Below are 144,179 nucleotides of genomic sequence, written 5' to 3'. Positions count from 1 at the left end.
AAATGGTTAATGAATCCTGTTTATACGTTTTCAAATGGTCTACTTGTGATTAGACCCACTCAGTAACGGAATTGGACAAACCCAAATAGCACTAAGTCTCTGTAAATCACTGTTCATTCCACTTTGTCACACAGCCTGATTAATGGTTGCCGGTACTTAATGTGAGTGTCACTGTATTAGCCAGATGTTCTTCCCTTGAGAACACTTTTCCATTAGTTTATTGACCGTCTATCACTACTCAATTTTCTTAAAGTTTGCCACTAATTATCCCTTGAATGTAGTCGGCGTCTCACTAACTCTGAGCGGCATAAAGCGTTTGCTCGTTCATTAATTTTACTTCTATGAGCCGCCACTGAAGTTACGAACAGGCATTCCCTTAATAGAGATCTCTGGGAATTTAAAGTACTTTTACTCAAACACTGTCGTAATTGTTTCACACCATACGGCCTCATTTCGCGGTACCAGTACCGATCTGGTACATTTTATTCGGCATCGAATTTCACACGCTATTTTCATTAGATCACAGTAACTAAACACTCTGGTTCACAGCGGCACGTAAATACTGCGGTAGCACAGATCATAATGGATACTGCATTTCTTTTTATAGCGATTTGGCTTGGCTGCTAGGAAGGTAGCAAGCCACGCACACAGGTGAAATTTTGCTCCGCTAAAAATGAAATTTCAGCGTCGTGAGGGTAATAAAATTGTAGCTCTTGACTCCCACTAATTTACACTCATCTAATTCCAAGTGGATCCGATCGCCGAATCTCTTGTAATCTCGAAAGCTTTCTTTTCGTAAATCCAAGCGTCCTTTATTATGTGTTGGTGAATCCCGCTTTTCTCTCTCGCGGCCAAACCCTAACATCTGGTAGCAATTTACGCACTCCTGTCTGAAGCGCGGCATTACCAATACCATCGTTTTGTATTACGTCTTATGACATCATTAACTGTTATAAAATTCTCCGATTCAGAGGAGTTCGTACTCATAAATATCCATCGCTTAAATTCCAAGTTTATTATTATCGTTATTATTCTTCGCCATAAGACCTATCTGACTCCACGTCCTCCTTTGCGTGGCGTGGTCTCTACTTCCTCTGTCAGGGGAGTGATGAGCCTTCTCCCTCTCCCAATTACACCTGCGCTCTTCGAGCTGGCGTATCGCAACTCGCATCCCGGCCTGGGCAAAAATTGCTAATTACGACGTTATATGTCGCAGAATGTAGCGGGAAACGGCATATATTGTTAACTGGACCTCATGACATGCCTATGGCGTGGTGATGAACATTTACAGTACCTCTATATCTCTAATTAATTTTTTGTGGCAGAAACTCTTTGGTCTCAGTTTGTCAAAACGGTTTTCTAAAATGTATACCGTCCAAATACAAGCCTATTCAGATGTTTCAGCACTTAACCTTTTTAAAACATAGCTATCGGCAGAAACATCAGCTTCTGTAACGGACTCTTCACCTCACCGGCAACTACTGTTATCAACCTCGCCACGCACATAACCCTTTTCTACAATTAATATGGACTTACCTTCATCTGGATACACACCGCATTTTCTCTTCAACTGGAATTTACATACTTATGTGGATTTGCACACATCATACCTTGCACGAACTCTGCCTTATCCACCTTTCCGACCGACGATAAACTAACCTCCCTTTCGCTCCCTGACGTCATGTGACATCGTCCGCTTTGTCACGCATGCTCCACTAACTTCTGGAATATTCCAGACATATGTCCCATTATTCCACACTATAAATACCCGGCCTTCTTCTGAATGTGTTGAGATGGACTTTGGCCTGTGTGGAGGGAGGAACCTTTAACATCATCTCCGTCTTTAGCGACATGTGCCCTGGACTCTCCATTTTTGGGCAGAACTACTTGGTTCAAGATGAGGTATGACAAACTAAAAATGTCCTTATTGTAAATAATGCTGTGTTGCATTTGGAGCTATTTTATTTGCAAATTTTGACTGGGAGCAGTGCATTTCCAGGCCGAGATTTTACTTGCATTTTCAATTTCAAAGCCTCTATTGGCTATCCAGTGACTGTTTGCTTTCAAAATGTGCGTGTGGTATATCCGCAACTCTGCGACTCCTATACACACTTGTGGTTAATGCTTCACCATGTATGTTTTGGTACACTTGGAGACTGTTTCATTATTGTATACAGTGACTTAAGCCAGTAGGACAATCTTTATTTGTGCCTATTTCGGGTGTTGATTGAAGAGGTGGGAACTTTCACATGACATGAGACTTTGCTTTGTAGACTTCATGTTGGTATACTTCAATCTGGCAACTGCGAACATTCTTTCTTATTCTCGTTGTTCAACATTTTTCTTTAAACTGTATTCATCCCCTTTTTGTCCATCCCTTTCCTCTCCTGGCCCCTTTTCTTATTTGCTTTCATTTTCTTGAATATTTTACTCTTGATGTAACTATTTGTATTAATTCTGGTTGGGAAAATTCCGTATTTGTACTGACTTCTATTCTTCTAATATTGTAAGAGTTTGATTTGATTTTTCTAATATATATATATTTCCAAATTTTTATCTTGGTTTCTCATCTAATTTTCACCTGTCATGTCCCTTATTTCTCCTGCCGTTTTTTTTTAATTTTTTTTGAAAATTATCTAGCATCGTTTCCACTGCGCTATCTGTGTTTATTCTGGAATGTTTATTTGAAGAACCCTTTTTACCACGGCCTCAATTCTCAATTTGGCATTTTTTTTATCGCGTAAATTTATTCCCTACTGTTTGTAAGCACTCGGTGTCATCGATACTTTGGATTTCCCTTGGCTGGATTTATGAATAAATATATTCATATATGCATAAACCCCCATTGAGGGGTAATACACATGGTAGCAGAGTATAAAGTCGCAGTTTACTACCACTCTAAATCTTCACCCTGTTACTGCCTTAGTTCTTTTGTTTCTTTCTTCTGAGGTTTAGTGGTTTTCCTCGCTAGACTTTGCTTTTCTTTTTGTCATCTCTTTCAACATGGCTTATTTTTCTGATAATTTTTCTCCTTATACTTCAGACACTTCAGACATTTCGTTTGATCCCCATTTCAATTTTTCGGATCCAAATCCTTTTACTAATATGTCTTATAATCCTTTTCTCCCTTGTAATTCTGATCTTACTTCCACGTCTAGTACTCTTACTACTACTGTTTCTTCTAGTTCATCCTCTGAACCTTTACCAACCCCGCCTCAACCTAACACCCCTCTCTATCCTGATCTTTCTCTTTTTACTGCCGAATCCAAACTTCCACTTAATCAAGCACCTCCGCCTTCTCCCCATAAAACTCAACCAGCACAGCATTATTCTCCCGATTTGCGCACTCCACCACCATCCCCTTCTCAGCAATATTTTTATGAATCTCCATATCATCACACCCCTTCTTCACATCAACCACTTAATTTCCATATTTTGACTAAATGTCTCGATCAGGTACCCCTCATTCAGTCTACTGATCCTGATACTTTGACACAGTGGCTTTTTTTAGTTCGCAAATTTCTACAGACGGACTTGGCTCCATTTTCCCAATTGCTTTCGTTGCTTTATCCAAAAACCTCTGGTCATCTTAGTAATTTTTGGCTCCAGTATATGAAGTCTTCTCATGATTGGGCTCATTTTCGCTCGGTTTTACATACTTATTTTCTGCCTTATGAAATTAGACAACAGCTGAGTAACAAATATATCAGACGTCATCAACGTCCAGAGGAATCAGCTTACGATTATCTTGACTCCATTATCGGCTATTCTGATGTGTTAGCTATTGCTCAACATCCCCAGGAAATTATTTCTCTTATTCGATTTTATGCCTCTCCAGCTTTCCGCCAAATCATCAATCCCTTTACGCCACCCACTACTATTCCTCAGCTTTACCACATTGCTCAACTAGATATTCTAAATACCCGTAGCAATTTTTCTTATTATTCGTCTACCCCACCTCCCCAGTTTAACACATCAACAACTCGCATGCCTTCTACCACTCGTTCACCTTCTCAGAGTGATATTTCTCGCCTTCGCTGTTATCGGTGTCAGGCTATGGGGCACCTCGCACGAAATTGTACCAATTCTACCTTGGGAAACTTCAATTCCCGTCGTCAGTAGGCAGCTCACGACCTCTTGGGCAAAATCTGCCTTATGTTTCCTCAACTTTCTCGCCTGCTACTAAATCACAGTCGTATACTCTTGTACAGGTACATAACATTCCCTCCTTAGCCTTCTTAGACTCAGGTTCTGCAATTTCCCTCATCAGTTTCTCCTTTTTTCAGCAACTTTTACAAACGCATCCGCATCTTCAATTGCGCCCTTCTACTCTCAGATGTCTTTCCATATCCCAGCACACTCTTGAAATCATGGGTCACCTAAAACTTAATGTTAAAATGTCCCAATTTTCTTGGCCGTTTGAATTTCAAGTGGTTAATAATTGTTCACTTCCTGTTATTCTGGGATATGATTTTTTTGCTCATACTGGCCTTATTTATAATACTGCTATGGCCTCTATCTCTTTCTTTTTCAATCCACACGTTCAAATTCCTTTGGTAGACCCCCTCGATTTCCCTATGAACCATGTATTCAGTCATCAGCATATTTATGCCACTGCTCCCCAACTAGATGCAATTGAGGCCTTGAAATCTGAATTTGCCGATGTTATCACAGATACTTTAGGCTCCGTTGTTAATTATCAGGCTCACATTGATTTACTTGATGAAACACCTGTTCGTTCGTCTCCTTACCATCTTAGCCCTCCTCGGATGGCCAAAATGGATGACATTATTGACAAAATGCTTCTGGATGGTACCATTGTCCCATCTTCTTCCAATTATGCCTCTCCGGCCTTTCTTGTCGACAAGCCTGATGGTTCTTCGCGCCTGGTAGTTGATTACCGTAAATTAAACTCCAAAATCCTCTATGACTCCTATCCTATTCCTAAAATGCAAAACGCTTTCCACTTTTTTTCTAAAGCTAAATATTTTTCTCTTTTAGATCTCAATTCTGCTTACTACCAAATCCCCTTGGACTCTCGGAGCAGTCGCCTTACTGCTTTCATCACCCCAAATGGCCTCTTTCAGTTCACAAAAGTTCCTTTTGGATTGAACTTGGGGTCACAAATCATGCAGAGATTAGTGGATTCCTTATTCTCAGATTTCAAGTACAAATTTCTCTATCCTTATATTGATGACCTTTTAATCTTTAGCCCAGATTTTGAGTCCCACATGTCGCATCTACACCAAGTTCTTTCCAGATTACGTTCTATTGGTCTGACAGTTAACCCCTCTAAAATTTCTCTAGCTCAAACTTCTATAAAGTTCTTAGGTCACATTGTGTCATCTCAGGGAGTAGCTGTCGATCCCGAACGTACTTCGGCTATCTCTAATATTCCACCTCCCAAAAATCTCAAACAAACACGCACCTTTTTAGGCATGGTTTCTTTCTACCACCGGTTCATTCCTAACTTTTCTCACATTGCTGAGCCTCTCAATTATCTGAAACGTAAAAACGTCCCTTTCATTTGGACTCAATCTCAACAGGACGCCTTTCTTCAGCTTAAGTCTCTTTTGATGCATGCTCCCATTCTTCAATTTCCTGATTTCTCCCTACCTTTTGAAATACATACTGATGCTTCCAATCTTGCTGTTGCTGGTGTTCTAACTCAGGTTGTTAATGATGTTCCTCTACCTATCGCCTATTTCAGTCGACTTCTTTCTCCTACTGAGAGAAAATATTCTATCTTCGAGCGTGAAGCCTTGGCTTTATTAAATTCCATTGAACACTTTGCAGAGTATTTGGAACATAAAGAATTTCTTGTCAAGACAGATAATCAGGCTCTCTCATGGTTGTTACATAACGCACCTAAAATTGGTAGAACTGGCCGTTGGCTCATGCGATTGTCCAGATTTAAGTTTTCCCTTAAATTTATTTCTAGCACTGAGAATTCTGTAGCTGACGCTCTTAGTCGCTTATTTGACACTTCCACTCCTCAGTCTAGTACTACTGACGATTTACCCCCGAATCTTTCTATGATGCCTTCATCTTCCTCCATTCATGCGGTTCTTTCGTTAACAGACTTTCCTCTTTCCTTTCAATCCTGTCAGTCGCATCAGCTCACCGATCAGTTCTGCATCCAACTCAAACAATCCATCTCCGATCCCTCTTATCAGGGTCCCTTTACTATTTTTAAAGATCTCTTGGTTTACAAACCCACTAAGAAAGCTTCTCCTAAAGTGGTGCTTCCTCAGGCTCTTCAACCCATGATTTTACAATATTATCATTCCTCCCCTGTGGGCGGGCATCTAGGCATCACTAAAACGTACAACCATATTGCCTCTCTTTTCTTTTGGCCTCAAATGCGCAAATCTATTCGCACTTTTGTTCAAACTTGTGAATTGTGTCAAACATCTAAACCTTTAAACATAAAGTCTGCTGGTCTTCATTCTGCCCTGCCACCCACTCATCCTGCCCAAACCTTTTTCTTTGATCTAGTTGGACCCATAGTTCGTTCTTCTCGTGGCAACTTGTACATTTTTACCTTGTTGGATGCCTTCTCAAAATTTCTAGTCCTTCGACCCTTACGGAAATTCTCTACTAAGATCATCATTAATTTACTCACTGAACAAATCTTTCCTATTACCGGTTTGCCTGCTAATATCGTTTCTGATAATGCTTCTATTTTTACTTCAAGTGTTTTTTTTAATATGTGCTTTCAGCTGGGTATCAAGCGTATCTTGACTTCTCCCTACCACCCTCAGTCCAACACCGTGGAAAGGTATCACCGTAATCTCAAAGTTGCTTTATCTATATTTCATAGTTCTTTCCAGAAAGACTGGGATTCTCATCTTTCTTCTTTGGCGTTAGCCTTTAATTCTAGTATCAATAGTTCTACTGCTCAGACTCCGGCTAAGCTCTTTCTTGGTCGTGATCTTCAAACTCCTCTTTCTCTAACCTGGGATCTGCACAACCTCCTTGAATCTTCTGATCAGCCATCCTCTTCATCACTCTGGAAAGACGCCTTTGATCAATTGTTAAAAGCTCAACAGGTCCACAAAAAAGCTTATAATGCTCGTCATAAGCCATCCACTTTTAAAATTGGTGATTTAGTCCTCGTTGCTAATCATCCACACAGTTCGGCAATTAATGCCACTTCTGCCAAACTTGCTCCTCGATGGCTTGGACCATACCGTATTTTGTCTTTCCCTACTCCTGTCACTGTATATTTGCAATCCACTTCTGATTTGTTTGATACTAAAAAACTTCATTTAAATCAGCTCAAGCGCTTTCATTCTTGAAAACTTTCATATCTTGATTTTCTTTTCTTTTGCCCTGTGTTTTTCTTTTCTTGTTATTACCTCCTCTTCTTTCTGCTTTTTTTTTCTCTCTATTCTCCATCTGGTCTGGTAATGTCTATTGCTCCCAGTGTTATTTATTTTTTTTGTTCCTTTCTTTTTCTTTGTTTGTCTGCCTCATCCCCCCCTTCTTTTTTTCCCTTTATGGAATTTCCTTTTTTTTCTCCCTCCACACAGGTTTCTCCAGTCTCCCTCCCAGCCAATTGGCACACGTTGTAATGGGAGTGTACATAAAACTTCCCAACCATTTTATTTTTCTCTTTTGTAATTGTTCTTAAATTTTTTAAATTTTCTTGTCATTTGTAATATTTATATTTATATTTCTATGTTAATTTATCACTACCCTTTTCTCCTTACCCTTTTCCCTTTGCTAACGCGTTAGCCCTTTTCTTGTTTCCTTTCCTCCTCTACCTTTTTCTATTTTCTATTTCTCTATTTAGGCATGTTTATTGTGTTTAGACATTTTTCTGCCGCCTCTTGTTTTGTTTTGCAGTATTTTTTCTCTTTGATATACCGTTGCGGCTGCTATCGACCCCCGCTCCAGCTCATGGAAGGGCCCTCCATTGCTGTTCCTGGGGCCGCCTCGCCGTCGCCATTCAACTGTATCTTCCGCTTCTCGTCTTCCACCAGCCGTCTTCACTTAACTCCAGCTGCTTCAACAACTACAAAAAAAAAAAAAAATCCTTTGGATTTTTTTCTGGTGCCCGGCGGATGATGTAACGGACTCTTCACCTCACCGGCAACTACTGTTATCAACCTCGCCACGCACATAACCCTTTTCTACAATTAATATGGACTTACCTTCATCTGGATACACACCGCATTTTCTCTTCAACTGGAATTTACATACTTATGTGGATTTGCACACATCATACCTTGCACGAACTCTGCCTTATCCACCTTTCCGACCGACGATAAACTAACCTCCCTTTCGCTCCCTGACGTCATGTGACATCGTCCGCTTTGTCACGCATGCTCCACTAACTTCTGGAATATTCCAGACATATGTCCCATTATTCCACACTATAAATACCCGGCCTTCTTCTGAATGTGTTGAGATGGACTTTGGCCTGTGTGGAGGGAGGAACCTTTAACATCATCTCCGTCTTTAGCGACATGTGCCCTGGACTCTCCATTTTTGGGCAGAACTACTTGGTTCAAGATGAGGTATGACAAACTAAAAATGTCCTTATTGTAAATAATGCTGTGTTGCATTTGGAGCTATTTTATTTGCAAATTTTGACTGGGAGCAGTGCATTTCCAGGCCGAGATTTTACTTGCATTTTCAATTTCAAAGCCTCTATTGGCTATCCAGTGACTGTTTGCTTTCAAAATGTGCGTGTGGTATATCCGCAACTCTGCGACTCCTATACACACTTGTGGTTAATGCTTCACCATGTATGTTTTGGTACACTTGGAGACTGTTTCATTATTGTATACAGTGACTTAAGCCAGTAGGACAATCTTTATTTGTGCCTATTTCGGGTGTTGATTGAAGAGGTGGGAACTTTCACATGACATTAGACTTTGCTTTGTAGACTTCATGTTGGTATACTTCAATCTGGCAACTGCGAACATTCTTTCTTATTCTCGTTGTTCAACATTTTTCTTTAAACTGTATTCATCCCCTTTTTGTCCATCCCTTTCCTCTCCTGGCCCCTTTTCTTATTTGCTTTCATTTTCTTGAATATTTTACTCTTGATGTAACTATTTGTATTAATTCTGGTTGGGAAAATTCCGTATTTGTACTGACTTCTATTCTTCTAATATTGTAAGAGTTTGATTTGATTTTTCTAATATATATATATTTCCAAATTTTTATCTTGGTTTCTCATCTAATTTTCACCTGTCATGTCCCTTATTTCTCCTGCCTTTTTTTTTTAATTTTTTTTGAAAATTATCTAGCATCGTTTCCACTGCGCTATCTGTGTTTATTCTGGAATGTTTATTTGAAGAACCCTTTTTACCACGGCCTCAATTCTCAATTTGGCATTTTTTTTATCGCGTAAATTTATTCCCTACTGTTTGTAAGCACTCGGTGTCATCGATACTTTGGATTTCCCTTGGCTGGATTTATGAATAAATATATTCATATATGCATAAACCCCCATGAGGGGTTTTACACTTCCTTATAGATCCAACCGTGAAATTTGAAAGAGGAAACACACAAGCTTCAAAAACCGTGCTTATCTCGAGGAGAAATACACTGAGTGGCCATACGTTATGGGAAGACTCCTCCGCGAGCAATACGGCGAGACATCGACTCCACAAGGTGTTGGAGTTATCTGGTTCCACGCAACTTGTATTGCTAGACGCAACGCTCAGGGCACATTTTCTAATGTGACACCCTTTCTGGACACTTTCGAGGAATGATATGTAAATATTCTGCGTGAACTTCTTTCGGAGTTTTCGAATGAGTTATGTTGGACTTGTCAGAAAATGAGGGAGTGATGGTAAATTTCAAAACATCATTTGTTAATAAGAATATTAATAATGTAATTTGCTTTACGTACCACTAACTACTTTTACGGTTTTCGTAGACGCCGGTGTACCGGAATTTTGTCCTACAGGAATTCTTTTACGTGCCAGTAAGTCCACCGACACGAGGCTGACGTAATTGGGCATCTTCAAATACCACCGGACTGAACCAGGATCGAACCTGCCAGGTTGGGGACAGAAGGCCAGCGCCTCAACCGTCCGAGCCACTCAGCCCGGCAAATCACCATTTGTATATTACGATAATATTTTAATTAGTTCGCATGTTTCTTGGTAGTTTATGCTACTGTTCACTTGAGGTGTTCGACGTGGTACGGAGTTGACCACTGTGGTGACCTCCGCTTTCGGAGTTCACGTTCGTTTTCGGCGTATCCGATGGACCTCTATAGCATGTACGAGATGTTTGATTCCTTTACAATATGGCCATCCCTTTTCTGTTCAGTTTCTACTTGCTTATAAGTGTTACATTTTAGTTTGCTACCCTAAAACTGTTTTCCGACATTTTATTCTTTACTTGTCTTTCTACTGCATGTTTGTAGACCTCCCCGCAATAAGGATGTAACCAAAAACAATGAAAATGGTATGTTAGTGGAAATAGGGTGCGATCACTTCTCTCTGCTGTGTGACATCTCATGTCTTACATTTGAACCTCAAGCTGGTTTACAGGCAGCAGAACTTTGACCTCCGTGGTGTAAGGATGGAACATCCGTCAGTGTTTGTGTTGGTGTAATATATCATTTAAATAAAGGCCATAGACGAAATGACATCTATTTTTACGTCCTTACTACAACCCCTAAATACGCTCATAACCGTGTGGAGGGATCTGAAAACCTTTCTTAACAATCTCGTTAATATTATTTCTCCAACGAAGATCATTCGTTATATTAACGCCTAGGTACTTACATTTTTCCACCTCAGGTACTGTCACCCCATCAACACAATAATTAAAACTGAGAGGACTTTTCCTCTTGATGAAAATACATCTTAACTTTTCATTCCATTTACATTCATACCATTGTCTGCTGCTCATCTCATAACCTTGTTTAATTCCTCCTGCATACGCTCACAATAGTGCAACTCATTTATTACACTATAAATTATAAAGTCATCCGCAAATATCCTTATCTGTGATTTCAGGTATATACTCATATCGTATACTAGCTGATGTACCCGTGCTTCGCTACGGGATTCTCAGAAAGACTGACTTTGTGCTTTTCTTAACTGAAATCAACATAGGTCGTTCCAAAAACGTAAGTATGAATGTAGCGATTAAAAGTAATGCTATCGTATAAAATACTCGATCAAATGTAAAGCCGCACGTTTTATCACTTTTAACGAACAGTGCTGCGGTTAGATTGCGGTGCCAATCTAATAGCCCAAAGTTCCAGAGCTGGGATGACCAGGCCGCAGATTGCCATGAACACTCATCTGCCATTATTCCGCTAAATATGCACACTGTTCATTCCAATCAGTGCCTCAGAGTAGGGATTGAATAGCCCGAATGCCATGATGATCCAGTGTGTTACGTACCAGTAGTATCAGAAAATTTATAAACCAGGGGAATGCCATGCTAAAGAAGAAAGTTATCTAACTCCCCAGCTACTTCCCATCAATATTCAGACAGGCTGTTACACTCTGTACGACTGGGCAAGTTGACCGTGTGGTTAGCGGTGCGCAGCTGTGAGCTTGCATCCGAGAGATAGTGGATTTGAACCCCATTGTCGGCAGCACTGAAGATGGTATTCCATGGTTTCCTACTTTCACACCAATCAAATGCTGGGCCTGTACCTTAATTAAAGCCTAAGGCACTCCTAGCCCTTTCCTATCCCATTGTCGCCATAAAAGCTATCTATGTCGGTGCGACGTAAATCAAATAAAAAATACTCTGTACGCAGCAGTAGTCCTATCTACCGGAGATGAGGGGCAAGAGAAGACAAAGCACATCACGACAAACAATGGTCAATGTAATGTTATTGTTGATCAATGTTAGGAGCTTTCTATATTGTATGCCTTCACATTTAGTTTTCTTTCGACTCTGTGATTTGTAAAATATTTTATGCCGTAAAATGTAGTTTCTTATTCTCCGACTTACATAGCGATTTCCATTAAATACTGTTTACCCATTTTCTCGTTACTCGGGGCTGATATGGACTTAGTAACAAAAATCCAAATTCATGAACATGTTTGTGATCAAAGCCAGTACGGTAACAATGTATAAGACATGAATAATAGGAAATTTAATACTATATAACCTTAGTTATGTACCATTCATCGATTACATCTCTAATAAGAAATATTTGAGAATTACATTTTAGGCCTTCCCCTAAACTACCATTTTTCTCAGCGTGAATACAATTATTGATAGCCTAGATTGTAGTAACTTATTCCCCAACTTTGCACACCCATTTTCTTTAAAATACGACCACTAATAACAAATAGTTGAGAATTCAATTTTAGGCCTTCCCCTAAACTACCATTTCACTGAGCGTGAGTAAAATGATTTATAGCCTAGATTATAGAGGTTCATCCCCCGACTTCACATACCGATTTTCATTAAATTCTCTTCAACCGTTTTCTCGTGATGCGTGTACATACATACATACAGACAGACAGACAGACAGACAGACAGACAGACAGACAGACAGACAGACAGACAGACAGACAGACAGACAGACAGACAGACAGACAGACAGACAGAAATTACGGAAAAGTAAAAAGTGCATTTTCTTGTTACTGTGGACATGGCCGATACAGAAATACCATTATTTTCAAATTCTGAGCAATGTACAGACAAAACTCTTATTTTATACATATAGATAAGAAACTATAAAGGTCCAATAATATTCCTTGAGGGAACCCCCTCGTAATCATTACTGGATCAGATAACGCTTCACCTACTCTAATTCTCTGAGTTTTATTTTCTAGAAATGTAGCCACCCATTCAACCACTTGTTTGTCTAGACCAATGGCCCTCATATTCGCCAGTAATTTCCCATGATCTACCCTGTCCAAAGCCTTGCATAGCTCAAATACGTCAGCCTCGTGTCGCCTGATTTACCAGCACGCAAAAGAACTCCCGCGGGCTTAAATTGTGGCTCCTCGGCGTCTCCGAAAACCGTAGAAGTAGTTAGTGGTACGTAAAGACAATAGCATTATTCTTAGTGTCCGGCTCCTTGACTAAATTGTCAGTGTTGAGGCCTTCGGTTTAGAGTGTCGCGGGTTCGATTCTCAGCTGGGTCGTGGATTTTAATCACGTTTGATTAATTCTTCTGGCTCAGAGACTATGTGTTTGTGTTTGTCCGAACACTCTCCTCGTCCTATTCAGATAACAAACTACACTATCAACCACCAAGGAAGCACATACCTCCACGTAGGGTTGCGTCAGAAAGGGCATCCGGCTTTAAAACAGAGACAAATTGCCATTTATGATGCAGTTCAAAATGCGGTAGAAGAATCACTAAGGGTGTTAAACGGGGTTTAAGACCCGGAAACAAAAATACTCATTCCTCCGAAAACACTTGTCGTACTATGACAACATTTCCCAACACTCAAACAAAATCAACAGCACATTTACGTAATACAAGACCGGTCTTGTGCAAGAAAGGAAAGGATAATTTGGAAGACAGTTGTCACTAGCTAATATACGGAAGAAGAACAAGTGTTAAATTCGCACTCGTTAATGATTACAGCAGACTCGCTTCAGCTATTTTCATTTGCCTCTCCGGTGATCTTCAAGGTAAACCAGAAAAAATATCGTTTAGGCTTAATATGTATTACTCTCCTTCACAGTCCATTATCTATCAATCTGTCGTGAACTGCTTTCCTTACACATTCACGGTGCTAAATCTCAAGCCCGTCCAAAGTGATGTGGGACAGCCTTTCAATTCTACTGCTAATTGCGCTGCGTGTTGCAGGTAATACGTATAGTCCTTGTTATTTTAAATTGGTGTCTTGGTACGCATGCCAGTATTTCATTTTCTGCCTTATATCTAAATAAAAAATCTAACAAATAAAGAGTAGGTTATTTTCATTGAAATTATTTCATCAAGAAAAACCCATATTCGCCCATTCATTATTGCATTGATGGTTTCATTTTAAAATGGTAAAATCAAGTAAACTACTGCCTCGTGTATTTTTATGAAAGTAACACATATGTTTAGAGTCATTATTGTTTCAGGTGACGAGCATAACTTCATGATACATTGGTAGATCAATAACTATTATTCACGTAAAATTTCACGACCTGTTGGCTTTCACGCCCCATTTTATTTCATTACTTTGTCTTGAATTGTACGAGGGCGAATCAAAAAGTTTCAAGTTATGGCCATTTATGAAACCACCTACGCACAGTTCTATTCCAACATGGTCCGCAAGAGACTGTAAACATTTCAACCAACTTTTCCATTCCGGATGCGTAGAAATCATCTCCAGCGTTATATAACCACCTGGAGACAGCCGCTTTCGTCGCCCACCGAGATCCTTTTTCAGCTTACCAAACACATGATAATCGCATGGCGCTAATTCTGGATTGTATGGAGAAGGTTGCCATACCTCCCACTTGAATCGCTGCAGCAGTTGAGGCGTTTGGCAGGCCACGTTGGGCGATGCGTTATCGTGCAACAAAATCACACTGACGCTCAATTTTCCCCACCGCATTTTCTTAATTGCCTTAGGCAACCGGTTCAACGCTTGACAATACGAAGCCGAGCTGATTGTCGTGTCTTTCGGCATAAATTCCGCATGCACCACTCATTCTATGTCAGAAAACATTGTTACCATTACCTTTCCTGCTGAGGGTTGGAAGGCCTTGCACCCTTTCCATCGATGTTCTCTTTGATTCGGTGGATTCATCCCCTGTGATGATTCGCCACAGGAACTCGTTGCACTCCACAGAATACCGTTGCTAAAATCCCAGTGACGATTGGAAACGTTGTCCCTTTTGAACATCGGTGAGCATCTTTGACACAGTTTACGAAATCCAAGGTGCTGCACCGCCATACGGAATGTTCTGCAAGTTGGGTATTTTCTGCAGTGTTATGCGCCGATCCCATCCACACGGTAAACATTTCCAACGGTACTGGACGTTGCGGGCCTGCCTTCGCGATAATCGTCCGTGAGATTCGTGCGTCCGGCGTCAAATTGCTTACACCATTTTAGAATACCTGGGCAAAAAATTACACGCTCACCATATACAGCAGTGATTTCACGATGAATCTCCGTGCAACTAAGCCATTTAGCCCGTAGAAATATGATCGTTGCACGCACCTTCAATTTGGAATGAACATACAGTTGATGCACCATTGAGCCTAGAGCTTCTCGTCCACTGGAAGCGGTAACCTGCGAACTGCGAGTTCGGACGAATCTTTGCGAAGTCTGTTCGTCTGAAATCGTGTGTACGCTATCGTCCTTTGGCTGCGTGTTCGGCCGAATTATTTAGTAGATGTATGTGTTAGATGATGGCATCCCCTGAACAAATGATGTTATCGAAAAGGCAATTGTTTGGTGAATTTTCACATATATGGGCTATCTGGAAAAGGACGAAAGACAGTACTTTGGTTATGTTCGCATGACATTTGAAATATTTCGATACATATTACAAAAAGTACAATATTAGTTAAAGAAGTACAGGAACTTTCGAGAAACTGTTTCACCTGAAAACGTCTAAGTGTAGCTTTGAGGTACGCAATGTTATTTTTGAAATGGGAAGCTAGAGAATTGCTCCCTCTTATATTTACCTTCTCAAATTTTAACATTTATATCCTAATTCCCAACCAGGCAAAGGAAATTCTCTCTTATCCGAGAATATGTTTGTAACAGTTCGCCTCTGTTGTGTAGTGGTTAGCGTGATTAGCAGCAATCCCCGGAGACCCGTGTTCGATTCCCGGCTCTGCCACGAATGAAAACGTGGTATGAGTGCTGAAACGGGGAGCTCAATTGAGTACAAGTGCGTTCGATTCCCACCTCAGCCATCCTCGAAGTGGTTTTCCTACTTCTCCTCCAGGCAAATGCCGGGATGGTACCTAACTAAAGGCCGCGGCCGCCTCCTTCCCTCTTCCTTTCTGTCCCATCCAATCTTCCCATCCCTCCACAGGGCACCTATTCAGCATACCAGGTGAGGCAGCCTGGCCGAGGTGCTGGTTTTCGTCCCCAGTTGTATCCCTATACCCAACATCTCACGATCCAGGACACTGCCCCTGAGGCGGTATAGATGGGATCCCTCGCTGAGTCCTTGGGAAAAGCCGACCCTGGAGATTAAACAGATTAAGAAAGGAAGAAAGATGTTTTGTAACAGCGAGAGTGAATAGAAATAGCGGAAATGATTCTCTCCCATTAGTGCGATAAAGCTGGGTTTAGCGGCCATAGCGGAGTTTCGCTGTCAAGTCACGGAACGATAACATTTATCGGAAATGAGAAACTGCATCGTTATTTTCTATAATTCAAACACTGGAGGCAATGATTTATTATATACGGCACCTTTAGAACATATTTTACACGTAGGTATGAAGTGATCAGACGGCAAAGTATAAATATTGCTAGAGTTTTAAAGTAAATTCGTGTCCTAATTTGAAGGTGGAGCAGCTCTTTCCGGCACACCGCCCAATGGGGGTGAGTCAGACCTCCCACCATTCGAACCCAGGCCACCGAGGACGGCAGCTATAGTGCTAACCACTACGCGGGCAAGTTTGAACTTGTGTTGTAAAGAATCTTCAGATACAAGAATCAAGTAAAGTGGTATAACATTTACCCATTTCTCTCGCCACCTCGTGCACATCCCACATGTGGTAATGAGATTATCGCTGGTCCCACAAATATTTCCCATCTTGTACCGGAAGTATCAGCCTTTCAGCGTTGACGATGAAACGCAGCTCTTCGGCCGTAAAATCCAAACCAATCTGCATAGTTCGCAGGTATTCGTGCATTCACTGACGAACAGCGCCGGGTCCAATTGACGCAGTCCTGCTTGAATTCAGCGCTTCGGATCGTTCGTCCGTTTCCGTGCGTGTTCGTACGAATTCGTCATCGCAGATTTCCGCTTCCAATGGACAAGAGCCCTAGCCCGCTCTGCACACACAGTACGACGGGATACCACACCAACCTTCCTATCGGACGTGTCACCAGTTACTGTAGTTTGCTCCGCATTGGCCACGGTTACAACACACAGCGTGCGAGCTAGTGGAACTTTTTGATTCGCCCTCGTATTTATCTCTACTGCTTCAGACTTGGTGGATTGCCAAGCAGTTCCAGCATTCAGCTAATATTACCGAACGTACCGTAACATTGATTTATGGAAAGGTACTGCACACTTTGATCCTTTTTTTGTCTGCATGAGCTGCCGGTAACCGAGGTTCTGGTTTCTGCCTCGTAGCGATGAATACTTACCGCTCTCTTCTCTTATCTCAGGACTGCATTCGTCTTCTCAGGATATATAAGGGAACCTAATCCGCGGGCCATGCTACTCGAAACAATACCAACGAGACTGGTTAAATAACTATTTTATTAACAAGGACGGAATATAATGTAACTGAATCAAATCAAAAATCAAAAACTGAAACAATCGAACTTAATTCAAGGAATTGAAAGAATTTAAATTACAACGAGAATTACTTAGACACAAAATGTTACAAATTAGTGTAATAAATAAATCAAAGTATTAACTCATTGAGCGCCAAGTGATGATTTTTTTATTCCTGCGTGAACTCGCCTAAAGTGCCAGGAATGATATAACATCCCTCGTGTAGACTTGTTTAGACACCGTCGTAGTTCTTTCTTTTCCGGTAGATAGTAGCATATATCAGTATATTCTTATCAGGTAAGGTGTGGAGTTCCCGAATTTATCATTAGGAAACGACTAAAATTATTTGTTTTCGTGTGGAGAATATTTAAAAATGTGAAAGTATTGTTATTTCTTCTTTACAAGTTTGCAAATGTGTGCATTCATTTCTACCTTTCAGATAAACCCGCGAGGTAGCTCAAATACAATAAAAGTGAACAATCTTTTATTTCAAGAATGGAAACAGTGATGGCGGGGTTAGCGACGACGTGTTTGATGATATAGTTGATTACGAACAAGAACTTCATAGTAGTGTTGAAGATTTTTCTGGTGAGGTTTTAGTCTGTGAGAGTGATTCAGAACATGATTTTAAAAGTGGAATACCGCAAATTGCTGTAATTAGTGATAGTTCGGCAAGTGACGAATATTTCAACGATAATATCGGCTTTAACACTAATACCACCGGATTGCCAGGATTCAGTGAAGTTACCCCTGATATCACACTTTCGTTGAGTTACCTGGACTGAAATATGATGCTGAACCTACAGCTTATTTTTCCCTATTTTCACCATCACACTGTGGAATCTCATGGTAACAGAAACGAACAGATATGCATACCAGTTCCTTTCAAAATTACAACCATCACCACATTCAACATTGGCGACCTGTGACAGTAAGTGAAATGAAGGCTCTCACATGAAATGGGCATTACCTGCACACCTATAATTTTGTTATTGCACTAAAACCTCAAGGTTCTCTACAATGTTCTCCACAGGCATATTTCAACTCATTCTAAAGTTTTTCTATCTGGTTGATAATAGTACTCTCTTTCCTCCTGGCCACACACAATGTGATCCATGTGCAAGATTTGATCCAATCGCCCACATGCTAATTTATTATTCTATTATTCTGTTTCAGGCAACTTCTTTTTGTGACTGCTGTCTACACTTACATTTGGATGCACTGTACTCAAAATGATAACATTCTTTCGTTTCCTCCCTTGATACACAGTGAGTGTAGTGTCACCACGCTTCAACACTAAGGTGCTATGCAAATCTGCATTCGAATTTCGCACTGCCTCAGGAACTTCTCGCCGCGATTTATTCACTGTGCCCACAATACTTGTTCTCCTCTCTTTCAGTTTTCCGCAAGACTCACCGATGTAAAAAAACTGTCAGTTGTTACATTTTTCCCTTGTCCATGAATGGAGCAACAAGACGTAGAACTACATTCTCAGATAATGTCTGGCCAACTGGTCGTAATTCGTCCTTTCCGAGGTAAGGAAACGCATTCAAGATATATTTCGAATTTACATCCACGTTGACCCAGAATTTGATGCTAAAGTGGTCAGGTTTGTTTGCCATGAATTGGATGAATCTACATCTGATTTTAGTAGGATATAGTTGTTTATCAATGCAGATGTTTGCATCTGGCTTGTAGAATAGTTAACAATTATCTATGAACTTATTCCAGACCTCTGACATAAGCGCAAAGTTATCATTCTGCAGACACTCCACCTTGTAGATTTCATGTCGAAACGCAGGTAACGCATAATACTTTTGAACTTCTGCCGTGACATTGTCTCACTAAAGAAAGCTGGGCCCCAGTCTTTCGACCAAAGAAAGTCGGCAGATTTTCCCTTCACACCATATACACCACGAGCGTAAAGTAATGCAATACATTATTCCAACTCTTCCAGTGAAATGGTCCAGATATTCTCTTGAGGTCTCCTCCTAGCCTCTACCTCAGTACATTTTTATATGACGAAGAATTGATTCGTCAATTAACAGCCGACAATCACTCGCTACACTGCGTTTAGCAAATGCAGTAGGACCACTAGCTTCACGTAAGATGTTCTGCTCAGTACGTTTTGATGTTGAAGAAGCACCAACTTCACTAACATCCCATGGTAAACCATCGCGAGCAATCAACTGATTTTTAACAATGTTCACAGGGAGTGTACTATTAGCTTCAGGAAGAGCTGACAACTGAAGTGCACTTTCAACTGGAAAAAGGTTCAGAACTATTTTAGCAATTTGATAATTCCCTCATATTACTGAAAGTAAGGTTCTATAACTAACAGAACAACGAAAGCCGTATGTGAAACGCTACAACTAGAACAAAATAATCTAATAAGTGCACTAACAATAAATCACGTCATTATACATGATTTTTAATAACATGATTTTTCCTGTATTTTGGGGTGCATAAATTTCATTATCACACTCCATGACATCATCACTATCCGCAGTTTCACTCTCAGAATCACTGTGAACTGTACGTGCAATGTATTCCAGATCATCACTGTCTGCTGAATCATCGGATTCTTCAGGACCAAACTCATTTTCTGCAATATTTTGCAGTCTACTTCCTGCTCACTGAGCCCACGTGAACGGCGAGACATACCACTCTCAGTACACAACCACCAGTGCATGAAAAGAATGGGCTGGATGTGTTTATCTTGAGCAGGATCAAGACCATTGTCGTAACGGACTTATTTATTTGTACAGTTATAACAAAGTGCAGTGCTCCATTATTGTGTATAAATCTGTATTATTCTATAAAAATATCGTAGCTCAAACACGAATCCATCGATCTATAAAATATTCCCGGTCAGTTTGACCGCTCCGGCTGTTCTAGGTAGGTCGATGATTTTTACGCCACTGCTTGAAGTTTTCAGTCTAAATAAAACGTTAACGAGAAGTACAGCTCACCACATGAGCATTTCGTAAACCTCCGGTCATAGGAAGAAAATTCATGGACATGGTAAAGTATTAAAGTTCACCATCGGCCGTTCTAGTGTTAAAGCAATAACATTATATCCGCTTCTTAACACATTCCAGAGTGAAATGACAGAGAAAAGGGGTAATATAAAATGAAAGTAGACCGAGGGCGGGAGGAAGATGGCACTAAACTATTTCTAACAAAATGACTGCAAGGCTGGTCCAGGGGCAAATGCGCAAGATGGCGGCTATACATAGGCTCTTGTTGAGAAAGCTGGCCTAGGGGAGACACGGGACCCAAGGAGACGGCCTAGGGGCGATTGCACAAGATGGCGGCCGCGTTCAACTTCTTAGTGCTACGACCCCCGAGGCAAGATGGTTGCTATACTTACATTGGTTATACGGCACTAAATTTAAGGAGATAGAGCAGGAGCTAATTCCGATACATTGTTCTTATAGACCTAACTCTAGAGAGCTGCCTCAGGGGCTCACAAATTGTAGCTTATGACCTATTAGTTTCATCAGCCTGACATTCGAGAACTGAGGCAAAGGCTATCATGCAAGATGACTGCTATACTCTATTCGTTTAGACTTAAGTACAAAGCTAACTCAGGGGCTCACAACTGGTAGCTTATGACCTATAGAGCCGCGCGCTACGACCTCTGACTTCTCGAGATAATAGGATGTCGTCATCTTATGGAATACTTTCGAAAGATGATAATAACCGGGACACCTGACTAGAGAGAGCATGGGTTAGCGAACTTGAGGTATTTAGCTGAGTCTAGGCATGATGCGTGGTAAGCTGTCATCTATCTAACCTCCTTGGCCAACTCTTGGGGGAGGCTCTTCTACCCGAGGTCTGGTTGAGCAGAGTAAATTTCACTCCCAAGGATTCTACGGTGGAGCTGACAAAAACTCTAAATTAAAGAGCTGAAGTGTAATTCAAATATCCTCACCCTATTGAAATGTGTGTTCGATGAAGGTGTACTGACTACAGTAAATGTGGAGACATGTACATCACAGCAGAAAAGGAATGACTTTGTGAGCTAAGCTGTATTTTCCGATCTGGTGTAGTAAAGGAATGCCGACAATGTGTTATGATGCAAGACGCCTTACTTGAGAGAGCTCAGGGTCTACAGGTCAAAGCATGTTGGCAGTAACGTTATTACAGCTCTCGCTACTACGATGACGTCACTCCTCTTAGATACTAACTTTATGAGGTGCGCAGAGTGGTAGAACTGCATCAACGGTATACTGCTAGTCGCAAGGGTGACAAAAAGGAAGGGTTGACTCGGGAAGGGAGCTGTGCTAGTGCACAGGGGTAAATAGGCATACACAGAACCTTATCTAACTCAGGTAGAGCTGTACTAGGGCTGTTTACGTATTAGGCAAATGCGGGCTTTTATCCTCCTAACCGGATGCCCTTCCTAACATCAGTCTAGCGCAGGGGCACTTGCGTATACATATACTCTTATGGGACTAACCGTGGGGAGAGCTACGCTAGGGGAGTTTTCGTTACAATGGCAGGCCCCCTTTCCTACTTCCAGACAGATTACAGTTGAGGAGTTTTATTATAATGGCAGGCAATTTCCCTACTACCAATCTGAATTGAGTTGTGCAGTTATCACCATAATAAAAGCCCCATTTACCTGCTGCCAGCCAGCTTACTGCCAGTCACTCAAAGTTGGTGAGTTTCCATGAAAATAGCAGGCCTCTATGCCTAATGCTAGTCTCATTTTAGATGGGTACATTTGTTTATATTGGCGGGCACCCTGGCCTACAGCGAAACACAATCGGGTAGAGGAATTTTGAACAAAACTGCATGCTCCCTTGCCTTCTGCAAGTCAAATCGAGAAGTGAATTATTCATTACAATGGTAGGCCCTCTTTACTAATGCCAGTTACACAGGAGTTAGAGAAGGACTCCATTCCTACTGCCAGTCAAAGTCGGTGTGGGGAATACTGATTACAATAGCAGACTCACCCTTCCTCGATCGCTACAAATCGACATCAATGAATATATATATATCGACATACGAAAGTATACGCATGTTTAAAACTTTGCAGACCTTCATTTACAGATTAACTGCTCCTAAACGGTACGTCAAATCGACAAAGGATTGTACTATAAGACGCGGTATTTAGCGGCCTAAATGGCTGGTAGTAGGGGAGCTGTGGGAGTTCTAAATCCGCTGAGTAAGAATTTTTCTGCTGGGTCAGCACCCGAGGTTATTGACCCCGGTCACGTGACCTTGACGTCATACCCACGTGCTTTTGTTTGTAAACAAGGCCAGATGCTCTTGTTTATAAACAAAGCCACGTGCTTTTATGACAGCCACGTGCTTTTATGACAGCCACGTGCTTTTTGACAGCTGTCATCCGCCATCTTGCATTCCTAATTTCAGTGCTGCCCTCTTTACGGCACTAAACCTCATACTTAGGCGCGAGAGAAATAAAGTTATACAGGCTACTTTGACCGCTGTCATCCGCCATATTGCATCGCTAACCTCAGTGCTGCCCCCTTTGCGGTACTAAACCTCATCGTGGTGGCGCAAAATTTGAAAAATTCCACGTGCTTTTTGACAGATGTCGTCCGCCATCTTGCATCGCTAACCTCAGTGCTGCCTCTTTACGGCACTAAACCTCACCAGCGGGTTCAAAAATTCCACGTGCTTTTTGACAGCTGTCATCCGCCATCTTGCATGGCTAAACACAGTGCTGCCCTCTTTACAGCACTAAATTTTAAGAGCGGGGAATTTGAAAAATTTCACGTGCATTTTGACAGCTACGTGCTTTTTGACAGCTGTCATCCGCCATCTTGAATCGCTAACCTCAGTGCTGCTATCTTAACGGCACAAAACCCCATCCTTAGACACGAAGACCCGAGAAATTTGAAATTCCACGTGCTTTCTTCACAGCTGTCATCCGCCATCTTGCATCGCAAACTTTAATGCTGCCCTCTTTACGGCACAAGCCTCGTCGTAGTAGCGAGGCTTCTTTGACAGCGGTTAGCGGACATCCTTAATCAACAGAGCACCGTGCTGCTATCTTTAGGGCAGTAATCGTCATACCTTTGGCACGTGGTGGCGGAAAATTAAAAAAATATACACGTGCTCTTCAAAGCTGCGGCCATCTTTAATCAACAAAGCATCGTGCTGCCATCTTTACGGCATTAATCCTCATCGTGGTGGCGGGGTAATTTGAAATTCTATGTGCTTTCTAAAGCTGTGGCCATTTTTAATCAACAAACCATCGTGCTGCCATCTTTACGGCAGTAATCCTCATCGTGGTGGCGGGGCAATTTGAAAAAATCCACTTGCTCTTCAATGCTGCGACCATCTTTAATCAACAGAGCACCGTGCTGCTATCTTTACGGCACAAATCCAGATATCTTTGATATGTGGTGGCGGCAATTTGATATTCTATCAAGCTGCCATCTTTACGGCACAAATCTACATACCTTTGACATGTGGTGGCGGCAATTTGAAATTATATGTGCTTTTTTGACAAGCTCCTATCTTTAATCAACGGAGCAGTCGTAGTAGCGGGCAATTCTACAGCGACCATCAACAAAACTTTTTTATGCTAAATCGACATGCCTGCAACTTTACGCATGTGGTAGCAGGCAATTTGAAAAACTTTCTGTCAGGCGCTATCTTCCTTGTTCACTGTCCCTATCCAACGGACCTGGTCAGGATTCGAGTTAAGGCATGCACGACGAGAGAAGCAAGCAGAAAAACTACAGCCTTCAGCGACTGCTGCTCAGCACGGCCTGCATCTAGCATGCTCTTGTGTAACAACTGTAAGAACGCCTTTTTTTAGACTTACAAACTCAGAGTCAAAGCAAGCAACTTCTCTGCTACTGCTTGCAAAACGGAAGTGACTTAGCAAAACATACATTAATTAAAATTTCCGATCCTGTTACTTGTTGACCTCAAGAAGGGCATCCGGCCTTAAACAGATTCTTGCTATTTAAAATCCTGGTCCGTAGACCTTTCGCGTCAGGAGGGGCATCCGGCCGTAAAACTGAGGAGAAAAACAACAACAACAACAACAACAACAACAACATGTTTTAACTGTCTGCTCTTCAAGGTTTTTGCTACTGCTTGTAAAAAATGCACCTGACGTTCGTGAAGTAAGACACTGGATACTGCGATTTAAAATCCCAGTCCTTATACCTTAGGCGTCAGGAAGAGCATCCGGCCGTAAAACAGATTCTCGCGTTGTCGTCAACAAAGCTATCCTTGATTCATGCTAAAAGCTCTACCACACATGATGGATACTGCGATGTAAAATCCCTGTCCCTAGACTTTTGGTGTTAAGAAGGGTATCCGACCGTAAAACAGATTCTTGCGTTGTTTAGTTGCCTACATATGATGGATACTGCGATTTAATATCCTGGTCCTTAGACTTTTCGCGTTAAGAAGCGCATCTGACAGATGAGGAGCAAACAACAACAACAAGATGCTTTAACTGTCTGCTGTGCGAGTTTGTTGCTACTGTTTGTAAAACAATGCACATGATGTTGTTCGTAAAGTGAGCCACTGGATACTGCGATTTAAAATCCTAGTCCTTATACCTTTGGCGTCAGGAAGGGCATCTGGCCGTAAAACAGATTCTTGCAATTCAATATCCAGGTCCTGTTCTTTTCGCGTCAGGAAGGGCATCCGGACGTAAAACAGACTCTTGCGTTGTTAAGAAGAATGGGCTAGGAGCGGAAAGCCTAGCATTCGCCAACTTCGTAGCTGACGACAGTGTATTTCGAACCCCTTGGGAGTAGGCTATGCGCCAGCACCGGGTTTCGAATGAGGACGTTAAGCCTAGAGCAGACCCTGGAGTAGGCTATTTTCCATCACCGGGTAAGAAATACCGTAGGTGTTATTCTTTACTTCTTACAGGGTTTATGTTTTACAAAAACGATGTTGTATTTGCAGGGACAGGAGAGTGAGCTTCAAGCTGCTTGAAGTCGGCCAGGGCTCAGTCGCTTATCTAAAAGTATGTCAGACACAGCACTTTTCGCCATGTTCAAAGTCCACTGCTCGCTCGCAACTTCACCATAAGCAATTACACACAGCAGCAGCAGACTTAGTTCAGAGCCGTAGAGATTTTAGGCTCGAAAGTCGCTAGTGTTGTTCTCTCTTGCCGGGCCGGGATGAGTGGCTCAGGTGGTTGAGGCGCTGGCCTTTTGACCCTAACATAGCATGTTCGATCCTGGCTCAGTCCGGTAGTCCTCAAATACGTCAGCCTTGTGTCGGAAGATACTCCTGAGGGACTAAATTCCAGCACCTCAGCGTCCCGTGTTTTTCTCACCCCAGCTCAAATGCCGGAAGAGGTCGCTCTAAGATAACAAACAGGGGATACCGTAGATAATGGCTCCTTCTCTTTTTGCTCAGCTCAGTGCCCGAGGATCACTTCTATTAACACACAAAACTCAGCTCAGCGCCCCGTCTACGCTCTACAAGTTCAGAGGTCGAGGATCGCGCGCTGGCCTTCTGACCCCAATATAGCAGGTCCGATCCTGGCTCAGTCCGATGGTGCTCAAATACGTCAGCCTCGTGTCGGTAGATTTGCTGGCAGAACTCTTGAGGGACTAAATTCCGGCACTCAGTCTGATGGTGCTCAAATACGTCAGCTTTGTGTCGGTAGATTTACTGCCAGAACCCCTGAGGGACTGAATTCTGGCACCTCGCCGTCTTGTGTTGTTCTCGCCCCAGTTCAAAGGTCCTACGAGGTCGCTCTAAGATAACAGGCATGGGGTACCGTAGATGGTAGCCCCTTTCTTTACGGCCCGTTGTTGTTAACTTAGAGTCCCCGAGTCACTCCTTGTTAACCCCTTGAGCGGGAAGCTCGGTACGCACTAGCTCGCTCCCATGTGGAGAGCGATTTCCCTGATTAAAGAAAATATTTAATTACTTGATTAAAAACAATCTTAGACTAAAATGAGCTATTGAAGGGCCAAAAGAGAAATATTTAAATGAAATTGTTGAAAAATTCGATTATTTTAATTTTTCAATACTTTGTGCAAAAACATACTAAGTGCTTTTACACTGTGAAATCGATATTGCTTCTTCCTAACAGCAAAGCTCTGGTTTTCGTTCATCTAGTAACTTTCACCTGAATATTTTAGGCAGTTTTCTATCAATCTGTGCCTGGAAATAAATGTTCCTGCATATGTAAATTGTAGATTTACAAAGTTTACATGTACTTAAAAGATGTACAATGGAATAAATTATAATACTCACGAAATTTTCTGTTATGCTGATTAGCGCTTTCGAGGGATCAAGTTTATATCGCCTCCCTATAATTCATAAGTGACATAAACGGACTATATTACACTACAATACAGGTATTTACAGTCTTCACAGTGTTGTCTTTTACAGCTGTTCATTATGATACACAGAGAAGCAGGTCATGTTATATAACCTGTCTCACCTTCGCATAATTTATATAATTCCTTTCCGAAACGCGATCGTTTTCTTGTTATTAAAACTTTCCACCCTAGCCACCCTTTCCATAGCAAGAGGTTGTCTTCAATTGACATTTTGCCACCAGTGGTATAAGATTCCGAAAATGTTGCTAACAGGTGGTCAAATACTGGATTTATCTCGTATATCTTGGGAGGAAGTTGTGCATTATTCACCTCAGTGTCAGATATATGTAAAAAGCTGTGGATTAAAATAATAATAATAATAATAATAATGTTATTGGTTTCACGTCCCACTAACCACATTTACGGTTTTCGGAGACACTGACGTGCCGGAATTTAGTTCCGCAGGAGTTCTTTTGCATGCCAGTAAATCTACTGACAAGAGGCCGACGTATTTGAGCACCTTCAAATACCACCGCACTGAGCCAGAATCAATCCTGCCAAGTTGGGGTCAGGAGGCTGGCCAGGCCACTCAATCTGGCGAGAAAAAATCTCTTCTGTATCATCAGCTCATAGAAAATAGGCGTAGTGAACAAGCGATTGAGAGAAATAGTGCCCTAAGTTAGGTTTCTCTACAATCTCCTGCGGCAATAGTATGGCCATAAGAAGCTTTATTTCGTCCTTATTTGTCCGGACACGGTCTTGATCTCAATTCCTTCCTTTCGTCTTACTAAACTGGGTTTTATGTGCGATTTCCTGCTCAGCATCTTTTGTCTGTTCACTTATGTTCTGGCATATCTCGTCATAAAAAGTAATTAAAATATTCCGCTCAGTTTTGTTTTCCCTAAAATCACTCTCTTTACATCACGATGGAAATTTGGAACAAAGCGGGAATTTCTTTGACCATTTTCAGTATAAGTTGACGAAGAACTTGCAATGGTTGGGTTGTAATCAGTATTATCGTCACAACTGTCACTGTCATGATCGCTACTTGAACTGGAATCGACCACGTGTTGTCTCTTTTGCGGCTGCTGAACATTCGCATCAGCTACGCCCAAACTTTGTATATTTGAGCTTACAGTACTTATTCCCAGTAATTTCCTGTCACTTACGAATTCCCCTTCGGCAGAACTTACTTCACTAATATCACAATTCTCCCCACTAAATTCCAACATTTCGTTTATCATGACCCGTAAATCATCTTCCTCTAACAGTGGGGGCCGGTAATTCGTTATAGATATTTTAGCGGAAAGAAATGTAAGAAAAAGGATCGAATAGAACCCTGCTCTCAGCAGTTTGGAAGGAAATCATGAAATATGACTGTAATACGGAAGCGTACGATAAACTAACGATAAACACACACTCCAGTTGTGGAGGAAGAACTCAAGACTGGGGAGAATAAATCAGATCACAGTTCTAAAATGTCATCAGAGAGGTCTGTTTAGTGTCATAATCTCTAGAAATCCCTTCTACAGGAATATCATTACATCCAAGGAACGATTAGGCGATGAGACAAAGCTTCAACACGGAACTCTTAGGCCTTAGTTCATTTTTACCCGGACTCAGCTGCTTTCTTTATGTTGTAACGCATGGATGACACATTGCTAGGGGCTTTACGTCGCACCGACACAGATAGGTCTTATGGCGACGATGGGATAGGAAAGGCCTAGGAGTTGGAAGGAAACGGCCGTGGCCTTAATTAAGGTACAGCCCCAGCATTTGCCTGGTGTGAAAATGGGAAACCACGAAAAACCATTTTCAGGGCTGCCGATAGTGGGATTCGAACCTACTATCTCCCGGATGCAAGCTCACAGCCGCGCGCCTCTACACGCACGGCCAACTCGCCCGGTAATGACACATTGGATATTGGGAGAACATAGTTGAAAAAATTCACATCGGAGGGCAGAATCATCCAGAACACGCTGCTGAAAAGAAAACAAACCTCTGCAGGCAGGCAACTGAGAAAAAATATAATTCGAATCGGCGGATAATATATCCACGTTCCCCACCGAGCAAGCGACTTGCAGCCGCCGATCTCGCCGCATCGCCCACCGAACGGGTTAAGCGAGTACTTTGCACGAAGCCTTTTATCACATTAGTTACGCGAATCTGGGCGAAAATCTGTATGGATGAACAGGTGATTTCCGAAAAATATATTTGCACAAAATGCACCACGGCAGTCAAGAAAGGAGTGATATCAGGCGAAACTTCCATCATAATATCTTCCAGGAGGTGCCCATTAGGTGGGCTCTTTTTACGAAACATTTTACATTACTTACGACAGTTTGGGCGACAGATGTTTCTGAAAAGGATAATAGCGGAAAACGGGCTACAACATTCAATACGGGAGTGTGGCCAAAATCCAGTTTGTTTGTGCTGTGTTGATGCATATATCACACCCTCGCACTGTATTCAGAAGTAAGAGATATTATTATTATTACCAGTATTCGATTTATTATTATAACATTATTTCATTTGTATATTTAGCCCTAATATTTAAACTGGCCGGCATCTATAGGTGATAACAGTAATTAGTTTTGTACAAACGGAAGGGAAAGAGCGCTAATTACAACGCGGAAATTCCGGAGAAGGTTCAGGGCGTGGTCTTGTCAAGATCATTTACTCGTGATTGGATGGCAAGGATCAATCTAAGAAAAGAGGTTTATATGGGAATGTGATCAAACGGCGAGCACACTGGACTTGGCTTCATAGAGGGCTGGGCTTCAAACATTAATGGACGAAATTTGACTTCAAACAGCGGAGCAGAGGTGATGTAACATTCGTGGATCCTGGTCTTATTGTGTTTGTGAAGCGTGGTAATAGCCTACAACTGTGGAATGCTTTGGAATTTGGTTTTGTACCACATGTGGCAGGCTGGTATTATACGTTGGTGAGATCCAGAGTGCTGCATTTCAGAATTTCCATAATTTATGTTGCGGAAACACAAGCACGTGTTGCTCGAGTAATGTACCTTTACAACCAAGTTTTAGAGTCTGTGAACACACTAATATAAAGGTAAAATAGATGTGAAATATAACAAGTGCCAATAATGAGAATATGCAAGTTTTGTTGATAGACATATGTGCTTTGTTCAACGGCTTTACTGCAAATGTTGGCTTGGTCCTCGTTTCTGGTTTCCCACTGTTTCTCCTGTCGATTATTGTGTAAATATGGTCTTCCAGCGATAATATGTGTGTGCATTTTATATATTTTTTGGTGGGTTGATGAGGTGCCCATGCGCGGATATTGGTCAGAATACATTTCATTATGTTGGAATCAGTGGAATGGATGAACCTAGGTGCTGTCCCTACCCATTTAGTCTTTTTCAGAATGTTAAGTAACGCCTGAAGAAGATGTACCAGTACGCAGCTTTATGTATACGGACTGGGAGAGAAAAAATTATCATGCTCTATCAAAATTCGAGGGAGCCATTCTGGTGCCCATACTACGTACATTTCGAAATACCATTTTTTCCATTTTAATGGTGTGTTAGTAATCCTTTCAGATAAATTTTATGTGACGCCCTTGCTTGAGGCGATTAATATTTAATTCATATTTTATTTATTTTAATCATATTGCAGTGCTTAATTATTAATAGTATACTACAAATAGCCACCGTACGGCAAAAATGCTTTTTTTCACCAATATGTGATTATTTAAAATACATGATCATAATAATGATTTTAATTGTTATTCACATACATCACTGCGTATGTTTAAGATATTATATATACATATAGTTTGCACACTTCAAGAAACTACATAACACATCAATTACAACTATGTGGGCGCTATTCAATAATTGCAAAAATGTACTGACATAAATTAGATTTGGTTGAAATATTACCACATTCAACACAATGATATGGACGTGTCTAGCAAGCCTTGTTTTTTTTTTTCACGCAACTACGACATATTTAGGCAAGTGTATATTCAACACAGTACTTTGTCCAAAACTATTACACACACCGTTCTCAACAATGTGGGCGAGGTGGAACATATCTTTAGTTTCCGAAGACTAGACTTGATAAAAATTTAAATGACCGCATTGATCATTTTAACGGCAATCACGCCCTAGTATGAGTAAGAAGATGGTGTCGAAGAAATTCCTTCTCAGACATGTGGACGCTCTCCAGTATGTGAAAGCAAGTGCTTTCGAAGTACCGATTTGCGAGAGAACATCTTCCCACATTCACTACAAGAATATGGTCTTTCACGAGTATGTGTAAGCAGGTGTTGTCGGAGATTTCCCTTGAGAGAGAATGTTTTTCCACATTGTTTACAAGAGTGTGGACGCATACCGGTATGTAAAACCAGGTGATTCAAAAGAGAAGCCTTCTGAGAAAAGCGCCTATCACATTGATTACAGGCATGTGGACGCTCTTCTGTGTGCGTGACAATGTGTAGCCGTAGACTCCCCATCCGGGAATATTTCGCACCACATTGACAACAGACATGCGGACGCTCTGCTGTATGTGTTGTGAGATGTCGCTGAAGAACGGACATTTGGGCAAATTTCTTATTGCACTTATCACAGCAGTACGGACGATCTCCAGTATGTACAAGCATATGCCGGCGAAGGTTGGATTTCGCAGTGAACATCTTACCACATTGCTTACAGGAGTGGCGACGAACACTAGTGTGTATATTCAAGTGATGCCTAATATTCGAACTATTAAAAATATTAGCAGTACATTCATTACCAGTGTGTGTCGATTGTCCGATGGAACGGACAAGGCCTTGATCAGAGTCGTATAGGTTGCATTCATTGCGAGAGTGCAAATTGCACAATATCTCACTTTCTTCTTTCAATATCTTGCAGGTATTGTTACATGTACCCTGCGGACTTCCGCTCAATAATACGTTCCCAAATCTGGAAACAAAGGAAATTTAAAGTTTTTAAATTTCACAAGACAACAAAATAAAATACAAGATGCAAACGCAACGCAATATGATGTGCCAGGGACACTGGTGCCGAATTAAGTCGGCACATTTGGAACTTAAAATTCCCGCTGCAGCCAGATACAGAAACCAGCTTGTGTGTGTGATGTGGAGCTGGTGGCAGCAATGCTCGGATTAAATTGACAACGTCACTGTGTAACCACGTGTTTTACCATTTCTACAATGTTTGGTAAAATTCCTACGAGAGGCAAGAGAGTTATTAAACAAGAAGTAATGATAAATTCTCTGACGACTTGAGTATAAACGGACGGCCAATTCCCAAGGCAAATTAGTTGATGTGTGTACGTCAGCGGGCGAGGGTGCGTGTCTTCAGTACCACAGTCGAAGTCCTTCGGTCAGCTCGCGGGGACCCAGACGTTACGCAGAATGGTACTCTTTTCGGTGAGATCCGGACTTTAGCTCTGCAGCATCGAGTTCGTACTTGCGAAAATTCCTTCAATTCGCAACTGAAAGTTTAATTTCTTCAAGTTCCATTCTTTAACTCCGCAATATTGAGGGAGGACTTACACATTTTTCTGCGATTCGTGAGTGATAGAATTTTGCTACAATTCGCCATATACTTCCAGGTGACTTGTTATTTGAACGAGTGTTTCAAACTTGCATTTATTGCCAAGTCCTCATAACTCAAGGTTAAAGAAACGACTCGAACAGAGATAGATTTTGGACAGTGTTTTAACTGGCTTAGTGATTGAAATAATTTCGAGAATTTTTATGATTTCAAACATATAATTTTTCAGATTTTGACCAGCGATTGATTACTGAATTAACGTCAATTCGTGATTTTGTAACCGGAGCTATAAAATTTGTGTGATTTCCAAAATATCTTGTAAATATTCTCGTAAACATTGAACTGTTTGTTTATCTGAAGTGTGCATGCGTGGTAGACATTGGACTGTGTATATAAACTGTTCATTTTTGGTAGGTAACGAACTGTGTATTTAGACTCTGCATTCATGATAAGCTGTGGACTGTGCATTTAAACAGTGTTTATGATATACAGTGTACATTTCATATAATCGAACTACGGACTGTTGATGAACAGCATCCATATCATTTAATTTCAATTTGACGCATGTGGACCAGATTGGTTTTACGAATGAAAGATTTTTAATTTCTTACAAGTGACTAAGTATAAATTCCACAGTAACTTAAAAATATTTCGTGTTTAATAATTTCAGACTGTTCCAAGTGTCACATTTTCCAAACTTATTTAGTCAACTTTATTGACATTGGACGACACTAAATTTCAAGTGATTCCTTATTTTATGAGTTTGTTTCCATTAACATTCAACTCTGTTGAGTTATCTCCACGGTGTTAAAATCGTATGGCATGTCTCACAGAACTCAGCTCAAGTGATTAACGTAAAGCACGGGATAGATTTTAGTGAACATTCTACAGTGTTATGATTTTTCAGTTATGCCATTCTTATTCGTTTTAAATCTTAATTCAACTCATTACTAAGTCTCATTTTCGCCTGTTCAGAAACTACTTTCTGTGTTAGAACATCCCAGGTTTAATTGTGTACAGTCATGAGTCATTTTTCATGCCACCAGGTCTTGACGCCCATGCTCCTACGCCGTATAGACCTTCCAGACGTCGCATCGATATTCGAGAACCTCTAGAATTTCCATCGGGGGAGGAATTATGGTTCCATGGTGCAGAAAGGAGACTGATGGTAGTACGACGAGAGCAGCTGGGTTTCGAGTACATCCCCAACCCATGACGAGGAAAGAACTTTTACCAGTGTATCTGATTGTGATATTCTGAGGTGCCAAGGTTTGGGTACATCACATACAGAAGGCGAAGGCAAGATGAGCGATGCTTCGCCTGCCTATACAGTAGATTACGAAGAGGGTATACCCGATCACGATGTTTCAGTCGATGGCCAGGAAGCGCCGATAATCAAGGATGTGTTCGACGAAGGTCGTGATCACTTCATGCTTTCCTCCAGTGCGGCTGAAAGCCCAGAGTTCGACTCCCGCGTGGCAGAGGCAACTCGACAATTATTCGAGAAATTTCCTGATGTTCTTGATGACAAACCCTGCGATATTAAGAACTCTGAATATCAGTTAAATGTTAAGGACACTTCTTCTTACAAAAAGCGGCCATGTCCAGTTCCTGAGAAATATCGACATCTGTGATAAAAAAGATGGAAAGTGACGGTATCATATCCAAGTGTGTTACCCCATGTTTAAATCCCTTAACTATTGTCAGAAAACCTAACGGCAGTTTACGTCTGTGCGTTGACGCCCGAACGCTTATTGATAAACTGGTAATGGAGCATGATCATCCACCTCAACTTCGAGATGTACTTCGGGGCATTAGTCAGACATTTTGAAAAGTAAAACTTTTCTTCTATACGACTATATCCTGAACATCAATAAACAGAAAACACTATCGAATTTTCTTTCTTCCAAGGAAGGGGGAGATGTACCGGGAACACTGGTACAGAATTAAGTCCCCGCATTCCGAACTTAAACTTCGCGCTGCGCGCCGACTCAACGGCAGGCGACAGCCAGACACAGCAAGCAGCTCGTGTGTGTGACGACTAGCGGGTGACGTCACAGCCTGCCTCCGCGTATCAGAAAGACGTCAGCGTGCAACATTCGAAATGTTCTTCATTTAATAATAACTTTTCTCACAGTAACGGTTGGATTAAACTAACAACGTCATCCAGTAGCCACATATTTTACCTTCATTTGTACAAGGTTTGGTAGAAATCCAACGTGGTTATCAAACAGAATGTAATGACAGATTTTTGCTCGACTTGAGTATAAATGGAGGGCCAATTCCCTGGGCAAATCAGTGAGTGTTTGTCCGTCAGCCGGCGAGAGTGGGTGTCTTCAGTACCACAGTCGATCCTCGTCGGTCGACTCGTGGGGTCTGCGACGTTACGCCGAATGATATTATTTTCGCCGAGTTCCAGACTTTAACTCTGCAGCATCGAGTTCGAACTTGTAATAATTTCTTCAACTCGTAAGTGATAGTCTCATTTCATCAAGTTCCAGACTTTAACTCTGTAGCATTGAGTGTGGACTTATACATTTTTCTACGATTCGTGAGTGATAGAATTTTGCTCCAATCAAGATCGATTTAAACTGTAACTCGCCAAAATTTCTAAATGCCATTATTTCAACGATTGTCTCAAGCTTGCAATTATTTCCAAGTGCTGATAATTCAAGGTTAATGAAACGACTCGAAGATAGATAGATTTTGAACAGTGTTTTACGTTGAAAAATGATTGAAATAATTTCGAGGATGTTATGTTTTCAAACTTAGAATTTCTCAGACTTTGACAAGTGATTGATTACTGAATTAACTCCAGTTCGTGACTACGTCACCGGATTTATAAAATTCGTGTAATTTTCAAATATCTTTAGATATTCTCGTAAACAATGAACTGTGCGTTTATGACAGACAGTGAACTACGTATTTGAACTATGTATTTGTGGTAGATATTGGACTGTGGATTTAAACTGTGCATTTATGGTATACAGCGAACTGTGTATTTAAGCTGTGCACATTTGATAAGCAGTGGACTGTGCCTCTGAACTGTGTGTTTACGATAGGCAGTGTACCTTTCATATGATCGAACTACGGACTACTGATGAACAGAATCCATTTCAATTAATTTCTAATTAATATTTTAGAACCAGATTGGTTTTACGAGTGAAAGATTTTTTTTCCAAGTAATTCAGTTCAAATATCAAAGAACCTTAAAATATTCGTGTGTAATAATTCCAGACTGTTCCAAGCGTCACATTTTACAAACTTATTTAGTCAACTCTATTGACATTCGACGGCTCTAAATTTCAAGTGATTCCGTAGTTTATGAGTTCGATTCAACTAGCATTAAACTCTGTTGATTTACCTCCAAGGTGTTGAAATCGTACGGCATATCTCATAGAACTCAGTTCAAGTGATTAACGATAAAACACGGATAAATTTTAGTAAACATTCTACCGTGTGATGATTCTTCAGTTGTGCCATTCTTATACGTTTTAAATCTTATTTCAACCCATTACTACTGTCGGATTTTTTATTATGGACACTCCAGTTTAGGCTTCAATTACAAACGAACCAATAGGCCTATTGCAATGCGAGTTATACCAATATCTTCCTTGTTTAATTCTACATTAACGTATATAACACACATTGTTTTCGAAGTTCATTAAATATTTTTTTTATTTTTGGTTGTAATAAATATTGCCCGGGTTTTTGGCTTCTTCTCTAGGAAGCGCTCACTTAGGAATATATACAAGGAAAACTACTTGTCTGATGGTAATGCAATTTTTATATGTTATAACCACATGTATTTGTAGTGTAATACTCAAGTTACAATTTTTTTCAACCATCCCGGAAAAAGTTCTTATGATTTTTCTAAAGCAACTCTTTCTCAGCCCAGGATAAACGTACAACAGCAAAGTTGGGCTTTTTTTGAAGCACTCAGTCATGGTTATCAGAAACTACAACACCTATAACCGTACAGTTTCGTACCAAATTTATGAAGAGTAATATTGAAAGGAGGTTTTGTGTACGCCGGACCGTGCGATTAACAGCAGGCTGGGTGGTGAAATCGGGCGCAGTGTTGCCGCGTTCAGTAGTAATCACGCGCGCAACGAACACAGTACACTCGCCCCGGGAAGTTGTGGAACGGAATGCCCATGACCTTGGTTTATCCGCAAGCTATTTTCAGTTGTCCTATGTTCTGCATGTTGGCCACGTCACTTCAAGATGCCTCCGAGACCGCCGCTATCAGAGGGTGAACTTGCAATGATTTTGAGTGGTACTTGTTTCTTTCAATGTGAGGGGGGAAAAGTAAGGGACAAGAGGTTTCCTGTGTACAAGAAGGTGGCAGATTGTCTTGGATTATCGCTGTCGTCAGTGAAGAGAGTAGGAGCCGCTTCAAAGGAGAATGATGGAAATATGACATCAAGGTCAAGAAAGAAGCAGTGTGTGAGACCGGGGCGTCCGAAAATCCATCTAGATGATTTTACTTTGGGCACAATACGAAGAAATATGCACGATTTTTATATGAATAATATATTTCCCAAAATAAAAAGCCTCCGCATGAAACTGTTAGAAAATATGCCGGATTTTCCTGATATGTCAATTTCTACGCTTTTGAAAGTAGTTCGAAGCTTGGGATTCCGATTCAAAAAACTAAACAGGAAACCAGTGCTAATGGAATCTGTGACATTTGCTGCATCCCGACATACCTACCTTAGACGAATAAGAGACTTATGAGCACAGGGCTACAAGATCTTCTTTACAGACGAGACGTGGTGCGGCAGAACCATACTATGAAATATGGTGGCAAGAAAATGTGATTGAAGCTTTAGAAAACATCTTTGACAACTATAATCTGTACAGAGGGTACATTCAGCAAATTTATGGATGGCGTGGAGGGTTCAAAGCACCGTGTGGAGCTGGGAAACGCATCGTAATTTTACACATCGGAAGTGAAGAAGGATTTCTTGACGGTGCAGAACTTTGTTCTATTGGCAAGAAAGGCAGTGGTGATTACCACAATGAGATGAACTCAACTCATTATGAAGAATGGTTCACGAAAGTCCTGAGTTTATTGCCTCAAAAGTCGGCTGTCGTTATAGATCAAGCTCCATATCATACGATGGTCGATCCTTCATCTAAAAACCCGAACATGTCATGGCTGAAACCTGAAATTATATCCTGGATAACATCAAAGAATATTTCACTACCACCTGGAGTTGACGATTATAACAAAATAACGAAATCAGAGCTGACTGTCCTTGCCAGGCCTTATTTTCAAACACCGGTAAAGAAGCTGGAACAACTGACTAAACGACTTCGACCAGATGTACAGCTTGTTTGGTTACCAGTGGCCCATTGCGAGCTTAATCCAATCGAGCTCATTTGGGCTTAAGTAAAAGGGAAAATAGCAAAAACAAATATGGCTAACACATTAGAAAATGGTAGAGGTGTGGAAGCAATTAACGCTTTATGCCGAGAAGCCTTTCGTACCGTGACCCCTGAACTCTGGAAACAATGTATTAAACACGCTAAGAAAATTGAAGACCACTACTGGGAGAAAGATGGACTGTCTGAAAACGTCCCTTATTTCGAGCCAGTCATAATCAACATGAATGACAGCAGCACCGATTCATCGGAACACAGTGATTTTTCAGACGAAGAAAATTGATAGAATTAAATATTGTAAATATATGTAAATAATAATGCAAATAACTCTTGTAAAAATTGTACAGTGTGATATTTCTAAATAAGGAAGTCAACCATTTTTAAACCTGCCTTTGAAGGTCCAAAGCCTCATGAGAAAATGTGATGGGAAGTGGAATTTAAAAGAGGCAATAAAATTAAAGGTTGAAAGTAAACGAAAAGCTGTGTTCGTTGCGCGCGTGATTACTACTGAACGCGGCAACACTGCGCCTGATTTCACCACCCGGCCTGCTGTTAATCGCACGGTCCGGCGTACACAAAACCTCCTTTCCATATTACTCTTCATAAATTTGTTACCAAACTGTACGGTTACAGCTGTTGTAGTTTCTGATAACCATGACTGAGTGCTTCAAAACAAGCCCAACTTTGCTGTTGTACGTTTATCCTGGGCTGAGAAAGAGTTGCTTTAGAAAAATCATAAGAACTTTTTTCGGGGTGGTTGAAAAAAATTGCAACTGGGGTATTACACTACAAATACATGTGGTTATAACATATAAAAATTTCATTACCATCAGACAAGTAGTTTTCCTTGTATATATTCCTAAGTGAGCGCTTCCTAGAGAAGAAGCCAAAAACCCGGGCAATATTTATTATAACCACAAATAAAAAACATTTAATGAACGTCGAAAACAATGTGTCATATATACGCTAATGTAGAATTAAACAAGGAAGATATTGGTATAACTCGCATTGCAATAGGCCTATTGGTTCGTTTCTAATTAAAGCCTAAACTCGAGTGTCCATCCGACAGAAGTCTCATTTTCTCCTGTTCAGAAACTACTTTCCGTGTTAGCACGTCCCAGGTTTAATTGTGTACAGTCATGAGTCATTCCTCCTACGCCGTATAGACCTACCAGACGTCGTATAGATATTCGAGAACTTATAGAATTTCCATCGTGGTTGAATTGTGCTGAAAAGAGACTGATGGTAGTACGACGAGAGCAGCCGGAACACCAGCTCAAGAAGAGGAAATAACGTTTACAAGTGTATCTGCTGTACAGAGGTGATATAAAGTTTGAACTTTGTTAATAAACTCAAAATTTTAAAGAACTTAAGAATCATTTCAAGTAAACCTCTCTCCCTCTGTAAGCACTCCATTCAGAAACTGTACACGCCCTGCGTCTGGTCTTATGCTCACCATAGACAAAGTAAGACATTTACGGTTACAATATATTTTAAAAAAATTCGAGTATGATTTGATAGAAGATCTTTCAAGAATGAACATGTCAATCTATTTTAGTTGAGTTGTTTATTTTCTGGTGTAGTGCTTTTACCATGTGTCTTATTTCTCATGAAGTTTATTAAAAATTACTCAAAATTAATTTTGGTGGACTGTGGAGCAATCTGTAGAAACTGAAAATATGGGTTCAGCTATCACTAAAAGAATTCAATTAGGAAAATCAACGCAGGTATATAGTTTTCATTCACGGTGATATTAAGGCTTAAGACCCACTCTTACAGTTAAACACAATATTTACATTAAAACAAAACACTAATACATTTTAAAACATTATAGTATCAATAGCAATCACGGAGATAGTTATAACAGAATGTACAACATGATTATATAACTTAACTAGCTGATGTGTTCTTGCTTCGCTACGGAATTCTATATTGTATACAGAATTGTAGGTTAGGTAGAGTACACGTTGTGACCAAGATTGTATTAAATTGCATAGCCCTCAACATCACCCTAGAAACGCGACGGAGAAACCACCAAACGTCCTTTCTCATATGAAGGCTGTGTTAAGGAATTTTCATTGTAATGGTAGGCCAGCTCGCCTATCATCAGTCACAATCAGGTAGGGAATTGCATTATAATGGCAGACACTCACTTCCACCTGCCTTTTTACATCCTCAGAGAGACTGTCTTACTGGTTTTTTCCAACTGAAGTGAACACAGGTCATTACAACAACCTCAGTAGAAAAAGCAACGATTTCACATGAAATACTCGATCAAATGAAAAAACACACATTTTCTCACTTTTAACGAACAGTACTACGCTGCCGATCTAACAGTCCAAAGTTTCAGAGCTGGAATGACCAGGCCGCAGACAGCCGTGTTCCGGGAACACTCTTAGTCATTTTCCGGGGAGGTTCGAATAGTGGAAGAGTCCCAGGGCAAAAACTATACCCTACCGGGCGAGTTGGCCGTGCGATCAGGGGCGCGCGTCTGTGAGCTTGCAACCGGGAGATAGTGAGTTCGAATCCCACTGTCGGTAGCCCTGAAGATGGTTTTCCGTGGTTTCCCATTTTCACACCGGGCAAATGCCAGGGCTGTACCTTAATTAAGGCCACGGCCACTTCCTTCCAACTCCTACGCCTTTCCTATCACAACGTCGCCATAAGACCTATCTGTGTCGGTGCGACGAAAAGCAACAAGAAAATCTTTGCCCTTTTACTGATCTGTTTCCTAAGAGTACCCGATGAGTCGGAAAATCTCACTTGACTACACTGGCGGAGGAAAAGTCTATCTCATTTGGAGGCTGACTTTGAATAAAATTAATGTAGAATTTAATAAAAGTGAAGAGAAAGAAGCTCTTCTTAAGAAACGGCTCTTTTCAGGGTTCAATTTAGTGTCATTTAGGGAATTGTGGTGCTATAATTTGGAATATGCCTAAATTGTAATTCTAGACTAGGTCATACTACTACTACTACTAGTAAGTGAGCCTCTGCCATAAGAGTGCACACTGCTCATTCAAAATAGCGCGTCAGAGTAGGGATATAATAGCTGGAATACTGTGATGAACCAGTGACTTACGTACCAGCAGAATGGTATCAGAAAATGTATGAACCAGAGGAATGACATACTAAAGAATAAAGTTTTCTAACTTCCCAGCTATTTCCCGCCTATATTCACTCAGGCTATTATACCCGGTACGCAGCAGTAATCCCATCTATCGGAGTTGAGCGGCAGCATAAGAGACAAAGAACATCAGCACAAACAATGGTCATTGTAATATTATTTATGTTCACAATAATGTAGGCCTTCACATTTAGTTTTCTTCCGACTCTGAAATACCACTCTTATCAGAGTCGGTACGGTAAAATTGAATACAACATAAATGATCTGAAATTGTATTCTCTATAACATTTGTTATGTTGTACTTTTCGAAAGGACCAATAACACAGGTATTTTAAAATTTAATTTTAGACGCCTTCCCCTAAACTACAATTTCATACAGGGCGAATACAACTGTTTATAGCTTAGACTGTAGTTTCTATTCCCCGACTCTATATACCGAATATCATTAAATTCTGTTAACCCATTTTCTCGTGGCTCCGCGTTGATATGGAATTGGCAACAAAAAAACAAATTCATGAATATCTGTGTCATCAAAGTCGGTACGGTATCTATGTATGACATAAATGATCGGAAATTTAATTCTATATAATTTTGTCGGTAGGACCACTGATAATACAAAATATATTTGAGAATTAAATTTTCGGCCTTCCCCTAAACTACCACTTCACTCAGCGTAAGTAAAATGATTTATGGCCTAGATTGTAGTGGCTTATTCCCCAACTTCACATACCGATTTTCATTCAATTCCCTTAAGCCGTTTTCTCGTGATGCGTGTACAAACATGCATACAGACAGACAGACAGACAGACAGACAGACAGACAGACAGACAGACAGACAGACAGACAGACAGACAGACAGACAGACAGACAGACAGAGAGATGGACAGATATTACGGAAAAGTAAAAAGTGCATTTTCTTGTTACTATGGACATGACAGCTACAGAAATACCATTCTTTTCAAATTCTGAGCAATGTAGAGACAACACTCTTATTATATATATATATATATATATAGAGTAGATATAATTATAGAAGTAGCATTAATAGTAAAAAAGGAATTTCAGCATAAAATTATAACAAGAACATACATTTTGAATAATTAAGACAATATGCACTCTCACACTCCGCTACTTATACAAGTCAGCAAGAAACACTCAAATGTGATTTAGGCAAACCATTTCAAATTTCCAACAAGAACACAATACTCTAATGCTATCAGGGAGGATATTCCACCTCCTAGTGACACTGACTATGAAAGAGCGGATGTAGAAAGCAGTAAATATTTATGTAACTAACTTTCTGATATACATATAAAATGCACATTATTAATTTCTAAACTAGCCTGTAATTCTTCAAGGTGAGGTGGGATGGATAGTAAATGATGACAGTACAAATCAATTGGCGGTCCATCAGCTCATCAGCTGTCACCTCAGTACGGATCCCACTGATGCAAGGTATTTGGGTTAAGATGGGAGGGGAATTATGTGCTTTTTTTGACAAAAGGTATAGACTTGTCTAACAACATCACGGGAAAATTAACAATATCTACAGTACATGAATTAATATGTGCTTGAACACACACAAAGCTGTCATGTTCATTTTACAAAGCTAAGCAATTTAACTGTGCGATCCTCTCTTGTCATAGTGGTAGCCATTTATCTTCAGCTTCAAGTTAGTTAATCCATAACTGACTTTCTTCAGTGTGTCAAATGTAACAAAATTAGAAAATAGTTGAAAACAAAAATAGTTACTAACAGATTGTACCTGAAGAAGATATAACTTAATTTTAAACAGAATGATAGGATTCCTTCTTGAAATAAACATCATCACTTTATTTCATATCACACTTTAAATGTTATTATTTGTTAATGTAAATAATTTATCTTCTTTTACAGACTGAATATTATGAACAAGCGTAACGACATGTCTGGGAAAATGATGCGCTGAAACAGCTTATAATGGCTGCAATGGAAGACATGGTTGCTTCACGTCCGTAGGTGTAACCTCAAAATGCCTTACATGAATCTCCTGGTTGGTGCTAAGTAAGCAACAGCATTGGGCAGCTCTGCTGCAGGGATTTCCCAGCTCATACAGGATTCACTACAATTATACTCACTTAGATAATGGAACATTTTCCAAATCCAAACGGTTCTTTTCAGAACCAATTGACAGCAAGCAATACAGGACCCTCTCTGAATATCCTTGAGGGTATAAGTCGATCAAAAAGTGACAACCTTTTAAAGGTACTAATTGACAACCATGTAGATGTAGTATTACTACAAGAAACACATTGCAAGGACGAATACCAACTTCATTCCAGATGTAAATTACCAGGATTCCATCTTGATGTGGCTACCTTTCACAAAAACTATGGTACTAAATGCACATCCGACATAATATCAACCATGAAGAAATAATATCGACCATGAAGAAACTTACGCTCTAATGAAATCTTCATTAACATGTTTAAAATAGCAAACATTTATAAACCACCTTCTCAGCTTTGGAACAAAGACCCCATCGAGAACATAAATCACCCTACGATTATTATGGGAGACTTCAACAGCAGGAGTACGTCCTGGGGTTATGAAGACACTAATGCAGATGGTCTTAACGTGTTAGGGTTGTCTGAAACATAAGATGTTTTTCTAATGTACGAACATGGAAGAACTTTACAGTGTAGCAGAAAAGCACTAAATAATTATCCCCGGAGTCAACATAGACCAATTATTCTTGTAAAGATCGGCATCGAGGTCCCAATAATAAGATCAACGCCTGTACCCCGCTGGAACTTTGGAAGAGCACAATGGAAAGCTTTTACTAATGGACTGGACTATAACATTCAGTGGTTTCCACCAAAACTTGACTATTATAAGTGATGTGTTGGTTTAATATGCTCTATAGCAAAGAAGCACATTCCTAGAGAAATTAGGAAAGAATATATCTCTGGTTGGAATAGAAGATATGATGAGTTGAAGAATACCAAGTTAGCAATAGAACTGAAACTGCTGACGAACTACGAGTATTGCACTGCTTGGATTCCTCCAGAAAAGATAAATGAAATGCAATGACGGCAAGTATGAATTTTCCACATTTAATTAGAGAAGCATGGACTCTTCTGAGAATGCATGGATGTAGCACACCTACATATATAAATAACAGTTCATTAGTAACTCCGGGCAATGTAGCCAATATAATTGTCAGTCATTCCAAGAGACCAGATAATGTTGATAAAAATTAAACTCAAAAAACTCAAAAAGGAGCTAAGAACCAGACTATCTCTGGCTAACACAACCTCCCACTTCTCAGGAGAATTCACTGTTGCAGAAATTTCAACAGCTCTGGAAGAAATTAAACTAGGCAAAGCAGCTGGACTGGACGGAATATATCCAGAGTTCCTAAAACATTGTGGTCCTAGAACTCTAGACTGGCTGGTGAAATTCTGTAATGTCACCTTAAGAAATGGTAGATTTCCATCCCTGCTCAAGAGAACCAAAACAGTTGCCATTCTAAAGCCTGGGAAAATGGAAAATGTCCAGAAGATTATCGTCCAATTGCATTCTTTAGCATATGCTATAAGATAATTGAAAGAATTATCTATAACAGAACCTCAACTACAGCCTTTCAACACATACCAACTGAACAAGCCGAATTCCGACCAGAACGAAGCTGCTGTGAACAAATATTGGCCCTCACCAGACATATTGAGAACGGGTTTCAAGACAGGAAGACCATTGCAGTATTTGTGGACTTGACATCGGCCTATGATACAGTTTGGCGACAAGGAATGATTTTGATTCCCGGCAAGACCCTCGCGATACTTCTCAACAACATGCTATGCACTAGAGAATTTGAGCTACATTTAAATGGCAGCGTGAGCAAGCCTTATGTACTAAATGATGGCTTACCACAAGGCTCAGTTCTTGCTCCATTACTGTTCAACATCTACACTGCACACACTATTTCTAGGAAATTCATATATGAGTCTAACCTAAGCTAGCATCGGGTGCAGAGGTGCTGAGGAAAGTGTGCCGGTAGAGCGCGAGTGGATTGTGAGCGGTGAGTGTAAGAAGGAAGACGTGAGTCAAGAGGGAGATGATTGGTGTGTAACAATATTGCGTAGTTATCAGATGACGGCAAGAGAGAAGGAGAAAGGAAACAGCCAAGATTGAAGGAGGTAAAGTGGAAATAAGATTGAAGGGTGAGATGATATTGGTGACAGCGGTGTTTATGGCATTGCTAGTTATAGGGGGCGTGGAAGGAAACCCCCGCCCAACTTCCAGTGGCAACATGAGCTGGAAAAATGTAGAGGTCATAAGGAGGGTGGTATAGGATGTTGTGGAAGAAGTATGCCCATTTGAGCAGATTAAAAATATGATGCAGGAATAAGTGAAAGAATTTGACACTATGAGGCAATGGATCCAGGGAATAACAGACAAAACAATGACCAAAGTGGGAAACAACGAGAGAGAAATTATGTCACTGAAAGAGAGAATAAGGAATTTGGAAGAAAAGGTGGTGAAGCTGAAGGCATTAATGGAAGACAGTAGTCAAGAACGCAGGAAGAAATGCTTATTTATATATGGAGTGCTAGAAGAAAAAGGAGAGGACAAAGTGGTGGAAGTCATACAAAACAGAATCAAAATTAACTTCAGTGAGGTTGATATAGACGATGTGGAAAGTAAAGGCAAAGCACAGGGGAACAGGCCGATAAAAGTGAAGTTGGTTTCCACAATATGGTGGAAGTAGGAAGTAGGAACAAATGCGCGGGTAATATATAGAGTACAAAAATTTGGATTAAGAGCGACATGGAAAGAGAAGGGATTAAGAATATAAATACCCTAAATAAAAATTTAGTGAAGACCAGACTTTAAGGATTAAGAGCTCAAATTAAGGGTCAACAATCAGTGGTAACCAATGGAAAATAGATCAGATTTTGTTCAGTGACGAAATTACGGGAATTAGAAGAAAATTTGAAGCAAGAAGAAGTGATGGGGAAGAGAGTGGAAGAAAGGCAAGTTATAGAAAACAAAGTTGGAGAGATCGGACATGGTGGTAAGGAAAGAACCAGGAAGTTGAGTGAGGAAAGGCAGGGACATGAGCATAGTGAAAGAGTCATCGTGCATAATGAAAAGGAAAGAGCACTAGACAACAGGCTGAAAATAGGAAGTTTTAGGGATGCAGCTATGGGACATAGCCAGAGAAGAGGAGAGGCAGAGAAATGAATGCAGTGAAGGAATGAACGTGCAGAGTGAAAAGGAAAGGTCAGTGGAAACCGGGCAGAGAGTAAAACTGTTTATGAATAAAGGAAGGAGCAAGAGCTTAAGGGACATATGGGGAATAAAAAAAATGATGAGGGTATAGAAATTAGAAGTAAAATCTCAAGTAAAGTTAGTAAGTAAGTAAGTAGGTAATGGAACAGTGGATAAGGACATAGTGGTATTATAAGGAAACATAGTTAAGTAGTTTTAGATCAGACATGTCAGTATTTTAAGTGTGATTTTGATGGGTGTAAATAGAGTTAAGTAAATTTGGATTATATACTGTATGTGGGTACTTGAGTAATATTTCAACTGTACATGGTAAATAAGATGGAATTGGAGTGGTGTTTGTTAAATGTATAATGTGATAACATTATTTAGGAAATCTGAGGTTTAGAAAGATTTGGAATAAGAGGTTGAGTTGATGGTATTGATGGTATAGATGGTATTAGTGACCATGAAGCTGTTTTTGTGGTAGTTAAAAATAAATGTGTTAGAAAGGAAGGTCTTAAAAGTAGGACTGTTAGGCAGTACCATATGGCTGATAAAGCAGGTATGAGGCAGTTTCTAAAAAGTAACTATGCTTGTTGTTTGCTTGTTGTTTAAAGGGGCCTAACATCGAAGGTCATCGGCCCAAAGTAACTATGATCGGTGGAAAACGGTAAATAAAAATGTAAACAGACTCTGGGATGAGTTTAAAGAAATTGTTGAGGAATGCGAAAACAGGTTTGTACCTTTAAGGGTGGTAAGGAATGGTAAAGACCCACCTTATTATAATAGAGAAATAAAGAGATTAAGAAGGAGGTGCAGACTGGAAAGAAATAGAGTTAGAAATGGCTGTGGAAGTAAGGAGAAATTGAAGGAACTTACTAGAAAATTGAATCTAGCAAAGAAGGCAGCTAAGGATAACATGATGGCAAGCATAATTGGCAGTCATACAAATTTTAGTGAAAAATGGAAGGGTATGTATAGGTATTTTAAGGCAAAAACAGGTTCCAAGAAGGACATTCCAGGAATAATTAATGAACAAGGGGAGTGTGTATGTGAGGATCTTCAAAAGGCAGAAGTATTCAGTCAGCAGTATGTAAAGATTGTTGGTTACAAGGATAATGTCGAGATAGAGGAAGAGACTAAGGCCAAAGAAGTAATAAAATTTACATATGATAACAATGACATTTACAAGAAGATACAAAAGTTGAAAACTAGAAAAGCGGCTGGAATTGACCAGATTTCTGGGGATATACTAAAGACAATGGGTTGGGATATAGTACCATATCTGAAGTACTTATTTGATTATTGTTTGGCCGAAGGAGCTATACCAGATGAATGGAGAGTTGCTATAGTAGCCCCTGTGTATAAAGGAAAGGGTGATAGACATAAAGCTGAAAATTACAGGCCAGTAAGTTTGACATGCGTTGTATGTAAGCTTTGGGAAGGCATTCTTTCTGATTATATTAGACATGTTTGTGAAATTAATAACTGGTTCGATAGAAGGCAATTCGGTTTTAGGAAAGGTTATTCTACTGAAGCTCAACTTGTAGGATTCCAGCAAGATATAGCAGATATCTTGGATTCTGGAGGTCAAATGGACTGTATCGCGATTGACATGTCTAAAGCATTTGATAGGGTGGATCATGGGATACTACTGGCAAAAATGAGTGCAACTGGACTAGACAAAAGAGTGACTGAATGGGTTGCTATATTTCTAGAAAATAGATCTCAGAGAGTTAGAGTAAGTGAAGCTTTGTCTGACCCTGTAATAGTTGAGAGGGGAGTTCCTCAGGGCAGTGTTATCGGACCTTTATGTTTCCTTATATATATAAATGATATGAGTAAAGGAGTGGAATCGGAGGTAAGGCTTTTTGTGGATGATGTTATTCTCTATAGAGTGATAAATAAGTTACAAGATTGTGAGCAACTGCAACGTGACCTCGAAAATATTGTGAGATGGACAGCAGGCAATGGTATGTTGATACACGGGGCTAAAAGTCAGGTTGTGAGTTTCACAAATATGAAAAGTCCTCTCAGTTTTAATTACTGCATTGATGGGGTGAAAGTTCCTTTTGGGGTAATCACATAAATGGGATTGTAAATAAAGGGTACCGATCTCTGCACATGGTTATGAGGGTGTTTAGGGGTTGTAGTAAGGATGTAAAGGAGAGTGCATATAAGTCTCTGGTAAGACCTCAACTAGAGTATGGTTCCAGTGTATGGGACCCTCACCAGGATTACCTGATTCAAGAACTGGAAAAAATCCAAAGAAAAGCAGCTCGATTTGTTCTGGGTGATTTCCGACAAAAGAGTAGCGTTACAAAAATATTGCAATGTTTGGCTTGGGAAGAATTGAGAGAAAGAAGAAGAGCTGCTCGACTAAGTGGTATGTATGTCTCAAGTATTATTACAATATTATAAGTCCACCTGTTCAATACAATACAATATGATCCACTATTTCATATGGTCAAATATTTTTTATACATAATACATAAAAGTCAACGGTACATGTTTCACCCTCCTTAGGGGCATCATCAGCCTATATCAATCTTAAAAATAATACTTGTAAGTGGTATGTTCCGAGCTGTCAGCGGAGAGATGGCGTGGAATGACATTAGTAGACGAATAGGTTTGAATGGCGTCTATAAAGGTAGGAAAGATCACAATATGAAGATAAAGTTGTAATTCAAGAGGACAAACTGGGGCAAATATTCATTTATAGGAAGGGGAGTTAGGGACTGGAATAACTTACCACGGGAGATGTTCAATAAATTTCCAATTTCTTTGAAATCATTTCGGAAAAGGCTAGGAAAGCAACAGATAGGGAATCTGCCACCTGGGCGACTGCCCTAAATGCAGATCAGTATTGATTGATTGATTGATATTGACTGTATATAGTACAGTTAAGTAGATTTGAATTATATGTGTTGGTTTTCTGAGTGATTGATGCTAACGAGTGAGTATGGTCATAGATGGATGGATAATTAAACAAGGGAAGATGGTCAGATCTGATACTTGAATTGTACGTGGTAGGTAAGCTGGAAGATGAGTGGAGTGAATGGTGGTGTTTGTTAAATATATAAAGGGATAGCATAATTTATGCTAGGTATAGGTAAGAATGGTAAGATGTATAAGAGACTGAGCTGATTAGTAAATAAGCTAAGTTATGGTGTCAGGTAAGAGTAAGCAAGTTAATGGTGAAACTATTTCAAAGGGGTAGGGGATTTAATGTGGAGTTTGAATAGTGAAAAATGGATGCTTTATTGTATGTATATTATGGAGAGTGACTGGTGGATATAATTGGAGAGGTGGGAGGAATTAATACATGTTCATGATGAAAATTGAGGGTTAAAATGATGTGCAATAAGAGGTTGAGTTGATTGTTGCTTTTTGTATGTAAATTACATAATTGCACTAGAGAGAAGAAAATAATGTGTGATTGTGGTGGTATAAGACAAGAGGAGGGTTTGTGCACAGTGGTTTACGGATGGGAATTATGGTAATGGCTTGGTAGAGTTTGGCTTGTTATGAGATGGAAATGAAAGTAATGGAGTATATTTTAATGTCAGTTTGGCTTGATTTGTTTTTTTACAATTAGAATAGAAGATACAGTAGGATTAAGAGTGATGGTGATGATAATGGTTGGTAAACTTGATTTGTTTTTTTACAATTAGAATAGAAGATACAGTAGGATTAAGAGTGATGGTGATGATAATGGTTGGTAAAGAGTGTAATACTGGATTGTACTGGTGCAACTAGCTTGTAATTATTTAAATGGCAAGTAGTTAGATAATGATGTCATAGTGAGTAAAGGAAGTAGAACAATGTAATGGGAGATGCACAAGAAAAACAGAGGACACTGACTCAGCAGATGTTTCAACGTTGGCCTGATTCAGCAAGTTGTTATGGGTCGCGTGTTGACATGTTGGAGTGGAATGTTATTGACTTGCGGTGTCAGTCAGGAGAGTAATGGGAGGACATTACCCCTCCATATGGATGGCCAAGTGCCATGTGCCGATATGCGTTTATTTTATTTTACCTTATTTTATGCCGTGTATGCCGTTCTGTTTTGTGTTCATACAGTTGTCATATTCCCATGGATAACGGACCTCTGAAAGGCAGGTAACTGAGGGCCTTTTGAGAGTATATGTTGATGATTTCACGGAAATTTATTTTGGTTTGTCTGTTTGGTTTTTTCAGCAAATGTAAATTGATTGAACATAAGTTGATAAGGTTAGACGTTATTTTCTCCGTTATAGATCATTTAGGTCATGTACTGTAGATCTTAAGAAAAATAAATATATCTATCTAAATAATTCACATATGCAGATGACATAGCTCTGACTGCCCAATCCAATGACTTCAAAACAACAGAAATTGTACATTAAGAGGATCTCCATACTTTGAACAAATATTTCATTACATGGCGACTTAAACCTAACCTGATTAATACTGAAGTTAGCTGTTTCAATCTAGACAATAAAAGAGCCGACTGCACACCTCGAGTGGTATTCAAAGGACAACGATTAAAATATAATCCTTGCCCAAAGTATCACAACGGACCGGACACTGACATATAAATAACATCTTCATAATACCGCAGAAAAAAAAAAAAACAAGAAACAACATCTTGCATAATCTCAGTGGAACAGGTTGTGAGGCAAATGCATAACTTTAGCCTTTGCTTTAGTTTATCCAGTGGCTGAATACTGCTCTCCTGTGTGGGTTAACAACGCACATACTGAAAAAGTTGATATTCAACTAAATGACACAATTAGGACAATAGCTGGCACTATCAAATCAACACCCCTACAATGGCTACCTGTGTTATCCAACATCTACCTCCCTTATTAACAAAGAGAAGCAGCTATGGTAAGAGAATGGAAGAAATGCCGCAGCAACCCTCAACTACCCTTACATCAGAACTGCAAATTTCAAAAACCAGTGAAATCAAGAGACCCATAATGGAAATTAGGAAAAAGGCTTGCTACATCACATTGTAATGCTGATCACACCTGGAAAGAAGAATGGTCTTCTTCAAACTGTGATCAGCTGGGTTTAATTAACGATCCATGTAAAGCTCCGCCTGGTTTCAGTTATTTAGCATTAAGAATTTCATTCTTCTGGTTCCGTATTGAATTAAGATTTACAATAAACCAAGCAAATGATAAGATCCACCTTTTCAGTGAACATTTCTACATTTCTGTTAAGTCATCACGTTTGTGAACTTTTCGGTTTCGACAAAACTGTATGTCATCATCAGCCTAGGATAAATTATGCAAAGACAATAAAATACATTAATCATGACCCTTATAGTAATATTATACTAGAAAAATTAAAAAATGTACATATTAAAACTAAAGTAATATTTACATGTATAAACTGATAGTCATTAATATAATAGTTGTCGATTTTTATAAGGTGTACACCTTAGTAATTGTAATTAAAAAGAATGACATGTTAAAAGAAAATTTGGTTTTTTACTACATGTGTTTGCAGTAAAATGTAATGATCAGCTTTTTATCTGTCGTATTTTAATCTGTTTAACAGTCTGATTAATTTTTTAAAGAGACAATGTAGTTATGTTTGACATGTTAATAGAAGTAAGCAAACACTTAGTCATAAGTTGTTCCTCATGAGTATATACGGTACATAATAAAATGTAGAATATTCTAATAGGGCTTCAACTTGGACTTAACAGATGAAGAATTTCAGTACAATGTCCGATTTAACCAAGTTAAATTAAGTTGATATGCTAATGCAGGTTGATAGTGACAAGCAAAATGTTTTAGTGCAAAATTCTCTTTATATTGGTTTGTCCTATATCATTTTAAGTGATATGGGTTAAACACTTTAAAATTTTTTTTTTTGCTAGGGGCTTTACGTCGCACCAACACAGATAGGTCTTATGGCGACGATGGGATAGGAAAGGCCTAGGAGTTGGAAGGAAGCGGCCGTGGCCTTAATTAAGGTACAGCCCCAGCATTTGCCTGGTGTGAAAATGGGAAACCACGGAAAACCATTTTCAGGGCTGCCGATAGTGGGATTCGAACCTACTATCTCCCGGATGCAAGCTCACAGCCGCGCGCCTCTACGCGCACGGCCAACTCGCCCGGTACACTGTAAAATAGCCGAGGTTCTTGTTGAAATGGTGCGTTGAAAGTATCTTATGAAGCAAGTTGTAAATACAGTGGTTGATCTAGAAAGGTCTTGAACCAGGATGGAAACTGTAAGAAAGATAAGACACGAGTTAAAATTATGTAAATACCGGAAAAGATATTGTTAAAGGATAGATACCATCGATGCAGCTATTACTTTAACTCAACAAAGACATTAAATTTACACTTGAATCCAAAGTCAATAATGCCATCAATTTTCTAGATCTCACTACAAACAGGCTTTCTTCCCCTATTAAATACAAAATTTATAGAAAACCCACACATACTGCAACAACAATAAACAGGACTCCACAAATCCCCTCAATCATAAACGGGCAACCTACAATAGCCTAGTACACTCAGCATTCAATGTTCCTATGTCGAAATCAGACCTCAATAATGAATTAAACACTATACGGAATATAGCATTTCATAATGGCTACAATAAGAATTTCATAGAAAGTATAATTAGCAAGTTCAAACATCGCCCAAAATACAACCTACTTAAAGAAACTAATAAATCTATAAATAAATTTCAACTTTTACCTTCAATTGCAATATTCATAAAACTACGAACATATTTAGGAAGCAGAATATCAATATTTCCTTCAGAACCAATAATAGAAACCTAGACATTTTACACAACGCTAACTCAATTAACACTTCCAATCCTTTTGAAAAGCCAGGTGTCTACAGATTCCATTGTAACGACTGTCACAGTACATATCTCGGACAAACCGGTAGATCATTCAAAATCAGATACACAGGACATGCAAACGCAATTAAATACAGAAAATTTTCCGCTGTAGGCCAACATAACGATTATAAAAACAAATTTTATGGCTTAGACCATGATATAGACATTATTGAAGTAATAAATAAAGGCCCCTTACTCGATTTAACTGAACAATTCTATATTTCACTTGATCAGTATCATAACCCAAATTTTAATCTCCATAACCTTTCTGAAAAACCTACAATGCTATTTGATACATTCATTACAATATTGAATAATCTTATAATACCCAAAAATCAATCTATCTTCAAAGCAATATGTAACACACTTACATATTACCCCTACTGCCACCTGCGCCCACCTTATTATAGTCCCGCCTTTACCATGGTTCCCCTTCCTCCTACTTAGCAACTCCGCCCCTCCTCACTCTCAGAGTAGGCCCGTCCCTCTACATCAGTCTGTCAGTTCCCTCCCGATACATTTACCACCAAGTGGGCACCTGAGGTGAGTCTTCTATTCATTAACAATATCTTTTCTGGTATTTACATAATTTTAACTCGCGTCTTATCTTTCTTACAGGTTCCGTCCTGGTTCAAGACCTTTCTAGATCAACCACTGTATTTACAACTTGCTTCATAAGATACTTTCAACGCACCATTTCAACAAGAACCTCGGCTATTTTACAGTGTTTAACCCATATCACTTATTATGAAATAGGAAAAACAAATATAAAAAGAACTTTCCATTAAAACACTTTGCTTGTCAATATCAACCCGCATTGACAGATCAACTTAATTTATTTATCTTGGTTAAATCGGACATTGTACTGAAATTCTTCATCTGTTAAGTCCAAGTTGAAACCCTATTAGAATATTCTACATTTTATTATGTATATACTCATGAGGAACAACTTATGACTAAGTGTTTGCTTTCTTCTATTAACATGTCAAACATAACTACATTGTCTCTTTAAAAAAATTAATCAGACTGTTAAACAGATTAAAATACGACAGATAAAAAGCTGATCATTATATTTTACTGCAAACACATGTAGTAAAAAACCAAATTTCCTTTTAACATGTCATTCTTTTTAATTACAATTACTAAGGTGTACACCTTATACAAATCGACAACTATTATATTAATGACTATCAGTTTATACATGTAAATATTACTTTAGTTTTAATATGCACATATTCTAATTTTTCTAGTATAATATTACTATAAGGGTCATGATTAATGTATTTTATTGTCTTTATATAATTTATCCTAGGCTGATGATGACATCCAGTTTTGTCGAAACCCGTATCAAAAGTTCATAAACGTGATGACTTAACAGAAATGTAGAAATGTTCACTGAAAAGGTGGATCTTATCATTTGCTTGGTTTATTGCGGTTTCAGTTTACCAAGAAGAGCATGGATATCTCTAAACAGAATTAGGACAAACAACGGAAGATGCTAATTCTGACTTCACAAGTGGGGAAAAGCTGAAAACTCTTACTGCGACTATGATAATGTCCCCCAGACCATTCGGCACATTGTTACGGAGTGCCCAAGAAGAAGATTTGAAGGAACTATTCAAGATATACACAGTGCCACCGGTGAAGTTGTGAACTGCCTGAATACACTGGACATTACATTTTAATTTACCTGATCTGTAAATACTGTATAGAGCTTATTGTAATATTTACATTTCCGATGTATCCATATTTTGCCATATGAAATAATAAATAATAGTAACAATAATGGCTGCAATATATCGAGTTGTCTTAATGATGTCTTCTCTCTCGAGTAGGACAGCAATACGTCTCCCTGGCATCATGGTGTCTACTTTATTACCAGCAAGTTGTCATGCTCCCGTGATGTGGAACTGTACTTCTAGACTACTATTATTATTGTCTTCTAAAATACACATTCTCCCACCCTGAATGCAACAGTTTCATGGTCCCCTGATCTCCCTGCCATGATTTGATATAGTTTTCAGCACCCTATACACATACAAACATGGCTCGGGGAACTTGGGTCTTTTTAAAAGTTAACAAACCAAGATTCCTTGTGTGTGTTGTCTCACGAACCATGGATTCCTGTCGAGTTGGAAAACTTGCTTTGTGGAATGGCCAGCGATGAACCATGTTTGAACATGTGTAGTGGGCAGTGTGAACATGGTCTTCCTATCCACAGTGCAAAACATTCCGTCAGGCTGATTTGATATGAGACCAGGCATTGGCAAGCAAACACATGAAAAGACAGCAGATTGGGTGGAAGATACTGCAAGCTCCAGGCATCCTAGCTTCTTGGTGAATATTAAAGAGGATTCCAGAGGCTTCCCTTGTCTTTGAAAAGTGAAGGATTGTGAATTCAGAGACAAATTTAAGTGGAAATAAACCCTGCAGAAGAACGATGCAAGAGTAGATGCCCCAGGCAAATTTAGTCTATTTAAATGCGAGTAACTTCCTTGAAACAAAGTTTCCATAGTTTAGCAAGGAACGTTAATAAGTTGAAAAATAAAAGAAGTTTGTCACAAGAAAGCGTCCATGTATCAAAAATTGTTGTACTAAAGGCTTAGTTTTTTCTACTTGTTTCAACATCGCCTCATCGCCTATGCTGACAATTCGGTCTTAATGGCAGATTGTGCCGAAAGCCTGCAGTCTTGGAACTTGAAAATAGGTGTGGTATGAAAATTAGTTTTTTGAAGACTAAATTGATGTCAGTAGGTAAGAAATTCAACAGAAATGAATGTCATTGGGGTACAAAGCTGGAAAAGGTAGATAATTTCAAGTGTTTAGGTTGTGTGTTCTCCCAGGATGGTAACATAGTGAGATTGAATCAAGGTGTAGTAAAGCTGATGCAGTGAGCCCGCAGTTGCAATCAACAGTGTTCTGTAAGAAGGAAGTCAGCTCCCAAACGAAACTATCTTTGCATCGGTCTGTTTTCAGACCAACTTTGCTTTACGGAAGCGAAAGCTGGATGGACTCAAGCTATCTTATTCGTAAGTTAGAAGTAACAGACATTAAAGTAGCAAGAATGACTGCTGGTATAAACTGGTGGGAACAATGGCAGGAGGGTACTTGGAATGAGATAAAGGCTAAGTTAGGAATGAACTCGATGGATGAAGCTGTACGCATTAACCGGCTTCGTGGTGGGGTCATGCAAGACGAGTGGAGGAGGATAGGTTACCTAGGAGAATAATGGACTCTGTTACGGAAGGTAAGAGAAGTTGAGGTAGACAAAGCTGACGATGGTTAGACACAGTTTCTAACGATTTAATAATAAGAGGTAAAGAACTAAATGAGGCCACAGCGCTAATTCCAAATAGAGGATTGTGGTGACGTTTAGTATATTCACAGAGGCTTGCAGACTGAATGCTGGAAGGCATAATTGTGTATAATGATTATGTATGTATGTATAACATTGTACTAACACATAAAACGTCCTCAGTGATGGACGAATAGGAAAGGGCTAGGATTACGAAGGAAGTGGCTAATTTAAGTTACAGCCTGATGTGAAAATGGGAAACCACGGAAAACCATCTTCAGGGCTGGCGAAGATGGAAATCGAACCAACTATCTCCTGAAAGTAAGCTCACAGCTTTGCAACCCTAACCACATGGCCAACTTGTTCAGTCTTCTTTCATTTCCCATGTCCAAGAGGAAATATGACAGTCAAAATCCAACATTGACGTCCAAGTCACAAGGTACACATACTAATATGTATGTGAAAATGGGAAGAAAATAAATATAATATAGGTTGGTAAATGGATATGATATTTATTTACTCTGGAAAAGTTAGGGATGTACTCTTTCCGTTGTACTTACGCAGGTTAATCTAACACGTTAGCAGGAATAATAATAATAACAATAGTCCCATAGTACATCAACAAGAAGAATACAATACGCCCAATATTCACTTTCAGATACTCATCCTTGAGGTCCTTGTACATAGCTTTGCAAGTTTACGGAATTATCTTTCCCACAGCTTCACAGGAAACTGCCGCCGTAAATTATAAATCCTCCTTCACGTAGCCAAATTCCAAAGTGGCTACAAGCTGTGCTTCTGCAGTTATTTCTTTTCTCATTTGCTTTGCATCAATGGCACAATGATTTTAAAGAAATGTCTATATTCAATACCTGGCATTTGCAGTCTTCATCACTTATGTCTTTGAGCATGATTAAAAGATTCATATGTGACCACTTGTCTCTCTCCAGTTCTAACACCATGTACTCCTTTTCTTCCTCTTGTTCCTAAAACAAACAAACCCATCAACCACAATAACAGCAGCCAAAACTCTCGAAACGCTCATTTCCACGACTAGCGAGAGATAGAGTTCGTCATATTGGACGAAGGTGTGTGTAGTGAAACAGAAGCAAACTTGGTTTGCGAATCAACTTCCGGGACCAAGTTTGGTGAACCAAACATGTGTATAATGCACTTTACTCACACTTGTTAGGGACTCATTGTATAATTGTCCGCTAACCCTCATGCATGCATGGTATTTGATTATACCCAGGTGATATCACTGCAAACCATTTCTGCAGATGTCCAATTTCACCTCAGCCGGCGACAGCTGTCGACATCACTAACTGAAGGTTGGTTCAACTTAATGACCTGATTATGTCAGGAGCCTTTTAATAAATGTCTTCAGAATGTTTTCTCTGACACCATGTAGAAATAAACAATAGCAGCCCCTACACTGCTCAGCCTCATTCAATTTCTATCATTTATTCTCAACCGTGCTCAGCTACTTCTCCAGGTCACTAATATCATAGTTACTTGCAACTGGAATATCACGAAATTTCGATGTAGAGTCTGAAGCACAGTCGAGCGGTTCACAGCACTTACATCACCTCATCACCTATTTAAACTCATATGTTTATCTAGCTGGGGTTTTTTTTAGAGCACCGGGTTGAGTGGCTCAGACGGTTGAGGCGCTGGCCTTCTGACCCCAACTTGGCAGGTTCGATCCTGGCTCAGTCTGGTGGTATTTGAAGGTACTCAAATACGTCAGCCTCGTGTCGGTAGATTTACTGGCACGTAAAAGAACTCGCGCGGGACTAAATTCCGGCACCTCGGTGTCTCCGAAGACCTTAACATAATAGTTAGTGGGACGTAAAACAAATAACTTTTTTTTTTTTTAGAGCCACGATGGGAGTGTATAACTCTAGCAAATCAATTTCTGTGCTACAATAACGCACATTCTGCAGCTTATTGTGTAAAATTTAGTTGGATACTACCGAGGGATCTTACTCATGCAGCACACAAATCGCCACCTTGTGAGCAATAAACTTCATTCTAAGTACATCTTCATGACACTGTTATGTCTCTCAGCACTCAGTCTGAAAGCCTCTGTGAATGTACTAAATACCTTAAAAATCCTCTACCTGTATCTACTTCTGTGGACTTATATATTTCCAAACCTCTTATATTTAAAATCTTAGAAACTGAGTCTGTTACCCACCATGACAAATTCCCTTATTTTCTTAGGTAATTCACCGTCTTCCATTCACCTCACATGCCCCACCACCAAAGCCGGTTTATTCGTACCACTCCATCAATTGAGTTCAGTCCGAACTAAGCCTCAAACTCCTGCCGTTCTTCCCAACTGTTTGTACCAGCAATCATTCTGGCAACCTTCATGCCTGCTTCTGAATACGATATGTTGACTCCACTCACCTTTCACCTTCATACAGCAAAGTTATTTTGACAACAGACCAGAGTAAAGAGAGCTTTGTTTGGGACCTAACTTCTTTATTTCTGTATACTGGTGATCACAAGTGCAAACTCACTGCATTACCTTTGTAGCACATCGATTCAATTTTGCTTACCGTACTCCCATCCTAGGAGAATATACATCCTAAATACCTAAAATGGTCTAAATGTTTCAGTTTCATACTCTGAAACTGACATTTAATTCACTTAGGTTACTTCCCAACTGACATCAATTCTATCTTGGATATGCTAATTTTCATATCATATTCACTGCATCTATTTTCTAGATCTAACTTATCAGATTGCATACTTTTGGCTCAGTCTGCCATTAAGATCATGACATTGGCAGAGGCCAAACTGCTTATACACTTCCACTTAATGAATACCTCCTTGCCATTCATAGCTTCCTATAAATGAACAAGCTGGCCATGTGGTAAGGGGTGAGCAGGTGTGAGCTTGCTTCTGGGAGATGGTGGGTTTGAACCCTACTCTCAGCAGCCCTGAAGATGGTCTTCTGCAGTTTCCCATATTCACACCAGACAAATGCTGGTGCTGTAACTTAATTAAAGCTATGGCTGCTTCCTTCCCACTCCCAAGCGTTTCCTATCCCATCGACAATATAAGACCTATCTGTGTCAGTGAGACGTAAAGCAAATTGTGAAAAAAAAGATCCATGTAATTAAGAAAAAATAAAGGTGAATGATTATTGCTGTGTCTAAACTACATAAGTAATTTGATAAAGAACTCCTTCTATGATCAGTTCTCATTAATTGTTAACATAAATGCCTTTGATTGCTTTTATTAATCTAGCCTTAATCTCTTTGTGTGGCTAACATCACTGCCGTCAGAACTCTCTCATCTACTTCTCTAGATCTATGAAATGTAACATAAATATCTACTCTTCTCATAGTATTTTTCAGTTACCTGGAGCCCACTGAAGACCTAATCCTGAGAGATTCTCTGTGGTCTCAAATCGCACTGGATTTCATCCAACTTAATATCAACCATTCATCAGAGCCTCCCTTCTATAATCATCACGCCCGGTATAGTGACCAATGAAATACCTCAATAGTTCTAGCAATCCTTCCTGTTCCCTTGACTATATTCAGTATAGATATAACTACAGTTTTCATCCAATCAGAAAACACCTTACTGACATTCAATGCTAATTTTATTATCCTGTGAAGCTATTTCATCCTGTTCATTACCTTTTCCTACCCTGTTCCAAGATTTTTTATTGGTATCCACTGACATTTCCTTATGTGTACTACATTTTAACAGGTCTTTCCAGGTTATTACTGACATCTCAACATGATGTGGTAGTGGATGAAAGTGTGACAGCTCTGAAATATTAATGTGGCTATGAAGTTTGTGTGTAGGTCGTAGTGTTAAAACCTTGTTTAAAATAAACTGTTACTTATGTGGAGAAGTCACATGTTTCCTTCTTCCATACAAAGTACTGCATTCTTCACTAACTACAGCCTTACTACAATCTAAAGGGGGAAAGGTGCTTATGCTCGACCATCCGTATCCATATTTCAGTGGTTTCAAATTTGTATACGAGTGTCTGTATTCCTTGTTCAAAGAATTTCCCCAGGCAAAGTACGAAGTATAAAGTTACAAAGCTGTGACTGTAGAGACTGGCCTCATTTGCAATGTAAAAACTTATAAGAAAGATCAACACAAGGGAATTGTGGATGGTGCAGTGAAGACAATCCTATGATGAAGTGCTTCTGAGGATATGTACAACCTGCTTGTTCGCCTTAGGAGTGGAATGACTAAAATTAAATGGGCACATGTTGCTACTAAACATGAATAAGGTAAAAGTTTAGATGCCACATGTGACAAGAATACTGAACTGTTTATGCAACAATTTGTTACTTGCCATAGCTTGGGATCTACTGAGCAACCAAATAATAATAATCTTCATTTAGAATCTTGACTTGGCAGACTAGTCACCCCTGGAAAAATGCAGTTACTTCTAAATAGGTGAGAGGGAAAGGCATTCAATGTTAGAATATCAAGTAAGAAGATGGACGTGCTCCAGCCTCATCATACATCAGGAGGAATAACTGTAAAATCAGGACAGTGCGCTTATAAAGAGGAATTTGTTCAAAGCATTATTTGAACATACCTCATCTTCTTTTACCCCAGCAATGAATTGTACTTGAGACTGAGAGTCTTATTTCACATCAGCAGAAGATCTTCTGGGAATCGAGGAAATTAAAAAAGAGAGCAACTCTGCTTACTTGCAGACTGACAATACAGGTAACATGATGCTCCACAAAGAACGGCATGTATACAGCCTTAGAACTCATGAGGATTTGAAAGACTTGAACTGTTGATGCAGGGTTATTTTAATTTCAAAACTTAAGATGATTAAAGAGAATTCCTTTAAACTGTATTTAATCCCAGCATGATATTCTTGTTTTAAATGAAACATAGTTGCATATTGGTATCTGTAACAATGAGTTTATTCCTGTCAAATATACAACTTGTCAAGTGGAAAAGAAGAATGGAAAAAGGACACGGAGGAGTTCAGAATGAAATCTTTTGCAAAGGAAAGTTCACTACAAATTACAGATCCTGAGCTTGTGCATGTAGAGGTAATGTTACATGATAATTTGTACTGTAATATCACAGTATACTTCCCACCTTTAAATACTTTGGACACTTATTTAAACTATTACCAATTATTTGAGATGATTGAAGCCCTATAAAATGAAAATATTATCATTATTAGTGATTTTAACTCCCTGCTAGTAGCTATAGCTCATTCAACATTAAGAGAACAGTATTGCTCTTATGGAGCTACAAGGAGTGAATTCACCCTCTCTGAGACAGCCATAATTTCTCATCATTAAGGGATATTATACTGTATTATGAAAGACAGATAAGAAAAATGAGGCCTTTTTTTTTCCATAAATAAATTTGTAGGGATGAAGAACAATGGTGAGAACAGCCATCGCTTTGTTCCCTTACTTCTTTTACTTCTTCTGTGTTGCTCCGGTACAAGCATCGTGTAGTCTCTCAATCTGCAAACCGCTGGCAACTCGCTTCTGTAGTGAAGTCATCTACAGTCATCTATATCTGTGTGTGTTTTGAGGCTAAATCACTGCATACTTGCCATGTGCAGAGTGAGAGTTATGCGATTAGCCTAGATGTATGATTTCATTCTTTTAACATTAATGCAGGGATTTATTAGCATTATGACTGAGAACATTCATAAAAATAAGCACAGAGATGCACGTCAATGTCCAATTCAGAATGAGAGGGGAGGAGGCAACATTCGTCTGGTAACAGAAAGTGGTTATCTGATTGCAGTTATTTAGCTTTGGCTGTGTATTGCATAGTATTTGTATGTGTGTACTATTATTTTCATACTGTAAAGAAGTTTTTACTGAATATTTTGGTGTTGTGGTGTGCATAGACATGTTATGGCATGACTTTTAGTGATAGAAAATTTTGCCATGTGTTTTATTTGTGCTTGGTTTTTTAATTAGCTGTTCTTTATTAAGCACATTTTAATATTACACTGTTTCTTCACTACCGCATTTAATTATTACTATTGTTTGTTTGAGCGATACGACAGCACAGCGTTGCCTGGGGATATTTATCAAATGCAATTCAATGCATTCCTCACCTTTTGATCCCATAAACATTATTATTTGTCTATTTTCTTCCCAAATTTACCTTACACTTCAATGCTGATATTTTGTATGTGCCCTGTGATTCTGTACAGACCAAAAATATCCACTGTAAACACTCCATCACCTTTATTTCATGAAAATAATTTCCATCTTAGTTCCTTCCCCCTTTATTTTGAACTTAAATACTGAGTTTCACAAATTTATGTGCCGCCATTTTCCCTTTATGTGTTGAGGAGATATGGCAACCCTGTTGTCATAAGAGCAATACTGTTCTCTTAACGAGGAATGATCTATAGTATGCACACTGATCTCCTAGTGCTGGACCATGTTTCAGGTCCTTCCCTGTAACACCCATGTTTGTGGTAATAATCTATGAAAAACACTTTCTGCCTTGTCAACACTTCACATTTTATTATATTGCCTCTTGTACGTGTTTAAAGAGCTCAACTGCTCCCTTCCTTGGACTTGCTATTATAATCTGTATCTTCATTCTACCCCCTCCTCTTCAATGTTAAATGTAAACATCCTATGACTAAAGTCTTATCTTTCTGTGCAATTGCCTACATCCGAGTTAAGAAACAACTTTATTAAATTAAATCTAAACCTGTAAGCATGGATAACATGCATAGGATTATCATACCAAGTCGGCAAAATAAAAACGGCCTGGAAAATATTTTCAATACGATTGAGCCCTGTTAATGAACATCACAGAAGATGCTGGAAATGGCTTCATCTGAAGAAATGAGGATCCAAAAGTGCTGACTCCACTTCACTCAGAGACCAGGACCACAGGCAGAATTCAACACTCTGTTCTAGTGCCTGACACTCACGAGCTGTAACCAGGATTTTCCTGGCAGGATATTTACCCACACCCTCCCTCTGCTTGAGATTCTCAAAACTAAGGATTTTCACTTTCCTCAAGCTCACAGTGTATTATGAACAAAAATGCAGGTTCAGTGATATAACTGAATGCTCGTAATGCTACTGCGTGCCCAGTTTATACTCAGTTCTAATGTTACTTGGTACTCATACATTATTACTAACATCTTAAAGAGGAAATAAGTGGCTAATATTATTATGAAAGACATACATCTACTTACAAATATCCATATTATCATATCGTTATGATGGAGGCCCATATAATATTGTAGATGCAGAAATCACCTGCAAATACCACAGCTTCATCTGAATGTATCATCTTAAAATAACAATTCATCTTTTGCTATTACTAAAGGATGTACAATATACTGAGCACACCAAGTCATTCATGTCTACTTTAGAATGACATAAATTACATAATTTCACACCAAAATTCTCAAAGAAAATCTGAAGTCCATGTTTAAAGAACCTTAATATTGTACCCGTCCAGGCTTCTCCAGCCCTACTAATTTAATATAATATCATTTTACGCGATATCATTTGATATCAAGTTTATCCGCCATCGGCAATTATTTGTAATAACATATTTATGCAACGTCAATCTTTTGTAATCAAGGCTTTTTGGAATCATATTGTATATATAATAACATCATTTTAGTATTTAAATTATTATATTATGTAGGATAAGAATTCTTTATGTTGTAAATACGGTCAATATGTTGAGACATAGTTGTTTTCATTTCATCTCATGTTTGTGTATACGGAGGGTTATTCTTGAAGCTTGGGATTTTTGCGTGCGTCATGGGTTTATCTTATGACCAAGGCTAGTAAACAGCGACCCGTGCGCAAGGCTTGCAAGCTGGTCAGCTATATCATTGCCACGCCTTCTGGGCTTGTCGAGGAACAAGAGAAGGGGAGTTGATGCTTCAATCTATCGAATCAGATACTTCATTGTATATGAGTTTTGAGAGTGAACTGTTACCAAGAGTGGGGGTGAGCCCGGATATATACTGATTCTCAACACGAGAATGGGGCTTTTTACAACCTTACGACCTTACAACCTTACAACCTAACTACGGATACTCCATCACTAGTACTTCTACTGTGAACATCTACTTTGAACGACGTTATTTGATTTTTGAAACAGTGTGTGGTCGCTCCGCGACATAGTTACTTTTGTACAATGTGTTGTCGCTTTGGTTATGTTATCGGATCTACGAGAAACGAAACAAGCTTATGGCTTGTGTGATATTCAGTAAATGTTGTGGACGAAGAACTATGTTTAGTTCAAGTCTACGGAATTTTGGTACAAGTCTGTACCGTATAAATTGTATAGCTCAGTTGGATTGAGATTTCTACTAATATGGAAAAATTCATATCTCTGAATTTTCTCCTCTTAAGCAAAGCTGATCAGTTTTTACAAGTATAGGGCCAATGTCTAATTTAAAGAATAGGCAAGCAGGGAGTGCTAGTCCAGATAGACCATACCACATCAGAGAAGGAAGGATGTTCATGGAACAAATTCTACATCGAGAAGGAGAGAACGAGTAACCACAGAAACCAGATGACTTCAACGGAAGCGGCAATTGGTGAGCTTCAATTAGATAAAGCAAGCAATAGTAAATTGAGTAAATTATAAATTCCTCCACGCTTTAAGGAAACTTTTCTGATTGATCTCATTTTTTTTGTATAATAAATTCATTTGTATTTTATATTGCGTTAATTTTCTTTCTTAAGCGATACTTAATGGTTAATTATTTAAAATCCTACCCCTGTGATTTAAGTATAAGTCTCTATGCTAGTAAATATAAATTTTGGTTCACAGTTTTATTTAAAACTGTAACCATGGCGCCCAAACATTACATAGAGAAATGGGGAACCATAGAATGTTAATTGTTTCTATTTGCGTGGCAATTTGCGGGCATGCCAGAAATAGTTTATTTAATATTCACGTGTCCCAAGATAATAACTTTCATCTCCCCAAGTGTTTTGACGAGGTGGAACAGTTACAATCTGACCACCAAAGCTACAGATTACAGATTGAGAGAAAGCAACTTTTTGTACTGGATCTTCGGAAATGTACACACTACAAGAAAAGATAGAAGGTCTTGTCTATATTTAAAGGATGTACTGGTCTTGTCTATAATTAATGGATGTACCAGTCTTGTCTGTAATTAAAGTATGTACCGGTAGAACATACTGCGCACACAAAGTTATTCATGTCAATTTTAGAATTAAATTATATGCTAGCTTAATGAATTATTTCATTCAAAGATTAACAAAGAATCAAAGGTGAACAGGACTTATGGCAGCCAGCAAATATAGCTGATGACAGCTTGTGAACGTCAGTTGCTAGACAGAAGTGAATTCCATTCGTGAAGGTTCATCAGGACGGTTTAATGCATGCGCAACAGAAAAATTTGTAAGGATACAGATGAGGACCTGTTTTGACACAATGATCCCTTAATTCCCAATTGCACAGAAAAATAAGCATTGAGATTTTGTCTGACTTTGTTCCAGGCTTTCCTTCATTCGAACAATGTTTTCTGGAGTTTGAACTATTTTCGGATAGTAATGGTTTTTATTCACTACCGAGCCCGTCTCACACCATTCTGCCACTAAGTTTCTCATTGTAGACTTTGTGGGATGTTTTGGCAAAGCACGTCCACTCTCAAACAGTTGCGCAAAGGTTTTCAATGAGTCGTGCTTCGCATTTTCAGTTGCATTCAACTCGTCTCTACTCCTCTCACTCACTCACAAGTAATAACACAGTGACGTACTCAGGAGATGCGCATGCACAGACATGTGACAGCAAGTGATTCACGGTTTCTAGCATGGTCTGTGCTGGTTAGTTGTCCTGTTCAGTAACAAGTGTCAATTCCGTGTCAGTCTTGTAAATACTTTCTAGGCCAGTTATATTTTGCCCACCCTGTACTTTCACACAGGTTTTCAACTGTTGTCTTAGAAGCAGTACTTTTCTGTCTCTCTGGAAATGTACAAATATTATTAAAGTACCCAAGAAATATGATCCTAAACTTCCTTCTGATTACTGCTCCGTCTCTATTCTCACTGTGCCTCCTAAACTTGTGTACAAGCAAATATTGTAATATGTAAATGACTATTCTCCCAATGACCCTTTATAATCAAACTTTAAGAAGAGGTATAGTACGGCAACTGATTTCCTTAAAGCGATAGAAGAAATCAGACTCGCAACATAGCAATGAGAAGTGAGTCATAACCCTGTTGGACTAAAGAAATGGTTTTGTCTTAACAGAATTAAAATAAATAGTTAGAAAAGTGGGGCTGATGACCTTCGGTGTTAAGCAACTTAAAACAACAAGCAAGTAAGTTAGAAAAATGGAATCTTGATTGCGGATTATTTAACTCTCAAGCTTCTTATATCTTGTTTGAATGATCATTGTAAACGTTCAGAATAGCAAACTTGGTAAGTAGGCAGCCCACAGAGTTGTGTTCTGTGAACATACATTTTTGGTTGAACATACATTAGATCTCATCTACACTCAAATATTGTAATTACCACTTATATGTGGGAACTGTGCTATATAAACGAAATTCAGGAGGCATGTTTGCACCGGGAAAAATGATGCCTAATCAAATTTGCATACTACTTGAATAAAAGTGGGGCTCGTAGTGCTACTACGACCTTGCAAAACAAGTTTCTTTAAATCCAAATTGTACACTTCATAAGTATCAGCCATCGTTCGGTGCTGATGTTATGATGTACATGTGAGTTAAACATGCCTTTAAGGACATGAAGAAGGCAGTATCAGCACCTTACTGAGATTGACCAAAGCCATGCAATAGAGCTATGTGAAGTTCAATGGACGTCCCATGATATTGCAGAAAGATTTGGCAGAGATGAATCCACAGATTTTGGCAAGAATGGTAATGGGAATATCAGGGTGGGGCTTTGTATTGCACATGCAGCAGACATTAGAGCTTCAGTAACAAATCAATTCCTTAAGGAACAGGTCAGAACAAGATGTTCTGTTGTATCCATGCCTCTAAATCTGAATCACTGCCATCTGCAATTTCAGTGGTGTCAGTGGTGGAAGGCAGAGGGGAGAACTGTTGTCTTTCCAGATGAGAGGCATTTCTGTTTTGTGGGATTGATGGCTATAGGTTGGTAAGAAAGAGCTTAGGGGTGCACTAGAAACCAGGCTGTCTACAGTATCAACTCAATGGACTTACAGTCTGAGGAGAAATTTCTCTTCAAAGCCTGATCAGTTTTATCATTAGCCGAAGAATCTTGAGAGGGGACTGGTGATTGAAACAGTTTTGCTGTCATTCATTCACAGTATTAAAGGAGGTGTTTTCCAACAGGATATCCCCATACCACTACTGTCACCCAATGTGTTCTACACAGTGTTGACCATTTGCCCTGGCCTGCGAGATCACCACCAGACCTTTCACCCACTGAGCACATACGGGACATTATGAAATGATAAATCCAGCATTAACCATTGCTGATTTGACTGCAAAGTACAAAAGGCGTCGAAGTCCAAGACACAAAGCATGCATAATACCAATAAAGTTGGTCCGTTATGGGACATTATAAATTTTCAAGCTAACCCATTCCTGGTTTTCAGCGTTTTGCCCCAGCGTGCTAAGTTGGGTTCATCAGTTGGTAAATAGCTCACCTACCAAGATGCATGGCTAGTGCATACTGTGGAGGCCACTGCGTAGGCTATTTGGAGCCACCGGCAGTGCCAATGCACTATGAGAGACTTTGTCTCATTTTCAAAAATTGATGCCTGCTTGGCCATCCCATGTTAAAGATGTTGATTCCCATAGGGAATCCCTATGGAAATGTGCGCATTTCTGCATGCTAGCATTCAAAAATATAGTGACTACAGTGATTATTAATGTACCACCATGTCACGTCCACTCGTGAATTCTTGAAACTGTGACCTGGAACTTAAATCAAATAAGTTACCTAGACAAACGTTCCACTAAATTGCATACTTCTAAACCAGTGGTTCTCAACATTTGTGGACCGGTGCCCTGCTTTCATCCTTAAATTACTTCATGCCCTCCTGATGAATTATTGATTTACAAAAGTATTACTACTTTGTTAAGGCTAATATCTCAAAAAATGTTTTATAATGATTTTCTTATTGTTATTAATTGTACTTAATACACACTTTAACTGAGAATTATAATGAAAACACTTTGCAAAGAAAGTCATGAATAATACAAATTATAATACAAGAGAATAAAACAAAGGACAGTAAATATATTACAGAGGATTCTACACTCACTGCAACTAACATTTCAAACTACATTATTTGATTTGACTTTGTAGGACCAGAATTAATGGTTAATGAGATGGCTGGCAGCAGTTTTTTCACGAGTTTTTTAATGTTTGATTCCAACCTGTAATAGTGCATACCTCAGATCAATTTCAATATCTAGTCATGCTCAGTATTTTGATTTGATGTAAGCCAGCATAGAAAACTCAGATTCACATACATATGTTGATGGAAACCACACAATAGAATTTGAAAATAAAATAAAGAGCTTAAATTTTCTGTAAATTTTTCACACATTCATATTTATCACTTGATTGATGCACGTACAAAAATGTTAGTGTAAAATTTATAAAAAAAAATCATTTTATTATAATTCATGATAAAAATTGTTTTTTATAATTTTTGCACATTTCATGACTTAATACATAAACATGAATACCTTGCCCCAACATTATAATAAAGTACAATAATTTTAGTAAAAACATTGTTCTTCATGTACTGTACGATATGGCGGTGACGAAGATAAGATTGTGCAGTAAATTCTTTTCTTTGTGACAAATTTTTATTGTTTAGCAAATTCATGTGTGATTTTTATTTTTCACCATGCCTCTTAATTTCTGCAACACCTCCGCAGGTCGTGCACCCTCCAAGTTGAGAACCGTCGCTCTTAGCTAATGTCTTCTTGGTGTTGGGATTTCATTTTTTGCCACTGTATATAACTATTCCAAACTGAGTTATCAGATGCAGTTCAAACCGTAAATGCAGAATTGAAACCACAAAGTAAATACCTACGATGAAATGGTCCTCTCAACAAACCCATAAGAAATGTAACCAATCATGGTCAGCTCTCTGAAGCTTGTATGCACGAAAAACAGTGCACTTATTCCACATCTGCTATTAAAATCATGACATTGAAAAAATTTGGCATGACTTTGCCAAAAACTCTAAATTGGACAGAAGATATAAAAATGTATGTCAGTAAGCCATTTCTTCCCTTCATTCACTGAAATGAAACTAAGACATTTTACCAACGAACATGCAATCTCTTCAACTCCAATGAAGTTATCTTCGCTACTGGACAAACGATGAGACAGTAGTGAGTTTTGAACAAGGTCAGGAATGGAAAAAAGGAGCTCCCATTTAGTGGTGAGGACAGGAAATGTGTTGGCTGTCAAAGCCGGTTGCACCCTTCTAGGGTAATGATTAATGACTGAGAGATGAAATAAAATAATATTGCAGATTGTTATTGGATTGGAAGATGACAAGAAAACCTGGATTACACACAGAAAATACATTCTGCCTCTGCTTTGTCCACATGGAGAAACCAGCCTTCAAGACAGCACGGAATTGAGCGGTCAGAGACTGACCTAATAATGGACATAAATATAACATAATTTCATTAACCCCTCCGTTCCAGTTGACTGCTCTAGCAGTCGGGAGGGAGCTGTGCCGTGCACCTGGTAGAATGCTGTAGTAGTCATGCTGGAGCTGTGCCGTGCACCTGGTAGAATGCTGTAGTAGTCCTGCTGGAGCTGTGCCGCGCACCTGGTAGAATGCTGTAGTAGTCATGCTCGAGCTGTGCCGCGCACCTGTTAGAATGCTGTAGTAGTCATGCTGGAGCTGTGCCGTGCACCTGGTAGAATGCTGTAGTAGTCGCGCTGGAGCTGTGCCGTGCACCTGGTAGAATGCTGTAGTAGTCATGCTGGAGCTGTGCCGCGCACCTGTTAGAATGCTGTAGTAGTCATGCTGGAGCTGTGCCGCGCACCTGTTAGAATGCTGTAGTAGTCATGCTGGACCTGTGCCGCGCACCTGGTAGCATGCTGTAGTAGTCATGCTGGACCTGTGCCGCGCACCTGTTAGAATGCTGTAGTAGTCATGCTGGAGCTGTGCCGTGCACCTGGTAGAATGCTGTAGTAGTCGCGCTGGAGCTGTGCCGTGCACCTGGTAGAATGCTGTAGTAGTCATGCTCGAGCTGTGCCGTGCACCTGGTAGAATGCTGTAGTAGTCATGCTGGAGCTGTGCCGTGCACCTGTTAGAATGCTGTAGTAGTCATGCTGGAGCTGTGCCGCGCACCTGGTAGAATGCTGTAGTAGTCATGCTCGAGCTGTGCCGCGCACCTGGTAGAATGCTGTAGTAGTAATGCTGGAGCTGTGCCGCGCACCTGGTAGAATGCTGTAGTAGTCATGCTCGAGCTGTGCCGTGCACCTGGTAGATTGCTGTAGTAGTCATGCTGGAGCTGTGCCGTGCACCTGGTAGATTGCTGTAGTAGTTGTGCTGGAGCTGTGCCGTGCACCTGGTAGAATGCTGTAGTAGTCATGCTGGAGCTGTGCCGCGCACCTGGTAGAATGCTGTAGTAGTCATGCTCGAGCTGTGCCGCGCACCTGGTAGAATGCTGTAGTAGTCATGCTGGAGCTGTGCCGCGCACCTGGTAGAATGCTGTAGTAGTCATGCTGGAGCTGTGCCGCGCACCTGGTAGAATGCCGTAGTAGTCATGCTGGAGCTGTGCCGCGCACCTGGTAGAATGCTGTAGCAGTTGTGCTGGAGCTGTGCCGTGCACCTGGTAGAATGCTGTAGTAGTCATGCTGGAGCTGTGACGCGCACCTGGTAGAATGCTGTAGTAGTCCTGCTGGAGCTGTGCCGCGCACCTGGTAGAATGCTGTAGTAGTCATGCTGGAGCTGTGCCGCGCACCTGGTAGAATGCTGTAGTAGTCATGCTGGAGCTGTGCCGAGCACCTGGTAGAATGCTGTAGTAGTCATGCTGGAGCTGTGCTGCGCACCTGGTAGCATGCTGTAGCAGTTGTGCTGGAGCTGTGCCGCGCACCTGGTAGAATGCTGTAGTAGTCATGCTGGAGCTGTGCCGTGCACCTGGTAGAATACTGTAGCAGTTGTGCTGGAGCTGAGACGCGCACCTGTTAGAATGCTGTAGCAGTTGTGCTCGAGCTGTGCCGTACACCTGGTAGAATGCTGTAGTAGTCATGCTGGAGCTGTGCTGCACACATGTGGACTGTTGTAGCAGTCGTGCGGGAGATGAGCCGTGCACCTGGTAGAATTCTGTAGCAGTTGTGCTCGAGCTGTGTCGCACACCTGGTGGACTGCTGTAGCAGTTGTGCTCAAGCTGTGTTGTGCACCTGGTGGACTGCTCTAGCAGTTGTGCTCGAGCTGTGTCGCGCACCTGGTGGACTGCTGTAGCAGTTGTGCTCGAGCTGTGCCATGCTCCTGGTGGACTGCTCTAGCAGTTGTGCTGGAGCTGTGCTGTGCACCTGGTGGACTGCTGTAACAGTTGTGCTCGAGCTGTGCTGTGCTCCTGGTGGACTGCTGTAGTAGTTGTGCTGGAGCTGTGGTGTGCTCCTGGTGGACTGCTCTAGCAGTTGTGCTCGAGCTGTGCTGTGCTCCTGGTGGACTGCTGTAGCAGTTTGCTGGAGCTCTGCCGTGCTCCTGGCGGACTGCTGTAACAGTTGTGCTCGAGCTGTGCTGTGCTCCTGGTGGACTGCTGTAGCAGTTTGCTGGAGCTCTGCCGTGCTCCTAGTGGACTGCTGTAACAGTTGTGCTCGAGCTGTGCTGTGCCCCTGCTGGAGTGCTCTAGCAGTTGTGCTGGAGCTGTGCCATGCTCCTAGTGGACTGCTGTAGCAGTTGTGCTCGAGCTGTGGTATGCTCTTGGTGGACAGCTGTAGCAGTTGTGCTCGAGGTGTGCCGTGCTCCTAGTGGACTGCTCTAGCAGTTGTGCTCGAGCTGTGGTGTGCTCCTGGTGGACTGCTGAAGGAGTTGTGCTTGAGCTGTGCCATGCTCCTGGTGGACTGCCGTAGCAGTTGTACTCGAGCTGTGCTGTGCTCCTGGTGGACTGCTGTAGCAGTTGTGCTCGAGCTGTGCTGTGCACCTGGTGGACTGCTCTAGCAGTTGTGCTTGAGCTGTGCCGCCCACCTGGTAGAATACTGTAGCAGTTGAACTCGAGCTGTGCCATGCTCCTGGTGGACTGCTGTAGCAGTTGTGCTCGAGCTGCGCTGTGCACCTGGTGGACTGCTCTAGCATTTGTGCTCGAGCTGTGCTGCACACCTGGTGGACTGCTGTAGCAGTTGTGCTCAAGCTGTGCCATGCTCCTGGTGGACTGCTGTAGCAGTTGTGCTGGAGCTGTGACGTGCTCCTAGTCGACTGCTGTAGCAGTTGTGCTGGAGCTCTGCTGTGCTCCTAGTGGACTGCTGTAGCAGTTGTGCTTGAGCTGTTACGTGCTCCTAGTGGACTGCTGTAGCAGTTGTGCTCAAGCTGTGCCGTGCTCCTAGTGGACTGCTGTAGCAGTTGTGCTGGAGCTGTGGTGTGCTCCTGGTGGACTGCTGTAAGAGTTGTGCTTGAGCTGTGCCATGCTCCTGGTGGACTGCTGTAGCAGTTGTACTCGAGCTGTGCTGTGCACCTGGTGGACTGCTGTAGCAGTTGTGCTCGAGCTCTGCTGCACACCTGGTGGACAGCTGTAGCAGTTGTGCTCGAGCTGTGCCATGCTCCAGGTGGACTGCTGTAGCAGTTGTGCTCGAGCTGTGCCATGCTCCTGGTGGACAGCTGTAGCAGTTGTGCTCGAGCTGTGCCATGCTCCAGGTGGACTGCTGTAGCAGTTGTGCTCGAGCTGTGCCATGCTCCTGGTGGACTGCTGTAGCAGTTGTGCTCGAGCTGTGCCATGCTCCTGGTGGACTGCTGTAGCAGTTGTGCTCGAGCTGTGCCATGCTCCTGGTGGACTGCTGTAGCAGTTGTGCTGGAGCTGTGCTGTGCTCCTAGTGGACTGCTGTAGCAGTTGTGCTCGAGCTGTGCCGTGCTCCTAGTGGACTGCTGTAGCAGTTGTGCTCGAGCTGGGCCGTGCAATTGGTGGACTGCTGTAGCAGTTGTGCTCGAGCTGTGCCATGCAATTGGTGGACTGCTGTAGCAGTTGTGCTCGAGCTGGGGCGTGCACCTGGTGGACTGCTGTAGCAGTTGTGCTCGAGCTGTGCCGCACACCTGGTGGACTGTTGTAGCAGTTGTGCTCGAGCTGTGCTGTGCTCCTAGTGGACTGCTGTAGCAGTTGTGCTCGAGCTGTGCTGTGCTCCTAGTGGACTGCTGTAGCAGTTGTGCTGGAACTGTGCTGTGCTTCTAGTGGACTGCTGTAGCAGTTGTGCTCGAGCTGTGCTGTGCTTCTAGTGGACTGTTGTAGCAGTTGTACTCGAGCTGTGCTGTGCTCCTGGTGGACTGCTGTAGCAGTTGTGCTCGAGCTGTGCTGTGCTCCTAGTGGACTGCTGTAGCAGTTGTGCTCGAGCTGTGCCGCACACCTGGTGGACTGTTGTAGCAGTTGTGCTCGAGCTGTGCTGTGCTCCTGGTGGACTGCTGTAGCAGTTGTGCTCGAGCTGTGCCGCACACCTGGTGGACTGTTGTAGCAGTTGTGCTCGAGCTGTGCCGCACACCTGGTGGACTGTTGTAGCAGTTGTGCTCGAGCTGTGCCGTGCAATTGGTGGACTGCTATAGCAGTTGTGCTCGAGCTGTGCCGCACACCTGGTAGAATGCTGTGGTAGCCATGCTGGAGCTGTGCCGCACACCTGGTAGATTGCTGTAGTAGTTGTGCTGGAGCTGTGCCACGCACCTGGTAGAATGCTGTAGTAGTCACGCTGGAGCTGTGCCGCGCACCTGGTAGAATGCTGTCGTAGTCATGCTGGAGCTGTGCCGCGCACCTGGTAGAATGCTGTAGTAGTCGTGCTGGAGCTGTGCCACGCACCTGGTAGATTGCTGTAGTAGTTGTGCTGGAGCTGTGCCACGCACCTGGTAGAATGCTGTAGCAGTTGTGCTGGAGCTGTGCCACGCACCTGGTAGAATGCTGTAGTAGTCCTGCCGGAGCTGTGCCGCACACCTGGTAGAATGCTGTAGCAGTTGTGCTGGAGCTGTGCCGTGCACCTGGTAGAATGCTGTAGTAGTCATGCTGGAGCTGTGCCGTGCACTTGGTAGTATGCTGTACCAGTTGTGCTGGAACTGTGCCACGCACCTGGTAGAATGCTGTAGTAATCATGCTGGAGCTGTGCCGCGCACCTGGTAGAATGCTGTAGTAGTCATGCTGGAGCTGTGCCGTGCACTTGGTAGTATGCTGTACCAGTTGTGCTGGAACTGTGCCACGCACCTGGTAGAATGCTGTAGTAGTCATGCTGGAGCTGTGCCACGCACCTGGTAGAATGCTGTAGTAGTTGTGCTCGAGCTGTGCCGTGCACCTGGTAGAATGCTGTAGTAGTCATGCTGGAGCTGTGCCGTGCACCTGGTAGATTGCTGTAGTAGTTGTGCTGGAGCTGTGCCACGCACCTGGTAGAATGGTGTAGTACTCAGGCTGGAGCTGTGCCGCGCACCTGGTAGAATGCTGTAGTAGTCATGCTGGAGCTGTGCCGCGCACCTGGTAGAACGCTATGGTAGCCATGCGGGAGCTGTGCCGCGCACCTGGTAGAATGCTGTAGTAGTCATGCTGGAGCTGTGCCGCACACCTGGTAGAATGCTGTAGCAGTTGTGCTCGAGCTGTGCCGTGCACCTGGTAGAATACTGTAGTAGTCATGCTCGAGCTGTGCCGTGCACCTGGTAGAATACTGTAGTAGTCATGCTGGAGCTGTGCCGCACACCTGGTAGAATGCTGTAGCAGTTGTGCTCGAGCTGTGCCGTGCACCTGTTAGAATGCTGTAGTAGTCATGCTGGACCTGTGCCGCGCACCTGGTAGAATGCTGTAGTAGTCCTGCTGGAGCTGTGCCGCGCACCTGTTAGAATGCTGTAGTAGTCATGCTGGAGCTGTGCCGTGCACCTGGTAGAATGCTGTAGTAGTCCTGCTGGAGCTGTGCCGCGCACCTGTTAGAATGCTGTAGTAGTCATGCTGGAGCTGTGCCGCACACCTGGTAGAATGCTGTAGTAGTCATGCTGGAGCTGTGCCGTGCACCTGGTAGAATGCTGTAGTAGTCATGCTGGAGCTGTGCCGCCCACCTGGTAGAATGCTGTAGTAGTCATGCTGGAGCTGTGCCGCGCACCTGGTAGAATACTGTAGTAGTCATGCTGGAGCTGTGCCGTGCACCTGGTAGAATACTGTAGTAGTCATGCTGGAGCTGTGCCGTGCACCTGGTAGAATACTGTAGTAGTCATGCTGGAGCTGTGCCGCGCACCTGGTAGAATACTGTAGTAGTCATGCTGGAGCTGTGCCGCGCACCTGGTAGAATACTGTAGTAGTCATGCTGGAGCTGTGCCGTGCACCTGGTAGAATACTGTAGTAGTCATGCTGGAGCTGTGCCGTGCACCTGGTAGAATGCTGTAGCAGTTGTGCTGGAGCTGTGCTGTGCACCTGGTAGAACGCTGTAGTAGTCATGCTGGAGCTGTGCCGTGCACCTGGTAGATTGCTGTAGTAGTCATGCTGGAGCTGTGCCGTGCACCTGGTAGAACGCTGTAGTAGTCATGCTGGAGCTGTGCCGTGCACCTGGTAGAATACTGTAGTAGTCATGCTGGAGCTGTGCCGTGCACCTGGTAGAATGCTGTAGCAGTTGTGCTGGAGCTGTGCCGTGCACCTGGTAGAATGCTGTAGTAGTCATGCTGGAGCTGTGCCGTGCACCAGGTAGAAAGCTGTAGTAGTCATGCTGGAGCTGTGCCGTGCACCTGGTAGAATGCTGTAGTAGTCATGCTGGAGCTGTGCCGCGCACCTGGTAGAATGCTGTAGTAGTCATGCTGGAGCTGTGCCGCGCACCTGGTAGAATGCTGTAGCAGTTGTGCTCGAGCTGTGCTGTGCTCCTAGTGGACTGCTCTAGCAGTTGTGCTCGAGCTGTGCTGTGCTCCTGGTGGACTGCTCTAGCAGTTGTGCTCGAGGTGTGCCGTGCTCCTAGTGGACTGCTCTAGCAGTTGTGCTCGAGCTGTGGTGTGCTCCTGGTGGACTGCTGTAGCAGTTGTGCTCGAGCTGTGCCGTGCTCCTAGTGGACTGCTGTAGCAGTTGTGCTCGAGCTGTGGTGTGCTCCTGGTGGACTGCTGTAGCAGTTGTGCTCGATCTGGTCCGTGCTCCTACTGGACTGCTGTGGCAGTTGTGCTCGAGCTGTGCTGTGCTCCTGGTGGACTGCTCTAGCAGTTGTGCTGGAGCTGTGGTGTGCTCCTGGTGGACTGCTGTAGCAGTTGTGCTCGAGCTGTGCTGTGCACCTGGTGGACTGCTGTGGCAGTTGTGCTCGAGCTGTGCTGTGCTCCTGGTGGACTGCTCTAGCAGTTGTGCTCGAGCTGTGGTGTGCTCCTGGTGGACTGCTGTAGCAGTTGTGCTGGAGCTGTGCTGTGCTCCTGGTGGACTGCTGTAGCAGTTGTGCTCGAGCTGTGCTGTGCTCCTGGTGGACTGCTGTAGCAGTTGTGCTCGAGCTGTGCTGTGCACCTGGTGGACTGCTCTAGCAGTTGTGCTCGAGCTGTGTCACGCACCTGGTAGAATACCGTAGCAGTTGAACTCGAGCGGTGCCATGCTCCTGGTGGACTGCTGTAGCAGTTGTGCTGGAGCTGTGCTGTGCTCCTAGTGGACTGCTGTAACAGTTGTGCTGGAGCTGTGCTGTGCTCCTGGTGGACTGCTGTAGCAGTTGTGCTCGAGCTGTGCTGTGCACCTGGTGGACTGCTCTAGCAGTTGTGCTCGAGCTGTGCTGTGCTCCTGGTGGACTGCTGTAGCAGTTGTGCTCGAGCTGTGCTGTGCTCCTGGTGGACTGCTGTAGCAGTTGTGCTCGAGCTGTGCTGTGCTCCTAGTGGACTGCTGTAGCAGTTGTGCTGGAGCTGTGCTGTGCACCTGGTGGACTGCTCTAGCAGTTGTGCTCGAGCTGTGCCATGTTCCTGGTAGACTGCTCTAGCAGTTGTGCTCGAGCTGTGCTGTGCACCTGGTGGACTGCTGTAGCAGTTGTGCTGGAGCTGTGCTGTGCTCCTAGTGGACTGCTGTAACAGTTGTGCTGGAGCTGTGCTGTGCTCCTGGTGGACTGCTGTAGCAGTTGTGCTCGAGCTGTGCTGTGCACCTGGTGGACTGCTCTAGCAGTTGTGCTCGAGCTGTGCCATGTTCCTGGTAGACTGCTGCAGCAGTTTTGCTCGAACTGTGCTGTGCACCTGGTGGACTGCTGTAGCAGTTGTGCTCGAGCTGTGCCGCGCACCTGGTGGACTGCTATAGCAGTTGTGCTCGAGCTGTGCCCTGCTCCTATTGGACTGCTGTAGCAGTTGTGCTGGAACTGTGCCGTGCTCCTAGTGGACAGCTGTAGCAGTTGTGCTGGAGCTGTGCCGTGCTCCTAGTGGACTGCTGTAACAGTTGTGCTGGAGCTGTACTGTGCTCCTAGTGGACTGCTGTAGCAGTTGTGCTCGAGCTGTGCCATGCTCCTGGTGGACTGCTGTAGCAGTTGTGCTCGAGCTGTGCCGTGCTCCTGGTGGACTGCTGTAGTAGTTGTGCTCGAGCTGTGCCGTGCACCTAGTGGACTGCTGTAGCAGTTGTGCTCGAGCTGTGCCGTGCTCCTAGTGGACAGCTGTAGCAGTTGTGCTGGAGCTGTGCCGTGCTCCTAGTGGACTGCTGTAACAGTTGTGCTGGAGCTGTACTGTGCTCCTAGTGGACTGCTGTAACAGTTGTGCTGGAGCTGTGCTGTGCTCCTAGTGGACTGCTGTAACAGTTGTGCTCGAGCTGTGCTGTGCTCCTAGTCGACTGCTGTAGCAGTTGTGCTGGAGTAGTGCCGTGCTCCTAGTGGACTGCTGTAACAGTTGTGCTGGAGCTGTGCTGTGCTCCTAGTGGACTGCTGTAGCATTTGTGCTGGAGCTGTGCTGTGCTCCTAGTGGACTGCTGTAGCAGTAGTGCTCGAGCTGTGCCGTGCTCCTAATTGACTGCTGTAGCAGTTGTGCTGGAGCTGTGCCGTGCTCCTAGTGGACTGCTGTAGAAGTTGTGCTCGAGCTGTGCTGCACACCTGGTGGACTGCTGTAGCAGTTGTGCTCGATCTGTGCCGTGCTCCTGGTGGATTGCTGTAGCAGTTGTGCTGGAGCTGTGCCGTGCTCCTAGTGGACTGCTGTAGCAGTTGTGCTGGAGCTGTGCTGTGCTCCTAGTGAACTGCTGTAGCAGTTGTGCTGGAGCTGTGCTGTGCTCCTAATGGACTGCTGTAGCAGTTGTGCTCGAGCTGTTCCGTGCTCCTAGTGGACTGCTGTAGCAGTTGTGCTCGAGCTGTGCCACGCACCTGGTGGACTGCTGTAGCAGTTGTGCTCGAGCTGTGCCGCGTACATGGTGGACTGCTATAGCAGTTGTGCTCGAGCTGTGCTGTGTTCCTAGTGGACTCATGTAGCAGTTGTGCTCGAGCTGTGCCGTGTTCCTAGTGGTCTGCTGTAGCAGTTGTGCTGGAGCAGTGGCGAGCTCCTAGTGGACTGCTGTAGCAGTTGTGCTCGAGCTGTTCCGTGCTCCTAGTGGACTGCTGTAGCAGTTGTGCTCGAGCTGTGCCACGCACCTGGTGGACTGCTGTAGCAGTTGTGCTCGAGCTGTGCCGCGCACCTGGTGGACTGATGTAGCAGTTATGCTCGAGCTGTGCCGCACACCTGGTGGACTGTTGTAGCAGGGTTGCTCAAGCTGTGCTGTGCACCTGGTGGACTGATGTAGCAGTTATGCTCGAGCTGTGCCGCACACCTGGTGGACTGATGTAGCAGTTATGCTCGAGCTGTGCTGTGCACCTGGTGGGCTGTTGTAGCAGGGTTGCTCAAGCTGTGCTGTGCTCCTAGTGGACTGCTGTAGCAGTTGTGCTCGAGCTGTGCCGTGTTCCTAGTGGACTGCTGTAACAGTTGTGCTGGAGCTGTGGCGTGCTCTTAGTGGACTGCTGTAGCAGTTGTGCTCGAGCTGTTCCGTGCTCCTAGTGGACTGCTGTAGCAGTTGTGCTCGAGCTGTGCCACGCACCTGGTGGACTGCTGTAGCAGTTGTGCTCGAGCTGTGCCGCGCACCTGGTGGACTGATGTAGCAGTTGTGCTGGAGCTGTGCCGCGCACCTGGTGGACTGATGTAGCAGTTATGCTCAAGTGTGCCGCACACCTGGTGGACTGATGTAGCAGTTGTGCTCGAGCTGTGCCGTGCTCCTATTGGACTGCTGTAACAGTTGTGCTCGAGCTGTGCTGTGCTCCTGGTGGACTGCTGTAGCAGTTGTGCTCGAGCTGTGCTGTGCTCCTGGTGGACTGCTGTAGCAGTTGTGCTCGAGCTGTGCTGCGCACCTGGTGGACTGCTGTAGCAGTTGTGCTCGAGCTGTGCTGTGCACCTGGTGGACTGCTGTAGCAGTTGTGCTCGAGCTGTGCTGTGCTCCTGGTGGACTGCTGTAGCAGTTGTGCTCGAGCTGTGCTGCACACATGTGGACTGCTGTAGCACTTGTGCTCGAGCTGTGCTGCACACATGTGGACTGCTGTAGCAGTTGTGCTCGAGCTGTGCTGCACACACCTGGACTGCTGTAGCAGTTGTGCTCGAGCTGTGCTGCACACACCTGGACTGCTGTAGCAGTTGTGCTCGAGCTGTGCTGCACACACCTGGACTGCTCTAGCAGTTGTGCTCGAGCTGTGCTGCACACACCTGGACTGCTCTAGCAGTTGTGCTCGAGCTGTGCTGCACACACCTGGACTGCTCTAGCAGTTGTACTCGAGCTGTGCTGCACACACCTGGACTGCTATAGCAGTTGTGCTCGAGCTGTGCTGCACACACGTGGACTGCTGTAGCAGTTGTGCTCGAGCTGTGCTGCACACACCTGGACTGCTCTAGCAGTTGTACTCGAGCTGTGCTGCACACACCTGGACTGCTATAGCAGTTGTGCTCGAGCTGTGCTGCACACATGTGGACTGCTGTAGCACTTGTGCTCGAGCTGTGCTGCACACATGTAGACTGCTGTAGCAGTTGTGCTCGAGCTGTGCTGCACACATGTAGACTGCTGTAGCAGTTGTGCTCGAGCTGTGCTGCACACATGTGGACTACTGTAGCACTTGTGCTCGAGCTGTGCTGCACACATGTGGACTGCTGTAGCAGTTGTGCTCGAGCTGTGCTGCGCACCTGGTGGGCTGCTGTAGCAGTTGTGCTCGAGCTGTGCTGTGCTCCTGGTGGACTGCTGTAGCAGTAGTGCTCGAGCTGTGCTGTGCTCCTGGTGGACTGCTGTAGCAGTAGTGCTCGAGCTGTGCTGCACACATGTGGACTGCTGTAGCAGTTGTGCTCCAGCTGTGCTGCACACATGTGGACTGCTGTAGCAGTTGTGCTCGAGCTGTGGTGCACACATGTGGACTGCTGTAGCAGTTGTGCTCGAGCTGTGCTGCACACAGGTGGACTGCTCTAGCAGTTGTGCTCGAGCTGTGCTGCACACACCTGGACTGCTCTAGCAGTTGTGCTCGAGCTGTGCTGCACACACCTGGACTGCTCTAGCAGTTGTGCTCGAGCTGTGCTGCACACACCTGGACTGCTCTAGCAGTTGTGCTCGAGCTGTGCTGCACACATGTGGACTGCTGTAGCAGTTGTGCTCGAGCTGTGCTGCACACATGTGGACTGCTCTAGCAGTTGTGCTCGAGCTGTGCTGCACACAGGTGGACTGCTCTAGCAGTTGTGCTCGAGCTGTGCTGCACACACCTGGACTGCTCTAGCAGTTGTGCTCGAGCTGTGCTGCACACACCTGGACTGCTCTAGCAGTTGTGCTCGAGCTGTGCTGCACACATGTGGACTGCTGTAGCAGTTGTGCTCGAGCTGTGCTGCACACATGTGGACTGCTCTAGCAGTTGTGCTCGAGCTGTGCTGCACACATGTGGACTGCTGTAGCAGTTGTGCTCGAGCTGTGCTGCACACATGTGGACTGCTGTAGCAGTTGTGCTCGAGCTGTGCTGCACACACCTGGACTGCTCTAGCAGTTGTGCTCGAGCTGTGCTGCACACACCTGGACTGCTCTAGCAGTTGTGCTCGAGCTGTGCTGCGCACACGTGGGCTGCTCTAGCAGTTGTGCTCGAGCTGTGCTGCGCACACCTGGACTGCTCTAGCAGTTGTGCTCGAGCTGTGCTGCACACATGTGGACTGCTGTAGCAGTTGTGCTCGAGCTGTGCTGCACACACCTGGACTGCTCTAGCAGTTGTGCTCGAGCTGTGCTGCGCACACGTGGGCTGCTCTAGCAGTTGTGCTCGAGCTGTGCTGCGCACACCTGGACTGCTCTAGCAGTTGTGCTCGAGCTGTGCTGCGCACACCTGGACTGCTCTAGCAGTTGTGCTCGAGCTGTGCTGCACACATGTGGACTGCTCTAGCAGTTGTGCTGGAGCTGTGCTGCACACATGTGGACTGCTGTAGCAGTTGTGCTCGAGCTGTGCTGTACACACCTGGACTGCTCTAGCAGTTGTGCTGGAGCTGTGCTGCACACACGTGGACTGCTGTAGCAGTTGTGCTCGAGCTGTGCTGCACACACCTGGACTGCTGTAGCAGTTGTGCTGGAGCTGTGCTGCACACACGTGGACTGCTGTAGCAGTTGTGCTGGAGCTGTGCTGCACACACGTGGACTGCTGTAGCAGTTGTGCTCGAGCTGTGCTGTACACACCTGGACTGCTCTAGCAGTTGTGCTCGAGCTGTGCTGTACACACCTGGACTGCTGTAGCAGTTGTGCTCGAGCTGTGCTGCACACATGTGGACTGCTGTAGCAGTTGTGCTCGAGCTGTGCTGCACACACCTGGACTGCTGTAGCAGTTGTGCTCGAGCTGTGCTGCACACATGTGGACTGCTGTAGCAGTTGTGCTGGAGCTGTGCTGCACACATGTGGACTGCTGTAGCAGTTGTGCTCGAGCTGTGCTGTACACACGTGGACTGCTGTAGCAGTTGTGCTCGAGCTGTGCTGCACACATGTGGGCTGCTCTAGCAGTTGTGCTCGAGCTGTGCTGTACACACGTGGACTGCTGTAGCAGTTGTGCTCGAGCTGTGCTGCACACATGTGCACTGCTGTACCAGTTGTGCTCGAGCTGTGCTGCACACATGTGGACTGCTCTAGCAGTTGTGCTGGAGCTGTGCTGCACACACCTGGACTGCTCTAGCAGTTGTGCTCGAGCTGTGCTGCACACATGTGGACTGCTCTAGCAGTTGTGCTCGAGCTGTGCTGCACACATGTGGACTGCTCTAGCAGTTGTGCTCGAGCTGTGCTGCACACATGTGGACTGCTGTAGCAGTTGTGCTCGAGCTGTGCTGCACACATGTGGACTGCTCTAGCAGTTGTGCTCGAGCTGTGCTGCACACATGTGGACTGTTGTACCAGTTGTGCTCGAGCTGTGCTGCACACATGTGGACTGCTGTAGCAGTTGTGCTCGAGCTGTGCTGCACACACCTGGACTGCTCTAGCAGTTGTGCTCGAGCTGTGCTGCACACATGTGGACTGCTGTAGCAGTTGTGCTCGAGCTGTGCTGCACACACCTGGACTGCTCTAGCAGTTGTGCTCGAGCTGTGCTGCACACACCTGGACTGCTCTAGCAGTTGTACTCGAGCTGTGCTGCGCACATGTGGACTGCTCTAGCAGTTGTGCTCGAGCTGTGCTGCACACATGTGGACTGCTCTAGCAGTTGTGCTCGAGCTGTGCTGCACACATGTGGACTGCTCTAGCAGTTGTGCTCGAGCTGTGCTGCACACACCTGGACTGCTCTAGCAGTTGTGCTCGAGCTGTGCTGCACACATGTGGACTGCTCTAGCAGTTGTGCTCGAGCTGTGCTGCACACATGTGGACTGCTGTAGCAGTTGTGCTCGAGCTGTGCTGCACACATGTGGACTGCTCTAGCAGTTGTGCTCGAGCTGTGCTGCACACATGTGGACTGCTGTAGCAGTTGTGCTCGAGCTGTGCTGCACACATGTGGACTGCTCTAGCAGTTGTGCTCGAGCTGTGCTGCACACATGTGGACTGCTGTAGCAGTTGTGCTCGAGCTGTGCTGCACACATGTGGACTGCTGTAGCAGTTGTGCTCGAGCTGTGCTGCACACATGTGGACTGCTCTAGCAGTTGTGCTCGAGCTGTGCTGCACACATGTGGACTGCTGTAGCAGTTGTGCTCGAGCTGTGCTGCACACATGTGGACTGCTCTAGCAGTTGTGCTCGAGCTGTGCTGCACACATGTGGACTGCTGTAGCAGTTGTGCTCGAGCTGTGCTGCACACATGTGGACTGCTGTAGCAGTTGTGCTCGAGCTGTGCTGCACACATGTGGACTGCTCTAGCAGTTGTGCTCGAGCTGTGCTGCACACATGTGGACTGCTGTAGCAGTTGTGCTCGAGCTGTGCTGCACACATGTGGACTGCTCTAGCAGTTGTGCTCGAGCTGTGCTGCACACATGTGGACTGCTCTAGCAGTTGTGCTCGAGCTGTGCTGCACACATGTGGACTGCTCTAGCAGTTGTGCTCGAGCTGTGCTGCACACATGTGGACTGCTGTAGCAGTTGTGCTCGAGCTGTGCTGCACACATGTGGACTGCTGTAGCACTTGTGCTCGAGCTGTGCTGCACACATGTGGACTGCTGTAGCACTTGTGCTCGAGCTGTGCTGCACACATGTGGACTGCTGTAGCAGTTGTGCTCAAGCTGTGCTGTGCACCTGGTGGACTGCTGTAGCAGTTGTGCTCGAGCTGTGCTGTGCACCTTGTGGAATGCTGTAGCAGTTATGCTCGAGCTGTGCCGCACACATCTCTACTGCTGTAGCAGTTGTACTCGAGCTGTGCTGTGCACCTGGTGGACTGCTGTAGCAGTTATGCTAGAGCTGTGCTGCACACCAGGTGGACTAGCAGTTGTGCTGGAGCTGAGCCGCACACCTGGTGGACTGTCGTAGCAGTCATGCTGTAGCAGTTGTGCAGGAGCTGTGCTGCCTACCCTGTGGATTGCTGTAGCAGTTGTGCTGGAGCTGTGCTGCGCATCTGGTGGACTGCTGTAGCAGTTGTGCTGGAGCTGAGCCGCACACCTGGTGGACTGCCGTAGCAGTCATGCTGTAGCAGTTGTGCTGGAGCTGAGCCGCACACCTAGTGGACTGCTGTAGCAGTCGTGCTGGAGCTCTGCTGTGCACCTGGTGGACTGCTGTACCAGTTGTGCTGGAGCTGAGCCGTGCACCTGGTGGACTGCCGTAGCAGTCATGCTGAAGCAGTTGTGCAGGAGCTGTGCTGCCTACCCGGTGGATTGCTGTAGCAGTTGTGCTGGAGCTGTGCTGTGCACTCAGCAGACAGCTAACGTGGTGGAGCTGGGCCTCATAGTCAGTCAACTGCTGCAGAAATTGCGTGTATTTTGGCTGTTTTCCGTTTCAGTACGTTAGACTGTCGGGGAAGTTTGCCCTCGGAGGTCACTTGGGGGATCTACATTTATGGCTATCGTCACTAGGTGACAGGTGTAACCAGTTTGAAAGTAAAGGCAATATGTCCGGTACGCTACTAACTTCACGCCTAGTTGCTCCCCTGTATTGAAGTGCTTGTGCTTCTCGACTTAGCTCTCAGTCACTTTTAAATTGTGAGAGGCCTGATGATGGAGGAAAGATACACTGCAGAGGAAGCTCTTGCCCTCTTTTTGTGTAGTGATGAAGAAGAAGATGATCATGATAGTGACTTATCATCTGATTCTGGTGATGAAATGACTTCTATCACACCTTCTACTTCAGGCACGTTTTCTAATTCAGTTACTGCTTCGTCATCTAAAATGTCTGCCAGTACTGACAACGACTGACAGTGAAGATCATGAGGATGAAGACCAGGTGCCTGATCCACTGAACTGAAAGCCAAACTGGAAAAAGTAGGACATGAATCCAAAGAAACAATTTCCACGCAGCTAATTCTGGACTGTAAAGTCTGGTGGACTAAGCTAGCTCATTAAGTTACTTTCAGATGTTTTTTAACATGAGCATCATAACTCTTCCCTGTGAGGAGATTATCACTAGAAAGTTGGAGGGGTCATCTTTGGCCCTCTTATGAATTTAACACTTGGCTGTTGCCATAATTAACCTTAGATTTAATTCAGACTTTACTCTTTTCATCATTTAGGCCTTACTTGATGTCGTTAAAATTTGGTTGCCCCAGCCCTAACAGCTTGGCCCCTATAATTCAATTACCCTAGAAAGACAGAAGGGTCATTTTTTGACCCATATAAGATTTTACAAGGACTCGCATCATATTTCCATAACTTTGCTTCCAATTTGCTTCCTATGCCTGATGCAGACAGTTTGCTTCTTCCCCCACTCCACCGTGAGTCAAGGTTAGAGCAAACCCGCCACACCCCCATTCGCAGTAAGGAACTTGTGAAAACTGTATTATAAACAGTTTGTTGTAGCTTGTTTATTGAACTGTCTGTTGTGGTTTTTTAACAAATGATTCTTCAAATATGGAGCACAGAAGGTATTTGAGACAGGACGATATAATAGTTTCTCCCCAGGAACTAACTGATGATGACTCTGGAGATGAGTCAGGTCCAGCACCACATGGAAAATGAAATAATGTTGATGGGTGCATCACAAGCGCATTGAGACTCTTCATGGATGTATTTATCCTCAAACACTTACAGAAATGTATGGAAACAAAGGCTGAAAGGCAGCTAAAATGTAAGAATCGGTCTATAACTATGGATGAATTTGATGCATTTCTAGATATACGGTATGCTTGTAGGGGCAACTTGTGCGAGAACCCTGGATTTGAAATCACTCTGGTCAAAAATGGGGACTTGAATTGTGTAAGAATGCTATGTCCTGAGATTTTTTTAAATAGAAATTTTGAGATTTGATATTAGATCCTTAAGGTCAAAGCAACTTAAAACTGATAAGTTTGCCCAGATATCAAAAGTATGGGAAAGGTTGACTTCAATTGGTCAGATTTGCTAAAAGTCTGGAACTTGCATTATAACTGATGAGCAACTGCTCTCCAGAAAAGCTCGCTATCGATTTTTGCAATTTATGGCATTAAAGCCTGACAAATATAGGCAGAAATTCTGGATGGTCAGGGATAAAGAATTGAAATACATCTTAAATATATTTCCTTATCAACAGTAGAAAGGAATGCACAGAGCGCTGAGAACGTGTGTTTGGGTGATTATGTTGTTGAGAACATAATGGCCCGTTCCATAAACTAAGGTAGGAATGTCACTTGCGACAGATTTTTTGCATCACTGCAACTACCTGAAAAGCTAAAATACCAGGGAACCAGCCTTCTAGGTACAATAAATCGGGTAAAATGGGAGGTTCCCTCGGAAATGAAAACTTCCCGAGCACAAGTTCTAAAAAGAAACAACATAACTATCGAGTATTGACCAAGGCAAGGTCTGTAAAAATGTACATGTGCTTAGTTCACTTCATTCAGATATCCAGCTGGGAATGGACAGAAAGAAGAAACCCAACACCGTAACAGGTTACAACGGAACTAAGTATGGAGTCGATGTTGTGGACCAAATGACCACTTAGATGGTTGTTACACACACACTTAGTAATGTTCTCGAATCAGCAGGAATAAATGCTTGCGTGTTGTACAAATAGGTGAAGAAACTTTCTCTCACATCTTGCTGAGTTATTTAATGCAGCAAACACCCAGAGTAGAAATAAAAGTACCGATACTGCAGACGACGATGAACCTTAATCTGGCCAAAAATGCAGGAAATGCCAAGTGCGCAACAAATGTATGTGTGTAAGCCATGCAGGAGATGTATTGGAAAGTACAAAATCGTCACCTATGCAGAACGTCTATAAGATTTTAAGTTGATGACACACTCATTCACAGATATCACGTGCCCTTCAGACCACTAAAGGATGTGCTTAGTATGGATACATAGGTTCATAAAAACAGAACACTAATCACACAGGAGACTTTTGTTTCATATCAATACAACATCTGATTGTGACTTTTAGTTGATTTTACATCAATTTATAACTGAATATTTTATATGACTGTATGGCTAAGAAACAAATATTTAATATTATATTAAATCAGGAAGGTCACCGATATTTATTTTCATTGCAGAAAAATATATATCCCCACATCGGTATTCGCAAATAATAGAACGAAACATATATATCACTCGAGGGTCATTTTTGACCTCTCCGTCTCTCTAGGTGGTCCGACTCATTCAGTCGTTACTTCTCTCAGAAGGCGGCTGCAGGTATAGTTCTGTATTAAAAATAAAATAAAATACATTTAATCTCTTCCTATTCTCTCCTCATGTCACGAGCTGTGGGAAGAGTAACCCATACAGTGCGCTTGGTGAGTCCAGAGGGTCCTACCATCATACTGGCTACATCAGAGTAAAAGGGTTAAAATACAAATATCTGCATAACAACTTACCCTATCACATTTCCTCCAAATTTCATTTTCTTCCTTCCTTTCAATACTGTAACACGAGTGTCGACACTACCTTTGCTATTCCTCCTCACCATTAACCCATATATAAAAATTTTACTATGACTTTGCAATTCCTTACCAGTCGGTGGCAAGGCCAATGATTCAATACCTAAATTCAAGAGAATCTAGCCAAGATTACCTACTGAAAGCTTTCAAGAAACTCTGATAGATTATAAGTTAATACATACTGCAGATAGCTGTTGTAAAATGAAGTTAAGTGTAAAAAAAAAAAAAAAAAAGCCATTAAAAATTAAGATATGAAAAAAACATTGATGAATGAAGCTTTGATTTACCTGTTTCTGTGTTTAACTTCCATATTTTGAAAAATATGAATCATTCTCAGTATACTGTAAAATCAATCAATGTCGAATTTTTAGATTTAGTTGACAAACTCTGAACATGGCTTCTTGTGTGTATTATCAGAGGTGAAAATTCCTTTCTGTTTCTGAAAAATGTGAGAATACTTCAGAGAAAATAGTTCCAGCTCACATTTTAGACGATAAAGTATGATGACAAATACTGCAGCGACAGTGAACGAATGAAGACAGTGTTTACGGCTGCTCAGCGGCTCTATAAACGAACACACTTAATAGATACCTTGATTTACATCACATCCTTTTTACAGACTGCATTCCATAGAACTATACACAGAAACACATTAATCATATTCTTCAAGTTCCTGAATATTTCACTTAATTCTAAATACTATCTTTTTAAGATTTTAAGAGTTTCCATATAACCATGTAAAGAAAGAATTAAAGTGATAAAAATGGCAAGTTCATCCACAACTGAGCATGGCACTGAATAGGTAAACAAGACATTCCATACTGTGTAGGTTTACTGGTGTACTTACTTGGTTTCTTCTTTGATATTTGGAACCATTTGATGTTCTTCTACGAAAATTTTCCCCTGTAAGTCGCAAAAGTGTATAAGTACTTGGTTATGGAAGAAAGAGTAAAGAGGTGCAGAACGATAACATACAAAAAAGGAACAACTGACAAAATAAATTTCATTCAATGTGAAAATATTAGAAACGGAAGGAAGTGTAAAATCAAGTCATAATTGAATTTGTGAGAGCAAGAAGGGAAAGATTCCACTTTCTTGACACAATTGGCTGAAATAGCCATGTTGTTCTATGTTTTCAAATACATCGGTTGAGATGAAATAGGAAAACATAGCACCAATCATCATGCGCCAGTAACCTGGTAAATAACTCACAGGCAATGTCCAACACTACCCTCTCAATAGAACTAGCAGAAACACAGGCATTTTAGATTACACATTCCACTCATGGATAATGGTGGTTGCATATGCAGTAAGGCGCATTCTGACCTGTCTGAAGTTCGAAGAAAACACCCATCTAGTATCCAGGTAGGTGTACCTACAGTAGCTGTCAGTTTCTGTACGTAGCCTACTCATTCATATATTTACTGATGCGTACAATGCCAGAATGCATATCCTTTATAATTATGTTATACTGCATCAAAAATGAACTCAGCAGAAATGAAAGAAATGAATGCCCTAGTCGCTTGTTGACACGTATTTTCAGAATGGAGAAGGCCTGTGGTAGGCTATTTGCATACTCGGCAAAGAGAACATTCAGCTCTGACTACCAGTAGACCTATGATATGCAGCTTAACACATCAATCGGAGACAACACTCTTGAGATCTCTCGAAATTTCTCGCCAGAAACAATGCCTGTGCTAGTCTCAAGAAATCTTGGGACCTTGTCTATACTGCCCATCATCAGCTACCACTAGTCAGACGGAAGATGAAGGCAGTGAGGAATAAGAAACTCTGCAAAGACTAAAAGGTAAAGAATTGATGTATTTCTTGAAATTTAAAAATGTCTCTGTAACTTGTATAATCCATTTTTGTGTTTTAAGGCAATAAAGTTTTGTAAATAACAGTTAAAAAGGTGTGTATTATCCTCACTATTTTAATCAGTTGAGATCAAGAAGAGAATATTCCATCAACTTTGAAAACATAACAGAGGTGAAATAAGGATTTGAAAAACCAAGCACTAGTGGTATACTGATGTTGTGGTTATAATGAACAAGTTTGTACTTGTAAGTTTCTTCATTAAGTTTTATTTTTGATTTCCCAAAAGTAAGAACAAATGGAATCTTTCCCTTCTTGGTTTCACCGGTTCAATTATATAAAGAGGTAGGAAAATGTAAAGGCACAAAATGATAGGACAGCATTAGAAAAGGTAGCAAGAGAAAATGAGAAACTTGAAGATACGAGGACTATCTCAACCTCCTTTCCATTACTCCCTATTACCACACTGAATAGCAATTTTGTTTATACTATTATGTGCTCTGTTCCATGTTGCAATCTTCCTATTCATGTCTTGACTTGCCACTTTTTGTCCCTTTCTATTGCAAAGAGGATTCTGCAAGCAGACAGACATAGACATACCATAACTGAATGAAGTTGGTAAGCCCCATACATCTCTCTTTACCATATTAAAAGAATCGCAAAAAAAATTACAAACTGATATTGAGACAGCTCTTACGCAGGTATCCCTTGTAAAATAAAACAAGATCCCAAACTCAAACGAAGTGGCTTTGATTTTGGGACACAATAAAATCAGTTGTGCTGAAATGAAATATACCATACTTTTCGGTCCATAAGACATGTATTGATTTAGGATGAAATTTAAGGAAAGAGTATGTACATGCATTTATAACCAAGAAATTTTTCAGGAAACATTCAGCATGGATACAAAATACACTGACTGACAGAGCAAATGCAACACCAAGAAGGAGTGGTCAGAACTTTATACCAATTGCAGGGTAGACTGACGTCACTGAGGTATGCTCATGATGTGAAATGCGCCGCTGTGCTGCGCACGTAGCGAACGATAAATGGGACACAGCGTTGGCAAATGGCCCACTTCGTACCGTGATTTCTCAGCCGACAGTCATTGTAGAACGTGTTGTCGTGTGCCACAGGACACGTGTATAGCTAAGAATGCCAGGCCGCCGTCAACGGAGGCATTTCCAGCAGACAGACGACTTTACGAGGGGTATGGTGATCGGGCTGAGAAGGGCAGGTTGGTCGCTTCGTCAAATCGCAGCCGATACCCATAGGGATGTGTCCACGGTGCAGCGCCTGTGGCGAAGATGGTTGGCGCAGGGACATGTGGCACGTGCGAGGGGTCCAGGCGCAGCCCGAGTGACGTCAGCACGCGAGGATCGGCGCATCCGCCGCCAAGCGGTGGCAGCCCCGCACGCCACGTCAACTGCCATTCTTCAGCATGTGCAAGACACCCTGGCTGTTCCAATATCGACCAGAACAATTTCCCGTCGATTGGTTGAAGGAGGCCTGCACTCCCGGCGTCCGCTCAGAAGACTACCATTGACTCCACAGCATAGACGTGCACGCCTGGCATGGTGCCGGGCTAGAGCGACTTGGATGAGGGAATGGCGGAACGTCGTGTTCTCCGATGAGTCACACTTCTGTTCTGCCAGTGATAGTCACCGCAGACGAGTGTGGCGTCGGCGTGGAGAAAGGTCAAATCCGGCAGTAACTGTGGAGCGCCCTACCGCTAGACAACGCGGCATCATGGTTTGGGGCACTATTGCGTATGATTCCATGTCACCTCTAGTGCGTATTCAAGGCACGTTAAATGCCCACCGCTACGTTCAGCATGTGCTGCGGACAGTGGCACTCCCGTACCTTCAGGGGCTGCCCAATGCTCTGTTTCAGCAGGATAATGCCCGCCCACACACTGCTCGCATCTCCCAACAGGCTCTACGAGGTGTACAGATGCTTCCGTGGCCAGCGTACTCTCCGGATCTCTCACCAATCGAACACGTGTGGGATCTCATTGGACGCCGTTTGCAAACTCTGCCCCAGCCTCGTACGGACGGCCAACTGTGGCAAATGGTTGACAGAGAATGGAGAACCATCCCTCAGGACACCATCCGCACTCTTATTGACTCTGTACCTCGACGTGTTTCTGCGTGCATCGCCGCTCGCGGTGGTCAACATCCTACTGAGTCGATGCTGTGCGCATTGTGTAACCTGCATATCGGTTTGAAATAAACATCAATTATTCATCCGTGCCGTCTCTGCTTTTTCCCCAACTTTCATCCCTTTCGAACCACTCCTCCTTGGTGTTGCATTGTCACTGTCAGTCAGTGTAATACACTGTAAAATTATACATATAGCTATTGCAGGTAGCAGGTAGGGACTCTCTTCGTAGGCAGCCCTGCCCAGGGAGCGTGAAGACCTCAATAGCAGTGAAGGCGGAGATGAAGATCATTGGCACAGCAGAACTGGTGGAAGAGGCATCCTTGCTTTTTGGGATAGTAATGAAAAGCATTTACAAAGATAGTTAACAGCATCAGCAGCGGATGAGCAATTTGGATCCCAACGGTGAAGACGATGGAAGAACTATCTTTGAAATGTAAATCCACACGTCTGATTCTGCAGCGGGCGGTATTGTGGTCAGTGTCTGTATCCAGGTCAGGGTCAGCTGTTTAAGCATGCTCCAGGTCTTACCAATCTGGTTCTAATTTTTGTGGGATGTACGGGTTCCACCCTCATGTGAAATGATTCACACAATCTACCATGATGGTAAAATGCACATCAGAAACTACCCCAGCCGGTAAAATCCGGAGCCAGTTAGAGCGTGGTCTAAACAGGGCACAGGATTTTGGAGACTCTGCACAAAATGTTGGGATCAGTCAGAGGATCCCTCACCCCAAAAGATCGGGACAGAAAAACACTTCTTTGGTACAATGAATGTCAATACCCTCCTAAGAGTCGGTAAACAGATGGAACTTACCAGGAAACGGGAGAGATATCAGATCAAGCTACTTGCTGTACAGGAAACAAGATTCCCATCAAATGAAGTATCTATGATGGGAAAGTACAAGATAATAAAGGGACAACCAGCAATCAGGGAAGATAAAATGGGTAATAAAAGAAAATCCCCTTCAATTGTATGAAAAGCATTTTTGTTCACAGTTCAATTATAGATGCAATCATTGATTTCCGGTCACCTTCCCCTAGGCTTTCCATCTTCAGCTTGAAGAGTGGAAACAAATCATATGCAATCTTCAATGGGCATGCGCCTATTAATGAGCATAACAAGAAAAATCCAGATAAAGTCAGGGAATTCTAGTCTCTCCTGGAAAAAGAGTTGCTGGAATTTCCGCAACATATGATTAAAATATTAATGGGTGATTTTAATGCTCAAGTTGACAAGGAAAGAAAATATAGGAAAATAGTTGGTAGTTATCCTGGGCATACAAGGACCAAGAGAAATGGGGAAAGGCTTATTGAAGTGTGTGAAGCATTCAACCTCAAGTTAATGTCCACCCAATTCAAGAAAGAAAGGAATTAATGACATAGCGTTCACCTAATCCTATGTTAGGGGAGTTCCAAATAGACCATGTAGCCACATCGAACCCAGCTGAGATTTTGAATGTTCAAGTGCAAAAAGGTGTAAACATAGATTCTGACCACTACCTTGTTGGAGTCAAGATAAGGTTTATTCCAAAGTCCTTCAAGAGACCTTCACCCAAAATCAAGAAATATCGAACTGATGAACTCAAGATAAACCAAGAGATTGTCGAGAACTATCAACGAGAGTTTGAAGTCTTGGAATCTCCAAATTGGTAAGAAATGGCAAGAAAGATTCAATAGGCAGCTCAAAAGACTATATAATGATCGTGAAAAAGAAGAATCATCCATGGTGGAATGACATTTGTGAGTAGCCTTAGGGAAAGATTTAAAGCGTGGAATAAATGGTGTACTAATCACAGGAACTTTAAAGACTTCATGGAACAACGGATACACACAACAAAAATTCTTCAGAATAAGAAAAGAAAGTACAAGAATGAACAGCTGCACAACATAGAAGATTTCAATAGAAACAACACAGTAGATTTCTATGTAAGGTGTAAAAAAAATCCAAAAATTTCTCCCAAGGTAATCTATGTTTTAAAAGTGAACAAGGAAAACTCATTATTGGTGACAAGAAGAATTGCGAGTATTTGGCCAACTATCGCCAGAATCTTCTGAACTGTGAACCTCCTGAAGATGGATCGCTGTTTGGAGAGCCTCAATTCAAGTTGAAGGATTCATTACCACCAAATAACGAAGAAATTAGAACATCACCAAGCAACTAAAAAACAACAAAGCTCATGGGAAAGATTCCATTACTGCAGAGTTATTCGAATTAGCAGGTGAAAAATAGAGTGGAAGAACTAGAAGAATTATAGAATTATTTGCTTTTATTTGAGAAAAAGAAGAAATACCAAGTGATTGGTAGATTGCACTCATTCATCCCTTACACAAAAAGGGAACTAAACTAACGTCAACAACTAAAAAGGTATCTCCCTTCTTCCTATAACATACAAAATCCTATCCAAAGCATTGCAGCAGAGGGTTTAAACACAGGCTGGGTGCAGGAGAGGGCGCTCATGTGCTGAGCAGATTTATATTCTAAAACCATTTACAAGAATGTCTGGCTCCATAGCTAAATGGTTAGCATGCTGGCCTTTGGTCACAGGTGTCCCGGGTTCAATTCCCGGCAGGGTCAGGAATTTTAACCCTCATTGGTTAATTTTACTGGCACGGGGGCTGGGTGTTTGTGTTGTGTCGTCTTCATCATCATTTCATCTTCATCACGACGCGCAGATCGCCTACGGGTGTCAAATCAAAAGACCTGCACCCAGCGAACCGAACATATCCTCGGACAATCCCGGCACTAAAAGCCATACGCCATTTCACTTTACTTATAAAAATAAGATCAATGAAAAATCAGAAGAAGACAGCCATAACCTCTATTGATTTCAAAAAGGAATATGATTCCATAGATCGTGGAGTGCTCTTGAACGTTCTGCAGGAGTTTGGAGTGGACGAGAAATCTCTGGCCATAATTCGACAATCTCTTACAAACACCTTTTCTCAAGTCAAATTTATGGGCAAACTATCAAATCCATTTGAGACAGAAATGGGTTTGAGGCAGGGAGACAGCTTTTCTCCACTACGCATTAATTTCATTTTAGAAAACGATACTAGGGGATGCAGATTGGGAATGGCTGAAAATAGAAGGAAGAATGGGGTAAAGATAGGTTGTGGAAAAAATGCGATGCTGTTGGACTGCCTTGCCTTCGCAGATGTCGTTCAACAGACAACTGTCAAATGGCCAAGAAACAAGTTGCAGAAGTACAAAATGTTGCAGTCAAAACAGGGTTAAGCATCTCCTTCGAAAAAAACAGCATTCATAGTTTCATTAAAAAAGGCGACATGGACAGACTTATTACACTGTATGGGGATATCCAGCAAGTGCAAAAATGTAAGTACCTGGAAAAAGTACTCACCCTCAATGGAGATGAAAAGGGCAGAATAAAGGAAAGGGTGAGAAGGATGCAGCTGGCATGCAGACTATGTCATGACACCTATAAATCAAAGTCCATCTCAATTCAGGCTAAGTTGAAACATTACTGCACAGTGGTTAGAACAGACTGCCTTTATGGAGCGGAAACCTTGACGAGGATGGCTGACCAAGTCCTTGAGAAAAGGAGAAAGAAGATTCTTACGAAAAATCTTAGGCCCACGAAAGTCCACGAGTGACCCAAACACATTCTGGTTAAAATTTAATTTGGAGCTCTACAAGACAGTAGAAAGAATCATGACTGTGATGAGGAAAAGGAGACTGATGCTTTATGGGCATATCGAAACAATGAACCGTGAGAGACTGGCCAACAGGATACTTCTTCTCCAGGAAAAGTGGAAAAAACAACAGGGATGGCTTACACAGGTGCACAATTACTTGGTAAAAATAGGTATGAAGGAGGAGGATATAAAAGAAAGGACATCATTTAGGAAGAAGGTTGCGGGAATGAGGGATGCATCTGAAGAGCAACATGCAAAGCCATGGAACACCTCGGTGGAAGAGCGAGCAAGATGAAGTCAAAGACTCAAGAATCTTTGGCAAGAGTGTAAAGAGAGGATATCAGTCTGAGTGACAGAAGGAAGATTGTGTAAACGTGCCCCGCAGGTGGCATATCAAGAAATAAATAATATCATATAGCTATTAATAGGTGGCACAGAAGAAAATATGATATGGCCTTTGGACTTACACAGTGTCGAGAAAATAAGCTGAAACTCTCTACGTCTCAGGGAACTTCGTTCTGCATCTTTGGAAGAAATCAAAATATAAAAACAGTGCTTAGCACCATCATTAAAATTGCCTATAGTTTAGGTAAAAGCAAGGGCAAATTATCCCCACAGTTACACTCTGGGGGTGCACAAAATTCCCTGTAATGCGGCAAGGTATACATTGGCCAAACATGGCAGTCCATTGGCACTCACATCAAGGAACAGCAAAGAAACATCCGTCTCAACTGGCCATACAAGTCAGCAATAGCTGAGCATGCCCTATGATTGGGTCATGATGTAGTGTTCCAAGATGTTCAAGCTTCAGCCCACACTAAACACTAAAGGTCTAAGATTATAATGAGAGGCTGTGGAAATATGTAAAAATTGTAACAATTTCAAGAATTAAGTAATACAAGGTTGCCAGCCATGAAGGATTTACGTAGGAAGCTTTTCTTCCCTGTTCCTTCTATCTTTGGTGTTTTACAAATTCATACGTTCATCAGCACCACCTGGTTCATTCCAAGCTGTGTGTTATATTTCAATATCAAACTTTCATAAAGTATGTACACCAATTATACTCCCCACCTGCCACCTCAACATCCTCTGGTTTCCTACAAATACTTTCTTTCCATTCTATCCCGGTGTCTGCTGTAGCATTTTATTTCATTTGTTTCTATTTCTTTCTTTCACCACATTCATCCCTGATTCCTCTGATGACCTCTCTGATACTTCTCTCATACATATGGTGTGATAGAACTTCCTAGTTGAAGCTTAATATTGTCATCAGGTCTGCCTGGAGCTTTGTGCCAGCATACAGCGAGCCACCTGGTGACAAACGAGCGAACCGCTACAGGTCCAATGGTAAAGCCTCCTTAAATTCCAACCCTCATTGTTGTAGAAGACTTCCTCGTGAAAAGTTGACATTTCCTTCTGAGGATGTGAAGCAAAGTTCTCTGCAAAATGTAAAGAGTTTTACCTTGTTTTCTAACTCCAACAAGTACGGGCTGTGAAAGCATCAAAACAAGGCGCACACTGTACACGAGTCAACAAAACACTCTGTTCTCCCCCACCCTTTTGTCTGGTCACTATTTAATGTTAGGTAACTCATCCAATACAATGGCATTGTGACAAGTGCGTTTCTGCATTCTCAATGCCAAGTGTCTACAGACTTTCAGACCATAAGATGCACAGAAGTTTTAGGCCGTATTTCTTGGGTAAGAAAGTGCATTTTATGGTCCAAAAATGTGGTATATAAAGAAGAAAGTAAGATTAGGTTATTTGAGAACATTAGGGTAAATATTTTAAACTGTAGAGTTTCAGTGACTAATGTAAAACATTTCACACACAAATAAAAAATGTACCTCATAAGAAATATAGGTCTAATGATTTCATACCAATTATTAATATTGCTGCAGGGAAAAGTATATTGTGAGGAAAAAATAGACAGGATAAAGTGTAATGGGAAGAATTTTAGTGGGAATTAGTCAGAGGGCAAAACTGAACTTCCAAAAAAATTGTTTTAGGAAAACAAATTCTGAAAAATAAGAACTGGGAAAATTCTCACTTAAACACCTACCATATTTGAAATTCAGAGAATTCGAACAAATAATGAATTGAAATATTTGTCAAATTTAGATTGCTGATATCTCCTAGATTTATTAAAGAATCTACAGTGAAACTTCCTCACAAGTATATCATGACTGTTGCAATAACTGTGATAATTTTTTGTGCAATTAACTATGCTAGAACAGTGGTTAGTTTGAATTTACAAATTTAAACTTCACAAAGGGAAGTTAAAGGAATGTAAATGGGGTTAATTCAGACTATTTTTCCAGTTTTATTTCACCTGAAAACACAATTGCTTGAATTTATCGTATTCCAATGATTAATGGATATAGCTACAAGGTATGTCTTACGGGGGCAGAAATATTTTATGTCCGTACGCGAACCGAAAATATGGCAAATTAAAACTAATCCAGAATTACAGAATATTAGCTAAAAACATGGATATGTATGTAATATTAATTACTTACCTGGAATATTGGATGTACTCCATCACAGAGGCCGCAAGATATTATAGAATTTTTTTCACAAATCATATTAGCCCAAAAAGGCATACAAGTCATTCCACAAATACGTTTTATGCCAATCAGATCCCTTAAGTGGGACAGAGTTGGAGATGACCAGTCTTTGATTCTACATCTCCTAGTTGGAGGTGTTGCATGTTGCTTCCATTTCTCTCCTTGAATTACTCTTTTCTGGTGAATTATGTCAAAATATTGGTATTAAAAATATAGTGAAAAGTGTTCTGTAAGCACGTTTACTATGTCAAAATATGAATGTAAAACTGGTCCCTCATTAATATTATACATCAGAATGGTATTTGAAGGTCCTGGGCACAGGTTACTCACGTTAGCATCTTCGTCAGCTCTCTCGTTCTCCAGAGCATTTGAGTCGCACTTGCAATGACAAGACTCACTGCATAAATTTCCATCCATGGACACTTCAAATGCAAAATCACTTCCATCTACGTCTGTAGAGTCCAAAATTGAAGTAATCTACTGCTCACTGACTCTCTTCTTACTAAACATGTCGCAAAATACCTAGATGAATCGCAAAAGAGCTGGTCTCAAAACTCACAACGAATGGTCGGCTGAGCACAACAGCCTCTCAAAGCTTGTAAAAAGCTAGGAGGGAGATAACACAACTCTATTCGAAGATTCTCCTTTCGGCTAGATTTACAAATATCATTTACTGCCATCCGTTGAGTTTTTTATTACTACATGCGCCAGTGACGCTCGATCTCTGAATATTTAATATATTCAATTCTGTCCTCTACGGGTTTACATGTAATTTAGCTTACTATTAAAAGTTGAGTAAACCCCTGCATTTCAGACACACATGTTTTCCTATTCATGTCCAGAGTTTCACAATAAATGTTTTTACTTTAGAATCCTAAACAGAAAAGGTAACCTTTAACGTGCGGTTTTCAAAATTCCAAAAACTAATATGCTTCCTTGTTGTTCATCTAATTAACGTTGATCACTACAGTTGAGGTATTGCCTACTTCCCTATATGTGAGTCATTCACCGACTATTTCTTTAACAGGATTATCGAGCACATCTGTAGTGTAATTACGATACACCATTCACCTAATCTATGCCCATATTCTCTGGGCATTGTCCGAAGTATTCACACAATGCTCTAATTAGAAAAACTACCACAGAGATGATGTTTACAAATGTATGGTGCTCAAACTAACGTATGTTGATCCTAACAAATCAATTCAAATACAATTCTAAAAGAAAATTGGTTTCAATTCACATTTGCTAATAATGTGAAAGTTAATGATAGATACAGTACCACATGGTAAATACTCAAACTATGACAAAGAGGAGAGTGCAAAAATGATGACAATCAGCAAAACAGCATTCTCGTAATATACCACAAAGCTTGATTGTCGAATGGTGGGATAACAAAAAGTGTCTGCTAAATCAACAGAGACTACCAATGTTAAGAAAATGAAATGCACAAATGTCTAAAGAGGAACCCTTGTGCAACTTAGTCTCATTGTACAGAATATAGAATGTTTTGAAGTAAAACATGTAAATGCACACTTGTCTAAAGAGGAACCCTTGTACAACCTAGTCTCATTGTACAGTATATAGAATATTTTGAAGTAAAACATGAGGAAACATTAGTGGATTTTGCTACATTAGTTATTGTTCAAAGGTACCTGTGCATACAGATCTAGTTGTTCTCAGAGAAACTCCCAGGGTTAAATAATTCCTCTCACCAGGGAAAGTTCCTGTTGGACCAAACTGATTTCAATGACACTTGGGTGAATGATCAATGAACATATCCTAAATTTAATAATTATTAAGTTGATCTAAAATCAATTATCATCATCATCTTCTTTGAATTTTCCCGTTTATGTGGGGTCTGCTTCTTGCAATGTTTCCTCTACTTCAATCGATCCATAGCATCCCAAGGAATCAGTTTGGTGAGCCACATGCCATCTTTGACCCTATCTAGCCATCATGCTTGAGGTCACCCTCAATGTCGGTGACCTTCCACGTTCAGTTGAAGGGCAGACTTAGCAACCGAGGTTTCAATGCTATGGAGCACATGCCCAAACCATCCCAGACGTGATACATTAATTTTCTCTATGATTGGGGCAACCTTCAATTTCTTCTGCACAGCATCGTTCTTGATATGATCTATGATATAGATGTTGATTCCCATAGGGAATCTGAAATATTTGTCCTGAATGAGTAAATTTATAATACCAATATACAGTAAATGGTCCGCTATTGGGCATTATAAATTTTCCAGCTAACTCATTCCTGGTTGCCAGCGTTTCGCCCCTGTGTGCTAGGTTGTGCTCATCAGTTGGTAGCTAGCACACCTAACAAGACACATGACTAGTGCAATCCGTGGAGGCCACTGCGTAAGCTAATTGAAGCTACCGTCAGTGCCAATGCACTATGAGAGACTCTGTCTCACTACCAAAAACTGATGCCTGCTTGGCCATCAGATGATATAGATCTTGATTCCCATATGGAATCTGAAATATGAGTTAGCTGGAAAATTTCTAATGTCCAATAATGGACCATTTGTATTGGTATGATATGGTCTAGTCGAGTAAAGCCATTGGAGAACTGTGGCATCTTCATTTCCATTGGATGAAGTACCTTTTCATGCTTCGATGTTGTAGGCCAGCATTCAGATCCAAAAAGGGCCACTAGTCAAACCACTGTAAATAAGACCTTAGATTTTAGACACAATGGAAAATTCTAACGTTAATTTCCTTCTTTCTGGCCAGGTCCAACCTACCACAGTATTAGAGTAGACTGTGCAGCCAGCATCTTTGCACCCAGTGTTGGGTGGCGAGAAATAACCGAACACCCTGAAGAAGCCAAGTCTTTGGGGGGAGGAGTTCTTCTGGGAGGGTGGTGGTCACTCAGCTGGAGGAAATGCCACTGAAAACCACCATGCAATGTCTGTACTCCATGTTTGGAGCAGCTGTAAAAGACATCTGTTCCGATATCAGGGGTGGCCTCAAGAAACCATGCCCTTGACAACAGGTGGATCGACACATCTGTTGAGGTAATTCTTTTGGTATCAACATGCAGTTGACTCCTCTTCATTTCAACTCAGTTATCGTATTCAAATTAATTGCTGAAAGATAAATAGGCAGATCAGAGCAGTTAACTGTTAATGATGCAGAATGACTCTGTGTAAGCACCATACACATCTACAGAGGGTTACACTTTAAAGTTACAGAAAACACCTCTTACCAAAAGTGAGATTTCGACAGAATGAATAGAATTCCTACTGACTTATTTAACTCACTCATACAACATACCAAATATTACATTTTCAATACAGTTATAATGACAAAATAGCATATATTGTTGTATGAAATCTGTCATCATCTACAGCATATAAAAACAAGCATCCTATTAATATAACTTTCTTAAATCATATAAACAAGCAAATCCTTTTCAAAGTAACCCATTTTCCCATGCCATGGTGAGTAAAATAAAAATAACAGGAGTTAGGCAATGTTTTGATGTCTCAATTGACCATCTTACCAAGTTCCATGGCAAGTGATTCCTTTGATACACAATGTTATATTTTAAAGTGAAGCCAAAATGACTCCTTTAAAATACTTAGACATTATATTACACCAGGATTATCATCATTGATCATTCCACTGGCATTCAGTCTGGTCCAATCAAACAGTTTCTTGTCAGATCGATCGAATGCATGGAAGGGAATGTGCCTTACCACAGGTGGTAGTTAACTAATTATTACATGAAATTTTTTATAGTGCAATAACTCCAGCAATTCATGACATCAAAGCTTCAAGCAGCAAATTATAAAAAACAAGCTAAAATTACACTGCCTGAAACAGGGTATTCATGCAATACACTGCTAATATACCAGCTGCCACACGCTATGCACACTACACAGCATCATGGAATTATGTGAGCTGTAGTATGGTATAGAACAGAGGTCCTTGGAACAATGCGAGATATCACATAACACCTCACTGTGCAGTACAATACCCAGTGGTCAACCTTTGAACTAATTTCAAAACATAAGAATATCTCATAGGAAACCTACCAAATCTAGAAAAAAGACTACTTTTAAGAGGATCTAAACACCAAATGCCTTAAAATAGGGATGGGCGAGACTAAAGCCTGGAATCGAGAGCGTCGACTCCATCAACTCCGAACAATGGCCTCGGTTCGCATGAAGTCTCTCGACTCCAAGTTAACTTGATGCGCATTGCGGGGCCGCATGGTTGCTTCGCACGAAGCCTCACGACTCCAAGCAAATTTGACACTTTTTGTGGGGCCGCTTGCGTGTCGAGGCACGGAAAATAACATGAAATATCATACATGTTGCTGCTCATTTCCCCACTGGGTTTTTTAAGAGTATTGTAGAGTGAAGTACGATATCGTTAACGAAGACGACGGGTGTAATGGTGTAGTTGAAATAAAATTAAACGTGTCATGTCAGAAAGTATCAGCATAGCAGACCACGGACATTTACTTTCACGTCTTTATTTGTCGTGATCAGGAAATTGATAAACAGATATCGATGGTAAATCATGATGAATTGCACATGAACGATGAAAACACATCTAATATGGGTAAATCCTCTAACATAAATTACACCATTAAAAGCCTCCGTGGCTCAGGCGGCAGTGCGTTGGCGTCTCACCGCTAGATTCCGTGGTTCAAATCCCGGTCACTCCACGTGAGATTTGTTTTTCTCCGGGTACTCCGGATTTCCCTGTCATCTCCCATTCCAGCAACACTCTCCAGCATCATTTCATTTTATCTGTCAGTCATTCATCATTGCCCCAGAGGAGTGCGACAGGCCTCGGCAACCGGTACAATTCCTATCCTTGCCGCACGAAGGGGTTTCATTCATTCCAATCCTGACCCGGTCACAATTCAAGGGCCACGTTAAGTCTTGTTGCATTAGTAGTAGTAGTAGTAGTAGTAGTAGTATACACAAAAGCCCCTTTTCACGACAGCCCTGGTAGGCCTTGGCCTACCAAGTGACCTCTGCCCAGCTTGAAGGCAAGTAGATTACGAGCTGACGTACGTACAGCATGACGAATCCTCTCGACCATTATTCTTGGCTCTCTAGACCCGGTCTCTACCTCAACGTGATCACGAAACCTGAGATACAGGTAAAAATCTCTGATCTGGCTGGAATTGATCCCGGGGCCTCCCTAGACTGCGGAGGCACCTATTATGATGCACAATGTTTGGTAAAATATTTGTTGTAAAATCATACTCTAAGCACTCACTTCTTTTTTTCTGTTTTATGCCCCAGGCCAGGGGTATTAATCATTTACAATTAAAAAACCTAACCTGGCCGAGAATCGAACCCGAGACCGCTGAATAACAGGCACACATCTTGCCCCCTAAACCGCGCAGCTGAACTCGTTGAAGTCAATATTGGCGATTATGTAAACGTATACTGTCAGATTATTATTACCAATACAATTATTGCCATCATTATCATCGTCGTCAAAATAGACCTACAACATTAACACTAACGATGTAAAAATCCTGAAACAATATTTAATGTTTGCTGACTAATAATCATCTTGTATTCATCGTATCACGAGTTACCAAGGGAGGATCATGGAACTATAATTCCAAGCAGTTCCCATAATAGTTGATAGATGGCGTTACTGCATCAGTGGACTCGGCACTGGAGTCAAGAGTGTCGGTTCCAGAGGTAGCAGTCTCGACTTTTCGCGACTCCGTTCGCAGCCCATCCCTACGTTAAAATAAGGAGTCTTTCATTGAAATGGGATCAGTTGCTTCCCACATGTTATTCTACACAGCATCAATAACAGTAACAAAAGAAGAACAACTTATAGAAATTCTGTATTTAAAGATAGTTACATGCTCAAAAGTTCAGTAACAATGATACCAATTTCCATATGATAATTAATGGAGGTCTTCAGAAATATACCATTTGCCACCTGACGCCTAATGTGATATCTTGGAACATTTAGAAACAAATATGAAAATTATAAAAATGTATATTTCCTTAGGACATTCAAATCAAAGGCACTGACATTTACCCAATGAAATCTGTTCAGCCATTTCCTCATTATTTCAATTATTAGACAATGGCTCATCAAATTATGTACATTACCTCAAATGCATTCTCGAGTGTTGCTCCTGGCTCTGTTAATTCTGATTTGGTTTCTTGTTTCAGAGATATCACTTCTGACACAGGTTGAAAATTCTCCTGTGAAAACGAATATGTATTAGGCAAGCTCATTGCACATACAAACATCTACCAATATAGTCACAAACTGCTAGCATTTGACTTCATTTCAAATTTTTGCAAACGTTTAGGAAAAAATTCTACGCACAGAGGGTTCTCAAAACCACAGAGTGCAGTTCAGCAAGAGCAAAACATTCTATTTGATTCCCAGAGATACTTTTTCTTATGGTGAAGTTATATCACACATAAAAGCCTTTAAAATGTTACTGTGACCTCAGAAAATGGTACAGAAACTGTGATAATTATTCTCCTCCTCCTAGCATTATTTTATAGTTAAATTCAGACCACTAAACTTTACTTCACACTGATAAGAACAATGCAGCATGAAATATATCTCATCCTCCTCACCTGCTATATGATAAGTCCCCAGTTAAAAGACTGGGTGGATCTTCATGGATCTAAAATCAAGTACCATAGATAGTCTAGGTGTCACCAACGAGGCATACTAATAAATGACGTGTGAGTCAGCGTCTCATTACTTTCCTATCCTAGCCAGAGAGTGCTATTACACATTAGTCTGCTCAGACCACTGAAATATTCTTAATACAATTTGTTTTACATCACACCAACATAGACATGACTTATGCCAATGTTGGATAGGAAAGGCATGAGACTGCCAAGAAGAGACTGTTGACTTAATTAAGGTACAGTAAATGAACTTCAGGGCTGCTCACTGACTCTCCTGAACACAAACTGACAGCTATGTAATCCAAAACGCAAAGCCAACTTCCTCGGTCCCTATGAAATCTACACCAAAAGACTTAAGAGTCCAAAGCAGTAAAATATTACTTGGTACCATGCAACCATAGCTCAACCTAAAGTTAGGAGATTGCCAGGTGATGCATGATCAGCCTCCTGGTCAACATACACTTGTTTTTATAGCAGGGCCCCTATCTTCCCGTCAGATAACTCTGGAATTGTTCTCACGTAAACTGAGTGGGTCTCAGACCAGATCTCAGATCTGGGTAAGAAATACATAACTGACCGGGAATTGAATCCAAGGAATCTAGATAACAGGAAGGCTCCCTACCCTTCAACTGCAGAACGGGCTGTGTAATTTTGATACTGACAGTAAAAAAGTAAACTCTGTCTCTAACAGTAACCATTGGGGACAACTGAGGGGCACAAAGCCCCACCACCTGAAGGTGATAATAATGATTGAACACACCACAGTTAGAGCACCATGCATTAATTACATTGCAGTATATGGCCATCTCTGCGCTGATCACAGTATTGGTGAAGTCAGTTACAAATGAGAGGGGATACGGCATGACATCAAAATTCCAATGTTAGCAACTATCCATAATGTCGTGTAAATAGATGTTGAACAGGATTGTGCTTTGAAAGTCGCATACGTTTGGACATCACTCTCTTCTGTAGTGCTTGTATCTTGGAACTACTCCAGCTAAATATTCTTCTCTGAACAGTGGGCTTTAATTGCAGAATATTAGCTTTTACAACTCTTGGGCAATATCATATCCCTCAAGTAGCAGTTCACAGTCTTCAGAATAGATTATTAATGTCAAATTGTAAAAAGTCCATCTAACAACATTTAAGCTTATCAAAGACACTGAGCTAACAGATTATAGTTGTGCAGGATTTTACTTACATGCCAGTATAGCTACCGACATGTGGTGGGATATTTCACCATCTTCAAAAACAACTTGTCTAAATCAGGATCACACTTGGAAACATAAAATTTCCATGCCATTATTTAACACTCTCAGCTGCTTAGCTAATATTTTTCCTGCCAAGACAAAGTGCCACTGAACTGCAAACCACATACTCGGAAGATTACAATGGTCTGTGTTGAATGTAGCAACAGAGAGAGCAAAGAAATATAAGTGAGAACTCTCACTTTTCCAACACTTTTCACTGAATCTTAGCCATCGTAAGGGTATTTGCTTTGAGATCTCCAATACTTACAGTTACCTGTCAAACTTATTTGACCACTAAGGGTTAAATTCTGAACATTATAAAGTTATCTGGAATGACACTTACAAGTGGTGGTGTTCCTTCAACCAAGACAGGTTCCTCTTTGATCTGAACTTCCAGGTCCATTTCACACTGCAAATGAAGTAATTCAGAGGTATTGAGATTGTAGATAGCTTCCAATGAACCAACACTGAAACATGAGTCAGAAACACATATTATTTGTCATTTCCTACGTTATAGTCCATTGACTAAGCAACAAGGACTGTAGATATCATGACCACAGGCCTCAATTCCCTGTACATGATCATATGACCTCCAGATTTACAGCACGGCCAATATCATGATCGAGGCCATAGGATATACAGTTTTACATGACCGTCAGTATATTGATCATAGTTGTAGATTTTACAGTTTAGCATAGATGTAAAATGACAGTCATGACTTTTAATCTACAAAATAGTGCCTCTTCTTTAATAGAACAATTAATCTTCTTTCATGATCATACACTTTTTATTTTATTAATAATTACTGTTCTAGCATCAAATTATTTAATATATTATTTCTCTCCTGTTTTTAGATTATTTTTGGCTTTGGTGACTTGAATAATTTATCCTTTTTTAACGACTTTATTTACTTTTAATTTGGGAATTTTAACTTTACTAAATTAAATCCATTAAATAAGTAAAGAATGTATAAAAACCCTCAAATTCAGACTACCCTTCTGCAAAATCAAAAGGAGTTCGGTTAGTTTCCGCCAAACATGATGAAAATGTGCATCGATCAGGATCAAACTGCAGAAATCATCATGGAATTCCAGAGACTAGGCAACAGTTAATCACTCCAAATATCGAGGTCATATCTTGGTTTGATGCAGCTCTCCATGACACCATCCTGTGCTAACATAACTAATACATCTTACTGTACATATACGGTATTTGAATCAGCTTGTTATGTTTTGCCTGATACCTACATACCTTTCTTATCCTCTACACTTCCCTTCAAAACTGCCCAAGCAAGCTCCCATGGTCTTAAGATCTGTTCCATCAATCACTCCTTTCTTAGGATCAAATTCTCCCTAATCATTCTCCTCTCATCAAGTAGATTCACTACTTCTTTATTCGTGACTCATTCCATCCATATGAACTTCAACAATTTTTTATAACATCACATTTCAAAGGTTCTTCTCAGCACCAATTATTCCCCACAATTCCCTTTCATACATTGTAAAAAAAGTTAAAATCTGTGAAGCTGTTGAATTCGGGATAAAAATGTATACATCATGGTTGTCAGGTCATTTCATCTTTGTACACCTAGGTCAGATAGCTGGTTTGTTAGTCCAATATTTGCCCAAGTGTTGAGAGAGTTACAAAGAGACTACTACATTTCCTTCCAAATAATTCACAGTCTTCAAAACAACATTAAAAGAGATGTTCCACTGAATCAATACTTGTTAAGTACTTAACTAGTTCATTGCACTAGAGGAGAATCAGTTTCAACTTAATTTTTAAGGTTGTTTTGAAGTAAGTAACATCAACATGGAAATTGAAATCATTAATGAAGATCAAACAGAGTCTGTTGCTACATAACGCTGCCTCAACCAGAAGCACAGTGAGAACTAATGTTTTATAAACATATGTCTTAAGTTTGACAGACTGAAAAACTTAAGAGGTTATTTTAACTACATTAACACTCAAAAGCAAGCCTTCCATGTTATCAAGCCAAACTTCATGTCCTCAAAATATCTTTGTAATATAACTCTCTATGAGAGATGCTAGAACATTTATTTTCTTACGAAATTTCTATGTTGAAGTTCAATATGTTCTATCAGCTGGCAAGTGATAAAAATCATTGTTATCCGTATTGAAGATACTGAATGTAGGATGTTAAAAGGTTAGTTTTTTTCACCTATTCAATACATATAAATTTTATAATTTAGGAATTTATTGTAGATTCCACTTGAGACTTGTTTCGCCCTTCATTGAGGGCATCATCAGTCAAAATATCACCTCAAGGTAAAAAATCAGGTAACTGGTTAGTAGTAGACATGTACAAATTAATGCATATTACTAACAACATACAAAAATTAAGTATGGGAAATAGTTGCACAAAAGTGATGGTTGAACATGTAGGTTTATAGATGAAAAGTCAGCACCAGTGCCTAAAATTAACATAGTAGAGTTCTGCAGTGGTGCTCTGGAGAAACAGTTGACGCAATCATATGATAATAAAAAGTTTAAAAATATTTACATTATAACAATTAAGGGAGAAAAGGTGTAGTGTTTGGCGTCAATGTTTGTAACCTAAAATTGATGTCAAAGGTTGGTAACTATACAGTATTTACATTGTTCTATTGAACAGTTGAGATAAAGTTTTAAAAAATATTTACATTTAACATTCAGCATAAATGTTTGTAAATAAAAACTAATGTCAATGGTTGGTAACTATATAGTAATTACATTATCTAATTGAATAATTGAGAATTTACAATTAAATACATATTTACACAAGAGCAGTTGGTGCGCAAGGATAAAAAAATTTTAGTACCAAGTGCGTCCTGATGTTTTAGAGGTTGGAAAAAGGAAATAGCATTGACATTTCAGAAATATGTAGAGCAGTTTATATTAGTTAAAAATCACCGGGGGTAGGGAAAATTTCATAGCCAAATGAGGTTTTATAGGCATCAAACTGAAAGTTTTCCAGTTGCAGCGCCGAGATCGGGATGGAGACTGGTCAGTGTGGCTGGAGATTCATGGGTAATCCGTGCGTTTGAACGGCAACAATGGTGACAGTTAATAGTGGGTAATTGCTAATTAGGAAAAATGTTGCGGGTTGAAACTTCCGCTTATTCTTTTAGTTGACTTCTGTAGCATCGATTGTGATGTGAAGACATCGGTGTGAAATGCCGGTGAGACAAAATGATATTATTCCGTGGAATAAAGTAAGGCGGACTACGGGATGAAGTTGTTGTTCTTTACTGGTCTGGTGAGATAGAATAGAGTTGCTTGTGTTGTGGACTGCTGTGGAGAGATTAGAATGTATACGGCAACTGCAGAGTCAGAGCGTTAAAGCTGGGGTGAGGCATCTTCATATTCTGACTGCGAAGAGGAGCCGTGTGCCACTACGGCTCCTCTTCGCAGTCAGAATATGAAGATGCCTCACCCCAGCTTTAACGCTCTGACTCTGCAGTTGCCGTATACATTCTAATCTCTCCACAGCAGTCCACAACACAAGCAACTCTATTCTATCTCACCAGACCAGTAAAGAACAACAACTTCATCCCGTAGTCCGCCTTACTTTATTCCACGGAATAATATCATTTTGTCTCACCGGCATTTCACACCGATGTCTTCACATCACAATCGATGCTACAGAAGTCAACTAAAAGAATAAGCGGAAGTTTCAACCCGCAACATTTTTCCTAATTAGCAATTACCCACTATTAACTGTCACCATTGTTGCCGTTCAAACGCACGGATTACCCATGAATCTCCAGCCACACTGACCAGTCTCCATCCCGATCTCGGCGCTGCAACTGGAAAACTTTCAGTTTGATGCCTATAAAACCTCATTTGGCTATGAAATTTTCCCTACCCCCGGTGATTTTTAACTAATATAAACTGCTCTACATATTTCTGAAATGTCAATGCTATTTCCTTTTTCCAACCTCTAAAACATCAGGACGCACTTGGTACTAAAAATTTTTTTATCCTTGCGCACCAACTGCTCTTGTGTAAATATATATTTAATTGTAAATTCTCAACTATTCAATTAGATAATGTAATTACTATATAGTTACCAACCACTGACATTAGTTTTTATTTACAAACATTTACGCTGAATGTTAAATGTAAATATTTTTTAAAACTTTATCTCAACTGTTCAATAGAACAATGTAAATACTGTATAGTTACCAACCTTTGACATCAATTTTAGGTTACAAACATTGACGCCAAACACTACACCTTTTCTCCCTTAATTGTTATAATGTAAATATTTTTAAACTTTTTATTATCATATGATTGTGTCAACTGTTTCTCCAGAGCACCACTGCAGAACTCTACTATGTTAATTTTAGGCACTGGTGCTGACTTTTCATCTATAAACCTACATGTTCAACCATCACTTTTGTGCAACTATTTCCCATACTTAATTTTTGTATGTTGTTAGTAATATGCATTAATTTGTACATGTCTACTACTAACCAGTTACCTGATTTTTTACCTTGAGGTGATATTTTGACTGATGATGCCCTCAATGAAGGGCGAAACAAGTCTCAAGTGGAATCTACAATAAATTCCTAAATTATAAAATTTATATGTATTGAATAGGTGAAAAAAACTAACCTTTTAACATCCTACATCAGCTGGCAATGCGAGAACACACTGTATGGGGCACAAAGGCCAATCTCTTATTGTTGTGAGTGCCTTTCTCAGTCCCTGGGACAACGCTACCAAGCGATAATGAAGTTCTCTTTCTTCAATGGTCTGCGCATGTCATTACTCAGACACAACCTAGGGGAGATTAGCAGAGAGTCTGATGAAGGGAGTTTCATGACAGAGCATTGGTCTAAACATTTAGGAGTATTTTTTGTTCCCAGGTGGTAATGAAGCCTGTCCGTGTTGAATTCCTAGAGTGACTTCAGGCAACAACAGTGCTCATTCACCTGGCCACTATGGAGAAAAATGTCACTTATTTTGTGATATTTTACCACAAAAGTAAACATACTTATTAGTGCAAATGAGTTGGTCCTAAGCACTGATAATGACCACTTCAATTTCTCCCATGTCACATAGGTGACGTGTGTTAGGCCTCTCCCACTATATTTTTGGACCAGCAATATTCACTGTAGAAATTTGTGTCCATTGGAATTTATTTCCAGGTTGTATTCAACTACTATTTTCTGTGGGACTTCATGTTGCTAATTTTTATTTTTATCCTCGCCGCCCTAGGAGCAATGTTTTATCTTCATGTCTTATGCATTTAATTAAATCGCCATGAGTAACATTCATGGGTCCTGAGTCAGGCCACCTTTGGAGCGAGTCTAACTTGGTGCTTGCTTCCTCCCCTACCAATCGGAATGCTTGCTGATCCTTGGAGAGGCTTCTGCTTGGTGTAAGCTAGCCTGTGGAGTTGAGTGGAGCATCAGCCATGCTGCGAGTGAGATGTGTTTGGTGGGCACATAAGGGATAATGTCCGGTTGTACGAGGTTTTTCTACCCTCAGAAACATTTACCTTTTGGTTTGTTGGAAGCATCCTCCTGATGCTTTATTCTTATTGCTATCATTTTATCTGAGTGAGTACTGCCTTACAGATGCCGAGGCGTCACTACCTATCTGAAGACACCATGTAAGTTCACCGTGATTCCAACTTTACTCGTCCTCCCAGGACTGGTCAAATATGACATCTGGTTATTTATTTTCTCCCGACTCTTTGCATCTTTAGGATCTCAAGGAAGAAATTATAGCCTTCATTCTATCTCTGGTCCCATTAAATTTTTCAACCGTAACTAAAATATAAAGCTATTTATTATGATTAACATGTTTATACCTCCTAAGGAGTTTTTGGTTGTAAATCGTATGCTGCTAATGTTGCTACATCAATCTTGGTAATAATACATTATATATATAATTCGCTGGGGCCATCAAGGACCACGTTAAGTCTTGTTGCATTTGACACTAAACTTGGCCTTCTTTAGAGCCCAAATTTCCCTCATTCTTTGTGAGTGGGCCTGCTTACGCTCGTCTGTCCAAGGGGCACCATGGTGGTTTATAGCCAGTGAGTTTGCGTTTGAAGGCTCTGTAGTAGTCTCTGCTTTCATTCTTCCTAAAGTTTTGTTCTATCTTTTCAATGAGAGATTTTTCGTATTTACGTTTCTCAGTTCTGAACACCCTAGCTGCTTGGGCACGTTGGGTTTTGTAGGTTTCCCAATCATTTTCTGATTTTGTACAGTAGTACTGTTTCCACATATTGAGTCTTTCTTGGAGGACTGATTCTCAGGTACCATTCCACCAGGCATGCTTTTTGCTTCTCTTGATTTCTGCAACGTCTTTGGCGGCCTCAACAAGGAGACTTTTGGCGTTGTTAAAGTCACAGTCATTTGGTCTAGCCTTCTCCTGGAACTCCTCGACCCTTTGCCGAAGTTTAACATTGTCGAAGCGTGTGATCTGTTTGGTTGTCTTCCTTGTGTTTGCGGGAATTGGTTTGAATTTGATAAGAGACATATAATGATCTGAGGCCACATTGATGCCTTTCTTTACCTTGACACTCATAATCTCAGGGCTGTTTCTCCTGGAGATTGCAACATGATCAATTTGGAACTCTCCGAGAGCTTGGACGGGAGAACGCCAAGTCATTTTCTTTCTGGGTGGATGGCGAAAGTGGGTCGACATGACCTGCAGGTTGTAATTTTCGCAAATGGACACCAGTCTTTTGCCATTGGGATTGGTTCTTTTGTGAGCAAGATAATTTCCTATAACTTTCTTGTACTTCTGTTCATGACCTAGTTGGGCATTGAAGTCACCCAAAAGAAGCTTGACATGGTGTTTGGGGATTTTGTTTAATTTTTCATCTAGTAGGTCCCAGAAATTATCAACTTCGTCTGGATCAGACTTGTTCTTATCGTTTGTAGGAGCATGTGCGTTAACTAGGGCGTAGGTTTTGTTCCCTCATTTAATTGTGAGTATAGACAATCTGTCATTCACAGGTTCGAAATTTGCAACCGATTTAAGGATCTTGGTTCTAACAGCTAACGCGGTTCCAAGCATCACAGCTCCATTGGGGATTCCTTTTTGCGCTTTGCTCTTGAAAAATCGGTAGCCTTCGGATTCAAAAATCTCTTCATCTGGGTACCTTGTTTCCTGTAGGGCCATTATGGATATCTGATTTTCGTGAAGAGCTTTGGTGAGGGTTTTCAGCTTGCCAGTTTGTGTAAGTGAATTTATGTTGAAAGTTGCTAGAATGGTTTTAGATTTTGGCCCGAGTTTTTGACTCTTCGGGGTACACCAAGACGCTTTGACTCGTCTCTTGCATGATGTCGAGTCTCCCCCAGAATCCGAACGAGACTCGTGCGCCGCGGCGTTCACGACGAGGGATTTATCCGAAGATTTACCCCCTGGGGTATGTTTCTTGAAATGTTGTGCCATCATGCTTTTTGACTTGACTTTGCTTTGGATGGGTACCCATCCTTTTACAACTAGGGTTGTTAGCCCTAGAGGTTGCCTCAAGATGTTTTCTGGCTTCTGGTCATATATTATTATTATTATTATTATTATTATCATTATTATTATTATTTGTAAATTGGGAAATTGAGAATTTGGTACTGATAAAATTAACTTAAACATTAATGGTATTGAGCAACTTAACGGGTTTAATTTATTGAAGGTGCAGGGAACATGTGACTTTTCGCCTGGGGCTCAGTATCCTTGTTTGGGTTTTCAATTAAGTGCTATTACTTTTCTACTTATTTAATTTACTTTTTTGCTCTTTTAAGCATTTAACTTCCTGTTATACTTCGTGTATTCTTTGGGTTTATCCCATTGTTGTTTCCGATTTTCTGATTGGTCATTTCAGGACTTTATGTGCGTGTTGTCATTTCTATGGCAATTGCAGTCTAGGTGATGATGATTGTTTTTGTTGATCTGAGCGGGCGTTACCTAGATGATATGAGCTGTATTGATCTTGCTTCTTGGTGATGATTTGCAAGTGATCCCTTCTTATGTTACTTGTTTGATTTTCCTTCCATTTCTCGTTCACCTTCTCTTTTTCCTGTCTTTGGGACAGGTTATATGTATTCAGTTGTTTTTTCCTTTGTGAAACAATAGTTTGAGATCTGACCCCTGGTGAAACCTCTGTGATCGTTCTTTGCCTCCTTCTGGTGTAAGGAAAAGGAAAGAAATGGTGAAATATTTGAATTTAATGGAATGTCGAGCTGAATTGTAAGGACGGAAATATTCCCTTTTAATTATACCAAACATTTCCTATTATTGTTACGAATCCAGACCATGGTCATGTTAAATTTTATGCTTAATAACGCCGTCCTAATTAAGTCTTTATTGATGAATTTATTGATTTTAATTCGCAAATTGCATTTGATTTAGAGGACTTATTTCCCATTAATGTACTTTAATTTATTAATTAATAGATCTTAATTAATTACTTACATTTGAATTTAGAGGACGTCTTTCCCATGATCGATTATATTTAGATGCCCAATGGAATTGGACCGCTGGGTACATAGACTATTTTTACAAGACAAAGCTAAAGTTAAGAATTTATAAAATGAAAGGAGGTTGTATGTTGACGCTTAGCCGTATAAAATAAAATGCGCTAGCACTAAATATGTGAATTTCGGACACAATTTTGCCTAACGTTTGTTTAAGGAAGATTTCTTATGATCACTATTGTGTTCTAAAACATCGACAAAAGTAATGTTTGAGTAAATGTTTACCGACAATATGCACAGAGTAAAATGACAGAAATCACAATTCCTTCATGAACAAATCTTGGAGATGTAGCACAATATTAACAGGATAAAACCGAACAACGTACCGCAGTATGCCTCATCATACAAAACGACATGCACACTGCAACATTCACTAATGACATACCTGCCACTTCGAAACAAAACCGGACATTGTGAAATATGCAGTAACCGTAAATTATAAACAACTATCACTTACACACACGCTTGGCGAACAAACTTGACTTCTATCAGCCACTAGAACATGCTGGATTTACAAAAGGATGTGGGGATCAACTGCAAATTACTATCCGAAAGTTTATAGAAACAAAGCGGTAAGAAATTGAATGTGTAGGCCTACCGTACTTACCAAGGAGCCAAATTGAACTTATACTCACTGTCACCACAAAATAATAATAATAATAATAATAATAATAATAATAATAATAATAATAATAATAATAATAATAATAATAATAATAATCTAAAATTCAGGGCCCTCAGAAACCTTCCAATCATCTGTACCTTCGTAGATTTCAAGAAGGCTTATGATTCAGTTGATCGTCAATCTCTGTTCAGCATCCTGAAAGAACAGGGACTAGACTCCAAAACGCTAAACTTGACCAAACAGACCCTCACTGACACGAAGTCAAGAGTGAAATTCATGGGAGAAATCTCAGACGAAATCCTGATAAAAACTGGTGTCCGGCAAGGAGATGGACTATCACCCCTCCTCTTCAACCTCGTACTAGATAAGGTGATGAGGGAATGGGAAAACGAACTGAAAGCACAAAATAGCTGGAACCCAGTAAACATCGGGACACGAAAAAACAAGCTGGAAATTCCATGCTTAGCCTTCGCGGATGACCTGGCCCTTTTGTCCAGCGATGAAGTCACAGCAATAAAGCAAGTTGAAATTCTCCAAGAATGTGCCAGAAAGGTCGGACTTCATATCTCCTTCCAGAAAACTGAATTTTTCTGTCCGAAACTAGACATCCATAGCCTCAATACAAAATACGGACAAATCAACAGAGTCCCTCATTTCAAATACCTGGGCGAAACCCTCGAACCAACCGGACAAGAGAAAATAGCCCAAAACAACCGTGTCCAAAAACACAGAAGAGCTTATGGGAGAACAAGATAAATCTACAACAAAAAATGTATGTCTCTCCACGTTAAGATTAAACATTACAATACTGTAATCAAACCGGAGGCTTTATATGTAGGGGAAACTAACGCTTCATAGAAAGAGCGAGCTGGAAAATATCCTAATAGAAGAGCGAAAAATCATGAGGAAAATTTTAGGACCAAGACACACGGGAGAAGGGTACCGGTACCGCCTCCAAACCCGGAAATCCACAGAAAAATTATCTAATATTGCGGCAGACCTCAGGAAAAAAAGGCTAAAATTTTATGGACATGTTAAGAGGCTTCCAGAAACTAGATTAACCCACCAAGTTCTTGAAAGAGTTGACAAACTGAAGAATTTTCCCTGGATACAACAAACAAAAGCGGACATGAAGAACGCACAAATTCTCTGTGAAGACATTTTGAATCGAAATATATATAGAAAGAAAATTGACAATTGGGAAGTTACTCCAGAGAATGAAGTACCAAAAAGAGCAGGTACCAAGTGGACGGAAGAAAGGAAAAGGATCTTTAGTCAACAGATGAAAGCATCCTGGATCCTCCGCAAACGAAATCATAAATAAAGCTTCGTGTGTTCCGAAAGGGACCATTCACGCATAATAATAATAATAATAATAATAATAATAATAATAACAATAACAATAATAATAATAATAATAATAATAATAATAATAATAATAATAATAATAATAATAATACATTCATCATTTATTTCAATTAATTCCAATGAGCCTACAGGCTCTTTCATAGGAATTGTACAGGACATTACCAGTAGGCTATATACTGGCGGGCATTACATATTTGAATATACTGTAGTCTGTACTGTATATACAGTATAACATAATTATTAAATTAAAAGAATTCTTTAATGCTGGAGAAATTGAAAAAAATATAATCTTACATTTACAATATGAACTAAGTACATATACCTTGTACCACGAAAACTTGTGAGCATGGGAAGGATCTCAGGTAGTGTGCGGTACTTTTGGAGCCAGTACCGGTACAGAGAAGGAAGTTTTTTTTCTATTTGCTTTACGTCACACCGACACAGATATGTCTTATGGCGACGATGGGATAGGAAAGGCCTAGGAAGTGGAAGGAAGCAGCCGTGGACTTAATTAAGGTACAGCCCCGGCATTTGCCTGGTGTGAAAATGGGAAACCACGGAAAACCATCTTCAGGGCTGCCGACAGTGGGGCTCGAACCCACTATCTCCCGATTACTGGATACTGGCCGCACTTAAGCGACTGCAGCTATCGAGCTCGGTGAGAAGGAAGTTTCGCAGGTCGAATAATAGATGGTATAACTTTATCTAATATATTTATTCAAGAGTCGAATAAAAACTACCCTGCTTCTAGCTTGCATTTAAATACCAAAGACTATCGTGAAAATATATTTTTCCATTAACACGTTCAAATAAAAAATTAAATTCAAGAATTCTTTAATGCTGGAGAAATTGAAAAAAATTTAATCTTTCGTCGCATATGTTCTCTTGAAGTGTGAATATGTCCAAAATCAATTGTTGTTCTTCGTAATTCCACTTAAACAGTTCGTATAGGTTGATCCTACAGTCCAATTTAATCTTCACTCATGAATTCGTAAATTAAATATTGTTCAAAGTTAACCCTTTGTTCACGAACCTTTCTTTTGGAAATCTGAAGTTTCACTGGACAAAAGTTTCGAAAAGTTCAAATTAAACATTGAATCTTGTAAATGACTTCTGTGAAATCCTAAAGTCTGTTTAAATTGAAATAGATTGAATATGATTTGAAAGTACACATTTGCTTCAGAAAAATCCTAATGTCCTTTCAAATTGACTTATTTTCATAAATAGATCTTGTAGGCCGCCCCTAGTGGACTTTGAGTGAACTAAAAACCGTAGATAACTCGTCTTTGCCGAGAGAATAGCGGCAGAAAAAAGTAAAGATGGAGTGAGCTGTTTTTGTACATTTGTGTAGTGATAATTGTGTTGTAAAATAAAGTGTAGTTAAAGCAGATTCAGTGTGTTGTGTACTTCGCTACATAATTGGTGACCCCGACGTGATTTGAACACGCAACCTTCTGAGGCCGCCCCTAGTGGACTTTGAGTGAACTAAAAACCGTAGATAACTCGTCTTTGCCGAGAGAATAGCGGCAGAAAAAAGTAAAGATGGAGTGAGCTGTTTTTGTACATTTGTGTAGTGATAATTGTGTTGTAAAATAAAGTGTAGTTAAAGCAGATTCAGTGTGTTGTGTACTTCGCTACATAATTGGTGACCCCGACGTGATTCAGTGACGGAAGTGCGCAATAAACATCGCGAAGTGCATAAGTGTAGTGTAAGCGTGAAGAACAATGGATGAAAACAACACAACGGGTACGCCATCGGCAAACGAATCTCATTCAGGACACATGGTGGGTAAAGCTAACAAGGTAAGCATCAAGATCCCTCCTTTCTGGATAGAAAAACCTGAAATATGGTTCTTTCAAGTGGAAGCTCAGTTTTCTATCTCAAGAATTACCCAAGAGGACACTAAATTTAACTACCTCGTGTCTCAGCTCGAACCTAAATATCTCGAAAACATTTGGGACATTATCAAAAGTTCGAACTGAATAAATATTCCGCGGCTAAAGAACGCCTTCTAAATATCTTCAAGGAAAGCGAAGATAAACAAATAAAACGGTTGGTAACAAGCCTAGAATTAGGCGATCTGAAACCTAGTCAGCTTTTAAGGAAAATGCAGTCCTTAGCAGGCGTGAATGTTTCCGAAAAAGTGCTTCGTACCTTGCGGCTCGAGAAATTACCGGACTCTATCAAACATGTTCTAATCGTATCGGACGAAAACTTGGAAAAAATCGCAATTATGGCCGACAAAATCATTGAAATGAATCCCTGCAGTAAACTTTACAGTGTGGAAAATAGCGGTACTGATGCGTCCGTAAGTAACGACGCTATCTCGAAACTCTCTGCACAGATAGCCGCCCTAGAGCAACAGATAGCTTCAATGCGCACTTTTAGGCCCCGCAGTCGAAGTTCGAGCCGAAACCGAAGCAAAAAGAAGTACGACCCAAACGGAAAGTACTGTTACTACCACTTCAGATTTGGTAATAAGTGCTTCCCTGACAAATGCAAGCCTCCATGCTCGTGGAAAAATTCGGAAAACACCAAACAGTAGTCGAGTTGGCAGCAAGCTCCACTACTGAAAGTATTAAGGATTGCTGTAAACCCCGTTTATTTGTACGTGACAAAAACACGGGTTTGCACTTCCTAGTGGATAGTGGAGCCGATGTTTCAATAATCCCTGTCACTTCCAGTAACAGAAACTGTGACCCAGATTTTAAACTGTTTGCAGCTAATGGCACAGAAATCCCAACTTATGGACTTAGAACACTGAATATTGATTTGGGACTCCGTCGACAATTCCAATGGCCTTTCATAGTAGCTAAAATTGGCAAGGGCATATTAGGTGCTGATTTTCTGAAGAAGTTCAACTTACTAATTGACCTAAATAGAAAGCAGTTAATTGATGGCGAGACTAAACTCTCTGTCATGGGTGAAGTAACAGCCATCACAGCTGATAATGTTGTTAGCACAATGTCAAATGTACAAACGTTTGCCGATCTCTTATCCAGTTACCCAGATTTATAGAAACCTAATTTACTACCTACTCAAATCAAACACGACATTCAACACTTCATCCCAACTGAAGGCCAACCAGTTTATTGCAAGCCCAGACAGCTGGATCCTCGGAAGCTACATATTGCTAAACAGGAATTCCAGTTTATGCAAAACAGTGGAATTATTCGACCATCAAAGTCGCAATGGGCTAGTCCTCTCCAACTGGTCCTAAAAAGGATGGAACTTTTCGACCATGCGGTGATTACAGACGACTGAACGCACAAACTATCCCGGACCGATATCCAATTCCTCGGATTGAAGATTTTCAACATATTTTGAGGGGTAAGAAAATATTTAGCAAGCTCGACCTCTTCAAGGCATATTTCCAAATCCCTGTAGCAGAGGAAGACAAACCTAAAACCGCTATTATCACTCCACTTGGCTTATATGAATTCAATGTGATGCCATTTGGACTCCGTAATGCACCAAGCACCTTCCAACGTTTCATTAATGAGGTATTTAGAGGTCTAGACTTTATTTTTCCATATCTTGATGACTGCCTAATTGCTTCAGAATCAGTAGAGGAACATCGTGAGCATCTTAAGATTGTGTTTGAGAAGCTACATGAATTTGGCCTCCGAATCAATGTCTCAAAGTCTGTACTTGGTGTAGAGCAAGTGGAATTCTTGGGACACTTAATCACCACAGAAGGCTCCAGACCCTTACCGATAAAGTGAAAGCGATTGTTGACTACAAACTACCACAGACAGTTCATGACCTTCGTGTATTCTTAGGTACCGTTAATTTCTACAGACGTTACCTCAAGGATGCAGCAGAAACGCAGTCTCTTTTGCATGCTTATCTCAAAGGTGCTAAAAAGAAAGATAAGCGACAAATTAACTGGACACCAGAAGCTATCACAAAATTTGAAAAATGTAAGCAGGACTTGGCAAATGCAGCACTGCTTACATTTCCAGACCCAACATACCAGCTGGCCCTGGCAGTAGATGCAAGTGACTTTGCAGTAGGAAGTGTCCTGCAACAGTATGAAGAGAAAGGATGGAAACCTATCGGATTCTTTTCGAAGAAGTTAAGCGATACACAGAGAGCGTATAGCACCTATGACCGTGAACTGTTAGAAATCTACCTCTCTGTCAAGCAGTTCAAACATTTTCTTGAAGGAAGAGACTTCATAATATATACGGACCACAAACCACTCACTTTTGCATTTAATCAGAAAAATGAGAAGGCATCTCCACGGCAGCTGCGATATCTTCAGTATATCTCCCAGTTTACAACAAACATCCAACACATTAGTGGCAAGGACAATATCGTTGCGGATAACCTGTCACGGATTGAATCTATGACTGTCATCGATTACGACACAGTCGCTGAAAGCCAACGTCAAGACAGTGAACTTAAACAACTTCAAGAGGAAAGTCAGTCACTCGTGTTCAAGAGCTACCCACTGCCTTCTGGAAAGTTACTGTGGTGTGATACCTCCACAAATAACATAAGGCCATACATTCCAAAAGAATTTCGCAAACAATTCTTTCTTCAGATCCACAACATGGCGCATCCAGGGAAAAAGACTACTGTTAGGCTGATGACTTCCAAGTTTATCTGGCCTGGTATAAAGAATGACGTCATAAAATGGACGCAAGCTTGCATGGGATGTCAAAAAAGCAAAATAACAAGACATACCAAATCGCCAGTCAGCCATTTTCAAGAACCTGATGAGAGGTTCAGCACTGTTCACATAGACATTGTTGGCCCCCTTTCACCTTCTGATGGCTATATCTACTGCCTCACATGTATAGATCGCTTCACCAACTGGATGGAAGCAATACCATTGCAAAATATAACAGCAGAGACGGTAGCAAAATCATTTTATGATCATTGGGTGACGCGGTTTGGAGTCCCAGCAAATCTAGTTACTGACCAAGGCCGACAGGTTGAAAGTCAGCTCTTTAAGAATCTTTCCGAATTGTGTGGTGTGAAGCTTAAACGTACGACACCCTATCATCCGCAGAGCAATGGTAAAGTTGAACGTCTGCATCGAACAATAAAAACTGCTATCAAAGCCCACAACTCTATAAAGTGGACAGACACCCTTCCGACTGTGTTGCTAGGTCTACGCGCATCACTCCGGGAGGACTCGAACAGTTCAGTTGCACAAATGGTGTATGGCACGCATATTAGGCTTCCAGGTGAATTCTTTGATAACCCTCCATCTCATACCGAACCAGAAACTTTTGTCTCCAAACTTCAGCAGCACATGCAGCAACTCAGGCCTGTGGAAGTTAAGCACAAAACTTCCCGAACTGTGTTCATCCATAAAGACTTGAGTAAATGTACTCATGTATTTCTGAGAATCGATAGAGTGAAAAAACCTTTGCAACCCCCATATGAAGGTCCTTTCCTGGTAACTGCCAGAACTGATAAATATTTCACGGTTACCATAAAAAATAAATCTGTGAATGTCTCCATTGATCGCCTGAAACCAGCCTACTTCATAGCAGCAGATGATGAAACTTCTACAGCTCGTCATGAAGAACGACCAGGTGTCTTGCAAGGACTCTGCTCCCCTGATGGATCAACCGCGGATTCCCCGGACAAACCCAGCAAGGAGAAAGTGGTAACAAAATCACGTAGTGGAAGGACTGTCAGGTTCCCCACTCGCTATTTAGATGATGTTGTATATATTTAATATTCTTGCGATCATGGTATATTTTGTTTATGTTTATATTGTCTTTGTATCGTAACTTGGTTACTGGAGGGGGAGCGGTGTAGGCCGCCCCTAGTGGACTTTGAGTGAACTAAAAACCGTAGATAACTCGTCTTTGCCGAGAGAATAGCGGCAGAAAAAAGTAAAGATGGAGTGAGCTGTTTTTGTACATTTGTGTAGTGATAATTGTGTTGTAAAATAAAGTGTAGTTAAAGCAGATTCAGTGTGTTGTGTACTTCGCTACAATCTACAGTTCATCTAGATTACCGTACTTCCTAGTTTGTAGAATTGAAATTCACTCCATAATATTTTTTTCTGAATTAGGCATTTGCACTACACTAACGTAGCACTCAAGAATTGTGGTTGAAAATGTGCCTTTGTAAAGAGTCAGTTGTTGTCTAGTGGAATACGTTGGGATTATTCACCAAAGATAAATTGTTAAGTGCACTTATATTACCTGAATTCAGCAAACATGAACGGATGAAATGCGGCTCCACAAATCGGCGACTGGAACTCCCACGATGATCAGCACGAGGTCAAACTCAGCATCCACAGCGGGGTACCACATTCCAATTCCCTCGACGTACCACGTATTATTCGTCGATGTACCACGCATCTCCAACGATGTAGCCTGTACTACGTTGAAATTGATGTTTGAAGAAATACGAGGTTACAAAACTTTGTCAAGATTTCCGGTGTGGTCAGGGGTAATGGACACACGGGATAGTTCTATTGACACGGAAATACGAAAACGTTAAGAGTGACTAGTATTGCACTTTGAAATTACGTAAGTTTTAAAGCACAGTTCATACCTGTACTTCGTAATGCAGCAGTCATTTAGCACAGTCTGAAACACAGGTCTCTGTTTAAAATATTTACAGTAGAAAAGTTCTCAGTTCTTAAGTCACTGGAGTTTTAAATGCACAGTTCATGACATTTTAAACACGTAATAATAATAATTTCAGAATGAATGTTAAGGTCACAGTTAATGGAAAATGACGCGTAAATTCAGTTCATATACAACGTACTCAACAGTCTCTAAAATTCTGGAACACACTTTTTCAGTAGATTTTCTGTGTAACTTTGCCTTACAAGAGTCCACATTTTCTATGACCGACATAAAATGTCCTTAAGGTTCAGTCTCTTTTCTAATAACACAGTTCAAACATTCATTAAATACGTAAAAAATTGTCCACATTCGATCTTACTAATCACTGAGTGGTTTGACTCTCATAACACATTGACCAGTTCAGAGTCATATTCAAAGATGAAACACACGTCGAAACGTCTCGAAATTCTTAAATACGTCAACAATCATAAGTTTAAAATATCACACACTGTCCTTTCAGTCAGTAGCGTAGCCAGGATTTCAGTCTGGGGGGGGGGCATTCATCCAGAATTTTATTTTAATAGGTGTCCAAAATTCCAGAATGTAGGTGGTGTAGAATACCTAGAAAGGAAATGAGTGTCCTTGGATCCAAATAAGAGTGGTGGATTCGTGCGGATTGCGGAAGCTAATAGTAATCTTCTTCTTCTTCTTCCCCCACTTTTACATATCTGCGGGGTCGCGGGTGAGAACTGTGTCGCACATGTGGATTGGGCCCTGTTTTACGGCCGGATGTCTTCCCGACCAAATCAAACCCCATGGCACTACAGCCCTTGCAAGGCCTTGGCCTACCAAGCGACCGCTGCTCAGCCCAACGGCCTGCAGATTACGAGGTATCGTGTGGTCAGCACGACGAATCCTCTTGACCGTTATTCTTAGCTTTTTAGACCGGGGCCGCTATCTCACCGTCAGATAGCTCCTCAATTCTAATCACATAGGCTTAGTGGACCTCGAACCAGCCCTCAGGTCAAGGTAAAAATCCTTGACCTGGCCGGGAATCGAACCCGGGACCTCCGGGTAAAAAGCAGGCACGCTACCCCCACACCACGGGGCCGGCGCCGACGCCAACCCTATATGGAGGGATGTAATGACTATTGTGTCTTTCTTTGGTGGTTGGTAGTGTAGTATGTTGTCTGAATATGAAGAGGAAGGTGTTGGGACAAACACCCAGTCCCAGAGCCAGGAGAATTAATCAGACGGAATTAAAATCCCCGACCCGGCCGAGAATCGAACCCGGGACCCTCAGAACCGAAGGCCTCAACACTGATCATTCAGCCAATGAGTCTGATTCCGGAAGCTAATATTATTATACATTATATATAAAATACTTAATAAAAGGTCATTCTTTAAAAGTTTGGACTCCTTGGACGACAACTCCCCCCCCCCCGACTACCTCTGTTACTCCCATCCCAACATAACTGCACCTTTTCATATATTCCGAGTACAAGTGAAATGAATGTAAGAATAAACAGTTGTTTGAGTAAAGATGCAATATTCTGGTTTAGAATAAATATGGTAATGTTATTATAATCATGGTCATGTGATAAGCAATAAAAAGTGACATTTTATACAAATAATGCCGCAAAGGAATACACACACACACGTCGAATACAGGTTTCTCGCTTTTCTTGTCCATGGCTAGATGATGAAGCTAAAAGAATGATGGCCCAACGTGACTCGTTATTTCGACATTATAAACAAACCCTAGATGACACAGACTTCGAATCTTACCGCATCTTAAGAAATCGCACAAATTAGTTAATTAGAAATAAAAAATGTATATATTTCCAGAATTTAGCTAACAAATTACATTCTAATCGCGCACGGGACCACTTAGAGTTCTGGGAATAGGAAAACGTCAACAGAGACAGACAACTCCTAACATTCCACTTGACGAACTGAACGATTACTTTAGTAGAATAAATATTCAACCTACCCCAATTAACTGCACCGACTCGCCGCCCTCTCCTCCAGCAAATCCACCATTCACATTTCACAGTGTAACAGAAAAATCAGGTTAAAAAGGCTTTGTACTCGATTAAATCAAAGATTACAGGTGTAGATGATATTCCTATTACTTTTATTCATAACATTATTGGTGCTGTCCTGCCTATATTGACGCATATACTGAAATACTGTTTACTAAACGGAACATTCCCTCCTGTCTGGAAAACAGCCAATATTATACCGGTACCTGAGAGTTTAGACCCACAATCACCCTCTGACTATCGTCCTTTGTCCATACTCCCTGCGCTTTCTAAAGCCTTTGAACGTTTAGTATACGAGTAAGTTCTGGAATATCTAAATAAAAATGCTCTTTTTGGCCCTTTGTCATCTGGATTTAAGAAGGGTCACAGTACCTCGACAGCATTTTTGAAGGTTACTGAAGACTTTAGGAACGCTATGGACAACCGACTGCTCACTATACTTATTCTTCTTGACTTCAGTAGAGCCTTTGACACTATAGTAATTCCGACTATGATAAAGAAAATGGAAATGCTAAATTTCGACCTGGTTGCGCTTAAGGTTTTTAGTCCTTATTTGAGTAACCGTCAACAGCGTGTAACAGTAAACGACAAGGCCTCTAAATGGAAAATAAAACTTAGTGTTGCCCCAATGGGCAGTATTTCAGGGGCCCTAATTTTCTGTATTTATATCAATGACATACCTTCTGTGACAAGAAATAACACACACCATCTCTATGCTGACGATCTTCAAATATTTCGACACTGTAAGATAAGATATTAACAATGACCAACGACGACTCAGTTATAGCACAACGAAACTCTCTTATACTAAGCTGCACAAAATCTCAGGCAATTATAATTGGATCACGAAAATTACTGAGTTGCTCAAACAATGTCGCAATTCCGCCTATCCTACTGATTGGTAACATTATTCCCTACAGTAAAACGGTCAAAAATATTGGCGTAATGATGAATGAAACAGTTGATTGGTCTGATCACACGAAAGAAATATGTAAAAAGATTTTTGGAGTTCTTTCCCCTCTTAAACGGTAGAGGTATGTATTTCCGTTTGAGATACGGGCCAAACTAATACAGAAACTCATTCTCCCTATTCTTGATTATTGTGACGTTTTAGTTGACATGACGAGAGAAGAAACACTTAAACTTCAAGGAGCACTGAATTCCTGCCTGCGATTTATTTACAATATAGGGTACGATGTTCATGTCACCCCATACTATCAGGTTGTCTCATGGCTGATGTCTGATAAACGTCGGCAGCTACACACTTTAACTATGGTGTATAGAGTGGTAGCTGAAAGTCAGTCACTGTAAATTTCTTCTAAATTCATCTTTTTATCATTTATTTCACAACTTAAATACACGTTCAAGATTCATTCTTTCTATTCCACTGCGCTGCACAAATAAAATTAGTAGATCATTTGTGGTGACTGTCGCCAGATTATGGAATACCCTGCTAGCTCAGGTCAGAGAAACTAGCTTTTTAAAAATCACGATTTAAGGTCACCTGCCGAGACTACCTTTTGAGGACAGCTGACTGAATTGTTGGAGTATGAATGTGTGTGTGAATGAGGATTAGTCATTTTTAAGAGCTTTTAATATTTATTAGTTTTAATATTTAGTTAATAATTTATTTAAATTGATTTTCAATTCCATTAATTTATGTTGTTTTTACTATTTTAGGTATCTCAGTATTTTATTTAAGATTCTGATTGGTATGTGCTTAAGTGTACGAGGGGGCCTGGAGCCCTAACTTCGTCACTGTACAGATGGCACTAATAAATAAATAAACAAACAAAAAAATAATAACATATAGAATGTTAAGCGTATGGGTATAAATATTTTGCTAGTTGGTAAAGAAAGATACACATCACAACATATGCTAGGTAGGGTTTACCTTGCCCTATTAGTTTATCTCGCAGCTGTGAACTTATATCTGGGAGATAGTAGATTCGAACCCCACTGTCGGCAGCCCTGAAAATGGTTTCCCGTGGTTTCCCATTTTCACACCAAGCAAATGCTGGGGCTGTACCTTAATTATTAAGGCCATGGCCACTTCCTTCTCACCCCTAGGCATTTCCTATCCCACCGTCGCCATAAGACCTATCTGTGTCGGTGTGACTTAAAGCAAACTGTTAATTACTTTCCCTCGCAAGCCTGGGATACACAATACAGTACCGTAGTATAAAGTTACAGTTTTTTGATGCTAATATTCGTATGCATAATTTTTATAAACGTGCCAGAAACCAAGGACACGGAGCGGTTGCCATTTCAACACTGTTTTAAGGGCCACCGACCCAAGACGGGATTTGAACCTGTGAACTCTGACTCAGGAGGACAGTGACTCAACCAACTGAGCCACATGAAAAGGAGTCGTTTGAGATTATTGTTATCAATAAATGCAGTTATTATTTTTACACGGGTTTTATGAGGAGCATTTATTAAGGCGTACGGTTTCCAACTGTCCTAAATGCACGAGGCCGGACAGAAGAACTAGCTGGAAGCTAAAGAGCTTTGCAAATGTGTCGCTTCCTTTTCTGTTCACTTTTCTAAACCGAACTCCATGGCGTAACAGCCCCGAAAGGCCATCACCTACCAAGCGACCGCTGTTCAGCCCGGAGGCCTTTAGATTACGAGGTGTCGTGTGGTCAGCACGACGAATCCTCTCTACCGTTATTCTTGGCTTTCTAGACCGGGGCCGCCATCTCACCGTCAGATAGCTCCTCAATTATAAACACGTGGGCTGAGTCTACCTCGAACCAGCCCTTGGATCCAGGTAAAAATTCCTGACCTGGCCGGGAATCGAACGCGTGGCCTCCGGTAAGAGACAGGCACGCTACCCCTACACCGCAGAGCCATCTGGTTACTTTCAGGTTTCCTTATTTTAGAATTTGATTTAAGGCATCCTGCATTCGATTCCCGGCACTGACAATCACGAAAGACATGGGATAGGGAAGATACAGCCTTTCTTTGGGTGCTGTAGAGTTGGCCTAGGGTCTCTCGTAATCGAAATATCTACGACCTGGAAGGTAATCACCTTCACGGCGTGTAGTAACAAAGTGGTTCCTTTTTATAAGAAGACAAATTAAATGGAGATTCTATTTCCTCACAAACGAAGAACGATATTACCATTTTTACGATCAGTTTCAATAATGCAGCCGGTTTATGTTAAGAGTACAGAAGCTATGATTGTACATGGTAACAATCAAAACCATCAATATCTACTGAAGGTCCGTCACCGCACTCGGTAGGACTGGCTTTCTTTTCATATCCACCGGGCGAGTTGGCCGTGCGGTTAGGGGCGCAGAGCTGTGTGCTTGCATCCGGGAGATAGTGGGTTCAAACCCCACTGTCGGCAGCCCTTGAGATGGTTTTCCGTGGCTTCCCATTTTCACACCAGGCAAATGCAGGGCTGTACCTTAATTGAGGCCACGGCCGCTTCCTTCCCGCTCTTAGCCCTTTCCTTTCCCATCGTCGCCATAAGTCCTACGGTGCGACGTAAAGCAAATTCTTAATCATAATTTAAAAAACCTTTTCACAACCCCTTTCAATGAAGTTGTATCCACGCTATCGACCTGGACGGAAATTATTTTGTGGGTACGCCACTGCATCCACTCACCATTTAAGGTACAAGGTAAGCCCGAGGAATGGTTGGATACTCAAAATACACCACCATAAATGAAAGGGTTATGATTCAAAAGTATAATGAAAGGTAAGGGACGGGATCTAGTGCTTTAAGTAGAACCCGTTTTAATAGAACGTGACTTCCCATTTTAAAAATGTTTCATGCATCGACTGCGATTCAAGCCTGGGCCGTCCTGATGAGAGGATAGAACCACTGGAACTGAGTTATCACGCCCGCAAAATACAAAGTAGTTTTGATAATAAAATTTGAGGTTCCAACCAGTTCCCGGGCATTTGACAAAATATATAGGCCTACCTATCGAACTTAGGCACGCATCCGCGATTGTCTTGCTACTGTTAGAATTTGAAAAAAACTTTTTCATAATTTTCCGAGAATGCACATAGCTTTGGCTTCTCAGTGACAAAACGGTCCCTCTTCAAAAAAAGTTACTTATATGGCACAAAATGAGGAACTAAGTGCAGCTCACAATCCTGTCACAGTCTTCCCAACGCTGCAACTTAAACATAGCACATCTCTCAACCATGGTACAACCCGAGGATCCCTAGGACACTGTTGTCTCCGGGAACTGATGTGCAAAAGCTGACACGATGTTGTAAGCTTGCAACTGTTTCTGGTCGTGGCCCCCGTTATCTCGATGATCAAGTTCCGGCCCCCTACTGAGTAATCCCTTGCTAATTGTCCCTTTCCTCATGTCTTGACATTTGTCAACACACTGCTACATCCCCAATACTGAGGTCTCTACAGGGAAATGTCCCCGTGCATCACAATCCTAAGTGTTTTCCTTTCATTCAAGCAGTACAAATATGAAGAATTATGTATGGCCCTATTGAGCCTTGCTAGTAGATTCTTTGTCGCTACGTAAATGTAACATTTCGGCGTAAAATATTTTAAGTTGTCCGTTCCGTACGTAAAACAACGGCTGATCCTCGCTCTAGTTTCGGGAAACATTTTGCGGGGGCCCAGTGATTTCAGTGTCCGTAACATTGTACTTGATAGTGATAGAGTTTGAATGTGCTTTGAAAACAGTGAAGTGCACAACGCGATAGAAATTGACAAGTCCAGCACTTGTAATAAATTCAACCTAAATGCACCTTCAACATTCACAAATTCGCAACTCGGTAAAAATGTCTATGTTTTATAACACTTAGAAGCACTTTGAAATATTTCGCAAGACCAAGACGCGGTTGAGATTTTTAAGTATCGTGGTCTCGCACGGCGAACTTTTAAGCATTTCAATTCGGCTTTCACTTCGACCTCGCGCAACGCGACACTGCAGCATTATCGCCTTCCATGGTCGAGTTGAAGATTTCAACTGAGTGTACACTTTTTTTTTTACGGGAGGCCTCGTAGCCGGTTCCCCCGCCGTGACCATCGACTCAATCTACATGGCCTCCGACATGCTATTAATTTCTAAGAAGAAAGAGATAGCAGGGAAGAGTGGGAAGTGATACAAGGAGTATCTGCCGGTTTCCGAGTTAGACTCGCTACCACGGCAAGAGTTTGTATTGGTAAGGTAGTGTTAAGGTGTGGTGTTGAAGGGTCAGCTGAAAACCACATAGGCAGAAAGATGAATAGCCTACTTGTAAAACCTGACATCTTGTGATAGCACATGCAAGGATGTGGGCTGGAAGCGTCCAGGGGTTGTGTTAGTTAGGAAAAGGTGTCATGCAATCATAACCATTTCCTTGCCATTGTCTGTTATTATGGGAATCAGTCGTTCTTGTCACTGCCGGGTCGGATCGGGTCCACTGGCGTCTGGGCTCTGGGCCACAGGTTCGTCCCTTTGCCCAGCAGCCAGTGGTACCTGGTGCCAAGTCTCCCTTTGGAGTGGGGGATTAAGAGCCAAGCCTTACTTGGTGCAAGGGGCTGTCTTCTTCTTCCGCCTGGCAATGTCTCTCGCGTTCGTTGGAGTGCTGGCTGCTCGCCTGCTCTCATGTCCAGTGTAGTACCTAAATATTAGTGTGATAACACAAACACATACGTAAGTATATTAGTACTGCTGTCTTCCTTCATTATAGGGCGCGGGCTGGCGTTCCACTCCCGTGTCTGTTTCGGGGGGGGGGGCGGAGGTGGATCGGTTCGTTCTTGGCCATCTGGCTGCGTTACCGTCATCTTCTCATGTTGTTTCTTACCAATCTTTCCTCACCTGGTCCCTGGGATAAAGACAGCTGTATTCAAAGGAGCATATTTACATAGGTACATTTTGTCTGCAGTGTGTGGGTTTATGTGTTGTAGAGGTGTCAGCTTAGGGAGGGGACCGGCTATCGGCCCCCCATCCCCCAACCCTGTGACTGAACAGAATGTGTTTCGGTGTGGGGTACTTGGTGTAAAGATCGACGTCGTAGCGTCCGATCCCGCTTACTAGCGGGTTGATCTTATTACCCCATGACTTTCTGTACATTCTTAGTGTTTGTTTACGTATGAGGCGCCTTATCGAGCTGACTTTCGCAATATTGCGTAGTTGGCGTATTGGTATGTCGTAAGGGAGTCTGGCCGCTGCTCGAATGCATTCATTTTGTATTCGTTCTAGCTTATCCAGGTTCGTCTTTGCAGTGAACACCCACGCTGGGGCTGCGTACATGATTATTGGCCTAATTAAGGCCTTATACATGTTTATGGCTACGTTTGTGTTTATACTGGACTTTTAGTTCAGTATGGGGTATAGCTGGCTGAGTCTAATGTGAGCTTTCCTTTGGATATCTTTGATATGGCGTAGCATGGTGAGCTTTCGGTGTATGACTACTCCTAGGTATTTGGCTTTGTCATGCAATGCTATATCTTGATTGAAAAGCTTTAGCGGTTTTATGTTGACTGGTCTGCGTGTGCGTCTGTTCTTCCTAGTGAACAGCGCGGCTTGGCACTTGTCAACGTTGACACTGATGCATCATTTCGTTAGCCATGGCTCGAGAGTTTGTAGCGTTACTTGTAGCCTCTTCCGAGTTCACGCTAGTTATGGGTGTTGGACTGTGATAGCAGTGCCATCAGCGTAGAGGTGTGTAGGGGTAGTTCCGTAGTGGGCATGTCGTTTGTATATAGCACGAAGGGGATTGGGCCAATAAGGGACCCTTGGGCTACGCCCGCTCTAATCCTTCGCGTGCTTGACAGCGTGTTGTGTACGTCAACTTGGAACTCTAGGCCCTCCAGATAGGATTTGATTAGCCTTATGTAGCCTGGGTGGAATTCGAGGTCTATTAGTTTCGCTAGTAGGCCTTCGTGCCAGACTTTGTCAAAAGCTTTCAAGGAAAACCGAACCTGTGTCCCTTCGTTTATTGAAACTTATGGTAGCTTGTTATATGAATCGCGTGAGTAGTTGTGGGGCAGAATGCCCGTTCCTGAAGCCAAATTGCCCGTTGCGAATTATTCCTCTTTCCTTGATATGCTTTATTAACCTTTTCAGTAGTATTTTCTCGAATACTTTACTGAGGGCGTCCAGGAGGCTGATAGGCCTGTAATTGTTAGGGTCTGACTTGTCTTTGCCTGGTTTTCCAAATACGAGTATCCTAGCCCTTTTCCATTGTTCATGTTAGTACTGGAGCCTGAACATTGCAGTGAAGATGCTGGTTAGTAGTGTTAGGGCTTTGTGTGTTAATTTCTTAATTATAATATTCTGTATCTCGTCTGGGCCAGGCGCCTTCTTGGGGTTAAGATGACCTATAATCCACTTAATTTCGTGTATATTTGTCCTCTTAATCTCCGGCTTAGGTGCGTTTTCGAGGTACTTAGCTACCTTTGCCTGGGTTTGCCTGGTGTAGGCAGAGTCAGATGGTATTTCGTTCGGAGTGAATGCCGCTTCGATCGAGTCCGCTATGACTTCCGCTTTATCACGGTTCTCATATACCGGGCCGTTTGGTCCCTTAATGGTAGGGATGCGGTGTGTTTCACGAGTGAAGTGTCTCGCTAAGCTCCACACAGGCCTGGTGTTTGTGTCGAATAGACGGAGTTTGTTGTTCCATTCTCGCGACCTGCATTGCTGTAGTTTCGTTTGTATTTCTGTGTTAAGTTCATTTTTCATAATTCTGTCGTAGTCTCTATGGTGTCGTGCCCAGTTGCGTCTGTGGGTGTTGCGCTTGCGTATTAATTCCTTTATGTGGTCTGGAATTTCGAAATGTGGGTATTCTTTGTGTTTCCTTTCTGGTATGCTCGCTGCTGCGGCTACATGAAGTGCTTCTACTAGGGTTTTGACTGCTTCGTCAATTTAGGCTGTGCTGTCTAGTAGTGTGCCCTCGCTTCCCTGTAGGAGTGTGTCTATTTTGTGTTCGAATTTGCCCTATTTGGCTGCTTTATAGTTCAGCCTACGCTTGGAGTTGTTTTCATATTCCTCTGGGGTCGCAGTTAGTGTAAATATTACTGGTTGGTGCCTCGACCCAAGGTCGTTCACAACCGTTATGCTATGCCTTTGAGGAATATGTCGCAGTAGGGCTATGTCTAGTATATCGTCGACCTGATCTTTTGGCGCTCGGAACGTGGGTTCGCTGTGGGCAGTTACCACATAGTCCTAGGATAGCATGTGGTTGTACAGCCTTGTGCCTTCTGAGTTAGATCTCAGGCAGCCCCTGCTGGCGTGTTTTGAATTTAGGTCTCCTCCTAGGATCGTTTTTCGATTTAGCCTTAGTACTGCGTCTATGTCTTGTGTGTTCAGGCTTTTCGGTCTGGAGTATGCCGCTATGACATTTATGAGTGTTCCTCGGACTGGCATGGGAATTCCACATGCCTCCAGTTCTACCAGCTCTGGCATGTCCACCTCCATATGTTTAATGTGCATTCTTACCAGAGCTGCCACCCCTCCAACTCCGTTGGCCTTATCGCTTCTGTGAATTTTGTAGCCTCTTATGTTGAACTTCGTCCCCGGTGGGAGGAACGTTTCTGTTAGGAGTACTACATGAATAGTGTTCGCGACTAGGAAGGGCTCGAGTTCGTATTTTCTGGACCTGACGCCCTGGCAGTTCCATATTAGTGTGTTGTTGGTGTTGTTGTTATCGTTATTATTATTATTATCATCATCCTCGTTGGGTTGTTCAGCCATCTTGGGTTAGGAGGTCGGAGATCGCATTCGCCAGGTCCCCTAGCCATGGGATTGATAAGGTCGTGGTCAGCAATTTGGCTATCATAACTCCAGTGGTTATGATTTCGGGTAGGTTCAGGTTCGGGAAGCCTTTTTTCAATATTTCGAATACCTTTCCTCTGAACACCCTCCTGCAATGTTCCCCTCTGGCTGTTGCACCTGTGCTAGTGTTTCAGATTGTAGTGCCTGGGGCGGTGTTGGGGGCGGGCGATGGGGGCGGGCGATGGGGGCGGGCGATGGTGGGGGGCGATGGGGGCGGTAGTGCGGATGTCATTTTACTAGTGGCAGGATCCCTGCTGGGGTGGAGCTAGCCTGGGGCGGGCCCTGTGTTAGCTCGGGGGGAGCAAGCGTGGACTTAACCTGCCTGTGTTTCATTGCATGCGGCTGGGCCTTCTTTCTGTTTGGGTTGGAGGTCTTGGTTTGGACGGAGGTAGGGGCTGGTTGGGCTGAGGGACCGGGGTTGTGTTTACCCTCCGCCTGATGGGCGCTGATTGCCTGAAGGGCCTCGATTTTAGCCCTTTGTACGTGAAGGGCCTGTAGGACCTGAAGCGTCCTTTTTGCCTGAGGGGCCTGATTTCCTTGTGAGTGAAGCGCCTGTGCCTGCCGGGCCTGCTTGTGCTTTAAGGTCGCCAAGCTTGTTACCTTTTGGCCCTTTGCCTTGAAAGGAGGCTTCGAAGTCCCTGTGGCTGGGACAGCCCTTAAAATGGACTGTATCGCGATTGACCTGTCTAAAGCATTTGATAGGGTGGATCATGGGAGACTACTGGCAAAAATGAGTGCAATTGGACTAGACAAAAGAGTGACTGAATGGGTTGCTATATTTCTAGAAAATAGATCTCAGAGAATTAGAGTAGGTGAAGCTTTATCTGAACATGTAATAATTAAGAGGGGAATTCCTCAAGGCAGTGTTATCGGACCTTTATATTTTCTTCTATATATATAAATGATATGAGTAAAGGAGTGGAATCGGAGGTAAGGCTTTTTGCGGATGATGTTATTCTCTATAGAGTGATAAATAAGTTACAAGATTGTGAGCAACTGCAACGTGACTTCGAAAATGTTGTGAGATGGACAGCAGGCAATGGAATGTTGATAAACGGGGTTAAAAGTCAGGTTGTGAGTTTCACAAATAGGAAAAGTCCTCTTAGTTTAATTTACTGCGTTGATGGGGTGAAAGTTCCTTTTGGGGATCATTGTAAGTATTAGGTGTTCATATAAGGAAATATCTTCATTGGGATAATCACCTAAATGGGACTGTAAATAAAGGGTACAGATCTCTGCACATGGATATGAGGGTGTTTAGGGGTTGTAGTAAGGATGTAAAGGAGAGTGCATATAAGTCTCTGGTAAGAACCCAACTAGAGTATGGTTTCAGTGTATGGGACCCTCACCAGGATTACCTGATTCAAGAACTGGAAAAAATCCAAAGAAAAGCAGCTCGATTTGTTCTGGGTGATATCCGACAAAAAAAGTAACGTTACAAAAATGTTGCAATGTTTGGGTTGGGAAGAATTGAGAGAAAGAAGAAGAGCTGCTCGACTAAGTTGTATGTTCCGAGTTGTCAGCGGAGAGATGGCGTGGAATGACATTAGTCGACGAATAAGTTTGAATGGCGTTTATAAAAGTAGGAAAGATCACAATATGAAGATAACGTTGGAATTCAAGAGGACAAACTGGGGCAAATATTCATTTATAGGAAGGGGAGTTAGAGATTGGAATAACTTACCAGTAGTATAATAGGCGGATTCGGCGGCCTCCTCCTCCTCCTCCCGCGGGAAATTTGAATTTTGGCGCGAGATTTGAATTTGTAAACAAAGCCACGTGCTTTTTGACAGCTGTCATCGACAACATCGCATCGTTAACCTCATTGCTGCCATCTTGACGGGCCTAAACCTCAGTGGTACCAACTTAACCTAACTAGCGCGAGATTTGAATAGGTAAACAAATCCACGTTTTTTTTGACAGCCACGTGCTTTTTGACAGACAACAACCTATCGCTAACGTCAGTACTGCCATCTTGACGGGCCTAAACCTCAGTAGTACCAACTTAACCTAACTAGCGCGAGATTTCAATAGGTAAACAAATCCACCTGTTTTTGACAGCCACGTGCTTTTTGACAGACAACAACGTATCGCTAACCTCAGTGCAACCATCTTGACGGACCTAAACCTCAGTGCTAGCAACTTAACCTCACTAGCGCGAGATTTGAATCGGTAAACAAATCCACGTGCTTTTTGACAGCTGTCGTCCGCAATCTTTAAACTACAGAGCACCGTGCTGCCCTCTTTATCGCAGTAACTGCAAATTCATCACCTGTCATCGGCAGTGCTGCCATCTTGGCGGGCCTAAACCTTAGTGCTACAAACATAACCTCACTAGCGCGAGATAAACAAATCCACGTGCTTTTCTGACAGCCGTCATCCGCCATCTTCAATCTATTGAGCACAGTGCTGCCCTCTTTAGCTACTTACAGTTGAAATGTGGTGGCGGAAAATTTGAAAAATGCTTTTTGACAGCAGCCATCTTTGAGCATCGTGCTGTACTCTTTAGCTAGATACCTTTGAAATGTGGTGGCAGACAATTCCACGTGACAGCAGCCATCTTTGAGCACAGTGCTGTCCTCTTTGTGGTGGCGGCAAATTCCACGTACTCTTGTTTGGAAACAAACTCACGTGCTTTTTTTCTGACAGCTGTCATCCGCCATCTTGCATCACAAACCTCAGTGCTGCTCTCTTTAGCTAGATACCTTTGAAATGTGTTGACGGCAATTTGAAAAATTCCACATTCTCTTGTTTGGAAACAAACCTATGTGCTTTTTTGACAGCTATCATCCGCCATTTTTAATCTAGAGAGCACCGTGCTACCCTCTTTAGCTACTTACCTTTGAAATGTGGTGGCAGCAAATTTTACGTGCTCTTGTTTGGAAACAACCCGATGTGCTTTTCTGACAGCTGTCAACCGCCATCTTTAATCCAGAGAGAACAGTGCTGCACTCTTTAGTTGAAATGTGGTGGCGGAAAATTCTACGTGCTCTTGTTTGGAAACAAATTCTACGTGCTCTTCAGCTGTCATCCACCATCTTTAATCAAGAGAGCACCGTGCTGCCTCTTTGTGGTGGCGGATAATTTGAAAAATTCTTTTTGACAAGCAGTCATCTTTAATCCAGAGAGAACAGTGCTGCCCTCTTTAGCTACTTACCTTTGAGGCGGTTAATTTGAAAAATTCTATTTGACAAGCTGCCATCTTAAATGAAAAGAGCATCGTGCTGCTATCTTGCGGGTAATTTTTACGTCACAGCTGTCATCCACCATCTTGCATTGCAAACTTTAGTGCTGCCCTCTTTAGCTACTTACCTTTGAGGCGGACTATTTGAAAAAATCTATTTGACAAGCTGTCACCCGCCATCTTGCATCGCAAACCTCAGTGCTGCACTCTTTAGTTGAATTGTGGTAGCGGATAATTTGAAAAATTCTTTTTTGACAAGCAGCCATCTTTAAACTACAGAACACCGTGCTGCTATCTTTATCGTAGTAGCGAGCAATTTAAAATCTAGATGCTTTTTTCTAACAGCTGTCATCCGCCATCTTTAATCTAGAGACCACCGTGCTGCCCTCTTTGTAGTGGTAGTAAATTCCACGTGCTTTACAAACCCACGTGCTTTTTATCATCCGCCATCTTTAATCAAGAGAGCGCAGTGCCGCACTCTATGTAGTAGCGGATAATTTGAAAAATTCTTTTTGACAAACAGTCATCTTTATTCAACACAGTTACCGCTATCTTACATCGCTTACCTCGGTGCTGCACTCTTTAGTTGAAATGTGGTGGCGGTAAATTCGAACAAGTTTAATCATACATCGGGGGAGTTAGAATAAGCACGTGCTGCAGTGATGACGTCATCATGCATGCTTAGACTTGTCCGTTTTCTTAAGAGTAAGTCGGTGTAAAGGAATGTGGTGGCGGTAAATTCGAACAAGTTTAAACATGCATCGGGAAAGCTAGAGTAAGCACGTGCTGCAGTGATGACGTCATTGTGCATGTTTAGACCTGATCGTTTTTATTAAGAGTAAGGGGTGTAAAGCAATGCAATAAGTACAACATTTTTGAATGCGATCAAATATTTATTTACAAATGTACTACAACAGTGTTCGCTTTTGCTGCTGACAAGGTTGGTATGCTTCTTAACAACGTATGCTTCTGAAATGCCTCCTGCAACATTCAAATTAAACAAAACATTTAGATATATATTATACTAAGTATGTTATGCTTTACAGAGAAGATCATATACTTCTTACCTTGTTGTTATTCCTTTTCGGAATCATCATCATCATGAGGTACTAGAGAAAGTTCATTCATACACTGTGTACAGTGTTCAATCCTCGGATTTGGTCCATCCCAATCATCATCACCATTTTCTCCTCGATGCTTGTAATGTCGTTCACAAGTTCTGCATAAAGCTACTTCGATCGACATCTTACTATGTAGAGGAAGGATACCCCGAAAATTATGTACGTAAGAGGCAGCGTACGTAGATAAAAATCCTGGTGGTAGGTACTGAATAAGATGTTCCGGCATCGACGATCTATGTTTACAGAACATCTTAATAGCCTCACTCACTTGTGTAAGATAAATAAGATGTTGCGTATGAGCATGCAAACAGCATGCACATTTGCAGTTTTGTTCCATAGCGTACGATGTCGAAGCACACACTAATGAAAATGATAAAGATCTATTCTTATTTATAGTCTCGTAACAATATTCGTTAGCGGATGGTAACATCACTCATATGAATAATAAGACAATAGGCTGCTGTGTTAGCAGGAATGTTTTCAGATGTTTCAAATTCTAAATGAATATCAACTGGAGATTCTTTTATAGATTCTTCATGATAAGAGCAGTCTATAACAACAATCGGTGCTTTATTTTAAAATTCTTGAGGTGTAAATAGCGGACGATCTTCCTTCTGATAATACGATGATTGAAATTTACAAAACATGTCATTGAGCATCCCCAAACTTATTTTTCTCAAAGTTAATGTCTATGTTTTCGTAGGGATACGTAATTCCGATGAGATACAGTCTAACGTGTATTAATTTACAGTGATCAAACAGTGAGCTATCTTTTTCGTGATTGAATTTACGATTAGTTTGAAATCCAAAAATAATGTACAAGGGCTTCTCAGTAAAACGTTGATGTTTTAACAGTCCAGCTATGCTTGTTTGTAGGTGGTAACACAGGATATTCATGCAGCTCCCAACATCATTTACATATCGCGCTTCAGAAAAGAGAAAAGCTAGAGCATGGTTGTTTAGTTGTGAAGTGCTTGGTCCACTTCCGTCCGACTTTTCTAGTCGTCCTTCAATATAGAGGTAGCTTTCGTGTGGTAAGGTGTATACATCTTGCTGATTAATAATAAAATGAATTTCATCATTGTTATTTAATCCAAACGTAAAAGGTTGATAGGAATGAAGCTCACTTCGTACTACACCTTCACGACTTTCTACTGTATTCGTAATGTCTAGCATTTCTTCCATTCTGTTGTAGTAGTGTATATCCTAAATCTTGGAGTATTTGCTTATGGGTATCTGTTAACACGATGAGTCTCTGCACACATGTAGTATGTCTTCGGAATGTACACCGTGTTTTATAGATGGTTTTCATACTGGTTTAAGATGTAGTTTGTAAGCTACGTACGCGTGCTGATCTAAATGAATAAGCTGATTATGTTTATTTACAAGTCTAAGAGTAATGTTACTAATGTGTTTTACAGACACAGGATGATAAAGAACTACTGCTGGTTTCTCACAAATAGTATATCCACGTTCCTCTGTAACAATAAAGTCGTGCAGGACGTGCGAAGGTTGTAGATTACTATTCAAGTCTGTAATAATATTACAAGTAATGTTCACATTATAATCATCGAAGAGTTTTATATGTTGATCAGACTCGTAACGTACGTTCGGTAGGAGCTCCCTCGATGAAAATCCAAGCAGTGGTCCAATCGAATCAGGTTGTGATTTGAAGTCAATCTTAAATGATGATTCAATAACACATTTATGTGTAATGTTGCTTATAGTGATTGAGAACTTGCAATTATGATTACTAAAACTATCTTCCCCAAACTGATCAATTAACGTACTTTCAATACAGTCGTGAATATCGTCTACTGTATAACTACCTGAGGGTATTGTTAGCACATACTCATCGTAATAGAACTTGTTTACACCATCACGCACATTATAGATTTTATTGTAGCTTTCAAACGATACTAGTCCAAGACTATGCGGCTGATAACCAAGTTCGATTGGTGGATTAAAATAGACGGTTGTTTCAGGTCCTTCTCCAAGTACAGCAAACGTTCTTTCACTGTTCGTCATCACGTAGACACTAATGCACTTTCTCTACTGTCTTGGTTTGATATAAGAACATAAGGCATAATCGTCCGCACATGCGTGTATTAAAGTTTTGCACACGGCTTTTATTGTAAACAATGTCTGCACTGCTTCCGAAATAACGTATGAGCTCAAAAGGAGGAGGTAAGTCTCCATAGCTCTCAAAATACCATACTTCAGATTTACGTTTTACATAAGCAACGTAATGAGTTCCAGGTCCACGACTGTCGTCCAAGTTAATTACGGCACGTTCACGTGGGCGCGCTGGTAGTTGATCGCACATATACACTCCTCGAAAATAATGAATTCCTAGTTGTTTAGCAAACGTAAAAACTTCATCATGCGTTAGAGCTCGATGTGGCAGTGCATTCAGTAGACGTTTTTTGGAGAAATGTAGATACCAAGCCCTTCCTTGTATGGCGCTAGCTTCATGTTCACACCATTGCCTTGTAACGCAATTGCCTCCATCGTCTTGTGATGACGTTCACTCTCTTTCAACTGTTGTTTCGCTTCTTCTACAGCTTTGACAGTTCTCGCTACAGCACTAGCACCACCTAGCAATGACCCTAAAGCTGCTAAGCCAGCAAACAGCGCAGGAAGAAATCCTCCTCGTTTTGGTACAGGAATAATTCGTGCACGTTTACTAAATATTGCTCTGCACTTTGGAGAAATTCTCGCTCTTGCTGCGCGTAACGCTTTAGTAATAGCTACACGAGGATTGTATTCCCCTCGAATAGCTTTTTGCGCAGCCTTTATAACATCTTTCCATCCGACAGTTTTTACTTTCTTCTTCTTCTTCATGTCGATTGGATATCGTTGTTTCACCATGCTGGACACGACTTTACTAGTCAAGAGCAAATCATAAACTAACCGTTGCCTCTTGTTTCGTTTAATATATATATATTACTATTACGTACTTTATGATTCAGTTATCATGAAGATTATAAAGCAGCAAGACACGCTACCTGTTACCGACATTGTACCACATCCCTTACCTAGTTCTAGTACAACTACAAGAAAACGTCATGGAACGTTGTTTCCTTTTACTGTTCGATGTATTATATCAGGTCCGTCGGGATGCGGTAAAACAAATCTTTTACTCACACTTATTACTTCTGTAAATGGTGTACGCTTCGAGAATATTTACGTTTTCGCAAAGTCACTCTATCAGCCGCTATATACTATTCTACAAACTGTAATGCACGATCTAGTTAAAGATGGAATAAGATATTTTAAATTTAATTCACATGAGCAAGTACCATCACCAGACGATGTGCTTCCTAATTCTCTTATGATCTTTGATGATGTCGCAACAGAACAGCAAAACGTTATTCGTGCATTCCTTAGTATGGGTCGACATAAATATGTTGATTGCATCTATTTGTGCCAAACCTATTCTCGTGTGCCTAAGCAGTTGATACGCGACAACGCAAATGTTATTGTGCTTTTTCGGCAAGGTTTCGATCATTTTATATGCATTAACACAGGATTACAGTAACTACTTGATTAAAAACCATCATCATGTTAACATCTAGCAAGGAGATCACAAAACATATCATCCAAGCTCGAAACAATATTCGACGGAAATTTAAAGAGCTTAAACGTATTCAAGCGGACACGGATTTATTTTTAAAAACACAACTAAGTACACCACTCAAAGAAATTTTTAATTCTACTACATTACCGCAGTCTACTTCAAGTTTTGCTTCTATGCAAACATCATATCATAAAGAGAAGCATGAAGAAGAAGAAGAAAAGCATGAACAAGATAAGGAAGAGAAGAAGCAGGATGTAGATCAAGAAGAGGAAGAGGAAGATAAGGAAGAAGAAGAAGAACTTAATGATACATCACCATCTAAGCGTGTTGAGTTTTTAACTACAGATGTTATTGCTGAAACACCTACTACATCGACGCAAAATCTACCATCTTTGTCTGACGTTATGATTACACCAGAGTATCGCAATCAGTTTAGAACTTTTATTCAAGATACCTATGGATCTCTCTTTGCACCTTATATAGAAAAACTTTTTACAGGACAAACTGACACTACCTACGGTATTCGCTACGAAGATGACTGTTTCCGGATAGGAAATTCAAATGTTAAGATTAATAACAACAAACTCATTGTAAAAGGAGTTACCTATAAACCTACGAAAGGACTCTTAGAACTTCTTTTCTAACGAATACCTGACAAGGATATAATTTTACAAGATGATCTTAAAAATATAAAGCAACACTTTTTGCTACTGACGCAACACGACGTAATTATAAGAGAACAGAAGCTGTAAATGCGAATAAGAGTTACAAGTATCGTGAGTTTATTTCTAAGCTGTTTCCGACTGCACGTAGTCTAGACGTTATCTACAAGCCTTTGTTGCCGTATGTGGATGTAAGATACTGGAATGACCAAACTTACTCGTTGAACGATTACAACTTTTAAGAGCATCGCAAGAGGCTGGTCACACTGGTCACGGATCAGAAATTCTAGAAATAGAAAGAGAACTACGTTATGCCGGTATTATTTTGTAATGGCTCGTCAAGAGAAGATCTCACCTATAAAGGTAAACATCGCACATGAGTTACATAAACCAGCACGTCGACCCTACTGTCTCAGACGCGTTATTACACGAGGAAAAGATGATCTCTGGCAAGCAGACTTAGTAGAAATGATTCCATATGCCTCTAGTAATAAGGGATATAAGTATCTATTTACTGTTATCGATGTGTACTCGAAGTTTGCTTTTGCACAACCCGTGCGTTCTAAATCAGCAGCTCAAGATAAAGAAGCATTTAAACATATTGTTGAAGAATCGAAACGCTGCCCAAGGCGTCTTCAAACTGATTAAGGTAAAGAGTTTTACAACAAGGACTTTTCTTCTTACCTCAAGTTACTTGACATTCAACACTACTCTACGTTCAGCAATCTCAAGGCAAGTGTTGTAGAACGCTTTAATCGTACACTCAAAACAATGATGTGGCGAGAATTTACAGCACAAGGTTCATATCGTTGGATTGATCTGCTACCTAGACTTTTATCTACCTACAACGATACACCTCATCGCACTATCGGAACAAAGCCACGTCTTGTTACAAAGAATACACCTCGTATAAATGCTATTCATCTTGTAATTAAAACAGCTGATCTACGTCGCCATCGCTTTAAAGAAGGTGATTTTGTTCGCATCAGCAAACACAAGTCTATCTTTGCAAAAGGATACACACCTAACTGGAGCACTGAAATTTTTCAAATCAGAAGTGTTAAGCTTACTAATCCAGTTACGTATTTACTTCGCGATCCCAGAGGACAGCCTATTGAAGGAGGATTCTACATCGAAGAACTGCAGAGAACAAAATATCCTGATCGCTATTTAGTTGAACGTGTTATTCGACGTCGTGGCAATAAACTGTATGTTAAATGGCTTGGTTTTAATAACAGCTTTAATTCATGGATTAATAAAGAGGATGTACTTTAAATCTTATGTGTGTTTTCTTTTAATCCTCCACGTTTCCTTTCTTCTAAGTCACTAGGACATGCTGTACGATTAAACAACACCTGTAATATGTTTTAGACAATTCATATTTATTTTAGAATATATATATATATTTTTATCCGTTGTTTATTTTACGGTCTTTGTCACTCAGTTTTCGTTTTATTGCACCAACAATGACAAGTGCTGCTATCTTCTGAGCAGCTAAACACTAGGTAATAACACACACACGCAGCATAACTTTACGAAGCAGATTTTAACAGCTACACGACATACTCTATGCAGGCAGCATGTAACTACGTGTCAGGCGAACGTGTTCTAGGACCGCAGGGGAGATGAAGCACGAAGAAAAGAAGATCAATCGCTTTATTGATGAGTCCACGCCCAACATGCTTCCTCATCTTTCTCCCAGCACGTTTCTTCACCTTTTCCTTGTTTACTCTCCCCACAGCCATGATAGGTGTTTATAAGCGAAGACAACTCGTTAGTTTTAGGTCCGTGATACAGTTTAATTAGTTGACATGTACGGCACTGTCTCACAGAAGGTCTTCTACCTAAACTCACGTGTTCATGATGTAAACTACACGTTTGAAGCTCTGACAAAACAGGATCTTGAGTCCACTCACGAGGCACCTTATCCCAAATCTTCTTTACAGCATGAGCAGCTACATTAACCAAAAATGCCTTTGGTAATGCATTTAACTCTTCTTCAGTAAAAGTGTTTAGTTTCTTTTTGCATGCATAAAACTTTACGATCGC

General features: G+C 41.5%; 1 protein-coding gene across 4 annotated transcripts; it reads right to left on the bottom strand.

The window, feature by feature from the left end:
* Positions 1-30,352: 30,352 nt before the first annotated feature.
* On the bottom strand, positions 30,353-115,036 carry LOC136884877 (zinc finger protein OZF). Of its 4 annotated transcripts, none has more exons than XM_067157172.2 (5): positions 115,015-115,036; positions 106,098-106,221; positions 103,962-104,057; positions 88,495-88,550; positions 30,353-31,587 (listed from the first exon to the last, which is right to left on the bottom strand). In XM_067157172.2, the coding sequence occupies exons 2-5, from the start codon at positions 106,155-106,157 to the stop codon at positions 30,828-30,830; spliced, it is 972 nt and encodes a 323-aa protein (XP_067013273.2). In that variant the 5' UTR covers positions 106,158-106,221; positions 115,015-115,036; the 3' UTR covers positions 30,353-30,827. The 4 variants fall into 4 exon arrangements, with proteins under 4 accessions (XP_067013273.2, XP_068086198.1, XP_067013272.2 ...); XM_068230097.1 differs by lacking the exon at positions 115,015-115,036 and adding an exon at positions 114,579-114,601; XM_067157171.2 differs by lacking the exon at positions 115,015-115,036 and adding an exon at positions 114,191-114,303.
* Positions 115,037-144,179: the final 29,143 nt, after the last annotated feature.

Source organism: Anabrus simplex, chromosome 13 (genome assembly GCF_040414725.1).
Source record: "Anabrus simplex isolate iqAnaSimp1 chromosome 13, ASM4041472v1, whole genome shotgun sequence".
Classification (NCBI taxonomy): domain Eukaryota; kingdom Metazoa; phylum Arthropoda; class Insecta; order Orthoptera; family Tettigoniidae; genus Anabrus; species Anabrus simplex.
Note: the sequence above shows the minus strand (reverse complement) of the source record. Positions and strands in the feature narration are given on the sequence as shown.

Excerpts from the sequence above, each read along its gene's own strand:
- LOC136884877 (XM_067157172.2), bottom strand. The coding sequence starts at position 106,157 with ATGGACCTGGAAGTTCAGATCAAAGAGGAACCTGTCTTGGTTGAAGGA. Across the intron at positions 104,058-106,097 it reads TTGAAGGAACACCACCACTT|GAGAATTTTCAACCTGTGTC; the intron begins GTAAGTGTCATT and ends TCGTTTTCACAG. Across the intron at positions 31,588-88,494 it reads AATATCAAAGAAGAAACCAA|ATTTGGGAACGTATTATTGA; the intron begins GTAAGTACACCA and ends CTTTGTTTCCAG.